Source organism: Coptis chinensis, chromosome 5 (genome assembly GCF_015680905.1).
Source record: "Coptis chinensis isolate HL-2020 chromosome 5, ASM1568090v1, whole genome shotgun sequence".
In the NCBI taxonomy this organism is placed as follows: domain Eukaryota; kingdom Viridiplantae; phylum Streptophyta; class Magnoliopsida; order Ranunculales; family Ranunculaceae; genus Coptis; species Coptis chinensis.
The window spans coordinates 67417242-67561420 of NC_141460.1; the positions used below are offsets into that span (position 1 = coordinate 67417242).

A 144179-nucleotide genomic window follows, 5' to 3' on the forward strand; every position below is an offset into this window, starting at 1 on the left:
GAGTGTCTATACCTTTATTTCTCCACAACTATTGCATTTAATATATATATATATATATATCCCAATATATTATATAATGTCACAATATCAACGTCAAATCTTAATTAGATAATGACAACCAAATTTATACAAGCTTCCACAGCATTTTAGCATTTGAATTGCCCATACAATTTACAACATAAAACGTAGCACAATTAAACAGTCCACAGTCCACAGTCCACAAATCAAATCCCCAAAAATCTAAAGTCCATGAATCTAAGTCCGTATATAATTGAATACTCATAAAAACATATATATCTAAGTCTTATAAAAATTCCCCGCTTGTTACGTGCCAACATATTATAAGCTTTACACACTACTCACGTCAAATCTTAATTAGATAATGACAAACAAGGTTATACAATATCGACAATATTTTATTATTGCAATTGTCCATAAAATCAAATATGTGAAAAATCTAGAAAAAGTCAACATTCCACAGTCAACGGTCAACGGTCAAAGTCAATGGTCAACAGTCAACGGTCAAAGTCAAACTGTCATTTCCATGTTCAACAGGTTCATGGTCATAGCCATGGTTCATGGCTAAGGGCAAAGGTGCATGGCTCATGGGCTCATGACTAAGGTAATGGTTCGGACCCAACTGGCCAAGCCCAAACCCTAAAACCCTGGCCCTAAAAGTCTAAACCAACTTATTATTCAACCTGACCCAATTGGGGTCATAAGGACCAACCCACATAAAATTAGAAACCGGCCCAAAGAAAAGTAATTAGTTTTGGCCCAAACAACTTAAACTAAACCGGCCCAAAAACTTTGAACTGAAACCGGCCCAAACAAAACAAAATAGAATTGGTCCAAACTTAACAAAATTGGTCTGGCCCAACAACTAGAACTAAAGCCCAACAATCTAAACCGGCCCAAGTAACTGATTGGTTCGGCCCAAGGCCCAACCGGTCATCTCCTTCCTCCAGCAGCCACCACCGATTCGGCCACCGCCAATACCGATCGCCACTCAAAAATAACCAACCGAAATTGGTTAGGGGGAAAAACCCCACAACATTAACAAAATCGAAACCCTCAAATTCTTGAATCCAAACCCTTCATCCAATCTAGATCTCAAAATTCACACCGCCATTAACGCCATTTCCAAGATTTTCCCAAGCTTTAATAGCACCCATTAATAGCACCCATCCCAATCACAGTTTAATAGTGCAAAAGCATACATCAACACAAAATCATAACAGTTCAGATTTCTAATGGGGCTAGCGCCTCCATTACCGACTTCTTCGAGTCTTCCAACAGCCCCCAAACTCCAACACACCATCACCCCACTACCAATCAATTCAGTGTTGACCTACCTCAAAACCAAATCTTGGGATATGCACGAAAATCCAAACTCCTCACTCCTCACCAAACTGTCTCGACGCCATTAACGCCTACAAGCTTTGACAGAGCTTCGACAGCCCGACCTCAATAACTCGATACAAAGCCAAAACAAAAGGGTTCAAACAACCCAAAAGACAGGATGATGCCATTATCTCGGGCTCACGACGCCACCATTGACGCTCTGTCGAGCTTCAACAGTCCAAACAGTTTCACTACTAACCCAAAAACAATATACTAATATTTAACATACCAATAATTTAACTAGTTTAAAGAAAATAACGAGACAGGACGAAGAAGAATGAACAATAAAACGATTTCTGTATACCGGTGAAGTAGAAAACTAAATACTCACTTGTATTAACAGCTCCTACGAATTCCTCCTAATCCGAGTCGTCGCGCTCCAACCCCGCTCGAGCAAACAAGCCGCCTCCATTTTTATTATTTTTTTTATTCTCTAAAAACCCTATTCTCTAGAACAATGTGATTATATACTTGGGTTTGAAACCCAAGCCCAATACAGACTCGGGCCCAGAAACCAGGCCCATATATCTCAAATCCAATCCAATCAAATATTAAATAAATACTTAAATTAATTAATTAATAAATAAATATATATATATTTTAAATACTGGCGTTAAATATATCTGTTATTTACATTGGATCACCCTGAAAAAGGAATGGAGTAAGTAAAGTAGTATGCTGTATAGTTGAAAATAATGACTAAATCCATCTATTGAATCCATGTTGTTACTAATTGTTTGGTAACTTAAGGCAAAATGTTGAATATTATTGTTGTTTTGGAAATTTAGGGAAAAATGTTAATTATCACTAATTTTGTGGAAATTATTGTCAATGACAATAGTGATGCAATATCTAGAACAATTATGATATAAGAGCAATCATTTTTGTGTACTTGTGTATCAATTAGATTTCCTGAACAATTATTTTCGAGTAGTAATGCATAACTTGATATTTGAATTTGATAGATTAAAGTTCGTTAGTTTTGAATAGGTCACTAACTGAAACAATACATTGATGTTGTGCCCATTGTTGAATGAATTTGACATATATCAAGTGTGTGTCACTTTAAATGATTACAAATTGCAGACAGGTGTTATACTACTACCATAGGAAAAGTATGTTTTTTCAATATTATAATGGATGTTTATGGTAATGGAATGGTTATTCTGGTGTGCTAAGTTGGTATCACATTTTGTTCTAGCCAATAGTTTTCGCGACTTTATTTCTACGACACTTTTATAAAATGCAATATCATTTGGTTGAATTCTTCTACCATATTTTTGGTACGGATTATTTATACTTCTTATAATCTCTATTCAACTATGAAGGGAAAGGAAGCAGAAAATGTTGCAATGATATGGTTTCTTGTTTGTATTTGAGAAGATTCGCTGTAAGAAAATAGTAGGGAGAGAAAAAGAACAACATCAAAGAAGAAATCAGAGAGGAAAGTAAATATTAGATGTAATTTTTCTTTAGGATGGAAAAACCAAGATGGGAATTTCTGACTCTAGAACTCTCTGGGTGGGGATGTAAAAATAATAATAGAAGAAAGTAATGAAAAATAAAAGAAACCTATAGATATCCAGTCCTGAGGCCATAGTGCTGATTGCTGAGGCCTATGCCTCTGTCGTTTAAGGCGCTCTAACTCCTGAATGGGTGAATGACCTTGAGGAATATGCTAGTGTGGCAATCCTGAGTGATAAGCACTCTGCTAAACCTCTACTCAGTACCTAATTTGTTGTATAACACTCTCTATTAGGGTGCAGACTGGTGTAATGATCTGACTAATGCTCGCTATCGTGGTTCTCACCTGAAATAAGGATCCTGTTAGTTCTTTAGTATTTGTCGACTAGGCCCCCCTCGAGATGCCACCTCAAAACCTTCTTGAACTTGCCTTGGTATTTTGCATGATCCACCATTCCACCAATTGGAAAATGTGTGAAAGAAGGCGATATTAAACATACATATAGTCCTTCCCTAAAGTGAACAATAGCCATATCCATAGTTGGAGGATACTCGTTCTTTAGAAGAGATCAATGTCAGTTTTACTTTTGTGACTTTGGCAAATTTCAATTGTTGAAGTGATTGAGTTTATGTGCAGTCTTCTACTCGTTAAGCTCTTATTAGAGTTTTGTGTTTGATTTATTCCAACATTTAATATAAAATAAATGTCTCTCTTTGTGTTCTTTTTCCTTACTGATTTTTGCCCTTCTGACCTGCTGTGTCCTTGTATATTCTTTTCCTTAGCAAGTTGCTAGTTCCAGTTAGCCATCTTTTCTCCAATATCCAACTTGATTTAGTGACTTGATTTTCATATTCTTTTCTCCAATATCCAACTTGAAGGGTCTAAAATAAGGAGGAGATGTCATAGAGTTTTGGTTTTTGCAAAGACCTTAATGTTTTGGAGATTTGGAGATTGAAGACTTTGTCTCCCTCATGGGTAGGCTTGGCATTCTTCCCCAATTAGGAAGGCTCTAGATAGGCAAATGACAAGATAACAAGGATGGTACATTCAACATTCTTGACCCACTCTTTTTACTTTTCTATTTTTCTTGGATTCTATACAAATGAGTTTTGTCTATTCCCTACTTAATTCTCTTCCTTCTATTAATTATGGCAAAACAAAATTGAGGTGTTAAACTTCTTATAGACACCCTGTTACAAATCATTTATGTTTGATTTTCTTGAAGTGCTAGAGAACATAATAAAGCATTTAAAGATTAAAATACACACAAAACAAACAAACACACACACACACGTGTCTGTCTTTGAATATTTTACTCCTTTTTTCTTGTTTAAGTTTGATTTCATCCATATACTGGAGCTCAAGATTTTAGGGTCAACTATATTATTATCACATTAAATTTTAGTACTTTTTCTCGGTATATATTAACTACTGTTGCTGGCTTGCTGCTGCTGTTGGGACTATCACAAGCTTCTGATTGTAATTTTGTAATGAAACAGAGATCGGACTAGGCTTGACTGGTTTTGGCATATTTTTCTCATTTCTGGGGGTAGTATTCCTATTTGACAAGGGGCTTCTTGCAATGGGAAATGTAAGTCAATTGTTGCAGCTTCTGCTCTTTGTTTTGCTTCTGAGTTTATTTCTTTTATTCTATGCATATTATGTTTTGCTAATTTTTACCTAATGTTTACTTAGCGATTAACTCACTTTTGTTTGATACTTAATCAGATCCTCTTCTTGTCAGGGGTGATGTTGACCATTGGACTTAAATCCACCATGCAGTTCTTCATGAAACGTCAAAATTACAAGGTTTAGTACTCTTGGTTCCCTTTCATTTTTTTTTAGTTCTCATTTTTAATTAATTAAACAGGGTACCATATCCTTTGGAATTGGCTTCTTCCTGGTCCTCATTGGATGGCCGATTATGGGAATGATCTTGGAAACATATGGTTTCATTGTGCTTTTCAGGTCTGAAGCTTCTATCTTCTAAGTATATTCCAAGTGTCAGTGATGAATTTTGATAGCTGACTTTGTTTTTCATTTGGCAGTGGCTTTTGGCCCACACTGGTAGTATTTCTGCAAAGGATGCCTATTGTTGGCTGGATCTTCCAACAGCCCTTTGTGACGTCGGTGAGAACCATTGAGGCTCAACTTTTTATTACTATCAAAGATTTAAAATAAAATGAAGTTGCATGTGTTGACACAGAACGCCAAATACTGTCATGTGTTGATCAATGGGCCAACATAACTACACAACGATTTTGGTGTGAAGTCATGGGCATTTGCATTATGCAAAGTGTTTTTTTTGAGTTTTCTATCTCTTGCTATAAGCTTTACTACAAGTTCAGAGATGTGATGGGTGGGAATTGTTATCAGAGTTTTGGAAAAACAACATTTTAACATAAATATGCCTTCATTATTGTAATTATGGAGTACTATTTAGCAAACAACAAAACCAATTTTAACATAAATATGCCTTCATTATCCAATGGTTGTCATAATTATGGATGGCGGATCCAAGGGACTTTGTGTATTTTGTTAAGCAAGGCATCTATCCAAAAATCAACCAAAAGGCGTCACGTCCCAAACCAATTATTTGGGCTTATAGATATAGTTGGTCAGTTATTTCAATGAATATTTTACGCCTATAATGAACAATGAGTATGGCTCAGTAGTTCCTATATAAGTTTTATAAGTAAGTTTGCAGTCTCTGGTTACTATCTATCACCATAGTTCAAAAAGTTTCTTTAATTAAGTACTCTGCTACTATGTTCTCATTTTATTTTACCGCAAAGGAAACTTAAAATACTGCGATAGTTTCATCTCGGTTGCGAACTTGGAATTTTTCGATCTGTCATCTGGTATGATCTCATCTTCATTTTAATGATTGTTTGTTTTGTTTGTGCAGTTCTTGGATAGGTACAGAGGCAGAAGGGTTCCTGTGTGATGAATTTGATTAGAACAGAAAGAAAATTAGCTGGACTACTCCTTGTATGATAAAAATTTCACGGAGGCCAAAATTTTGATTTGGTTCACATGGTGGTACCATATTTTTACATGAGAAGTGTCTAAATATTTAGATTTTTTGTCCAATTTAGATGATAACATTGTAATATTGTATGAAATTTTAAGTTTTGAATTGTTAGAGTTTTGTAACTGTAATTGTTGTATGAATGTGCACCAGTACAGGTGGCCCATATTTTTTTTATACAATGAAAATTCGTTAGTAATGGATAGTGAACCGTTAGCAACAATTTTTTTTTTAAACAATGAAAATTTGTTAGTAACGGATACTAAACCGTTAGCAACAGAAATTTGTTTTATACAATAAAAATTTTTAGTAACGGATAGGAAACCGTTAGCAACAGAAAACCAAAGTGACGTTTATATCCGTTACTAATAGAGGATAAACAAATTGGGTAACCGTTACTAATCATTTCTAATTAACGGTTACTTATCCGTTACTGAAATTAATTTCAGTGACACTTTATAACCGTTAATAAATTTTGTAACGGATAATAAACGTTACAAATATTTGTTACTAATATTTGTCACGCTTTTGTGTCAATGCAAGATAACCGTTACTAATATTTTTTGTAACGGATGTATATCCGTTACAAATAGGCTGTTATGGTGTAGTGATATGCTTTTGTATAATGAACCTACAAGTCAGACTTATACAAGACTATAAGCCTAATCTTTACATCGGTTTTAAACTTATCTCTTAATTTTCTTTTAGTATAAAAGACCTACCTGAGCAATGAACCCTTCTATTAAATTAGATAAGTATTTAAATGGGCGTACACTTAGTTCTAATATTGATGTTGTTTTGTTCCTGTTCTAGTTAGGAATTTTGTCTGATTTGGAGACAATTTTCAGTGTCTTTAGAAATTGATATAAGTTTTGATTAAAACATGTTAAATAAGTTTTAGTTGTCCTATTTCAAACTCAAAAAGCCCCATAGCATTTCGGTTTACGTTGAAGGAGTTACACCCTTCGGAAGTTAACACGTCAGAATTTTCTGATTGTAGAAATTCAGTCTGTGTTTGGTTTGGAATCGTGTTTTCACATAGTTAGGGTCAGATTCAAACTCTCGCCAAAACATGATAAAGTGAGTGTTCTGAGTCTTCTTTCCAACTCAATTAGCCTCGTCACATTCTGAGGTCTGTGGAGATAGATATAATGTCTGGAAGTTTGGTTGACATAAAACAGTGCGTCAAAAATCAGTTTCTATGCACTGTGTTCAAGTCCAGTTTTAAAATAGTTAGGGTGAGAGTTAGAATTTTTATAAAACATAAAAAAGTAACATCTGGAAGTCTACTTTATATTCCAATTGGCTTCATCGCATTCGAAGGCCTGTGGAATTAATTATGACATATGGAAGTTTGACTGGCAGAAAACAGTGCGACAGAAATCAGTTTATGTGCACTGTGTTCTAACCTAGTTTTTGAACACTTAGAATGAGATTGAGTATTTTTGTAAAACATAAAAAAAATAAGTTTTGTGTGTTATCTTTTCAACACAAAAAGCCTCAATGTATTTGGATACCTGTGGAAAGAGTTGTGTCATTCGGAAGATAGTCCATCAGAAATCCAATTTGCTGAAATTAGGATTTTTACCGTTTTCAATATAAGTTTTTTTTTAGATGGACTAAGGTTGGGACTTCAAGTTCTACATGAAAACGTATGTCTACATAAGCTAGTTTCTAAATAATTAAGTTACATGTCATTTGAATGGATGTAGGAAAAACTATAGCATTGACAAGTTGGCTAGAAAACCTATTGTATTATCCTTTGTGTTTGAACCTATTTTGGGCAATATGTCTAGTAATGAACTAAGAGTATCTTAAACTTTTCTTGGTTGTTTTATATAATGTTTGTAGTCTACTTTTAGACTGTGGTTGTAACGCCCGTATTTTTAAAATATGTTTTTATTTATTTATTTATTAATTAAATAATTTATTTTAAAAAAATTGGTTGGATTGGACTCGGGACATGTGGGCCTGGTTTTTGGGCCCGAGTCTGTTTTGGGCTTGGGTTTCGGACCCAAGTATATAAACACATTTTTCTAGAGAATAGGGTTTTAAAAATAATAAAAAATAATGAAAATGGAGGCAGAGCTTGAAGCTTGTTTGCTCGAGCGTTGGAGCGCGACGATTCGGACTAGGAGGATTCGTCGAGCTGTTACGTAAAGGTGAGTAGCTATTTTGCTATTTCACCGGATTTATGGTTTTCGGGTATCGGTGTATACTGTCTAATGTTTATGTTTTGTATGTACTGCTCATTATCCTGTTGTATTGGACTTCGTGTCATTTGTATTATTTAACTTTGTTGAATTTCGTTTTTTGTAATTAAACTGTGGAAGCTCTGTTCAAGCTCTAAACAGCGAATGGCGTCGCCTGTCACTTTGTTTTTTTTGTAAGTTGTCAGCTTGAATGGTTTGTAGTGATGGGGTCGTGTAGGGTGTGTGAGGGCGATAGATGGGAGCTGTCGAAGCTCCATTAATGGCGGCCAGAAATCGCCAGTTTAAATTAAACTTGTTGCTTGGGTTTTGGTTGGAACTGGTTGTTGGGGATGGATTGTTGGTTTGGAGGGGTTATTGTTGTTTTGTTTGGGTGATGGTAAGGTGCTGCCAAAGCTTGAGAAGGCTTTAATGGCGCCGAACGCCATTACTGTGATTCTAGGGTGGGGCGATTTTTGGTAGTTTGAACTGTTTTGGTTGTGTCTTTGAATGTTGGGTTGTTGTGGGTTGATTGTTTGATGAATGGGGGTAGTGAGGAGGCGTGAATGCTGTTGGAAGCTTGTCGCAGCCATTAATGGCGGCAATGAAGGTTCCAGATCCAGTTTTGGTTGAGGATTTTAAACTTAAGAATTGAGTTTTTGGCTTTTAGTAAAGTTGTAGGGTTGGTGTTGGGGAGTGATTTCGGTTGGTTGAAATGGGAGATGGTGGTGGCTGCTGGAGGAAGGAGATGACCGGCTGGGCTTGGGCCTGGGTCGGTTTCTCTTGGGCTTGGTTGGTTAGTTGGGCTGAAATGTTTTAAGTTCTTGGGCCCTAGCTTGTTTTTGTTTGGGGCGGACTAATTTGGCTTAGCCTTATGGGCGATTCGATTGATGTTGGGCCCATTTTGTTTTAAATTTGTGGACCCGGTTTCAATTTAAAGTTTTTGGGCCGAATCCAATTAGTTTTTGGGCCAGTTCAGTATAAGTTTTTGGGCCCGTTTCTAATATTGCTTAGGGCCAGTCCATAGGACTTAAAATAGATCTAATTGGGTCTTTAAATGTTTAGACTTTCGGGTTATAAGGTTTGGGCTTGGCCAGCTGGGTCCGAACCATTACCTCGTCATGAGCCTATGAGCCACGACTTTGACCTTAGCCACGAACCATTGCTATGACCCTGAACTTGTCGAACATGGAAACGACAGTTTGATTTTGACAATGACAGTTTGACTTCGACCATGACGTGTTGATTTTGACTTTGACCATGATGTGTTGACCTTGACCATGATGGGTTGACTTTGACCATGATATGTTGACTTTGACCATGATGGGTTGACTTTGACCATGATGTGTTGACTTCGACCATGACGTGTTGATTTTGACTTTGACCATGATGTGTTGACCTTGACCATGATGGGTTGACTTTGACTTTGACCATGATGGGTTGACTTTGACCATGATGTGTTGACTTCGACCATGACGTGTTGATTTTGACTTTGACCATGATATGTTGACCTTGACCATGATGGGTTGACTTTGACTTTGACCATGAGGTATTGACTTTGACCATGGCATGTTGATTGTGACTTTGACCTTTGACTTTGACGTTGACCATGACGTGTCGACTTTGACTTTGACCGTTGACCGTTGACTGTGGAATGTTGACTTTTCCAGTTTTTCACATATTTGTTTTTATGGATAAATGTAATAATAAAACGTTGTCGGATATTGTATAACTTGGTTGGTCATTATCTAATTTAGATTTGACGTGAGTAGTGTGTAAAGCACATATATATTGGGCTTTGATTGTGGACTGTGGACTGTCTAATTGTGCTACGTTTTATGTTGTATATTATATGGACACATGTAGTAATAAAATGTTGTGGAAGCTTGTATAAATTTGGTTGTCAGTATCTAAGAAAGTTTGGACATTGATGTTGTGTATTTTTGACACGTGGCGATATTGAGATGTTAGGAGACGTTATATTCCTAATACGCTATACTAAAAATGTATGCGATACGTTGAAGTAAGTGTGACATGATATAATATGTTGAAGTATATATATTAATGCAATATCTTTGAGAAATGTATATAAACGCCCATTATTATATATGTGAGATGCTCTATGAGGTAGTATAGTATTGATGAATATTTGCCCAGTGTGGGTGAAGTCTGATAATATATTGGCGTGAAATAATGAAAGTGGTTATGTGAAATAATTGAGATATGTCTAAATATGGTGGCTTAGTGCAATAAGGTAATTGACCTGCACGTGATATAGTGGAATTTTATTATGAGTCATTAATGTATGACACCTGAATAAATTACGTAACGAAAATCCTAGAACCTAGCTACCACAACTCATGTGATTGGCCCTTCTGGCGTTTCAGTTAATCTGAATGGCCTTCGGGTGTAAGTAATGTGATTGGCCCTTCTGGCGTTTCAGTTAATCTGAATGGCCTCCGGGCGTAAGTAATGTGATTGGCCCTCCTGGCGTTTCAGTAAAGCTGAATGGCCCTCCTGGCGTAGCCGAATAGTGGCTTGATTATTCCGTTCGCAATATAGAACGAGATGCGCAATATTTTATGCGAATAGTGGCGATACTTTACATATATTTGGCTTCCGGTGTGAGGATTTACGGTGTCGCGGCATCCCGCCTCGGGTTGGTTACGCCGCGGAGTGGTTCATTATGTAAGGGAGGCATGTGGATGTACATGTTAAGCGTTGGGTAGCGATTGTGGTAGCAAGGGAAACTAGGTAAAGAAATAGATACAACGTGATTTTAGGGTCACACAAAGAACGCCTGAAATAATCTAATTATGGTAATATGTTGGTTATTTGTTTAGTTGAACCTAAAACCTCGATGGAGGAACTACATGCCTTATTTATTATCGCGTCATAGTTTGTTGTGTGGTTAGTGGGAAGTTAAAAAGCTCGGTAGAGGAACTACTTACCTTAATTATTGTACTTGAGTATGTTATATTAGTCGTTGAAAGTTAAAGCCTCGGTGGAGGAACTAAGCTGCCGTTATGGATTATATATATATTTGTATAAGTATATGTTGTTTTTTTAGAGCTACTCACACCATTTTTTATAATCTTGACCCGATTTGCATGTTTGCTTTATCGGGTGTGTTCATTCAATGAACATAGTTGATAAGTTTTGACAGGTTTAGTGTTGAAGAAGAGTGGTTCTTTGCTTGTGGTTTTGCGTTAAGCGTTGATCTCGAGATTTGTTTTGTTTTCCCTTGAGGTGATATAGAATTTCAGTCTAGACAATGTTTTTGTATTTTTCATTTGTAAATTTTATTAAAGAGTTATTGAAAGGAGAGTTGTAACCTAATCTTATTTGTGAATCTTTGTCATGAAGAAGACTTTTGTTTAAGTTAAAATTTTTATTGGTTTTATTATCCGCATATTTAAACCTGTTTATGGGTTTTGGGAGTTGAGAGTGCGTCACACCTCGGAGATCGAAGAGTCGGGAACAAATAATGTTTTTCCGAATTCTGTCGAAATTCGGGGTGTGGCGGGTTTTATTTGGAACTGACATGGTTCATAAGATCGTTTTTTTAGAATCAAAAGTAGAGAAATATCCATTTGGGAGTTTTTGGATTTAAAGATTCATAGTGTATCTCTAGGTATGAAACTTTACGTATATGATAGTGGGAATATTTGAAACTTATTGTATGTGATTCTATATAGTATAAATTGTTATTTTCCTTAAAGGTACATACAAGGATGTTGATATTTATTAGTTAAGAGTTACGTAAGGTTTGATTCTAACCTTGAAAGATTGGATACGTAGGCAGCCTTATGTACAGGTGCAGCCACTATATTATATATTATATATTAGTATTTGTGAACAATATGTGTATAATGTTATCATTTAATTGTGTACGTGATTGTGGCTGTTTGAATTGTATTTGATTGATAACCATTCGTGTTGCGTTCCATGATATTTAAATACGTGATTGATTTGCATTGATGCGTGAAAATAACTATGCATGTGTGATCAATTGTTGTGTATGATTAATGCTAGTACAATGATAAGTGAGCTGAGAATAATATTTTCAACAAGTCGACCACACCTTTAGAACTTTCCACGCCTCAGGATTTGGTAATGATATATTATGATTTGAGATGTCATGTAATAGGAAGGTATTCATTGAATGTGCCATGAATGACCTGTTAGTGTTATGATGGGTATTCCATGAATGTGGCGGGAATGACCCAAGGTATTTATTGAATGTGTCATGAATGACCTGTTAGTGTATGATGAGTATTCCTTAAATGTGGCAGGAATGACCCAAGATATTCATTGAATATACCATGAATGACCTGAGATATTGAATGCCCATAAAAGGTTATGATTATGCGAATGGAAAGCCCAGAGATGGCTATGACTCCTAAGTTACGAGTTTGCAAGATGTAAATATGTTCCTGGAGGCGATATCCCCGCTTGGGACATATGTCTTGTAGTGGTACTCGGTGTGAGAGAGGCACATGGGTATGCGTGATTTGGCAAATGTGTGAAGTGCAAATCGTGGAGTAGGAACTAAAGGTGAGGTCAGTAAATAAGTGATTAATAAACAAGATACATTGTGGAATTGAATGAACAAAAAGTATATAAATTTATGTGATGTTATGGATGTGAAGTGTGACTGTGAATAATATTAGTGAATGTTGGTGATCTTTTATGTGATTGCGAAATGACTATAACTTGATATGTTATTACGAAAATATTAATGACTTGTGATAGTCTGAGATCTATGGTTATGCACGCAGAAACTTTATGACGTAATGATATCATGTGAATGACTAACCTTGATATAGGTATTATGATAAGTGGTATTCCCTGAATATGCGGGACGAACCAGGTTATATCAATTAGACTTAAATGTCTTAAATGAGGTTTGATTATGAATGAAAATTTGATTGGCTAAGATAAATCATTTTATTGTGATGTCTAACTCTGTTTTGCAGGAGGGTGGGATCTATTAATCTTTTATATAGGGACGTAAATATCCTACCCTAAGACGACGTGTTGGCTTAAAGGTAAGGTGTATCAAACTCATATTTAATTAGGTTATTTTATGTGTATTTAATAAGTGGTATGTATGTTATGAGTTATTTTGGAAAGTGGGAATGATGAGTACTATTATATGAGATTCTTGGAATTTTATATTGGAAATCTTACATGGGAAGAAACTACATACCGTTTTGAGAAAACAAAACTAACTTGTCTTCCAAGTTGAAATGATTGTAATAGTATATTCCTTTATTTGAAATATTGAACATATTGTTTTTATATTTTTAATCTTACTTGTGCCAGCAAATTCAATTTGCTGACCCATGTTTGCTTTGTTTTGCAATGTGGGTGTGTTCTTGGAAACATAGATGGTGGAGTGCAGTGGATGAGGACACGTAATTTTGATTTACTTTTGGAGTCTTCTGATTTAAGTTTTTATGAAGTGTACGGTTTTGTTTTGAGATAGATGTAATAAAGTTGGTTAGTTTCTTTGTAGTTTAGTAATGTGATTGAAGGATTGTTCCTTTTGGTTTTAAATTTGATCTCATATTTTAATATCGTAGTTGATAATATGTTATTAGGGTTTCGTTTCATCCTGGGTTTTCAGATGATTGAATAGGGTGACGATTGAGATAATTATATCTTGAATAATTCCCTATTTTAAATTTTCAGGAAATTTGGGGTGTGACAGGGATTGTTCCGTCTGAACATAAGCTTTCATAGGAATCCCCATAACTCCACTCACCACCTCCTTGGTGAGCTCCAGAGAGCAGCCATCCTTAACAACCATAATGCAGTCATCCTCAACTCTAAGCATGCTAGTATAAAACGAAAGAGTAAGAGAGAGAAAATAAACCGTATCTTCCAACAAAACCAAGGGTTCCCATCCTCTTCTTCTAATCTCAGCCCTGAAGTGCACTTCAAACAGATCGGAATAGAAGAGGTCTTGAAAATTTTGCTCCGGCATGATTTTGAGAACTCGAGCCATTTAGAGTAGGGATTTTAAAAATTGGGGTTTTGAGTTGGAATGGGGGTTGAAAATGGGGAAGGTTGTGAAAACATGGTATAGTGGTGTGTTGGGGTCGTGACTGCGAGTAGAGTAGGGGCGGGCGCGAGTCAGCTTGTGGTGGCTAGGGTTTGGAAATTTTTGGGGAGGAAGAAAGGAAGGTGGGAGATTGCGTGGTCTTAAGGGTTTGAAGAGGCACGTGCCTCTTTTAAGAGTTCGAAAATTGTGGCCCAAGCCCAAATGAATTAGGAAATTCCAATCTTGTCCTCAGTGCCTTGCCAACTTCAAGAGCCGATCCATGCTTTGTTACTCGTCTGATCTTGACCTGTGAGGTACCAAAACGATCAACATAAAAAATGTAACTTAACGGTATAGGATACACTCACATCTAACAATAGATCAGAAACAGATGATGGAAATAACTGTACAAGAACTGTAGGGAAAATATGTACATATAACATAAAGAAAATTTTAATTAATTTTTTTGGATTTTGAATAAGTTTGGTAGACATTTTAAAAAGGTGGGTCATTTAAAGTCAGATCCCCAAGACTTGGAAGTTTTTGAAAACTCGAGTCAATCCCAACCAGACGGTTGAATTACTCTCTTAGACCGAGCATAATGCACTGGGGGATAACATATGTATGTAAATAGAATTATTATGAGGTTGAAGACCGGGCAAGTTGGTGTTTGACAATTCGAGCACCATCATTCTCTCTTAGCTCGTCTCTTACGTGCGTATGAACTCTTACCTAAACCAGGAATGATTTTCGGTATATGTATCTATATCTTAAGTTGCAGTTCTCTAAGAAGTGCTTGCACACGATCATTGAAACTGATTCATCTAGTCTTGCTAGGTGGAGGGTTTTTGTTTGCTACATAAGACATTTTTGAAAAGTTTTTCAGAAACAAGAGAGATTTAGAAGGGGAAAAGATTTAAACGAGAGGAGAAATTTTTTTAAGAAAGAAAATTTTTGAAATTTTAAAATTTTTTGAGTCTTTTAACGTCAAATTCTCGAGACAAAATAGAGAGGTGAAGGCAAAAAAATAGAATTAAATAGAGAATAGTATCATTTTGAGTTACTTTATTTGTTTAATTCTCGTTTGGAGATGCTTCATTTTTTTTTTAGTTAGTTTTCTCATTCAAAATATATCTCTATCCATATAGAGGTTTTGCCAAGAAGATAAAATTACACGTTAATCCGGTATCATTTTGGTTACTTCAGCCGTATAACTTTCATTTTTATATATTTTGGTTTTGAAAACTATGGAGAGATATTTTAAGAGACTCGTACTCAAAAGCTGTGATTTTAGATGTTACTTACTTTAAAACAAATCATAACAGATAATCTTAGGCAACTTTCATGTAGGCTCTGTGGCGAACCCAATTTGGACAGACAAATCTTCAGCTATGCGAGTTGGGGGATTTACTGCGCAAGACATGGAATGCCCCTAGATTGTGTTGTTCTAGGGGTTGGTCTGTGTAAAATCCATTGACCATTTTTGAAAAATCACTTAACTATTGATGTATCGAGAATCTATCATTAACAGTGTAAAGAAAACAAATATTTTTGAAAAAGACATGTAAAATAAAGAAAAAAAAATTTGTATACTCGCTCCACAGGTTCACACTTACTCCAATGACGAGTAAAAAATATTTTACAAAGAATATTCGAGATATACTGTGGACTAAGGCTTCGGTACTTACAACCACACCCTCCAAGTGGAGAGGTCCGATTACCTTATTGATGTATCTCCTTAAAGTAAAAGATGGAATGGAATGGGAAAGGAATATATCGAAACAAGAGGAGTCAATCCTTGTAGACGGGATGATTAAGAAAGAGTTTTTAGTGTTCTAGCTTCATTCACGTTACTTATTGTTTCAAAGGCTATGTTTGTTGGTTTAGGATTAGGAATAGCTTGACCTTGGAACACATCTTTCTAGGTTTTATCTTGGGCTAACAAGTTCAGAGATTGTTGCATGGATGTTAGGATTTGGATTTGCTATTGCATGACAGATAATATTATTTCGATGGGCTTATCTGTTTGGACACTAGTTGATGGTGTAATGGGAACTAGGTCTCTTAGGTTGTTGATATAGGTGGGTTTTGATAGTTATAGTTAAACTGGGATGGAACCAATGCTCTGTTCTGATTGTTATAGGTACCTTGTCCTTGTCCTTGTCTGAAGGTATTTGTTGGTTTGTTGAAACCTGGTGGTGTTTGGTTTTGTGGAATGTTGGTCCAAGTGAAATTTGGATGTTGTCTCTATAGTGCATTTGGTACATTGAAAACACATATTTCTTCTGGCTGAAGTGATGATAAGTTTATGATCAATGGATAGGTGGAATCTATATGATTTAAGCTTAGACAGAATTTGCATGGTAAGGTATTTACGTTCATGACAGAATGAGGGTTTGGTCTTTTTGTTTGGTTGTGAGGGCATCTATATTTCTTGTGAGGGTTTCTATTAGGGTTTTGATTTCTGGATCTGATTTCACCTCAAAAATACCACTAGCCTTAGATGTACTGGGTTAGGCTATTCTAGAATTGTTTATGTCACCCTAATAGGTACTCTTTTCAGCTTGGTTTTCAAGAAAGGTTAAAGCTTCGGTTGCACCTCTATCCAAAAAAATTACCATTACTCATGATATCAAGGGTTACTTTGTGTTCTGGGAGAAGGCCTTTGAAGAAACATTGGACAAGAGTGAATTTTTCTAGTTTATGGTGAGGATATGAATGGAATAGGTCAGAGAATCTATCCCATGCTTCGGAAAATGTCTTACTTGGATTCTGTCTGAAGAATTGTATCTTGCTTCTTATCTATTCTGTTTTCTTCGGCGGAAAGTACTTCTTCATGAAGGAGAACACAATCTTTTCCAATGTATGAAAGAGTTGGCCTTCTGTGAGAGAAGCCAAGCGTGACTCTTGCTAGCTAGAGTGAAAGAAAACACTCGTAGCTTAACCTGATCGTCGGTGACACCTGGATGATGAAAGGTATTACATACTTCATGTATCTGGCGTAGATGCTTGTATGGTTATTCATGTTCTAACCCGTGGAAGATGGATAGAAGATTGAACACGTTCAGTGGAATCCTAAAATCACTCGTAAGCGGTGTGAGTTGTATACAAGATAGAGGCCCATCTTACAACTTAACGGTGTGTAAAAGTTGGAGAGAGGCTGTAACGCCCGTATTTAAAATACGTAATTATTTATTAATTAATTAATTTAATTATTTATTTAAAAATCGGCTGGATTGGATTTGGATATATGGGCCTGGTTTCTAGGCCCGAGTCTGTGTTGGGCTTGGGTTTCAGACCCAAGTATATAAACACATTGTTCTAGAGAATAGGGTTCTGGAAGGATAAAAAATATTAAAAATATAGGCAGAGCTAAAAACCCGTTTGCTGGAGCGTTGGACGACAACTTCGGACTAGGAGGATTTTGTCTAGCTGTTCATTATTGTGAGTAGATATTTTACGGATTTTTATTTTATAAAATCCTTGTTACTGTCGATTTCTTTTCTGCCGAAATCTATCGTGTTGTTAAAACTTAAAACTCTAGAATTAGATATTGAACTGTCGGAACTGTTGGGACTTGGAAGTCGCCAATGGCGACGTCGCGAGTCCAACAGCAAGGAATCGTCCAGTATTTTCATTTGAACACTTATGATTATATTTACTATAATACTGTGGGGGTGTCAATACTTTTTGTTGAACTGTTGCGGCTTGGGCTGTCGAAGCTCTGTTCAAGCTTTGAACAGGCGCTAATGGCGTCGCCAGAGAAGGAAACAAAAGGGGAACGAAATCCTTTAATTTGTTTAAACTATGGTTTTATTTTGTGATGTTAAACTGTTGTATTGTGGTTTGATGTTGGGGACGTCGGGATTGATATGTGGGTACTGTTGGAAGCTTGAAACGTCGACAGTCGGTAATGGAGGCGCCAACCCATTAGAAATATGAACTGTTTTGTTGTTGTGTGGTGTGTGCTTTTGAATTATCAAACCGTGATTGGGATGGGTGTCTTTGGTATTAATAGGTGCTAGTAAAGCTTAAGAAAAGATGTTTGGAAATGGTATTAATGGCGTAGAGGAATTTTGTCTCAGATCTAGTTTTGGTCAAGATGTTAAATTCAAGAATGGAGTTTTTGTTTTTATTAAAGTTGTAGGGTTGGTGGTTAGGAGTGATTTCGGTTGGTTGAAATGGGAGATGGTGGTGGTCGGTTTTGGGTGGGAGGAGGAAGAGGGGAATTTCATTAGGGGTGAAGGTTGGTCCTTATTTGGGCACGGGACTTTCTGGCTTGGCTTGGGCCAAAGCTAATAGGTTTCGGTTTTGGACCTTTGACCATTGATTTTGACCGTTGACCATTGACTTTGTTTGGGCCCCGTTGTCCGTTGACTATGATTTTACGTGATTGACTTTGACCATTGACCATTGATCGAGCCCTTGAATGTTGACTTTTACAATTTTTCTCATATTTAAGAATATGGACAAATATAGTAATAAAATATTGTCCGGAAATTATATAACGTTGTTTGTCATTATCTAATTAAGATTTGACAATTTTTCTCATATTTAAGTGTAAAACATATATATATAACGCTTTTTGATTATCTAATTATTTTGGATGAGTAGTGGACCGCTTTAATTGTGCTACATTTTATGTTATAAATTGTATGGACAAATCCAATGCTAAAATGCTGTGGAAGCTTGTATAAATTTGGTGGTCATTATCTAATTAAGATTTGACGTTGATATTGTGACATTATATAATATCTTGGAATATATATATATATAATGCAATAGTTGTGGAGAAATAAATGTATAAACCCTCCATTAGTATATGTGAGATGCTGCTACTATGAGGTAGTATAGTATGTGTAGATATTTTTCCACGCGATTGTGGCTTAGTGCAATAATATATTGGCACGTGAAAGAATGAAAATGGTTATAAGATATATTGAGATATTTCTAAATATTGTGGCTTAGTGCAATAATGTATTTGACATGCACATGATATAGTGGAATTATTATGAGTCATTAATGTATGACACCTGAATAAATTACGTAACGAAAATCCTAGAACCTGACTACCACAACTCATGTGATCTGCCCTGTGTGGGCGTGTGCTATTTGATTGGCCCTTCTGGTGTTTCAGTGAATCTGAATGGCCTTCGGGCATAAGTAATGTGATTGGCCCTTCTGGCGTTTCAGTAAAGCTGAATGGCCCTTCTGGCGTAGCCAAATAGTGGCTTGATTATTCCGTTCGCAAAATAAAACGAGACGCGCGATATTTTATGCCGAATAGTGGCAGTACTTGCATAATGGCTTCCGTGTGAGGATTTACCTGGTGTGTGGCATCCCGCTCAGGGTGGTTACGCACGGAGTGGTTCATTATGTAAGGGGAGGCATGTGGATGTACATGTTCGGCGTTGGGTAGCGATTGTGGTAGCCAGGAAAACTAGGTAAGACATAGATACGACGTGATTTTAGGGACACACAAAGAAAGCTTTAATTAATATAATTATGGTAATATGTTGGTAAATGATATATCTTTAGATAGATGATTGTATATGATTTGGCTGGTTAGTATTTTAGTTAGAACCTAAGGCGCCTCGTGGAGGAACTAAATGCCTTTTTATTATGCGTATGGTATGCTTTGTATTAGTTGTTGGAAGTTAAGGCGCCTCAGTAGAGGAACTACCTGCCTAGATTATTGTACTTAAGGATGTTGTATTAGTACGTCGTTGAAAGTTAAGGCGCCTCGGGGAAGGAACTAACTGCCTTATGGATTGTGTATATATATGTATAAATATATGTTGTATTTTAGAGCTACTTACACCAGCATTTTTATAATGCTGACCCGATTTGCATGTTTGCTTATCGGGTGTGTTCATTAAATGAACACAGTTGATAAGTCTTGATTGGTTTAGTGTTGAAGAAGGTTGGTTGCTGCTCGTGATTTGCGTTAGCGTCGCATTTCAAGATAGGCCTTATTTTCCTTTGAGGTGATATAAATTTTCAGTTGAGATAAGGTTATTTGTATTTTCATTTGTTAACTTTTGTAATGAAGATGACTTTTGTTTAAGTTAAAAATTTTATTGGTTTTTAATTATCCAAATATTTAAATTGTTTATGGGTTTTTGGAAGTGGAGAGTGCGTCACACCTCGGAAATCAAAGAGTCGGGAACAAATAATGTTTTTCCGAATTCTGTCGAAATTCGGGGTGTGACAGAGGCTCTTCAACTTGCACTACTTCGTCAACCATCTTAGGAGATGGAGGACTAGAAACAAGAGATTGTCTAGGGCGACGAACTCTCCTACGTGAGTAAGTTTTATTTTTGCTAATACTAGAAATGCCTGAACGCAGTATCATATACTTTTAGCAAGACCCCAAAACTATCCTAACATGCGCAAATGGTGCAATGTATGCTCAAGAAATCGAAATTCATTTTTGCAAGTATGGAGTTTTGAAAACTTTGCTTTGGTATATATTTTACTATGCCCTGTTCAGAGGAATAGTTGGGCGCGAGACTAGGATGGCTCTACTACACGTCTCAGAAGAGTAGGTAGTCACTTCACCAAGTGGTGTACTACCAAGAATCTCACTCACGATGGATCTAGGAGAGGGGAGTGAGGAAGATAGTTGTTCCACCGGAATCTGGTAACTAATTACTTTAAATCCTCGTGGCTATATTTTTGTCATTTTCTGGAGAAGCGTGACTACTTTGGGCTCTAGTTGATTGATTTTAATTAATTTTTTTTGGTCTAGGGCTTTCAAGAATTAAGCAACGTCTAATTTACCTACATTGGGTAATGACTTCCCAATGGTTGTTATGGCTCGGGTTCAGCCTTATGCACGAATGTAAATTATAGTGCGAAAAGTAAATTTCAAACAATCACGTAAGCATGCTTGAACACACTAGTATTCTCTTACTTGGACTTCGAGGAGGTTTAGAATTTACCTCTTAAGCCGTGCTTACATGTTGTTTAAGGAAACCCCGCTTTTAAGTTACAAATAAAAGCACACGGGACCAAAATATCGCCGATATATCCGATATATCACCGATATATATCGGTATTTTGGTACACCGACATCGATATTTCGACTATATCCACCAATATAGAAACCTTGAAACTTTATATCGATATAATCGATATTTCGATATAATCGATATATATCGGTTGACTTTTTGACCATTTTAAAATATAAATCCGATATTTCCAATATATTTCTAATATATATCCGATATTTTTAAGTTTGAACCGTTACCAAAAAAAATGGATATATCAAATAATATCGGTTTTTGGGTACACCGATATATTCATCGATATTGATATTTTGGGCCTTGCTTAAAAAGCCCACAAGTTGGGTTTTTGACAATTTATACAACTTTGCCTTCAAGAGCTTAAACTTAAAACTAAACTAAGATTATACTAATCTAATTAACTAGTTTTAGATTAATTGTAACGCCCATATTTAAAATACGTATTTATTTATTTATTTATTTAATTAATTATATATATAAAATCTGTTGGATTGGATTTGAGATATGTGGGCTGGGTTTTAAGGCGAAGTCGTGTTGGGCTTCGGTTTCAAACCCAAGTATATAATCACATTGTTATAGATAATAGGATTTTTAGAGAATAAAAAAATAATAATAATGGAGGCAGAGATAGAAGCTGGATTGCTAGAGCGTGGGAGCGCGACGGTTCGGACGATGAGGGATTCGTCGGGTTTTAATACAGGTGAATAATTACTTTTTCTAGTTCGCGTGAATAAGGAAAAAAAATAAGCTTTACTGTTCAATATTTTTCAGCTCAGTATTTGTCTAGTTTATTCTGCGTCCTGGGTCGAATAGTTACAATGGTTCCCTGGTGCCGTATGGAGTGATGGAGGATTGAAACTCCAAATTTTAGAACTGTTGGCTCTCTAAAGTGACTGTTATGACAGTGCGAACCATCATAACAACAACAAAAAAATCGCTAGGTTTATTGCTTTAGGTGCAGGTGATTTGATTTGTTTTGGTTGGTGGAGTGTTGTGTTTGTTGTTGTGGGTTGTATTGGTTTTGGTTGATTGAGGGTTTGTTGTAGTGAGTGTGTTGGAGTAGCTGAGAGTGCTGTGAAGGAGGGAGCTTCAACAGGCGTTAATGGCGCCGGTGGAGAGTTTTGAGAAAAACTCGGTTGGCCCGTTTTTGGGTTTAATTGGAGTGTGGGGTTTTTATCTAGACTAGTTTATAGTTTATTGTAGTGTGTGGGGCTGTCGAATGAGGGCTGTCAAAGCTCGGAGAGGAGCGTCAATGGCGGTCGGGTTGAGTTTTTGCAGTATTAGGGAATCGGGTTTTGTGGGTATGGGAAGATGGGGTTTTTCTAGGGGATCAAAACCGTGGGGTTGAAAGGGGAGCACGAGTGTTGGCTGGCGGTGGAGAGGAGCTGCTGGTTAGTTGATGAAGAAGGAAAAGGACGACTTGTTCCTCTTAGTTGGGCCTTGGGCCTGGATTGGTTTCTTTGGGCCGGCTATTTTGGTTTAGTTTGGGCCCAGTTTAGGTAAGTTGTTTGGGCTAAAAACTAATTGGTTTTCTTTGGGCTGAACCAAGTTAAGTTTTGGGCCAGTTCTCTTTGTTTTGTTTTGGCGAAAATCTAGTAGTGTATTGGGCCCGCATTAAGTTGTGGACCAGTTTTGGTTTAGTTTGGGCCCAATTTAAGTTAAGTTGTTTGGGCTAAAACTAATTGCTTTTCTTTGGACCAGTTTCAAGTTAGTTTTGGGGCCGGTCCATATAACTTAATAGAGATCCAAATGGGTCTTTCAACATTTAGATTTTTGGGTTCTATGGTTTGGGGTTTGGGCTCGGCTAGTTGGGTCCGAACCATTACCTTAGTCATGAGCCCATGAACCATGCACCTATGCCTTTAGCCATGAACCATGGCTATGACCCTGAACCTGTTGAATATGGAAATGACAGTTTGACTTTGACAATGACGTGTTGACTTTGACTTTGACCGTTGACTGAGGAATGTTCACTTTTTCCAGTTTTTCACATATTTAAGAATATGGACAAATGTAGTAATAAAATATTGTCGAAGCTTGTATAAATTTGGTTGTTATTATCTAAATAAGATTTGACGTTGATATTGTAACATTATATAATATGTTGGGATATATATATTAAAGGCAATAGTTTTGGAGAAATAAATGTATATACACTCTATTATTTTATCTGTAAGATGCTAGTAGAGTATTTGTGGATATTTCTCACGGGATTGTGGCGTAGTGCAATAATATATTGGCACGTGAAAGAATAAAAGTTGTTATGAGATGTATTGAGATAATTCTAAATATATTTGGCGTAGTGCAATATATGATTGACACGTGAAATAATAAGTTTCGAGATTTGATATAGAGATACTTGGATATCGTGCAATAAATAGTATTGGCACGTGATAATGTGAATTGTATTATAACGAGAAACGTTGAGCTTCAGTACAATTAAGTATACTCGCATGAGATAGAATAAGAATTATTCTGAGATATATATGTATGACACTTAAATAAATTACGTAATAAAAATCCTAGAACCTAGCTACCACAACTCATGTGATTTGGCCCTTCTGGCGTTTCAGTGAATCTGAATGGCTCTTTGGGTGAAAGTAATTGGATTGGCCCTTCTGGCATTTCAGTAAATCTGAATGGCCCTTCTGGCGTAGCCGAATAGTAGATTGATTATTCCGTTCACAAAATTAGAACGAGACGCGCGATATTTTATGCCGAATAATGGCAGTACTTACATAATGGCTTTTGTATGAGGGTTATCTGGTGTGCGGCATGGAGTGGTTCATTATGCAAGGGGAGGCATGTGGATGTACATATTCGGCGTTGGGAAACGATTGTGGTAGCCAGGGAAACTAGGTAAGACATAGATACGACGTGATTTTAGGGACACGCAATGAAAGCCTTAAATTAATATAATTATGGTAATGTGTTGGTTAATGATGTATCTTTAGATAGATGATTGTATATAGTTTTGCAGAAGTGTGGGTCAAACTAATTACTTGTGCAGAGACGACCCATTCTGTAATTGAGCATGAAATGCGGTAAGTATAAAATATGCTTGGTTGGTTATTAGTTTAGTTAGAACATAAGGCGCCTCGTGGAGGAACTAAATGCCTTTTATTATGTGTTTGGTTTGTTGTGTGGTTAGTGGGAAGTTAAGGCACCTCAATGGATGAACTACCTGCCTTACTTATTGTAGTTAAAGAATGTCGTATTAGTTGTTGGGAGTTAAGGCGTCTCGGTGGAAGAACTAACTGCCTTATGGATTGTGTATGTATATATATAAATATATGTTGTATTTTAGAGCTACTCACACCAGCATTTTTATAATGCTGACCCGATTTACATGTTTGCTTATCGGATGTGTTCATTAAATGAACATAGTTGATAAGTCTTGATAGGTTTAGTGTTGAAGAAGGTTGGCTGCTGCTTGTGGTTTGCGTTAACGTCGCATTTCAAGATAGGGTTTGTTTTCCCATGAGATGATATAGATTTTCAGTCTAGACAATGTTTTTGTATTTTCATTTGTAGTTTTAATTAAAGAGTTATTGAAAGGAGAGTTGTAACCTAATCTTATTTGTGAAGTTTTGTAATGAAGAGGACTTTTGTTTAAATTTAAAAATTTTATTGGTTTTTTTATTATCCGCATATTTAAACTGTTTATGGGTTTTTGAGAGTTGAGAGTGTGTCACACCTCGAAGATCGAAGAGTCGGGAACAAATGTTATTTTTCCGAATTCTGGGTGTGACATTAATCACCTAGATTAACTATAGTCAATTGGACTTAGAGTGTTGATTACCAAGTTGATTCAAAGTGTACATGTGAGCTATGATCCATAAATTGCCTCACACACTTGAACTTCCCAAGGCAATTAAAACTCTAATCTCTTGGTAAGTATTAAACTTAAACCAAGTTTAACTCATGTTCATCATAATAAATCAATCAAAATCCAATTTTTCTTTTTCTTTTTTTCATTTTTCTTTTTATCACTAACTATTAAAAACAAGTTCTACTATTTTCTCCTACTCTATTACAAAATCTGGGCTCGGAGTACAACTGTGTATCACAAATGAACTGAACTATCAAAAAATTGGACACAATTCTGTGGAGGTGCCCGAGCGGTTGCCCTCACCATGCCCGCCGGCGCCAGTGGACGACTGTCGTCTTTTGCTTGTTTGATCAGCTCCTCTCCAAGTTGTTTGTTCCACAACCTGATTTGCAAGAAAGTGGATCAGTATTGTAAAACAATAAAATAAAATGACAAAAAATTGAAAAAAAAACTAGAAATGGATAGATGAGAATGATGCTCCCTTCTTAGATTCTCAACCAATCACTCTCACTCCTTCAATCCCCGGCAGCGATGCCATTTGAAGTTTTAGCAATGGTGGAAGTATACTTCAAAAGAGTTTTGTTTTAGAAGTTGAGGTTCATTCTAAATTGTTTAGAGTTTGAGTGAGGGAGATATGAAGAAGAAAGGTAGACTCTTGTAGGATTTGAATGGTTCTAAGCTAAGGAAACTTGAAAGCTTTGATTGTTGTATTGAAATGACATTGAAAACATAAAGGGGAAGATTGATTAAAACATTGAAATGAAAGCAAACAACAAGATTGAAGATTGAAATAAAGCAAAGTAAATAACAAGTTGATTGAAACAAAGAAAAAGGAAAGAAAAAAAAAATCATAAATTGAAAAACAATATAAGAAATTAAACAAACCAAATTGTTTGGATCCTAAGACAATAGATGAGTTATCTCTTATTTGCTTTTTGATTATATACCACTATTTTTGTCATTTACAGATTTGCCTTTCTCCATTACAAACTAGACACCTCACCCTTTCACTTTTGTTTTGCTTTTACTTTTTGGTTTCTTCATGACCAAGGTATGTTTAGGGAGAAAGTCTTCATAATTTGAGATAAGGTCCTCCATCTTTGGTCTTCTAATTTGAGGACTTTGATTGTTGACTTTGACCAATTGACTTTGACTTTTTTAGCACTTTTCCACAGTAGCTACTGGTCTTCATAATAAGCGTGATTAATGTTCCTTTTGGTGCTAAGAGACAGCATTTATGATAAATTGTCTGAAATACTCCTTAATCTGAAAAAGACAGTAAAAGCTATGAGTTGTTTTTTCGTTAAGCGTAAAAAGGATTGTAATGCAGCAATATACGGGTAATAAAACGCACATTTGGGAACTGATAAAGAGGTGTGGGGGGGGTGGGGGGGTGGGGTAATACTCGTTAAACCTATTGTTTTCAGTTATTAGCAATGTCTCTTTTGTCTATGTTTGTTAAGTGTGTTGCATTCCCTATTGTTGGAGTACATTTCAGATTGTGATTTCTTGAGATGAAGCTTTTTCCCTCCAACAAAAAATCTAAAAGATACCGGCTACATGGCCGGGTAAAAAACCTTGTATTAATATTAAAGCTCCCACAAGGGATATTTTTCTAGCTCTTTTAAAATTCCATATCATCAACTCCTATTAAAACGAGAATTTCTCTCCTATTGAAAAGATAAATTTTAGCACTTCTAATTAAAACAAGAATCTTTCTCCTATTATAATATGAATTCATCCCCTATTGAGAAAGAAAAATCTAACACTTCTAATTAAAACGAGAATCTTTCTCCTATTAAAAACAGGAATCACAATTTTAAAAACGGGGTTTCAACTAAACGTAGGGGTGGCAGTTTTATACACGATCTGCTAACCCAACACGAAATTAGTAGGTTTGGGTTGGGAAAAAAAGCTTTTGGGTCATTTAAGGGTTGACCCGCCAAATCCGTCAAATAAATGGGTGGGGTAAAGGTCACATATGTTAACCCGAGTAACCCGTTAGTAGACCCGATTAGTTCTCGGGTCTTAATGGGTTGGGTCATCAACACGTGACCTGTATAACCTGTTTTAAGATAAGTTTCATTATCCCAACAACCTATAATAAACGACTAAAAGGGAAAAAAGTAGCCGTCATATTGATTCATTCGATAAATATATATTTTGTTATTCAATTTTCATTGATACGTAATTGAATTATGAATGGTTTTTGAGAATTAATACACATATTTTTTTTAAATATGCTTTTTTGATAAATAAAATCGTGAAATACTAAATATTTTGCATACAGGTTGTCTGTGAATCCGATCCAAAACTAATATAAAATCTCATCTATCATCCCAACTATCTAAAATAAACGACTCAAAGGAGAAGGATTAGTTGTTATATTGATTGATTCATTCGATAAAGATATGTTTCATTATTCAATTTTCATTAATATGTAATTAAATTATGGATGATTTTTTAGAATCAATACATATATATAAATAAAAAAAGGGTGAACTAGTGTTTCCCCTAGATGGGAAATTAGGGTCTCCCTTCTAAACACGCGGTCAACTTGGTTTGACTGTTAACTTTCAAGTCAAACAACTGAAAATAACATAAATGCCCCCACCTAATTAAAATTGAATATTTTATTTTTGAAAACAATAAGGACATTTGTGTAATTTTCAATTGTTTGACTTAAAAGTTAACGGTCAAACCAAGTTGACCGTGTGTTTAGGGGGAAGACCCTAATTTCATCTATCTAGGGGATCCTAATTGGCTCATCGGGTAATATTAGTTAACCCTAAATAAAATCGTGAAATACTAAATATTTTGCATACAAGTTGTCGGCGAATCTGATCCGAAATTGATCCGCTGGCTTAGCGGGTCACCCATTATATAGGCGGGTTGGGTTTGGGTTTGACAAACTCGACACGATTAGTAATTGGGTCGGATTTGGGTTTGTTCTCCTAACACGTGACCCGAATATGACACGACACAAACCCGACCCAAACATGACCCATTGCCACCCCTACTAAAACAGGATCCTCTTTTTCGATCCCAATTCAAATGATTGTCATGAAATTTGTATATATTATTGAGTAAGTTTCAAAAGAGCCAGTGCGTATGCACGGGCCTATATGTTAGTTAATATTAAAGCTCTCAGAAAGAGTACTTTTCTAACTCTTTTAAAATTCTACGTCATCAACTCCTATTAAAACATAAATTTCTCTCATATTATAATGGGAATTCCTCTTTATTGAAAAAAAGAATTAAAAAATCTAGCATTTCTAATTAAAATGGGAATCCTTCTCCTATTATAATGAGAATTCTTCCGTATTGAAAAATAAAAATTTAGCATTTGTAATTAAAACGAGAATCCTTCTCATATTAAAAACAGGAATCATACTTTTAAATTAAAATGGGATCCCCCAATTAAAAAACTGGTTTTTAAAACTTAATTAAAATAATTGAGAAATTAAAATGGGTTTTTAAGACTTGATTAAAATAATTTGTTAGAAAATTAAAACGGGTTAGCAACGAAAACAGTAATCAGGATTTGTTAGAAAATTTCTATATGTATAGTTATGATTGTTGAGCAAGTTTTTAAAATAGCTGGGTGCGTATGCACAATTTGTTGGGAAATTAAAACCAATTTTTAAAACTTAATTAAAATAATTTATTAGAAAATTAAAACGGGTTAGCAACGAAAACATGAATCACGATGAAAATTTATATATGTATACTTATGATTGTTGAATACATGAATCACGGTTTACTTTTTAGTCTGAATATTAAAGCTCCCACAAAAGTATTTTTCAAGCTTCCTTAAAATTCCACATCACCAACCTAAATCTGGATTTAAGAAACCAACTTAAAACGGGAATCTAACTCGTATTAAAATGGGAATTCATTATTTCTATTTGGAAAGAAAATTCTATAACTTCTAATTAAAATAAGAATATTTTATCTATTAAAATGGAAATCACACTTTTAAATTAAGTCAACTTTTATAACATAATCTCTTTTCCAATTAAAACAAGTTTTTTAAAGAACAATTAAAACGATTTGTTAGGAAATTCAACTAAGACATACGATTATTTTAAAATTTCACATCATCTCCTATTAAAACGGGAATTCATTTCTCTATTGAAAGAGGAAATTCTAGCAATTCCAAACTAAAACGGAAATCCTTCCTACTAAAATTAAAGTCACAATTCTAAATTAGGTCAACTATTACAACGAGATCTCTCCCCAATTAAAGACGGGTTTTTAAAAGACAATTAAAATTATTTTATTAAGAAATTGTATATATTATTGAACAAGCTAAAATTTCAAAAGAGCCAGTGCATATACACATGCCTATCTCTACACTATATGATAGCCGGATCTTTAGGAGAAAAATTTCTCAACTGAACTGTGTATTTGTAATCTCTCTATTTTATGATTTTAGAACCACCTCCCTTAATTATTCTAATAAGCTCCCTCTTTTTTAAATAATTTACCAAAAACTCTCTCACTTTATTGAAATTAGAATTAGCTTCATATTATTTAAAATAATTTAGAAAACCTCATTCACGTCACTCAAATTATATTCAACCCCTCTTAATGTTTTATATTATTTTTTAGATTATAACTAGAATTCAAAAAATCATATTATCATAGAGATGTTAGAGCGACAGATTTAAAAATTTGAAAAAACACCGATGCGTAGCACGGTTCAATATCTAAATGTCACAACTACAATACTTACAATTTTCTTGCCTTCAAAGATTCAGCTTAGGCCCAAATACATGAATTCATAACTGTGACCCACGCGCAATAGTTGGTTAAACCCACCCCAAAGCCCAAACCACACACACACCTGAGGGGAAAAAAAATCATCCTCGATAAAAGCGCTACCCACAACTGAATGCCACGTGTACAGTAGACCCCACCGGGCTTATTTTGTACTTTTGCATTCACTTTATAGTTTTTAAACCTGTCTCTTTTGAGCTCTCAGTAAAAAGGGCGAAGTAGTTTTTTTTTCTTCTGCAAAACTGCAATGAAGGTTCGATTTCCAATCCAATCCTCTTTTTTAATTACAGATTGTTTTATTGATTGTTCTACTGATATCTGCAATCAATCGATATATTAGTAAAATTTTCGTTAAAATTGGGTTGAGGACTCTTGTTCAACTTATAGATAGGTGTTTAGCATCATATTAGATGAATATTTGGGTTTTTTTCAAGTTCAAATGTTATAGTAAACAGTAAAGTAAAGTTTTTTCTAGAGTAAACACGTTTCTTGAACTGTGTTTGTTATTGTGTACTTGTGTAAATGACGTTTTTGCTATCCTGAAATATCTGAGAATGGGTTGCATTTGACTATATGAACTCTAATCAGTAACTCCTTTCATAGTGATATTAATGGAAAGTTAGATTGATCACTTCCACCATAAGTAATTAGGTGGAAGTGTGGAACTTCTCATCTTGTAAACTTCATTAGTGTTTTTATGGTTATAGTTGTTGTGCTTTTCTTAACTTTCAGAGATATGAGGGACATGAGATGAATGAAGTCATGGGGTCCTTATCATCTAACATCTCTCAGCTGAAAAGGCAGATTCAAGATGCTAGAGTTGCTTCAATCAAAGTCAGTAATCTGATTGAATCCATTGATTTTACTGTGTTTATGCTTATTAATAAGTTACTGAATCCTGTTCCTTATTTATTGAACAGGAAAAAGTTAGAAGGAATGAAAAGAATTTGGATTTTGCCGCATCTCAACTTTGCGAATTTTCAAAATCAATAAAAGGTATTCGTGAAATGGATCAGAGTGGGTCAAACATGCTATCATTTAGAACTGAAAATCCACTATCTAAACTTAGTGGGCATGCTCATGGATTTGGAGAGAGAGACAACATTAACAATCAAGAAGTTATGCCATCAACAATTGTCAAGCTCCCATATGTTGAGAAAATCCCACCTTATACGACTTGGATATTTTTGGACAAGTATGATTCAATTTTGCAATCTCCTCTCAACTCTTGTGTCTTTTCTTACATTTAACAAGTGAATTTTATAAACCTGCTATTAGATGGCTTTACATTATATATATATCATTATAGGGAGCAATTTTTGTATTTAATGAGTATAATCTGTTTTTTTGTAGCTTTGTATGTTGAGTTATAGCACACATATTTTATTATGGGCATAGCAAGATCTACCTGGTATGGAAAACTGAATGTGGTTTTGCAAATGTTGGAAACAGATGATATTTCATTCTAATTGTTCGCATTCTTGATGGCCATATTTAGTTTGGATTCTGGTGGGCATCTTTTCATGAGCCTTCTTTTTCTTTATTTTTTTCATAATTGGAGAGGCACATAGTGGTCCAGGCATGACGCAACTACAAACAGTACTCATACACATATAGTACTTAAACCACCCAGAATTGGTCCGTCTAGCTAGTAGTGAACCTCCAGTATTTTGTAAGTGTACGTTTCAACTTAATACTTTTCTGGTAGGTAATATGAGATCCACTCTCACAATCTTATTGTTGGGATAAACGGGATCAACAATGCTGAAAACACTCTTAATTAAACAAATATGAAATTTTACCTGCAAATAGTAATGAATTTGTTAGGATATCCTCGGCATTTTCTAATTTCTATGTCATGCTCCACATGTAAGACCATGGTTTTACGATTCAGCCGGTTCAAGTTTGAACCGGAGTTAGAGCTTCCCAGGTCGACTTTTTTATGTTGAACCACCGGTTTGAACCGTCCGATTCAAGTTAAAAACCAGTAAACTCGGTGGTTCAAGCATAACTCAGTTAAAAAATTGGTTTAACTCGGTGGTTTTTACTCAACCCAAACATTAAGTACTTTCCTTTATTAACCTTAAATATATAGTGTTTTTTAGGACTTTTCTTGACAAAGAACCGGCCAGGTTTTATTTGAACCGGTGGTTTGAACTGGGACCGGTCTGGCCCGATCCGGTTCTGAAAACCATGTGTATGACACATCCAAACAATGATTGGCTATCATGTTCATGGTGGGCACTACTCAATGTGTCTTGACACTAGGTCGCCGTGAGAGACACCAAGTTACATGTTCGCGTTTTTGCTAGCTTCAAACTGACTATGAAGGCCTGAGACCAGTTTGGGAACTCCCATTCCCTGAAGAAATAAGAGAAAAAACTTTGCTTAACCAGAGAAATGCTAAAACACTAAATCTGTTGAAGCTAAGAAAACCATTGTTTTGATCATTCAAAGTTATAAAGAGGCGTTTTTCAAGGTTATCTAATTATGTAATACTCAATAATGGCTGACATTGACTGCGGGCATTTGTTCATAATGTTCTACCGTTTATTAGCCATTGCCTTCATGGTGTACCAAGCCTTTTAATTTCAGGGGTTTGTGAATCTGAATTTACTAGGCTCTTATTCAGTAGCATTTCACTTTTATGGTTTCAGCTACTTGTTATCTTTTTCATATGAAGATTTTATTTTTTGGTTTCTATATGCTTAAATTTTTGCAATACAGCACAGAAATCAGAGAATGCCCGATGATCAGTCTGTGGTAGGGAGGCGACAGATTTATTATGACCAACAAGGTGGTGAAACATTGATCTCCAGTGATAGTGAGGAAGAGATTGCAGAACCAGAAGAAGTTAAACGTGAATTTGCTGAAGGTGAAGATCAGTTGTTGTGGTGAGTAGTTATTTACAAATTAAGAGAGAATGCCTCTTTGGGTTAATAGGAGTCATCATCAACATAATGTTAACTCAAGTCCTTTACTAACAAATAATTGCTAAAAGAATAATTCTGTAAAAAGTAATACTCTTATAATGTAATTACTAAAAGAACAATACTTCATAGATAAACTTTTAAAACATAATTACTAAATGATTAATTCATCCCAATGTAGACTTCCTTGAAACAAAGTGCTAATTATATGTAACCAAACAATTTTTATCTAATAGAGCCTGTCCTGAGGATGGGCCTTAAAGGCTTGTATATCAGTGTAACTAAATTTGCATTATTGTTTTTTGCTAATCAATTTTTTTTAATAAAGAAATAAAATAAAATTGCAGTATTGCTTAAGTGTCTTGAGTTTGAAACTAGATTACTCAATATTATAGGTACCACACAAGGACATGATTGTGTTAGTTGCTTATTGTTATACATTGAATTCAATTTTGCTATCAACGAATAAATCTCAAACTCTTTAACTAGGCCATGTTTTATGTTATGTGGTTGGAAGGTATGACCTGCTTGACCAAAAAAAAACAAACTTTCAAGTTGAATGTTCTTAAAATTAGGGAGGTTGGTATTTCTGTAGTGTTTAACTGGACTAAATCTTCTTTTAAAATTAATAGAGAATGAATTCTCTTAATATATCTTTTAGAAATCAAAGCAGAGTTAAGCGTGATATGATAAGTACTTTTGACTTTCTAGTGTGAAGTGAACATTCTCTTTTGTCATTTTCATAAGTTTGCCAAATCTTCCTGAATGTTCATTGCCAGAAGAGGGTTGGTTTTCTACTTTTCTTCCCCTTCCAAAGAATTAGAGTATTCAACAAATCTCAAACTGATGGAAAATATAACTTTTGGAATTTCGATTACTTCCCTGTATAAATTGTTTCACAAAAATCCTTTCCCGCCCCCCCCCCCCAAAAGGGAAAAACTAAGTAATACTAAATTTTGTCTAAAAGAGAATAATGGGAAGGAGATATAAAGGAAAAAAAATATACTTATAAATAAAATTAACTTTAAAAATAGGATAAATATCTAAGTTACATTGACACGGATATGCGAAATATCAAAATTTGAGGTATATCACATACAGTATGTACTTGCTGTGTCCAAATGTGGATACACATTCGCCATGATTTTTTTTAATATATGGAGTGTCCATATAACATAGATAAATATACATTTTTGTAGATGACATACCTAGGTGTCCATACATATAGAGATATCTTTCAAAGTATACTAATAAAAAATTGTAGTGTTGTATGTGCTAATTTGTTTATTCTTTGGATGAGGTTCCATTTTTATCTTCTTTTTTTTTTCAACTGATGCATTTATGTTATAATTTGTACTTTACAGGATGGCTTTGCAAGAGAATGGACTATCTCAGGAAGTACTGGATGTTCTGAGCCAGTTTATTGGAGCCACCTCATCTGAGATACAGGTACCCTAACTACCCTGTAATTACCATTAAAAGCTGAATTGCCTCACTTGTGATGGTAAATTGTTTTTTAACATTATAAGTTCGTATTCAATAGCCCTATACTTAAAAGATAGTAATTCATTTGAGAAAATTTGTTGGTTCTGGATATTATATGAGATATGCAGGATAGGTACACTGTTCTCATGAAAAAGTATGCGGAGAAACATACTGAGTCAGTTGAAGGTTCTGGGGAGAATCTATATGAAGAGCGAATATCTTTGGACAAGAGCCTTGATGCTGCTTTAGATTCTTATGATAATCTTTTCTGTCGTCGTTGTCTGGTATACTTCTCTTAAGCTACATACGCCTATCCTGAGTAAAGAACAACTTATTTTCTGTTGTGGCATTCATACTAAGATATTTGCTGCGCTTATTCTCATAGGTGTTTGATTGCCGTCTGCATGGCTGTTCCCAAAACCTAGTTACTCCAGTAAGTTGCATTGTTTTGTACCCTTATTATCTTCTTCCATAATAGTGATGATTTCTTTGTTGTTGTAACTCTGAGTCTTCTACTTTACAGAGTGAAAAGCAACCATACTCTTCTGAGCTTGGAGAGACTAGAAAACCTTGCAGTGATCAGTGTTACCTTTGGGTATGGTTTTATCTTGAAACTTGTAAATTAATGTTAACTGCATAACTGCTAAATTCCTGCAATCAGGAACAATGGGCATTACATCTTAAACTTATCTAACCTCGCTTTATTTAGCCTGTTTGTCCTTGTGTGGTTTTAATCACCTAAGTTTTGTACTGCGGTAGAAGCACCTAGTCCTGCAAAAGAAACAACATTCAGGTTGTGCACCAGAATAATGTTGCCCAAAGCCACCCTGAAGCTCAAGTCAGATGCGGTCAAAGAAAAACAAGCAAGAGTTAGATATAGAGGAAAAGAGCAGACGGAATTCAATGCCTTTACCTATCTGAGTCTTTTCCTTTTATAGGAGCTGGTGTTAGGTAACGTCATAACGAAATAGGAAGTGGAGATACAAGGAGGGTTGAGGGGGAGTACATGCTAGCCTTCAACTTTTAAAATATAAACATTATACTGGTATTATGCAGTAGAAATATTTTCTAGGCCTGAGGAAGATTTGAGCATGCTAAACCTTGTCCTGACTTACAAGCTTCATACTGACGCTAGTTTTACCAAGTTTCCCAACATAAACTTTGTCCTTGTGCACAATCCTTACCTTAGTGTAATGAGAACTCTACGTCATTATCAAAGTACCTCAATTGCTCTTCACTATGTCTTCTGATATGAGTATATGAGGTCTTTTTGAGTAATTTAAGTATATTTCTCGAATAATTGTACCTCTAAAATAAATTATAGAATCTGGGACAATGATAACTTTTATAGAATCTGGGATGAGGATCTATTGGCCAATAGCTTGGCTTCCAGTAAATAAGTGACATAGCAAATTAGATGGAGAGAGAGAGAGAGAGGGGTGTTGAACCAAAAGGGTCCTTAATGGATTGGGAAGTTGGTACCTCTGAGGCTTCTGTGAACATCAATTATCTTGCAGGGGGAACTTTTGGGGCGGTGGATAAAAGGAGATGGATTTGTGACAAGGAAATTGAGTTCTCCACTAGAGCTTTTTAACAAACTCATGGTCAAGGAGCACGCCATGGATGTCCTAGCAAATAATGAGGTAATCACTAATTTCCCTTGGAAGAAGATTTGGAAGATCTATTCCATTTTAGAGTGGCTTTCTTTGGTCGCTTGCTTATCTGGGAAGAATTCACACTATAGACAATCTTAATAGAAGGGTAATGGAAATAACGAATCTTTGTTCCCTTGTAAGATGGCGGAGGAATGTGTTGATCACCTACTTATCATTTGTCCTTCTCAAGAGGGGTATGGGAGTTGTTCTAGACTTCTTTTAACAATCTTTGGACACAGAGATCAAGTATTAGAGAACCTTGGGTACCACAATTGTAGTTGCTTCATTTGCAAGACCAGATGGCTCCAATAGCCATAGTGGAAGGAAGGAAACTAGAGGATGTTTACTTTCAAGAAAGAGAGCTTCACAAATTGTGGAGGAAATACAAATTTAAACTTTTGACTGGGCAAGTGGTTGTCCTATCTTTAAGGGTGTGCTTTGCTATGTTTTTCGTGTAATTGTGATGCACACGTCATATAAACTCTGGCTAAATTGTTGGAATGAGAAATTAAATTTTATTGATAAGAAAAACTGAAAAAGGGATCTATTGGCCTATTCTTCTAATAAAAATTTGTTTTGTATTGACTTTAGTGTTTGATAATCCAATCATGAAATTGACTTTAAATAGGTAATTCATGACCATGCTCATCCTTTGTGTGGCTGTGTTCCCCAAAAGGTGTAAATCATTTCTTGCACATGTTTTGAATATACATTTGTTCTATTATTTCCTTGACAATATTGTGTTTGATGCTTCGATACATGCTTTTTATCGGTCGTCCTTTGAGGTCGAGTTTATGTCAGTTCTTATTCACGTATTTGGGATGGGACTGCCGTGATAAAATGATAATAGCATCAAAACTATGGGTTTAAATTACCATTTTTTGCTGACCTCATGCACGGACCACCTAAAGGAGTATTGAGATTAGTAGCTAGAAATTGGTACTTGAGGTTTTGAAAAAACTCTGTCGGTATTCAAGGCATTCGAGACATATCAATGTTACTCCAGTTTTTTTAGCATTAGTTATGCGTAAAGGTACAACTGTACAAGGACCACGCTGACAGAAACAAAGTGTTTTTTAGCACTAAAGGAGACAGGCTCAAGAGAATTTTGTTCAGTTGAAACCCAAGGCAAAACCATTATTACATGTGCTAACCCTAAAAGAAAATTTAGACTCCACACTGTAGGATATCCTTGGTTTCCAAGGAACTCTTGGCTAGGAGTCTTCGGTCTTCCTCTGTGCTAATGATGGAATAATGAATTTAGAAGTATTGTCTAATTAGTAGTTGCAATTCTAGTAGTAAGTTTATTTTAGTTGCTTTTGAGCTCCAATAATTGATTTGTGTAGATAAGGCATATAGCCTCACAAACTAGTGGGCTAATTGTTGAGATTATTGAATGTAATATTCGGAATTGTGTGTAGATTTTAGGGTTATACTAACATTTCCCTTTCCTATGAAATTAGGGTTAGAATTAACTTTAGAGTACGTTTGGTAACTTTGAGAATTCTTATCTTAACTGAAATTGGTGGGTTTTCTTATTCTCATGTGTGTTTGGCTACAAATAACTTATGAGAATTAGAATTCTAGCAAGACTTGGATTCTCACTTTGGTGGGAATTTGATTCTCACCCTAAAACCATGTTAATTGGGATTCTCACGATAGTTAAGGGTAGTTAATTTCTTAAATATAGTTAACAAAGAAGTGCACCTTCCTATAAAAAGGGGTTTGTGATATAGTGGTCCTAAAATATGGAAGAGTTTTAAAGAACCCTTATTTAATTAAATGACACGTGTACATGTTTTTGAATAGACTAAGAGAATTCTTATAACAACCAAACGGCCCTATTTATCACATTATCATTGAGAATTCAATTCTCTAATTCTCACTAGAATTCTAATTCTCACTAGAATTCTAATTCCCGTTCTCAAATGTACCCTTAGTTTAACAATTGGTGTGTTAATTGGAGTTGCTTCCGCCTTCAATTTACATCAAAAGTGGTATTAGAGTGCATAAAAATCCTTGGAGAATTGTAGAAGTTCAGTAGAGAAGAAGAAGAAAACAAGGTAGCGAGCCAACCTTTCCCAAGTCAGACTGTCGGAAATAATTATCGCCATTAATGTTACTGCTGCTGGAAAGTGCATTGGTCGTTTCCCTTAAAATTCCTTTTTTGCAGCATTTTATTTCATTTTATTCCGTTTACCATGGTTTTCATACCATGGCCCGCAACTTCACCCACAAGACGAACTAGAACCTAATTTTTTGTGGATATGTCCAACAAACCATGAAGATCACCTCCACAAAATTTCAGCTCATTTGATGATGTTTAACAGTGTCAAAAGATGATTGCAAAATCGGAAAATCTGGGCCGTTAATTTTTTTTTAAAGTTGTCAACAATTTTTAAATAAGTTAGAGGTTTCCAAATGAGCTGAATTTTTGTGGAAAATCTATCCATAGTTAGGAGATCATATCCACAAAATATTAGCTTTTAACTTATCTTGTAAAGGGGCGTAGTATAAACTATGGTATAAAAAACCATGGTAAACGGATCCCTACCCTATATATATATATATATATATATATATATATATATATATATATATATATATATATTGATTAGAAGATAATACAATCTCTTTTAAAAGGTTTGATTCAGTGCTTCAGTGTACTGAATTGTGGTCCAGCATCAGCCAAGCAAATAGCAAAGCCTGCCATCCACTGAGCTGAAGCCAGTGGGAGCAAGCTGAGCTGCCAGACAGCCATTCCAGCCAGGCCCAGCCAAGCTGACCAAGTAGGTGGGAAAAAAATTGTTTTTGGGAAAAAGAGAAAAATGGTTAGTTGTAATCATACTAAAGATGCCAATAAAGAGAAAAACTTCAAGGAAAAACAAGAGATTAGTTAGTTTGTTCACATGTTTAATGAAGTAAAAGGCGAGCCCACTCAAACAAATTTTTGAAACTCTAAAGTTTATGATCTTACTCTTTTCTTTTCAATTTTTAGAAATGAGTTTTTAGGGAATTGTCTTACAGACATAGACATGTTAATTTGGAGGATGAATATAAAGATCATTTTTGGGAGATGGTTGAAGAAAATGTTACAGATTTCATTCATGTGGATGCTATAAGTATATAACTGTTGATTAGAAGTCTGGGATATTTGGAATGCCATAAGTGAAGCCTTCTATTGGTTCCGAGGAGATTATTCTACTACTTGTGTGGATTCTGAATTTTGTTAAACTTTATGTTTCGCATGTTTCTCCAGTGGTACTCCCGCATGATTGTACAATAGGCGTTTACGCGGTTTATTCATAAGCTTTCAAGTTCAAGGCATTATGCGACGATGTGATATCTTTCTATAAGCCAGTACAAAGGTGTAACTAGCGGACGAGTTCTTGTAAACAGTGGGAGGGTGATGTGTAGAGATTTGTTGATGATCATGATCGTGTGGATTTTTAAAGCTAGTCTTATTAGTAGTTGCTATTCTAGTAGTATTTAGTTTATTTTAGTTGCTTTCTACTTAGAATTCCTTGTGCTCCAAGGATTGATATGTACGAATAAAGCCTATGGCCTCACAAACTAGTGGGTTGATTATTGAGATTATTGAATGTGATTTTCGGAATTGTGTGTAGATTTTAGGGTTATACTAAAATCCCCCTTTTATGTCAATTTAGGGTAGAATTAGCCTTAATTTAACAATTCAATTCACATCAGCTAATTTAGTTCTTCCTTAATTGAAAAGCTTTCTCTTTGACAGAGGCGAGTACGATTAGGTTTGCCTAGTTGAGATTGTAAATTTTTAATCTCAATAGAAATATACTTGACTGTGAAAACCTAAGGGAGATCCATCTGGATTCCTTCCAAATGAAATAAAAACTACCCAGTGTGGATCGGGTTTGTGCCCCCTTCTGATAATTCGGAGTAACTGAGTTAGGTTTTGCTCATTAGGGCATGCACCAAGAACATAGAGTGTTTATTCATTTTATTGTCGTGGCCCTATTCTCCACGTTACTTTAAAAGCATGCATGCCTGTATCGTATCAGTTCTGCTACATGTCCTAATGCCACTATCGGGGAAATGAACAGTATTAATTGGACGTCAAAAAAGTGTCCCACATATTACTTATCAGGAAAATTCTTGCTATTTAACTGTCAGCCCTCTGGTAAAGTTAATTAGGCTTTAAGATGTGGGGCTGGAAAACATGAAATTCGTTTTAGCAGGGTAGTATGTATCTACACAAGATTTTTCTCTGCCAAAAAGCTCACAATGCATCGTCTTATCCCAAAAATCCCTTGAGATATTTGATCCTTTAAATGATTTGCTGTTCTCTCAACTCTTTGGGCCGTTTGCTAGTTCTAACTTACATATTTATGTCTTGCAGTCAAGGAAACAAGTCAAAGATATATGTGGAAGGTATGGTACTGGTGCTGCAGAATAGGAATCTTAACAATGGAAGTTAGGAATTTTTTCCTTTAAATTAGAGATTTGAGTTCTATTAGCTTTGCAGTGAAACCGCACCTAGTGAAGAATGCAGTGATAAGAGAATCGTTAGCAGTCCTTCTGAAACTATTACTGTTCCTAATGTCTGGCTTGGAGCTGATAATGAATTTCTTCAAACACTCCCCTGTGATGAAAGGGTGAAGATCAAGGTATTGAACCATGTAAGTTTTATAAGAATCGAAAAATTCAAAATCAGGTTCAACATGATTGTCAAAATTCCACGTGCAAATAACAGAAGAAACTATCAGGTCGGAGTGTACTTTATGTATTTGTTGAAGATATTTGTGACAGTTGTGTTAGGCATGATGAGAATTGTATTAACAACTTGTTCACAAGCAATACCACGGAACTGCATGTAACGAAGCAATTTACTGATTTCCAGAAAGGAAGAGTTGAAGGAGCATTAAGTGGCTGTGACTGGAGACCTCTAGAGAAAGACTTATACTTGAAGGGAATAGAGATTTTTGGCAAAAACAGGTATAGAGATCTATGTTATTGTAACCTTACCAACTACACATCTTTTCATTAAAACAACCATGTTAGAATAATGTATTATATTAAATTGATAAACTGTGCAGCCCGAAAAGAAGACTATGTATGGCTTGAATAGCAAGTAATAGTGATTTATTACATCAAGTTTAACTATAAATGAAGCCAAAAGTGATGCTAGTTACAATCCTATGTGAAGGGTGGGGAAGTGTCTCCCAGGTCGTGGGGATTACGGGCCCCCATGTTTATAAGATATCTTTTCTCATGCTTAGGGTTTTTTGACTCCATGTTACTAGTTCTTTGGTTTTACACACAATTAAGCTTTGTTTCTGCCTTTGCAGTTGCCTAATTGCCCGAAACCTGCTGTCTGGTTTGAAAACTTGCATGGAAATATATACCTACATGTTCAAGGATGGTGATGTTGTGCATCAAAACTTCTCTAAATTTTCAAAATTCAGCCTGGAAGAGAATGAAACAGATGGAAGTTATTATATGGTAAGCATTTAGAAAATCTTCTTACATCTATGATATTAAAAATATCGTCTTTCTATTCGATAGGAAGTAACACAGTCAAACATAAAATTCTAGTAATATATATATATACAGCCCGGCTCTTAAACGGACGTCCGTTTACGGACATGTTATATAGTGTCTTGCACAGCTTATATAATGTCTTGCACAACTTATATAGCTGATATAGTGTCATATATAAACATAAATTAAAAAGTTAATAAGCGTAAATTAAAAAAGTTGTTCAAGACACTATATAAGTTGTTCACGACACTATAAGCTGTTCAAGACACAAGTCCGTAAATGGACTAGTCCGTTTAAGAGCCGGGCTTTATATATATACAGTTTTGCTCTAGTCAGGACTTCCCAGATAAAAAAACTTCCGGACCAAACAAATTCACGTTACTTTTTTTCTCTATCTCCTTTCTCTCCACTTTTTTCTCCAATCCCACTTTTTCTCTCTTTTCTCTCTACAAATTCACGCTCTCTCTTCTCTCTTTCTCCACTTTATTGATTTTGCTCGACACACTCTTTCTCTCTCCTCTCTCTCCACTTTATTTCACCCTAAACCTCAAAGGCTCAAACCATTTCTTATTCTCTCTCTTCTCTCTCTACTTTATTAATTTTGTTTGACCCCACACACTCTCTCTCCAATTTTGCTTCTCACGCCTTTCTCCTCGCTTTCTCTCTCTTTTAATTTCTTTCTCCAGACTTATCAACTTCCGACCCCACCTTCACACTCTCACCTCAATATCACCACCACACTTTTTCCACTTTTTAAGAGTGTTCCAACGTGGAACAAATTAGCCAACGCTACACTACATTTGCTACACTGGTACGCTCAATTTTTTTCCTGTTTTTTTTTCTCAAATAGTTATTATTAAATGCTAATTAATTATATTCCGTTTTCAACACATTGAGGTGGTTGTAATCTTCGCACTTTGAATGAGCCTAATCCTATTAATTAAATATTTATGTGACTTTGAAAATGGAATATAATTAATTAGCATTTAATAATAAATATTTGAGAAAAAAAATAGGGAAAAAATTGAGCGTACCAGTGTAACAAGTGTAGTGTAGCGTTGGCTAATTTGTTCCACGTTGGAACACTCTTAAAAAGTGGAAAAAGTGTGGTGGTGATATTGAGGTGAGAGTGTGAATGTGAAGGTGGGGTCGGAAGTTGAGAAGTGTAGAGAAAGAAATTAAAAGAGAGAAAGAGAGGAGAGAGGCGTGAGAAGCAAAATTGGAGAGAGAGTGTGTGGGGTAAAAAAAATTAATAAAGAGGAGAGAGAATAAGAAATGGTTTGAGCTTTTGAGGTCACGTGAAATAAAGTGGAGAGAGAAAGAGAGTGTGTCAAACAAAATCAATAAAGTGGAGAGAGAGCGTGAATTTGTGGAGAGAGAAGAGAGAGAAAACGTGGGGTTGGAGAAAAAAAGTGGAGAGAAAGGAGAGAAAAAAAGTCACGTGAATTTGTTTGGTCCGGAAAGTCCTGACTAGAGCAAAACTGTATATATATATATATTGGAGTAAACAAGAACGGTGATCTTTCCATTTTGAGCCAAAAGGATAATAGGTGCATACCTTAGGTATTGATAATTTTGAAAATTTCTGACACCAGTAAAACTCTGTACTTTGTACGTCGTATATACATCAAAAGGGTTAACTGTTGAAGAGTTGACGATTTTAACATGATATCAGAGCTTTGGTCAATTAGACTTTGGAGGTAGCTCTGAATGCCTTGCTGTTTGATCACATTTTCTGATGAAGTATTTTTACTTTAGATATCAATGAAAACTAAGATAAAAGCTAAAATTATATTCCCTTCTCATGTAGCTTGGAACTTTTGTGGCTCCATATTAACTAATTCGGTGTGCGCGTCCTGATGGTAAAAACTAAGTTTGGCTCTTTTTGTTTGGTTTTATTATAAAAAATAAGAAACTATCAAGTCTATAGAAGCTCCCCACTTGCAATTTAATATTCACTTCTGAAAGAAATGATATAGTTATGATTGACTAACGATGTTATTTCGCAAATGATATTTCACATTTATCTAATATCTATTGGCAGCAAGAGGTTCCAACTAGATCTCGAACATTTCGCAGAAGAGGCAGAGCAAAGAAGCTAAAGTATACATCAAAATCTTCTGGTCACCCTTCACTTCGCAAAAGAATTGCGGATGGAAATCAATTTTTGAAGCAGTATACACCATGTGGATGCCAGTCCATGTGTGGAAAGCAGTGTCCTTGTGCGCATAATGGAACGCGCTGCGAGAAGTACTGTGGGTGTGTCAAATCTTTACTTGTTGTTAATAAAACTTATTCAGCTAGTGCTCGGATGATTCACACCAATTTTAGTCAAATAAAGCTGAGTGGAAGCTCAATGTTCTAATCATGTATTCTCTACTGAACATTCACCAATATTATCTTTGTGCCTTCAAATGAGTTATCTTTTGTATATTCAGGTGTTCAAAAAGCTGCAAGAATCGGTTTAGGGGTTGCCACTGTGCGAAGAGCCAGTGCCGAAGCAGGCAATGCCCATGCTTTGCTGCTCACCGTGAGTGTGATCCGGATGTGTGCAGGAATTGCTGGGTCAGGTATGACTTCTGTATATCTATGCTATGCTTCTTTGAGTTTTGATAGTTTTTATATCTGTTGTGCTATTCTGCCTTCTTACTTAACAATTAATTGATTTTGTGGAATTTTTTTGCTTGGAATTCAAAGTTGATTATTAGATTGTCCAGTTTAGTACAAACTGTGCACGAGAAATTGTATGGAGGAGCTAGAGTTTTGGAGTACCACAGTCGAGCATGCTAGGTCTCCACCTACTAGTTGGCATTAAAGCATGATTACTCTCTGATTATTTTTCAAGTATGCAGAAGTAATGTCTATCCAATGCAGAATTTTGGCATATGTATGCAACTACGACTTTAGTGGTTGCTGCCATGTTACACATCCGAATCCTTCTTAAGTGAGACAGACCTGCACGGCATTCTTCATGTTTATTACTGTATTTAATGGGTCGATACTCAGCCTTACTATGAGACAGTATTGAAGAAATGTGTATGAGAAAAAAAATTGTTTTTCTGTTAATTGAGTTCCTTATATTCATTCTCCTATCTCTGTCTGTAGTTTTCATTTTGTCGTGATTGTTTGATCTTTGGTCTATCAAACTTAAATTCATAGTAGGTCATAATTATTTACCTCTAACGGCTCTAAGAAAATTATTCTTCTTTGCTAAAGCTGACAGGCTTTTGGAGGCCATCTAGATAAGCATTTGCTAATCTGTCTAAATTATTCAACAGTTTCTACTGTTGGGTTATTTTTACCTCCACACTGAACATTACAAATGATTTAGAATCTATTTGAATCAACTGCTTGTTAAAGAAGTAAATTTATGTGTAGTTGTGGAGATGGTTCACTAGGTGAACCGCCAACACGAGGAGATGGCTATCAATGCGGAAACATGAAGCTCCTTTTAAAGCAACAACAAAGAGTGAGCATTAACAACCTTTCACATTCTCCAAATATTATGTGTCTAAAACTTTGGAGCAGCCAACTCAAAACTAATTGGCAATGAATGGAGTAGCCTCAGGAACTTGTTGTGCAAAGCTTTAAATGTCCAATCCAGGACTATACTACATCTCAACAACATGTAAGTATTGTTACTTGTAATTTTGCAGATCCTCTTGGCAAAGTCTAAAGTTGCCGGATGGGGAGCTTTTTTGAAGGTGGGAAGAAAATGTTAGATTGTATCTGAACTCCACTTTTCTGTGTAGCACTAACCATTATTTTCTTTATTGTGATGTCAGAACCCCGTTAACAAAAATGATTACCTTGGAGAATATACGGGTGAAATAGTAGGCCACAAAGAAGCTGACAAACGTGGGAAGATTTATGACCGCGCAAACTCGTCATTTCTTTTTGATTTGAATGATCAGGCAAGTGATGAGTTCATTAATAACTTACATAATTTTCTTCCTGTTTAAGAAGCTTTTCTTTGTAAATCTTCCTTAGTGTCTTCAGATATATATAGTTGAGAGTTGGACCAAGTTGTTGAAGAGGGCACATATAAAGGTGCTTGGTTTTAAATTGCTTGCTAATACTTGAATATAGGAAAAGTCGCATTAGTATATGTCTAAGTACAATATATCCCATAGCCATTTCAATGCAGGATTTAGTTTGACCTTTTTATTTATTTATTTTTTTATGTTGAGATTTAGAATCCCATATCGGGTATCTTAAGCCTCACATAAAAATATATAAGTCTTGGGGCCTCTCCACTTGTGACCAATTAGTTTTAAGTTGGATTCCCATCTTCTACATGGTATCGGAGCTCAGGTTATAGGTTATAAGAGGTCTTGGGTTTAAGCCTTGCTTCGTAAAGTTGCACAGAAAATAAAAAAAGTGCACACCTGTGTTTATTCCCAGCGTGCCCCGCTGAGGGGGAGTATTGAGATTATTCCACCCCAATTTCTGCGTGTGTCCCACCTCTATTCTCACCCGAGCCTCCTCTCATATTCGTAGAATTTGTCCCTCTACATAAGTTTGGGCTTATAGAGCAATTGGCACTTTGACAATTTGTACTTTCTTTAGAATAACCTATTCTGGCACATATTTCATCATCTATGCCCCAACTAGAGAAAAAGAAAGAGTGGAGGACATGTGCTCATTAGTCATAATGTCAGATTAATCTAGTTGATACTGAGTCCATTTCTCTATCCAGTAGACTTCCCTATCAGAATCAACAGAATCATCTGAACGATAAAGGTATGTAAGGTGGTTGAATTGTATAAATCTATCAATTGTTTGTGTAGGAGCAAAAGAGCACACAAAGGTTATATAAAATCAGGATATCAGCAGGAAAATCAATTCTAGGAAATACTAAAGTTGAGAGGTCTATATAGCAAGAATTTTCTTGTAAGAAAGATACAAAATTTGTGTACGTTGTGCTAGCCTGTCCTGGCTGACAAGGTTGTTTAGTAGGGTGTTAAAGACGAAGAAGATGATTGTTCAGAGGAGAAAAGTGCCACCACACCCATAATAGGAACATTGAAGACATGCATATCATTAGGTAGAGAGAGTCGATGGACCCCAGTTTGATAGGTTATCAGAGAATCATAAAGTTTTATGCCAGAAATGATCAATAATTGATGTGATTCCCTTGAAAAATACATTCAGGATAGCTCTCCACATGGTTTGCAGATTGTTAGAGAATGAATATGAAAATGAAAGGGTCCTAGGGGGTTAAATGGATATATTTTCCTAAGTCACATTGGCAGTTTGGCACGGATATGCGTGTTGGTGTCCGACATGGATACATATATGAAGTAGGACACGGGGACGGGGAGACAATCAATTCGAAAGAAAACTATTACCATTTTGTAGTTACATAACTAATTTTTGGGCTCAAGACCTAACAAATAAATAACTTTGAAAGTGGCATATCATGGAATTGCGACTGTGTGAATAGATTATTTTCTTAGTCTTCTAGGATATAAAATAAACCCTAGTTTGAATGCACAATGAGTCCATGTGTCTGACACAAGTGTCTGACTCGGATTTTGCTAAGAATAATGAGTGTCCATGTTCTTAAATATTTTCTTTTCACTTGTATGATGGAGCTGACTAGTGTGAGAACATTCGATCGTATTCAGTTTCAGAAGATGTAGGATGAATGCCAAATTACGGAATTCATAGAGTTTTATAGGGATGATATTATGTGGACATCGACTCATTGAGTCATGGTCATAGAGTTGGTTTATGTTATTTTAGTTAATTATTGCCACATGACATATTTTAATTGGTTTGCTTTGTTGTCAAGGTGAAACCCTATTATAAATAAAGTTGATGATTATGAAGTTATCAAGAGAAATAAAAGAGTGATTTGTTCATTTACGTTTTGATTTATTTAATTGGAGTGTTGATTTCAATACAATTGTTGCTTCTGCACTATAATATCTAGGTAACAACCAACGGACAAACTGGCCACTCTGTTTCTGGGGAGACTGGGGATGTTGTTCCCATTAGAGTAGAGCTTGTGGTAGTACAGTTTTGCTTCGAGAATGATGTAACTGACAAATGTTGATCTAAAAGAAGTTTTACATGAGATAGATCAATATAGACTGACATTTTTGGGTAAAGATGAGGATGTTGTGATGGATCATGGATGAGTGAGAAATATCTGGAAAGTTTGTAAATTGGATACCAAGTGGTGAATTCTTGATAATCAATTGAGAAGGTGTCGCCAACTGGCCAGGTGCTACTTAGACCTGCCAACAATCTCAAGTTCTCAACTAGGAATGTACTGGTTGATGTTTTAATGAGCTTAACCTCGAATTATCAGAAAGTAGGGTTTTGGAGAAACTTGGATCGGAAAAGTAGTGATAAGGCTTTCTTCTTTCTTTATTCCCCTTTTTAATAGTTCCTAGTTAGTTCATTTCTTTGGGGTTGTGGAGGGTGTGCAAGCTGAACAACCATAACAGTTGCATGGAAATCTTGGGACTCTTGGAGTGATTGATTGCACTGTAGGTAACAAACTTTTGATTATCGAAAAAAAAAAGAAAAAAAAATATTGCACTGGAGGGAATATTTGTGATTTCGGGGTTGGCAAAGTGGTGTGTGGGGGGGACTTTGTCTTCTACGGAGCAGAACAATAGTTTATTTAGCTAAATGTACCACTATTTTGTATTTGACATTTGATTTTGTATTTGAAATTTGAAAGTTGTGTCTTTCACTACAGTGTGTTCTTGATGCCTACCGCAAAGGTGACAAGTTGAAATTCGCCAATCACTCGTCAACCCCTAATTGTTATGCAAAGGTATGCAATTTGTCAGACTCATGTTGACATGATCCTTTGCTGATCCAATGTTATTTTGTGTAGGTAATGATGGTTGCTGGAGACCATCGAGTTGGTATTTTTGCTGGGGAGCATATTGAAGCTAGTGAAGAGCTCTTCTATGATTATTGTTATGGCATTGATCAAGCACCTCCGTGGGCTCGGAAGCCTGAGGGCTCCAAGAGAGATGACTCTTCAGTGCCTCATGCCAGAGCACGGAAGCATCAGTTTCATTAATGGTGTGAAATTGTTACATGCTTGAAACCAAATTATCCCCACCCCCTTCAGTCTTGTTTTCTTATTAACACCTTTCTCTCTTTGTTTTCTATACATGAAAGTTGCATTTATAGATTCATAAGGCGAATAATAAGTCAAAAGTTGCATTAGACATTAGTACATATTGAAGGCTAATAAATCAATGCATTTCAGATGTAATGAGCTCAATGTTGTAATCGAATTGGGTATTCTCTATCAATAAATAGAAATGTACTCCTGTTTTTTCCAGATCTAGCCTGCTATCTCGAGTCTTGACAATAAATATACATGCATGGACTTCTTTTAGAATGGGATTATCGACATCCATGTCTTGTCCAGATGGAGGAAGTATTCTGGTGGATGCAGTCAGTGGAACAGGCAGATTACAGATTCGGTTTTAATCTGTGAAACTATAACGAAAGTGGTAAGGCTCATTGATTGGGCTCTGATTGAACGTTCTATTGTGGTTTTTCAAGTTCCAAAAAACGACTCAAACTTTACACCTTTTGACAATATAGAGACCAAATTTTTTTTTTCTTTACTGTTTGATTTTTGCAATGTAGAAATTTCCGTTAAATTTTTCTAACACCGTTTCTAATTTGTATTTTTTTTTCAACATTGCAAATTAGAAAATTTATATTAATTTTTTTTCAGCATTACAAATTAATTTTCATTTGTATTAATTTATAAAATAAAAATTAATAAAAATTATAAACGGTAATCAAACAGTTAAACTTGGTCCCCAAACTGTCAAGAAAATAAGTTTGGTCCTCATATTGTCAAAACGTGTAAAATTAGACTCTTTTTAGTCATTTTTTTTTTCAAGTTCTGAACACCTTACATTGCACTCAAAACTAAATTTTCCGTCAAATTATAGTTGCAAACAATATCAACATAATTACAGTTTCAAATTTCAGGATCATGTTGATCGTCGTTTTATTTACATCTACAACATCAAAAGAATGGACTGACGGGTGTATTACTTTACATTTTGGACTGATCTTTTCTTCCCGACTGCAGATAAAAATACAACAATTCGTTCCATGTATCAGGAACACCGGGAAGGCACCAATGGCTACAATCCTGAACAGTATAAAGAGAGGGTTTCCCTGGCTTCTTTCCATATATAGATGGGTGACCATCTATCCTATATCCAGATAATCTAGTTATATTTAATAAAATTACAGCAGTACTCATTTCCTTTATAACCTCCTCAGCAATCAAATTCTTCTCAGGGTAGTATGCATTTAAAGTGTCATTAAGCGGCTTCAACCCATCTTTACAATGTCCGCCTGAGTTCCACTGACCTCCCCTGCTCATTTAAAATTGTTGCTGAGTAGCTTAAAACAAAACAGAGGAGTAAACATCTTGTATGAACCAAAAAGGTTAAAGTCTTACCTGAAATGTGAAGGTGCTGAACTGCGGAAGAAAACTTTGGTCTTGCCTGGAGGTATATGTTTATCCACCCATGACGCCCAAGTTGTCAGAGCTCTTCTGAAAGCTGTTGAAGCGTCGAGGTATGGATGAACTTGGTCACCTTCTTGGTAGTAATTAACCCTGTTGTGAAGAATTGAGCATTGGTCTGAGTAGATGCAAAAAATTAAATATATAAGTAGTTGATGACTTAGCCTCTTATAACAAGTATGCAATGATCATTCTTTAATTTGAAGCATATATGACATATTGCTATCTGACCTATTAAGATCGTTAATATCTGCTCTCTCTAAAGGCACCACTCCTGTCAGGAATAGATAAATTTAAAAGAAAGAAATTAAAAGAAATTAATTGTCTTATATTATAGATATAACTAGAATGAAACACTTATCTCATCTCAATCTCTCATCTTTTGTTGAACTTTATTTTAGTGAACGTAATTTGTGCATGTATATAGAATATGACATTTTAAGCTTCAACTTTAGAACTTAATTTAACTATCTTTCCAATTGAGAACTGCAAATTAATAAGAAATCAAGGCTAAATAAAACTTGGGAAATGGTAAAGCAAAGTTGTCTGTAACCCGAAATTATTATTGTATGGTACTCACCCAGATTTTGTTTTGTAATGAGTCCACCAGTGTGCAGTGTTAAAAACAAGAATATCAGCTCCTTTCCATCTTGAGGAGCTCCTATCAATGGCGTCGATTCTAAGAGTTTGCACTCGTTTCTGCTTTACTCTGGCTTTACCCTCATGAACTAAGAAATGAGTTACATAATATTCAACTGTACACTTGTAATCCTGCAAAAAGAAATCCACCATTAAAACTCTGCAGAGGGTAAAATAGCATAGAAAAAAATAAAAGAATCTTTGCATAAATACCAGGAATTTGAAACTGTAGTTCCCCTTCTCCTTAGTAATCCTCCTTCCATGGGTTTCATATACTCGCTTTGGATCCTTTATAGCACTTCTTAATAAACACAACATGGATTCCCATTGGTTTCTGTTCATTGAATCCCCAACAAACACTAGCCTTTTTCCTCTAATCATTTCGAGCATTTTGGTTGCATTAAACCTATAATGTAAATCCAACCAACATCCAAATCTCAAATTTCCACAAGTTGTACATTTTCACTAAACAAAAAGGGATATATCTATAGCTAGCTTAGCAATAAAAGCCAGAACCTAAACTTCACATCTTCATAAAATTCAATCAAGTAATAAAGACCTCTAACATAGAACAGTAAGAAAAAACATAAAGTGGTACCTGGGTAAATCACAATGATATGGTTGCCATCTCCATTTCATGTAGTCTCTATCTGGTCTCCCATTGGCCTCACAACTAAAACCTTCATCAATGAGCTGACAAAAGCGGTTTGTATACAAAGGATAGCTTTCATCATAAACCCACCTTCCATGAGAAACATCACACTCACTACTTTTCTTCCCTTCAATCTTCTCACTAGTCAAAACTTCAACTCTTTTAGAAAAATTACCAAATTTTGTACTACCATCTTCAACCTCACTTATATTTCTTAAAAGCTGCTTCTTACCAACTAAATCCAAAGTACCCCAAGTAGAGTTATCAAGTCTTGTTAAATGGGTAGTATCTCTCAAACTTGGATATTTCACTATACTAACAGTTACATTCCTACCAAAACCAACAGAAGTAGTAGTAGTGTTGATCTGGAAGTTGGAAACATGAGGAAGAAGTGATGAAGGGGTATGTTGGAAAACCAAGAGGGAGAAAATAAATAGGAATATGCAAGAAGAAGATATAGTAAAGGAGAAAACAAGAAATCTAGTGGGTTTCAAGGAAAAACTCCTCTGTAGTATCTCCATTTTTTCCCAAGTGTAATAAAAAAAACAGTTTCAATGTGTTGGTTTTGATGAAACTTGAACAAAGAGGAAACAACAACAACATGTGAGTTGTGGAGTTATAAAAATCGACGACAACAAGAGTTGGTTTTGTATGAATATAATATAATTTAGTATTAAGTTGAGGCTGGCCAGGTGATGTAGTAGTGGGGACTTCACTGTCGTTGTACTTTGTAGTTACCAAACTGCCACTCACTCGTTTCAACTTTCAAAACAAGTCAGCAGGTGGAAATATATATTAACTGCTGAAGTCACCATTTTTAGCCTTTTGTGTGTCCATTTCATCACGAAATTTTTCCAGAAAACTTATATCGTGGCTGTTGAAATCAAAATCAGTTCAAGTGTTAGAGAAGCTTTTTTGGCCTGGTGAGTGGTGGTGGTGAGTGGTGATTGGTGAACAAGTTAGCTAAGGAGGACATGGTAAAAAAAGACCGGGTCAGTGATGAGCACAGTAAACTGGTACCCAAAGTCCAAGACTACTATTAAATTAGTCATCCGAGTTGCTTATTACTGAACGCTTTCAAAGTGATCTTGTATTTTCTCTTGCGTCGAAAACTTTAGACCCCACTCATTATGACAACAAGTCAAGAATACTTCTATATTTGTTCATTATTTTTCTTACTATTTTATGTTAGGATATAGGAAAGCGTAAGTGCGTAACGAGGGATCGGACTCCTACTACCAAATTCACTCTCAAAATTCAACTAATTAAACATTGACTCCGCCACCAAGCTGAAAACTATTTGGTCAAATTCTTTGCTTTTAAAGTATGATGATTTACACCAATAAAAAAGCAGCACACTGTTGGATGAATTAGTGCTTCACGGTTCACATATCACAAATTCACCATCAAATCTGCTGGTGTTTAGTAACACACGCCAAGCATTCAAGAAGTTCCGCCAATAGAAACATAATTGATTTCTAAACATAGCCTAATCAATGGTTGAATGTAGCAGTGAATGGAATGTGTGACCATTTTAAGAACTAGTGATTTTTCCCCTCTTTTGAGCTCCAAATTTTTCAAAAACCAAAATATTTGACGGAATTTTAAAGATTCTGTCGAAATCAGGAACTATGCAATAATGTAGACCATCCAATCAAATGTAGACATCCCAAATTCGCGATATACTGACTTGAAATTTTCGGCAACAGAATTTTCTATTCAGAAGTTTTTTTTTTTTTTTTTGGATAATACCCTCGCCCGAAGTCCTACACCAAACAAATGGTTCAAGTACACCTTCTCATCCTTAACCGTTGCAGCAGAAGCATTGATGCATCATGCATGGCCCCGAATACTTGGCGACAACATTAGCTGTTTCCCGATCATCTAAAATCTCTCAACAATTCTCCCAGAAGAGATGCCTGCAACTACAATCGTATTTGGAGAAAGTAGCTCTATACCATCAGCAAGGGCTAAGGAACCACCTTGTACCTTACTTCACATCTTCCTGTATCAATCTTATATAATTTACCAGTGACAGTATGGATCACTAGTAAAAATCCATTGGGATGGTAAACCGTGCCATTAAGTGTAATCAAGTTTTTGTACCATTCATCGTGAATGAATAAAGGGCTTTTGATGATTGATAGAAACTCACCATTTACTCCAACCTTCCATATCTTATGTGATTTTGCATCCGTGACGTACTACGCATTGCCCTTGTCGTAGACAGCAACATCATCTGCTAATGTTTGCCAATCACCTACAGTATGTTCCATATGATACTCCTTGTTATAAGGTATGAATTGAGTGTTGGGGTTTAACACCAATACCAATCGATTCACTACTACATAGATAATTTGTATTTGAACAATAATAACTCCAGACAACAATCTAAATATTTTCTACAACCAAACTAACATGCTAAACTCGCTAAACAGCTATTGACAACATATAATAATATAAAGCAGTAAAAGCATACCACAACACAAAGATATACCGTGGTTCGGCCAATGATGCCTACTTCCACAAGAGATAATTCTTTTATAAAGTGGGAAGAAAGATTGCAATTACTCATTTCAGTCTCTCACCTTACTAGATCACTCCTCTCTCTTTACAGGGTTATTTTTTTTGTAAATGTTATCTCTCAATCTTGATTACTTTCAAAATTGGGTTTTCTCTCTGTGTGCTGTGTATTTTCGTGTCTCAGCATGTGTTAGGTTTTGCCAAAAACTCAAGCCTTATATTGCAAACTCGCGGTTTCGCAAAAATAGAAATCCTAACGAAAATAGACATGGGCGCAGGCACGCTTTGGGCATGGCCAAAGTCGAAGCGCGTACGCCCTAAAAACACTGGAGTTCGTCCAAGGCATGGGCGCGGGGTGCACCTTGAGCAAGACTAATAGGAGCGCGTGCACGCTCAGGCTTCTCCAAGCAAGTTGAACTCCTTTTCTCCTCATGTGAGGGATAACTCCAACAATCTCCCCCTTTCGAACAATGAGGGGAATACCTCCATGCAATTTCCAAATCAATAGGAGGAGTCTGCTACCATTCCAGCGGTATCACAACAAATATCAAACTTACCTTTCGATAAGACTTTGGTCATCATATCAAACCCGTTCTTGTCGGTATGGATCTTCTCGATACACAAATGCTTGTTTTCGAGTACTTCTCTAATCCAATGATAATGCACATGTATATGCTTGGATCTAGAATAAAAACTCAAATTCTTGCTCAAATGGATGGCGCTCTGACTGTCACATAGAACTACAAACTGTTTCTGCTTTAGCCCCAATTCATTGCAGAACCTCTTCATCCATAACATCTATTTGCAACACTCAGTGATTGCAATATACTCGGCTTCTGTAGTAGAGAGGGCAACACACTTTAGCAACTTAGATTGCCAAGAAACTGCTTCCCCTGCAAAAGTAACCAGATAATCGGAGATGGACTTCATCAAGTAAGGGCTTACTTCCACCAAAACACAAACACGATTTGGAAGTGCCCTTGAGATATCTCAATATCCACTTAACACCTTTCCAATGCTCCTTCCCCGGATTCGAATGAAATTGGCTCACAACACCAATGGCGAAAGCAATATCCGGTCTTGTACACACCATTGCATACATCAAGCTGTCCACTGCGGATGCATAAGGAATCTTTTCCATCTGACTCTGCTCATGCTCACCCTTTGGACACATCTCTTTGGTCATGCGGAACTAACCACCAAGCGGACAACTGACTGGCTTCGCTTGATCCATGTTGAATCTTTTCAACACCTTCTCAATGTAGCTTTCTTGAGAAAGCCACAACTTTTCACTCTTTCTGTCACAAGTGATCCGCATCCCAAGTATCTGCTTTGCTTGACCCAAATCCTTCATCTCAAAGGACTTACTAAAGTCTTTCTTCAGCTTGGATATCTTGTTGATGTTTGGGCCAACTATTAACATATCATCCACATACAACAAGAGCACTATGAAATCTCCGTATGGAAATTTTTGGACAAACACACAATGATCGGAAGCAGACTTCTTGTATCCTTGCTTCGCCATAAAGGAATCAAACTTTATGTACCACTGTCTCGGTGCTTGCTTCAACCCATACAAGCTCTTTATCAGCTTGTATACTAGGTGCTTCTTGCCCAAAACCTCAAACCCCTCTGGCTGGTCCATGTAGACATCTTCTTCAAGGTCTCCATGAAGAAAAACTATCTTAATATCTAGCTGCTCAACCTCTAGGTTCATACTTGCGGTCATACCCAATACCACCCGGATAGAAGTCATCTTCACTACATGAGAGAAAATCTCATCAAAGTCAATACCTTTCCTTTGACCAAATCCCTTCACAACAAGGCGAGCTTTGTGCCTTGGGTGTGGATTGTTCTCCTCATGCTTGACTTTGTAAATCCACTTATTCATGAGAACTTTTCTTCCTGTCGGTTTCTTAATTAACTCATAAGTGTGATTCTTATGCAAAAAATCCATCTCATCATGCATGGCCTTCAACTACTTCTCTTTGTCTGTACCTTCAAGTGCCTCTTGATAGTACATATGTTCTCCACCATCAGATAGTAAAACATACGTATGTGGTGGATACCTGGTTGAAGATTGTCTCTCTCTATTAGACCTCTTTGCCCCATCTGTCGGTGCCTCAAGAGGATGCACTTTTGCTTACTCAGGTGGTGGTTCATTCATTTCATCTGCATCTTCTATATCAATAGGTTCTATCCCATCATGAGCAACAGGATTCTCATCATGAGCTTCAAACTGATGGTTCTCTACATTCTCAATGCCTTCTGCACGTTCCATAATAGGAACTTCTGGTTTTAAATCAACAAGAACATTAGTGAAAGCTTGTAGCTTCTCACCCTTCTCAAAGTCTGTTATGATTTGGTCTTCCAAGAACACAACATCTTGACTTCGGATTGCATTCTTGTTAATCAGATCATAGAGTTTGTAACCAAACTTTTCATCTCCATAACCCAGAAAAATACACTGCTTGGCTTTGTCACCAAGCTTGGATCTTTCATCCTTCGAATACGCACAAATGCTCTGCACCCAAATACCCTCAAGTATCCATAATCAACATCTCTGCTTGACTATAATCTCTTTGGATAATCACTATTCAGAGGCTTTGACAGTGATAGATTGATCACATGCACGGCTGTACACATTGCTTCTACCTAGTAGCTTCTAGGTAGCTTAAAGTGAGATAGCATGCATCTCATCCTCTCTACAATGGTACGGTTCATTCTCTCTGCTATTCCATTATGTTGCGGTGTCTTGGGAACAGTATGCTCATGACAAATCTCATGACTATGGCAATACTCTTCAAATGGCTTAATGTACTCACCCCCATTATCTGAGCGAATACACTTTAACAACTTCCATGTCTCTCTTTCCACCATGCTATGGAATTTCTCAAACATGCCAAGTATTTCATCCTTGGTCTTCAGACTATATGCCCATACCTTTCTTGACACATCATCAATGAAGGTCACGAAGTATAAAACTCCCCCATGGAACTTCACTTTTATTGGACCACATAAGTTTGTGTGTACTAGTTCAAGAACATTGTCCTTTATGTGAGACATGAATCTTTGGAAAGGCACCCTGTGTTGCTTTTCTACCAAACAGTGGGTACATCTATTTAAATGTGTACCTTTGATGTCTGGCAAGGCCTTTTGCTTAGTAAGAACTTTCATCCCTTTTTCGCCCATATGACACAGTCTCTTGTGCCACAGTTCGGAGGAAACTTCTTCTTTGCCGCATTCACTTCTGTTTTACATAAACTAGCTTGTGTTTTCTAAAGAGAGCAAGTTTTCTTCCCTTTGGCTTCTACAATAGAACCTCTGCTCAGTTTCCATACCCCGTTACCAAACAAGTTTACAAAGTCATCGTCATCTAACTTTCCAGCTGAAATTAGGCTTAGCCGAATGTCAGGGACATGTCTTACATCCTTGAGTGTCAAGGTGTAGCTGACATTGGTTTCTACATGAACATCACCAATGCCTATAATCTTCGAGACTCCCCACTGTTACCCATCTTCACTTCACCATATTCACCACAGTTGTAGGTAGTGAAGAATTCTCTGTGCAGTGTGACATGATAGGATACTCCTGTATCTATCATCCACTCTGTTCCTGCCCGAGGTACTAAGACAACACACACCACAATCTGACATAATTCCTACTAGATCGTCGACTAGTGCGGTAGTATGTCTGCCTGTGTTTCCGTTCCTCTGCACCATGTCTTCATGTACACAATTATTCTTCTCATCCCTCTTCAGTGTTCTGCACTCATACCTGAAGTGACCCTTGGTGGCACAATAGTAACATTGCCTCTCTGCTTTAGGAGTTCTAGCTTCACCCCTAGATTTACTTCTGTCATCACTTCTAGAACGAGATGATTTTCTGCTTCTACCTCTCCCCCGTTTCTTTGTGACAAGGATCTCTGAGTGAGAGGAGCTGCTTTTTGAACTCCTTCTAGTCTCCTCATTCAACAAAGACGCGGTAGCCATCTCCATGAAAACGATTCCATCCTTGGCTACTTCGTGTAGAGAGACTGCTAACGTCTCCCAACTTTCGGGTAGAGAGCCTAATAGAAACAAAGCCTTAACTTCGTCTCCCAAATTAATATTCATCAAATGCATCTGATTGATGATATTCTGTACTTCGTTAAGATGCTCAGACATTGAAGAACCTTCTTGGTACTTCGTGTTGGCAAACTTCTTAACGAGCAGCACTTTGTTTCCGGCCAACTTCCTCTCATAGAGGTCTTCGAGTTTCTTCCACAAGCCAAAAGTTGTAGTCTCTTGGGATACATGGTGAAAGACACTGTCGTCAATCCACTATCGAATGTACCCAATTGCTTTTCTGTCAAACTTGCTCTACTCAGTCGCAGCAACCGATTCTGGTCTTTCTCCTCTATTCTCAATGGGTTGTGCCAAGTCCTTGCAATAAAGCAAGTCTTCCATCTTGGCTTTCCAAATGGTGTAGTTCTTCCTATTGAGACTCGTCATGCAAGTGTTTACGGAATTGTCCAACTCTACAAGTTATTTAAACTTAAATCTTCTCTCAGGAGTTTTGTCAAACACCTTCCGACCAAGATTTGGACTACACCCTAGGCTAATCTAACCAAGGCTCTGATACCACTTGTTGGGGTTTAACACCGATACCAATCGATTCCCCACTACACAGATAACTTGTATTTGAACAATAACAATTCCATACAATAATCTAAATATTCCATACAACCAAACTAACATGCCCAACTCGCTAAACAACTATTAACAACATATAATAATGTAAAGCAGTAAAAGCATACCACAACACAAAGATATACCGTGGTTCGGCCAATGGTGCATACTTCCACAAGAGCTAATCCTTTTATAAAGTGGGAAGGAAGATTACAATCACTCCCTTCAGTCTCTCACCTTACTAGATCACTCCTCTCTCTTTACAAGGTTGTTTCTTTGTAAAGATTATCTTTCAATCTTGATTGCTTTCAAGATTAGGTTTCCTCTCTGTGTGCTATGTATTTTCATGTCTCAGGATGTGTTAGGTTTTGCCAAAAACCCAAACCTTATATTGCAAACTCACGGTTTTGCAAAAATAGAAATCTTGACTAAAATAGGCGCGGGCGCGCCTTGGGCAAGGTCAAAGTCGAGCGCGTGCGCCCTAAAAACACTGGAGTTTGTCCAAGGCATGGGCGCGCCTTGAGTAATACTACTAAGAGCGTCTGGGCGCTCAGGCTTCTCCAAGCAAGCTAAACTCCTTTTCTCCTCATGTGAGGGATACCTCCAACATTGAGATCTCTTAAAGCTAGGGAAACATGCTCTTTGTAACCAACCAAAATACATTTTGCAAGTGTTCTGCAAGAAGAAAGAAAACTAGAGGATAGCAAAAGGCAAACGGACTCAAATAAGAGGTCGCCTCTCGCTGACACACTCAAACATATATAGCCTAATAACCTATTATGAGTATAAGACTCAATTAGATTAACCTAAGAGCATCTTTGGGTGAGATACTATCCTAGCATCAAACACTAAATTTTCAATAATTTGGTGTTTTTTCATCTTCAGGAGAGACACATGTTGATGAAAACACCAAAAACAAACACCAAACCAAACACCAAATCGGCCAAAATTTGGTGTTTACTTTGGTGCTGTATCAAATCTCTCTCGCGGTTTTGGAAAAAAATCACGGTTTTTCAAACACCGCATGGGCTTGGGCTAGACAGTGGACTTCTATGTGCAGTTTTGCAAAAACCGTATGGGCTTGGGCTTCTATGATGCGGTTTTGTGAAAATTGTATGGGCTTAGGCTTTTATGGCACGGTTTATCCAAAACCGCGTGCGTGATATGAATAAAAATGATAGAAATTAGGAACTATGCAATTGTATCTATAATAAAAATGATCCAAAACTTATGATTATGTATCTAATAAGAATGAATTATACAATAAAAATTATCCAAAATGATAAAAATGATCCAAAACATCTCATATTACATAAAATTTATATAGCTCTCTTCTTACTCCCCTTACCACTCGATCGATGACTCTCCTCTTTCTATTTGGATGTTCTTGAAGCTGCTCCTTTAAGTTCCTAACCTGAGAACCAAAATCTTCTCTGTCTGCACGAAGGTTAACTACCTCAGCCTGAAGTTCCTCATATCCCTGATGTTGTTGCATGTACACCTGCTGAATATCCTCATATGCTTTTCGAGTCTCGTCATACGCACATTGGGATTACTGATATGTTTGAGATTATGCCTCCTCTATTTCTTGGCTATAATGATACACGACAGTCCTCATCCCATCAACTATCTCCAACATCTGTCGCCATAGTACCAAACCTTACAGTCACATGTGGCAAAAACAACTCTGTGACGTGACAAAACACAAGCATGCTGCACAACTGGATCGTCAAAGGCAGTAGACAATCGCTAAGGTCTCCACTTAATAGATGACAATGATCTAATATCAATCTGAGCATGAGCCATACAGACATTATTTCTAATATGCCCCCTGTTACTAGTCAAGTGAGGCCCTGACCAACTTCCAAATCTAGGGCGAGTATCAGCAATCATGTCCATGTAAGGACAAAGACAACAGAAGTACTCATAAAACCAAATCTCTAAAAATCCTGTGAATCCTACAATCTGTGGACTTTTACTTCCAAATGTCTGTGAAGATTTGTCTAATGCCGCTATCAATGTGGCATATACTGAGCTACCAAGGTCATAATCTCTCATATTATGCAAATCAGAAACATAAGCATAATATCCAAGTCGTACCGTAGAATGACCATTTGGAAACAAAACATGCCCAATAAAAAACATCAAAAAAGCCCTAACATACACATCAATACCCTCACTACCAGGTAGAATAGTCAAAGCTAACTCCGCTCGTGTATTAGGATCCAAGAGAGGTTCCATGTATGCAGTCTTAATGTGAGATAACTTAATACCAGAAGAATCATAAGCATCCGCATCCAAGTGAGGAAAAATCATAAGCATACTACCAATGTTCTCATAATTTGTATTAAAATGTATCGGTTGGCATATACCGATACTCAACCCATAAATCATTGTGAAGTCTAGTGGTGTGAACCCCAACTCTACACAAGGAAAATGAAATGTATGAGTTGTATTCCACCATCTTTCTACTAAAGCTATGACCACTACCCAATTAGCCTTCTCATAATCTACATCAACCAAAAGACCCAAAGGTGTACACAAAATACTATCTCTAATATGTACAAACTCATCCAAACTCTTAAGAACCTTTCACCACTCTCTAACACCAAGTAAAGCCAATCTAACTCGGTAGTCAATAACTTGCTGATATTTAAAAAAAAATAATGCATATAAGATAAATAATTAATTGGTCCAACTCAACTAATTAATGCATAATATTCAAAATATTTAATCAAAACTAATTAATTACTTGAGAATTAGCCACTACACTCGACACGTGTTTTGTATCACATGTAGAAGACACAATTTGCATATAAAGTGTTTCATCAGGATTAAATTGCCAATCGAAGTTGTTCAATTGATACTCAAGTACATAGGGATGTCTATCAGTCAGGGCGCGATATCCTCAGCTTCTTCTCCCCCACCGTCTTGTACTTCCTCGGGTTCTTCTACCTCTACATCATCACCAATGTCCTCTGTGTACTGCTAATACTCATCGTCATCATCGTCGAAAAGTTGAAAAGGATCTATATAAAATTTCAAGAGTTTAGGTAGGTTTTGTGTTTTTTTTTTTACTAAAGATAGGGTTTATGAATTGAGAGCAAAGTTAAAAATGAATGAACCACGCGGTTTTGGTCATGTTTATAAAGACATAGCACGCTGTGTTTCAAACACCACACGGTTTCTGGAAAACTGCGTGGGCTTGGGCTTCTAAGATGGGCTCCAATGACGCGGTTTTGAGAAAATTGCATGGGCTATACGGCACAGTTTATCCAAACCCACGTCATTTGATGTCAACTATTTGATATAGCTCCTGAAGTTGGCTAGTGTTTTTTTGGTTTGGTATTTGGTTTGGTTAAAAAATTTGGTGTTTTCTTGGTTTCTCTCCTAAAGATGCTCTAAAGTCCGCAGAGACTAAGAGGCCTAGCAGTACAGACCTTAATAGGTGACAAAAATCACTTGCCTAAAAAGTTATAAATTCTCTGATATAGACCTGACTATGGAATAGGAACAAAGTCAACAAACCAATTCAAACAAGGCAATTCACTTGATGGTCTGGCAACTTATAATTCACAATGGGCCAATACCATGTACCTTTTTTTTTTTTTCATCAAACCTCATTATATGTCAACTGTCCCAAATTCTTAGAGTTTGTATTTGGTAACTACATATGATTGCAAAAGGAAAGCACAACTTCTACTTCGGGTGAGAGTGAAAGTGAAAGTGAGATCCATCAACAGTTGGTGTAAGCACCAAAATTATAAGGCAAGTTCCATTTTAATTTGCAAAGCAGCAGCTAAGAAGCATTTTGAACCTTAAGAGCATTTTCAATGCAAGTAACTATGAGGGAAAATTGAGAGTTTTCACCTTTGAATACCAAAAAACCCTTGCCCAATGCAAGGGTGACAAATTGGTGATTTGTAACTAAGTCACAACGAGGGTAGCACTTGCTACTGAGATTTTCATCGAAGTTGTGATTTGACGGAATGTTTTCATTCCGGCCTCGCATGTTTTTTTTTTTTTTTTTTTTTTTTTTTTCTTTGCATGATGTTTCATTCCGTCCGACCTTTTTACATCTCGCAAGCAAACATTTCGTCCGAGGTTTAAAGTCACCTTTGCATTGGGCAACATTTTCTTGTTTTTCACCACAAAGGTAGCAAAGAGGAGAAATAGTCCTACATGGAGGTGAAAAAAAGTTGCTTGCATTGGGAATGCTCTAAGAAGAAATAAGTGTAAGACAATACTCTCTGGTAGTATGAGTTATAGAAAGAGCAATGAGCTGGTTGCAGTCATGGATGTGGCATTGCTGTCCCTCCAGTTACATATTTGGGGCTCCCTCTTACCTCTTCTAGATTAGGGGTTCAAGAATGTCTTCCGCTGATTGAAAGAATGACTGGTAGAATAGAAGACTGGAAAAATAGATGTTTGCCAAAGGCAGGAAGACTAGAACTTATCAAATCTGTTCTTACTTCTTTCCAAGTGTATTGGGTGAGGTCTTTTGTCCTCCTTAAACAAGTCCTCGATAAGGTAGCTAAGATCTGTAATAGGTTCTTATGGGCGGGACAGGACATGAAAAGCAAAATGCACCATGCGAGTCATGATGTTTTGAGGTACTCTAAAGAACAAGGTGGGTTAGGAATTGTTGACCCAAGAACATAGAACTCTGCTTCTTATTATGGAATGATTTATAGAATCACTGCAAAGGACCAATCAATTTGGGTGGAGTGGACATGGAAACAACTGATAAAGGACAAATTCTTCTGGACAATGAAAGTGCCAAGTGACTGCTCATGGGTGTGGAGGGGTATCTTGCAACACAGAGAAACAACTAGAAAATATATCAAGTATGTTATAGCTAATAGAGAGGATGCATGATTCTGGCATGTCCGTATGTACGTGGTTTACAGAGGTACCTTTGCGACTTCAACTGTAACGCCTGTATTTTTAAAATACATATTTAATTATTAATTAATTATTTATTTATTTATTTTCAAAATTCGTCGGATTGGACTCGGGATACGTGGGCCTGGTTTTGGGCCCGAGTCGGTGTTGGGCTTGGGTTTCGGACCCAAGTATATAAACACTTTTTCTAGAAAATAGGGTTCATAAAAATAATAAAATAATGAAAATGGAGGCAGAGATGAAAGCTGGATTTCTGGAGGGTGGAGCGCGACGGCTCGGACTCGGAGAAATTCGTAGGAGCTGTTCATACAGGTGAGTAGCTATTTTGCTATCTCACCGGATTTATCGTTTTCCGTGTACATCTGTTTTATTAAACTTTGTTAAATTTCGAATTTTGTTATTAAACCGTCGTAACTTTGTTAATCGGGTAAACCGCTTCAACTCGAGGTTTTAATGGCGGATCGATAACTCGCCAAGAAACCTCTATGAGTGGACCGGCATTGTTGTTTGTTGTATGGTTTGAAGATCGTTTTTCTTTGTTAGTTGAAATTCGTTGGTTGATGTCGGGCTTTCAAGCTCATTTAAGCTTCGATTGACGATAATAATGCGTCGACCACGTAAATCGCTTGGTATAATTTAACTCCTTGTTTGGGTTGTAAACTCCTATTGTTGAAGTGTTGGGTATCTTGTATTGGATGTGGATGGTTGGTTTGATGATTGGGGGCTGTTGAACTTGGAGGAGACGCCAATGGCGTCGGCAAATGAGGGCTTGAGGTTCGGTCAGTGTTGATTACACCCCAAAGGTTGGTTGAAGAGGGGTGTGTTTGAGTGGGTGTAGGGCGGTCGAAAGTAGGGCCGCCAAAGCTTGGTTGGAGGCGTTAATGGCGCATCGCCATTACCGACTTAAGGGTTTTCGCTTGTTTAAAAATCGCTTGGAACCGCTTTTGTTTGTTTTGGTGGGTGGTCATGTATGTGGGTATGTTGGAAGGTGGATGTGGGCTGTTGAAGCTTGGGGAAGCCATTAATGGCGCCATAGATTTCGATCTAGTTTGGAGAAGATGGTGGATTAGGAGTTGGGGTTTTAGCTTTTAGTAAAGTTGTAGGGGTTTTGCAAGGATTAAAACCGATTAGGTTAATTAGGTGGGCGATTGGAATTGTGGTGGCCGGATTTTTGGGTGGTTGAGAACCGCTGAGGAAGAAGGTGAACCGCTCACCGATTTGGGCTTGGGCTTTGGGCCTAACCCTTTGGTTTTATGTGGGCGGTTTCTATTTAAGTTATTTGGGCCGCTTCTAATTTTTGTTGTGGTTGGGCCCGATTTTAGTTTAAGTGTTATGGGCCTAACCACATCGCTTTGGTCAGGCCAACTCTTTTAGTTTTGTGTTGGACCAATTCTTTTTAGCCTTTAATTTGTGGACCAAAATGCTTTAACTTAATGTGTTTGGGCCCGCTTCTAATATTGTTTGGACCAAATTCATCGACTTAAAATAGATCTTTCTGGGTCTTTACATGTTTAAACTTTCGGGTTCTAAGGTTTGGGCTTGGCCAGTTGGGTCCGAACCATGACCTTGGTCACGAGCCCATAAGCCATGCACTTTGTCCTTAGCCATGAACCATGGCTATGACCCTGGACCTGTCGAACACGAAAACGACAGTTTGACTTTGACCTTTGACCATGGACGGTTGACTTTCACCTTTGACTTTGGCGATGACAGTTTGACTTTGACCATGGCATGTTGAGTTTGACCTTGACCATGAGGTGTTGACCTTTGACCGTTGACCGTCGACTTTGACTGTTGACCGTTGACTGTGGATGTTGACTTTTCCAGTTTTTCATATGTTTGTTTATATGGACAAATATAGTAATAAAATATTGTCGATATTATATAACTTGGATGGTCATTATCTAATTTAGATTTGACGTGAGTAGTGTGTAAATGATATATATATATTGGGCTTTGATGGTGGACTGTGGACTGTTTATTTGTGCTACGTTTTATGTGTATATTATATGGACACATATAGTAATAAAATGCTGTGGAAGCTTGTATATTTGGTTGTCATTATCTAAGAAAGATTTGACATTTATGTTGTGTATTTTGACACGCGACGATATTGAGATGTTAGGAGATATTATATTCCTAATAATGCTATAATGTATGTGATAATGCGTTGGAGCATTGTGACATGATATAATATGTCGATAGTTGTTGTAAATGTAATATTTTGGAGAAATGTATATACACTCCATTATTTTATATGTGAGATGCTAATATAGTATTGGTAAATGTTTGCCCACGGAGTGTGGTGTAGTGCAATAATATATTGGCACGCGGAAAGAATGAAAGTGACTATGAGATATAATTGAGATGTTTCTAGATATTATGGCTTAGTGCAATAAGGTAATTGACCCGCACGGATATAGTAGAAATGTTTATGAGTCATTAATGTATGACCCCTCGAATAAATTACATAACGAAAATCCTAGAACCCGACTACCACAACTCATGTGATTGGCCCTTCCGGCGCTTTCGATTAATCCGAATGGCCTTCGGGCGGCTTCCTTCCGGGCGCTTCGCTTAATCCGAATGGCCTTCGGGCGCCCTTCCGGGCGCTTCGCTTAATCCGAATGGCCTTCGGCCCTCCGGGCGAGTTTAATAGTGGCTTGATTATTCCGTTAAGCAAAATAGAACGATGATGCTTGAATATTTTATGCCGAATAGTGGCGCTTACATAGATTTGGCTTCCGTGGTGAGGATTTACTGTGTGCGCATCCCGCCGTGGTGGTTACGCACGGAGTGGCTCATTATGTAAGGGAGGCATGTGGATGTACATGTTCGGCGTTGGGTTTCGCGATGTGGTAGCCAGGGAAACTAGGTAAGACATAGATACGACGTGATTTTAGGGACACACAAAAAGAAAGTCTAAATTAATATAATTATGGTAATATGTTGGTAAATGATATATCTCTAGATAGATGATTGTATATGTTTGGCTGGGTTAGTAGTTTAGTTAGAACCTAAGAATGCTTCGTGGAGGAACTAAATGCCTTTTATTGTACTTAAGTATGTTATATTAGTTGTTGAAAGTTAAAGGCTTCAAAGAGGAACTAACTGCATGGATTATGTATATATTTGTATAAGTATATGTTGTTTTAGGGCTACTCACACCAAAGATTGTTTATAATCGTCAACCCGATATGCATGTTTGCTTATCGGGTGTGTTCATTCAATGAACATAGTTGATAAGTTTTGACAAATTTAGTGTTGAAGAAGGTTGGCTTTCTTGTGGTTTTAAGTAGCATTGTGATCTCGTGTTGAGTTTTGTTTTCCCTTAAGGTGATATAGATTTTCAGTTGAGATAAGGTTATTTGCATTTTCATTTGTATATTGTTTTGGTAATGAAGATGACATTGTTTAAGTTAAAATTTTTATTGGTTTTAATTATCCGCATATTTTAAAACCTGTTTATGGGTTTTGGGAGTGGAGAGTCGTCACACCCTGAGATCGAGAGAGTCGGAACAAATAATGTTATTCCGAATTCTGTCGAAATTCGGGGTGTGACATCAACCTTCTGTTAGAAATCTCTTAGACTTTCTAATTGATACAAAGGTTAGTTATTTAATCTCTGAGGGGAGGTGGAATGATGGAATCATAAACATAAAGGATGAGGAGTTAAGAAAGGAAATACTACAAGTCCAAATCAACAATTTTGTTGAAAGGGATAGAGTAGTTTGGACCCCCTCAGTTACTAAAGCCTAGCCTATACATCTAAGTCTGCGTATATGACACTGAGAAAGATTAGGGAGGAGGTTAAATGGTACAAAATTGTTTGGGTGAAGTTGGTGGTCCTAAACACTCTTTTACTATGTGCCACTTTTTTACTATGTGCCAGTTATTTGCCAGTTCCCTACCAACTCAAGATAGATTAATCAGGAAGAATGTGTTGAGCCATTCGAGTTGTTGCCTTTGTGATTGCTCAACTTAATTCTCTAAACACCTCTATTTTGATTGCCCATTTTCTAAGGAGGTGTGTAGTAAGGTTAAGAAAGTAATAGGAATAGGTGGTTGTGTTACTGACTCAACCGCTGAATGGTATGGTATTTTTTGCAAATGCAAGATGAACACCACAAAGAGTGAAGTGTGGAGAACCTTTGTGGCAGCTACATACAGTACACGAGATCTAGGTAGAAAGAGGAAGGAGGAGAATGAACCAGATGAAGTATACAACTCAGGAACTGTGTAACAAGATTGTTAATGACATGCAATTGTATCTTGATTGTTAATGACATGCAACTATATCTTCAAAGAAGGTTAGTACATGTTGAAGACTCTATTGAATTGAGAGTTCTGATGTCGAGGTTGAACATTGAAGTGAGCTACTAGTCTAAGCATGTTACATGAATCAAATGGATCAGTCCAGAAAAATACGTGATAATGTTGAACACTGATGGCGCAGTAGGTGAGTATAATGGCTTTGGGGTGGGGGTGTTTAGGAATTGGCAAAGTAATGTAGAAATGACATTTGCAAATGATGTTTTTGGTGATCCTTACAAATGTAGGCTTGATCAAGGGATTGGGATGATTGGATTGAATTGACCGAGTTTGTATAGACGAACTGCCTACGTATCAAGTTCTCTCTCTGGGGGGAAACTTGAATCAGGTCAGACGTAGTTCCTCCTCTTCTTTATATAGGTGAGGGTGCTCGCACCTCCCCTTCCCCGATCCAGTCAAATTCTGGACTTGATGGCACTTAAAGAGCTATAAAGGCATCCTGCGGTGGAGTAATGGCGAGCGCATCTGCAGCTCCGGTCTTTAAGGTGACAGCCAGGCCATACGTTACTAGTCGTTGAAATGATGGACAATATGAGCGTTCTGGATGCTTTCCGTTCTAGATGCAGACGTTCTGAGGGGGTAGTGTTCTAGGTGCTGATGAGGTCACATGACCTGCACGAACTGATCTTGAGCGACCCGGACGCATAGATGAGTGTTACCATCCTGGTGTGCTAGACACGTACTTAACTAATTTTGATTTGAGATGGTTAAGTAGCTGGTTCTACGAATCAATATATATTTGAGTAGTTGGATTTACAACCGAGGTATGAGGTTTTAATATATGTTATGAAAGTATATTATTTGATTTTCAGGTTATGACAGAATTTATGTCTATGAAATATTGAAAATACAGAAGAGATTCTACCAAAAAATTTATGTGTTTCGTTAAGGTGTCTGACAAGGTCATAGGGTTTTGGGGCGGTAAATAAACTTTCATGTCTATACTATGCTTCTATTACTACTAGTCTGCTACTATACTATCTTTTTTGAATTCTATAGTTTGAGTATAAGGAGCTACTACTTAAGAATAAGATATAAGTATATGAGAATTGCTAGCGTCCTGACCCATTGAGGGGGTAGGACGGTCCTGACCTGGTAAATGACAAAATAAACTGAATGGAGAATGACTTGACCAGTCACTTAATAATTTTAGGCTCTCTCTCCTTCGTTCTTTCTTGGTATACAGAATCTCAACCAACCTTAATTCATCGGAAATATATATGCTCACCATCCCCACGAAAAGAAAAAGCCGCGGCAAACCCAATATATAAGTCTATCAACTTTAGCATCAATACATATATGTTAAAAAGAAGAATCTTGAATATTTATTTGAACCCAAACAAAATATATTAAGATTGGGTTGATATTTTTAACTAAGTTGATTCCAAAAATAACTTGTTTTCTTCCACTTTGTTTTTCTTGATGCAAGACTTGGTTTGATGATCTTATACATTCTCATCTCTCACCCATCTTTTCCTTTTGAAATTAATAGCATATGGAAGAGGGTCATGCAACCCATGGCCGATCCGAAAATCGACAGAGTTACCGAAGTTATTTGTTTCATGGATGGCGCCGTGAAGTTACTACTTACCAAGATCGATCTACTTCACCGGTGGAGAATTGTTGGTAGAGTTTGGAACCGTACAATTTGGATCTGAAGAGATGACCGAAATCAACTCATTATGTTAATAGAAACTTGTTTAAAAGGTTAACAGTTAAGATCTGCGTAATCGTAGGAGAATTGTTGGTAGAGTTTGGAACCGGTATTTTATATTTGGATCTCAAGAGATGACCGAAATCAACTCATTATGTTAATAGAAACTTGTTTAAAAGGTTAACAGTTAAGATTTTATGTAATTTACCAGGTCAGGACCGTCCTACCCCTTTAATGGGTCAGGACGCTAGCAATTCTCTAAGTATATATCTATACATATTTGTTTTCTACTGCTTGACTCCCTTTTATTTATTTCTATTGGTGTACACAGTGAAAGGGACTTTTCTGATGATACTATCCCAAAGTCATCCCCTGATGCTTGCAACTATTGAAGGTGGGAATTCTGTACAAATGACGGCTAGAGCTTGAGTTTAAGGACAAGTCTCATTGATTTGGAAAACAATATGTATTTCATTCATGGCAAGTCCTATTTATGAAAAGACGTTTTGGTGATGTTATTTTAATAAAAGATTATGTAATTAGATGTACTTGTGAGATTTCTTGTTTATGTTATGAACGATTGTAGAATACCCAATAAGTGGGGGAATCTTTATGCAGGTTCAGTAGTCTCCCAAAAAAGGTGGTTTTGGGGGAAATTATTTTTTTTACATATGAAATAGTTTTGTAACGGTGGAAAACCGTAACTAAGCTTTATAATAAGTAACACTTACGAAGCAACAAAACTGTTACCAAAACGTTACAAATTCTATAAAACAGTAACACAAAAAAACGTTACTAACTTTATAAAACCATTACTATTGTTAGAAAAGAGTAACATAAAAAAGCGTTACTAATTTTATAAAACCGTTACTGTTGTTAGAAAAGAGTAACAGTCAAAAAGCGTTATTAACTCTATAAAACTGTTACTATTGTTAGAAAAGAGTAACACAATTAAGCAAAGAAAACTGTTAGCAAATTTTTTCAGTTGCGGAAAAAACCGTAATAAATAATTATGTAACAGTTTTAAACCGTTACAAATATTAATAATGAATTAGAAATGCCAAAATTGTGATGCAAAAAAACCGTTACAAATATTTTTAGTAACGGTTTTTTACCGTTATGAATATCCTGTTTTGGTATAGTGAGATGGAGCAGAAGTATGAGCTGCTAAGAGAAGAGCATGAACATGGGGATTTGAGTGAACGAGAGAACGCCTCACCTGAAGATGCAAGTAATGCTTTTAATGTAGTGCCCTTTGTTGATGCCTCTGCTTCTGTTGATCTACTTCCTGTTGTTGGTGAGCTGGAAATGAACACTGTCGTCCCTCCTGCTGCTACCGCCATAGAACCTGTCTTATCTCCTGTGCTGGACCCTCTGCAAGTTGATACCTTTGACCATGTTGTTTGATTCCTTCCTTGTCAGTATGTGATGTTCTTTATCTCTCTTTGTAAGTTGATTATATATAAGTGGTGAAGATACAATAGAGCTGGTTTTCTGGGCTTGCCTGGGCAGTTCGCCTTTGATATGGTTATGACATGGGCCAGATACATTAAGAGCTGATAACCTGGGGAAACCTGGGCAGTTCGCTTCTATAATGGGTATTATATTAAGAATAGAACAAACTAGTTTCCCAGATTGTTTTGGGCAGTTCGTTATATGACGAATGCTTACTAACCGAGTTGGTTTTCTGGGATGTCCCAGCAGCTCGGTTAGTAGACAAACTGGTTTCCTGAGCCTGTTCAGGCAGTTTCTTATTTTGCATTTATGAAATGCATGTTTATTCTCCTTGCTCTTTTTCTTGATGTCTTGAATGTAATTTGCCTGATGTTGTTGCACTTGTTTAGCGTTTTAGGTTCCAAGTGGTTAGAAGTGTCTAGGCTATGTAGCCTTTAAGCTTGAGTGAGCGTCTTGCTCTGGTAGAGCGTTCTTCACTGAGGCGCATCTAGCGTTGTAGGCTTCAACTAGTATGAAGTGCTAAGGCCATGTAGCCTGTGGGCTCAAGTGAGCGTCCTGCTCGTAGAGAGCATTCTCCCCTGAGTCGGTCCTAGCATTGTAGGTTTTCACTAGTGAGAAGTGTTGAGGCTATGTAGCCTGTGAGCTCGAGTGAGCGTCTTGCTCGTAAAGTGTGTTCTCCATGTTAGAGCGTTCTACTGAGAGAGGACTTTAGCACGTGTGAGGAGGCGAAACGTTTGTGAGCAGAAATAGTAATCGCCTTGTGTTGCGGAATTTGAAAAGATGGTGGGTAGTACGGCACGTATTAATGGTATGTCTTAGGAAGTGAAAAAATTTACCCTAAAAAAAATTTCGTGAGAGGTTTAGGGGTACTGGTTCGTTATTTCCTTCAAGCTATTTTCCAAAGTTCTTGCCAAAGTTCTAGGGCGCTTCAGGTTAGTTTCTAACTTCTTTTCCTTTCTCTTCTTTTCTGATATGTAAGTTTTGTATGCTTCGTTTGCTGAATGTTGCGTTGTCAATGGAGTGTAGGATGGCTAGGCTAAATGGTGATGACGATGGAATTTTGTTCTCTCTAATAGGTAGGGTGAGGGAGGGCTCTCCCCTTGTTTTGGATGAGATCAATTTCTTACTGCGTCATAGGCGCGATCTGGGTAAGCAGAAAGCTGTCGCTTCTGACTTGAGGGCCACTAAGCGGTCCAAAACTGTGGGTAACTCTAATTCTGGTTCGCACAAGCGAATTGGAGGTGTGGTGTTCAGGTGCCTGAGTTCTAAGGGTGGGGTCGACCTAAGCGCTCACAATCATGGTGTGGCGGGCAAGGGAAAAGTTGCTGCTGGAGAAAGTTCTGAGATTGGTTAGTTAGGGAGGCGGGGTGGTGACCTAGGAAGCGACTTTGTCTATACTGGGAAGACGGGGAAGAAGCGTGCAGTGAAACGATCTGACTGGAGCTTCGGGTCGACACCCATAGCTAATTGTCTCTTGGAAGGGATTGTCTTGGAAGGTGATAAAGAATAGCTGGAAGGCCAAGATTTGGACAAGACTTTGGAGACCATAGATATGGCTTGCTGTTTGGTAAGCTTTTAATCTTCTCTGGTCCCTTTATATCTTATTGGCGAGAGTAACATTGATGTTCTTATTTGTAGTTTCTTACTGGGTATCAGAAATTTAAGCACACGGCCCAATTTATGGAAGCTAAGGAAAACGATGTGGGTCAGGTAAAAAAGGAACTGTTGAGCTTGCAGCTTGCTAGAGGCTGACAAGAAGGAACTGGAGGATTTGAGGAAAATGCATCAAGTCGCTGTATCTGGGAGGTCGTCGATGGTTAGTTCGATGCTTGACTTGCAGGAAAGATTGGGTACAGTAACTGAGTACGCCAAGCACTGCAAGTCGATTGCCTGAAAGGCTCAGCGGGCATATGACCTTAGTGTGCCAAGATTATGTGTTGCTGGAGGAGACGTACTTTCAGTTGAAGGAAGAGCATGAACGTGGGGCTCTAGGTACAAGTGTGCTTGTTGTACTGGAGATCTTTGAAAGAAGCTTACGTGTTGTCTACCAAGATTGTTCCCGGCCGAAATAGCTAACGCGTGCTCACCGATGATAAACATGTTACTCCTGGTGCTTGACCATTGCTTTTGGATTTCTTCTTCCTTTGTGTAAGTTATGAGGTTTTGAATATTTCTCTGTAATTTCAGATTTGTAAGTGGTTGTAAAATAATAGAACTGGTTTCCTAGGCTTGCCTGGGTAGTTTGCTTTTGAAATGGTTGGGGCGTGGCCCATATACATTAAGAGCTGATACCCTGGGGAAACCTAGGCAGTTCGTGTTATTGATAACGTAGTGAACTGGTGTCCACATAAGTGGCCGTTCAGTTATTTTGAAGAACTTGTTTCCTGAGTGTGTTCAGGTAGTTAGTTTGTTTTGCATGTTATGGAATGCATGATGTTTACTTTCATCTGAATGCTTGTTGTATGTTGTTTTGATATCCCAGTAGGTAGTTGACCTAGAGATGTACGTCCCGTTGTCTAGAAAGACTTAAGATTCTTGTGAAGTACTGGAGTTCGATTCAAGGAGTAGTTTGGGTTCTGTATTCGTTGAACTCGGGTGAGCTCGAGTGGGCGTGTCACTCTGAGAGAGCATTCGTCACTGAGTTGAGCCTAGCGTTGTAGGTCTTCAACTAGTAAGAAATGTGATGGCCCGCTAGCTCGAGTGAGCGTGTTAGCTTAAGTAAATGTGTTGCTCTCGGAGAGCCTTCTCACTGAGTTGAGCCTAGGGTTGTAGGACTTTAACGTGTTAGCTCAAGTGAGCGTGTTAGCTTAAGTAAACGTGTTGCTCTCAAATAGCATTCTCGCTGAGTTGAGCCTAGAATTGTAGGTCTTCAACTAGTAAGAAATGTATAGGCTATGGAGCATGTGAGCTCGAGTGAGCGTGTTAGCTTAAGAAAGCGTGTTGCTCTCGGAGAGCATTCTCATTGAGTTGAGCCTAGAGTTGTAGGTTTTCAACTAGTAAGAAATGTATAGGCTATGGAGCATGTGAGCTCGAGTGAGCACGTTTAGTGGAGGATGTATGAGCTCTTGGGGAACGCTTTAGTTTGCATACGCGTTTTGGGACGCAGAACGTTTGAGCTCTTGGAGAAACTGATATGTGTTGATGCAAACATGAACTATTAGTATAATGTTAAGAGTATGAAGTCGTGCAACTGGATCTTTTATTGATGGAATTTTTTTAAAAAGAAAGTATTCCAAGGAGGACGTGGTAATGACTTGCCTTCCTGGGTCTTGATCCAATATGCTCCGTTGCCAACAACTCGTTCGACTATGTAGGGTCCTTCCCATGTTGGTGTGAGTTTGGAATCATCTTTAGTCTTTTTCAGGACTAGGTCTCTAGGTTGGAAACTTCGAGGGTTGACTCGCTTATTGTACGTCTTCCTCAGAGTTTGCTGGTAGGATGCCACTCGAATGTCATCTAGGTCGCGGTGTTCGTCCAGTAGGTCGACTTCTCTTGCGAGAATGTCATCGTTTTGACTGGTTTCAACGATCTCTGAGCGTGATTGCTGCATTCTCTCTCATGGATCTCTGCGAAAATCATCTGACCTTGTTCTGGGCTTATGCACCTTAGATGAGGTCCTCCGGTGGACTTTCTGAATAGTTTGTCATTTACTAGGCAGTAGCGACCTGACTGGTAGCGTACTTGTCTAGCCTTGAGTCAATTTTCTGGTGCTTTGCCTAGTTTGACATAGTCTATGATAGGTTGCATCCATGTTTGGCTCATCTGAGTTTTAGAGAGTGGGCATATGTCACTGACTTCCAATACGTGCTAATTTTGGTAAGCGGGTCTATCGATTACTTCGATGAGTAGCTTCCTATGGTCACAGTTAGGTGTTTGGGTCGCTAGGTACGCCAGGCTGTCCGCATGGAGATTCTCTTCCCGTAGGAAATGGTGTATGGTGACTTTCTTAAAATAAGGCAATATTTGATTTACAATTTGAAGATATTTAGAAAGGTTACCTTCATTGGTGGTGTACTCGTTGGCGACTTGGCGGACGACCAGTTGTGAATCGCTAAAGACCTTCAACTCCTTGACATTGAGTTCTAACACCGTGTGAAGCCCCATAATTAGGCTTCGTATTCAACTTCATTGTTCGAGGTCACGAATTCAATGCGAACTGATTTTTCCACCATGTTGCCATATGGTGACACTAGGACTACACCCACTCCACTGCCACCTGGGTTGTTTGCTCCATTTACAAAAGTGACCATACAGATGCGTCCTGTTGTTTAAAGGTCGGGATGTGGTTCCCAGTTGAGATCATCGACTGGGAAATTGGCTAAGAAATCTGCAACAACCTGTCCCTTCTGTGAGGTTCTCGGGGTGAACTCTATGTGGTGTTCTCTGAGTTCTTCTGCCCATATTTCCATGTGAGTTGTCTTGTTGGCTTTGAGAAGGATTTTCTTCAGATGTAGATCAATCAGAACTTTGATTGGATACGCCTGGAAGTATGGCCTGAATTTTCTTGCAGAATAAAGTAGTGCCAGTACTGCCTTTTCAACTGTGGAATAATTCTTTTCAGCTAGCGAAGTAGATTGGCTTTTCAACATTCGGTTCCTCTTTGAAGAGAACCGAACTGATGGTGAAGTCAGAGACGGCCAAGTATTGCCCCAGCGTCTCTCCATCAATTGGTTTTGCTAGTACGGGTGGTGTTGTGAGGTAGTCTTTGAGAGTGGAGAATGCCTGGTGGCATTGCTCGTTCCATAAGAACTATTCACCTTTTTTGAGAACCTGTAGAAAGGGTCAATATTTGTCAGATGCTCTCAGCTCGATATGAATCGGTTTAGAGCTGCCACCATCCCAGATAATTTCTGTATCTGCTTCTTTGTTTTTGTATCTAGCATATCCAAGAATGCTCGAATCTGATCTGGGTTTGCTTCTATGCCCGTTAAGATACCTGATATCCAAGAAATTTCCCAGAAGACGCTCCGAAGAGGCATTTCTCGAGGTTGAGCTTAATCTGACTTCGCCTCAGTCTGGAGAACGCTTGTTCGAGATGACCCAAGTGATCTCCAGCTTTCTTGCTATTTACCACCATGTCGTCTATGTATACCTCCATGGTATCTCCTAACATGTCTTGGAACATATTGGTAGGTTGCTCCAACGTTCTTTAGGCCGAAGGGGAGGACGTTGTAACAGTAGATGCCTTGCTCTTTTACGAATGAGATTTTTTCTTGGTTTTCTTTTGCCAGTGGGATCTGGTTGTAGCCACTGTAGGCGTACATGAATGACAGGAGTTCGTGGCCAGCAATTTGGTCCACGAGTTGGTTGATTTTGGTAAGGGGAAGCCATCTTTAGGGGTTTTTTGGTTAACATTGGTGAAGTCGACACATAGGCTAACTATGTCGTTCTTTTTTGGGACTGCTACAATGTTAGCAATCCACTATGGGTATTCTACTTTTCTAATGAAGCCTATTTTTTAGATTGTCTATCTTGTCATTTATTGCTTTTTTGAATCTAAGAGATAGTTTCCTAGGTTGCTGGTGAACTGGTTTAGCATTTGGGTTAACATTTAACTTATGACATGCAATATTGGGGTCAATTCCAGACACATTGATGTACGACCAAGCAAAAACATCTTTATTTAATGATAAAAAACTTACAAGTTGTGCCTTGAGAGTAGGATCAAGGTTAGCTCCTACATAAACGAACTTGGGGTCATCCTTAGTTCCTAGGTTGACCTTTTCCTTCAGCTCGGTTTGAGCAGCTGCCTTAATGGGCTGAGCGACCTCTGGGGTCTTAGTCTCTGGCAGTGTCTCCTTGACCGGAAGGGGTGGAGCGACCTCTGGGGTCTGAGCTTCTGAAGGGACATTTTGGACTGAGCCCCTAGTGGTCTCCTTTCTCAGTTCGCTTCGGGGGGCCTTGGTCAGGGTCTTGACCTCAGAGATGAAGTCTTCTACCAGCTTAGCTTTAGCAATCTCTCCCTTGTTTTTGAGTGAAGCCCCAGTAGGCTTGTTGACTGAGAGGATCTGGTTGCAATTGTGGGCATCGAGTTGGTTGCTTCTGAGCTCCATCATGCCTCTGGGGCCAGGGAACCATAAAACTTGATGGAGTATTGATGGAACTGCTTGCATCTTGTGGATCCAACGTCGTCCTAAAATAGTAGTATAGAACGAGTTGACATCCAGAACGCTGAAGCGTGTGTTGATGCTGACCTTGTCTTCGTTTGATCCCACTGAGATGGGTAGAATGATGTCTCCGATGGGGTCAGCACGAAATCCATTGAAGCCGTAGAGAGGGGCTATTGGATTGATCATGACCGATTTAGGCAAGTTCATGTCCTTGATGGTTCGATAGAAGAGGATGTCGCATGAATTGCCCAGGTCGATAAGGACGCGTTTGACCGTCCAGTCGATGATTTTGACATGGACGACCAGAGCGTCGTTGTGAGGGAGACACACCTTGTTGAGGTCGGCCTCAGTGAATATTAGGTCGCCTAAGCTACGGCTGGCTATTCGTGGAACAGGAGCCGCTTGGGAGGAGAATTGGTAGACCTCATGCAGAGCGCCTACTTATCTCCTTTTCTCCCTGGATGACGCGACAATATCAGTCATCTTCGAATGTGATCATGTTGATTGTTCTGTGATTCTCCCTATCAGAAGAGTGTTGGAAGCATTCATGGCGAGAACGCTCATTGGAGCTTCCTCTATCGTGTGAACGAGGTCGGTGGTGGTGGCGAGGAGGAGATCGGCTTCGTTCTCGGCGGGCCATGAGTTTGTGGCGCAGGTCGCCATCGGCGATATCAGTGTAATGTTTGATATGCCCTACTTCGACGAGGTCTTGTAGGTAGTGCTTGAGCCCCCAACACTCGTTGGTCTCATGACACTTTGCTTTATGGAAAGCGTAGTACAACTTTCCTGGTGTGTCTTCTGGCCGTTTTACCTCAGGTCGGTAATAGGCCGATGTTCTTATTTTCTCCAGTATGTAGCTTGGAGATCTTGTCAGCATAGGGAACTCGTGTTTCCTGTGCGTCGTCTTGGTACCAAACTTTTGTCCTTGTGGTCTAGGTCGCTTGTTTGAGGTCGGGGCAGCGTCTGAGATTGCTGCAATTTCCTCCTTTTCACCGTCGTGATCTAAAGCTTCATGTAGCTTTATATATTTGTACACGCGAGCGTACAAGTCTTCCAGTTTTTCAGGACGCTCCTTCATGAGCGACCTATATAGCCAGGTATTTTTCCAGATTGCCTTGGTGAATGCCAAGGTTGCAAAGGACTCTTGGAGGTTACTTTCTATAGACAACAAGTCTGTCTTGAATCGCCCTAAGAAGGAGCGGATTGACTCATCTTTCTTCTGAGACAGCATGAAGAGTGAGTCGACGTCGGTTTTCTTACGTCTGTTGTGGACGTAATGATTAGCGAACTGGTCGGTTAGCTTCTCAAAGCTATCGATGGAGTTTGGCTCTAGTGCGTAGAACTAGTCGAGGGCTCCTTCTTTCCGACTAGCAGGAAGCAAGCGGCATTGCAAGTAGTCGAACTCTTGTGCATTGTAGAGTGTGAGGCTCTGGCAAGCTACATGTTGACTGGGACGTGTACTGCCATCATACATTGCAAAGTGTGGCTTAATGAAATCGTGTGGGGAGGGTTTACTGATTACCTCCGGTGTGAATGGGGATGCTCGATAAGTTTTCAGCATCTTCTAGACGATCTGAGTGGCGTCCTTCTTCACAATACTTTGGTCAATTCGCTGGAACAGCTAGTTAATCTGCTAGTTCACTTTGTTAATATCATCCTCAACGGTAATTCCGTTGGGGTGGGTTTTGGCTGCCACCTGACTTTTGAGTGCGGCGTTTTTCTGTCATAAGAAGGTGATGTTGTCGTTCATGGTTCCCATCTAGGCGGCCATGTTCTTCATTTGATCCTAAAGGCTTTCCATGCTTCGTGGTCTTGAAAATTGATGATTTTATGAAGATGGTTGGAAGAAACGGAAATTTTAAGTAGATGAATTTTCAAGTAATTTGATCCATAGATGGCGCCAATGTAAAAGATGTTTTTGGTGATCCTTACAAATGTAGGCTTGATCAAGGGATTGGGATGATTGGATTGGATTGTATGGACGAACTGCCTACGTATCAAGTTCTCTCTCTTGGGGGGGAACTTGAATCAGGTCAAACGTAGTTTCTCCTCTTCTTTATATAGGTGAGGGTGCTTGCGCCTACCCCTCTCCCGCGTCCAGTCAAGTTCTGGACTTGATGGCACTTAAAGAGCCATAAAGGCATCCTGTGGTGGAGTAATGGCGAGCACATCTGCAGCTCCGGTCTTTAAGGTGATAGCTAGGCCATACATTACTAGCCGTTGAAGTGATGGACAATATGAGTGTTCTGGACGTTTGTCGTTCTGGATGCGGACGTTATAAGGAGGTAGCGTTCTGGGTGCTGATGAGGTCGCATGACCTACACGAACTGATCTTGAGCGACCTGGACGCATAGATGAGTGTTACCGTCCTGGTGTGCTAGACACGTGCTTAATATTACTGGAAGTGTATATTACTCCCTCACAGCGTTTACTGGTTTGTCATCCCCGAGTAAATCAGTTGTTGGCCAAGAATTGAGAGCTATAGTGGAAGGTTTGAAGGCAGCTATTAATAGAGAGTACAAGAAAATCATTGTGCGTTCTAACTCACTTAGAATTGTCAACATCTTGAATGGGAGGGAGATAGCACCATGGTATTGTGACAATATTGTTGCATCCTTTGTAGTTTTTAGAAACCTTTTTGAGGTACTAGAAGTAAAACATATTTGTAGGGAAGGTAATCAGGTGGCGGACTACCTTTCAAAACTTTGTAAGTCTCAGGATGATAATATTTCTTTCCTACTGCCACCATTAGATAGAAGAGCAACTGCTATTGTAGAGATGGATAGGGTGGGAACCTTCTAATTTAGAAGGTAATCAATACAGGTTGAGGTCTGCCAAAATCTCTAACTTCAAAAAAAAAAAATGTTAAGTTTACAAACTCAGAGTTGCAAGACATATACAAGACCAACATTTTTGCCAATATCAACGAGACCGGTGCTGCCATAACAAAGAACTCAAGTGGTATCTCCTTCCTTAATTGGGTGTATCGATCTAGAACGTGTGGTACCTAAGATCACCGGACTCAGGAAGGGGATAGGCAGGAAGACAAAAGAGACATAATTTGGCCTGGCCAACACGAACAAGGAACATGGACGGGGGACAGTTTGGATTGTAGTTTACGACCCAAACCTCACATTTATATATTTTGTCTACATATACATATCAAACTTTTTCCTGATCAAGTGTTTTACACCTTAAAATGTGCTTATCTTAGAGAATACATATCTTAGTGTTGGCGCGTTGGAAATGAGTTTTTCTACTCCCTAATTAGATACTGTTGATTTTTTGCGTTAGAAATTATGCAAATTGTTGTAAATTTTATGCTTAGTGAGATTTGGGAAGTAATTTTCACTAAGAGGCTATTTGTTTTTTTGGGTTAAGTTATAAGAGGGTCTTATAAGACCATGTGTTATAAGAGAGTCTTATAAAGTGGTTTGTTTTTCATTTTAAGTTCCTCTTATAAGCACTTGTAAAAATAGAAAAAACAAATACATAACATCTTATAGATGGTTATTTGACAAATATAACCCTGCTTTAGATCACATTTAACTTGAATAGATTAATTTGAAACAAGCGTATAGTTTGATTTTCAATTTCAAATCAATTTTGATAATTAGAATATCAATTTTAGGAAACTACTTTAATTGGCGGTGGTGGTGGTAGTGGTAGTGGTCTTAATAGCACGGTGGTAGTGGTAGTGGAGGTGATGATATTGGTTTTAATAGCACGGTGGTGGTAGTGGTAGTAGAAGTGGTGAATGTCTTAATAGCACAGTAGTGGTGGTAGTAGTAGAAATGGTGGATGTCTTAATAACACAGTGGTGGTGGTGGTGGTGGTGGTAGTGATAGTCTTAATAGTACAGTGGTAGTGGTAGTGGTAGTGGTGGTGATGATATTGGTCTTAATAGCACGGTGGTAGTGATGGTGGTGGTGGTGGTGGTGGTGGTGGTGGCAATAGTGGAAGTGGTGTTGGTTGTAATAACACAGTGGTGGTGGTGATAGTTTTAATAGTACGGTGGTAGTGGTGGTGGAGGATGATGATGGTGGTGGTAGTGGTAGTGGTGGTAGTGGTTTTAATAGTTTGGTGGTGGTGGTGGTAGTGGCGGCTAGGACAATGGAGTTATTTGGAGAAAAAGAGAAGAAGAGATAAATGAGACTAGGGGTATATGGATGGGGGTGTTTGAGTAATTTTTCAAGTTATAAGACTTATATAATTGAAGTAGATCCAATTTTGGTACTTATAGAATTGGAGTCTCTTATAAGATATTTCTAGTAGAATGCATCTTATAAGTGGCAAAAAACAAATAAAAAAAATGTCCAAAACCACTGGGCCACATCTTATAAGAGGTTATAAGACCTCAAAATCTTATAAGAGGCAAAAACAAATGGCCCCTAAGGTAGTAAGGTGTATTTGGGGGGTGACGCCTAAAAATAGCTTTATACGAAAATAACTTTTACTACACCTAATATTTGTTCTTTGGGTGGTGATAATGAAAGAGTACACAAAGTGCCTAGAAAAGAAAGAGACAAATCCTAATAATAACAAGCCCATTTAAAGAGTAGAGTTGCCAACGCTTTCTAGGCCTATAATATCTCATAATCTACTATGAATAGGAGAAAAGCATGCCATATATATCTTCTGTGAATTGGAACAATATCCCCTCTGCCCAGATATATAGAATTATTGTTGTTGGATTAGAGCGACAGAAATTTAAGGAACTGAAAGATATAGGAATTAGCCATATGATTTATATTGCGACGTTAATTAGTAAATATGGTTGTCTCTTCCTTATCGATCAATGTTTAAGTTTGGTAAAGGTAAGTTAGCATGTAAGTAAGAAGAGAGAGAAGTTTGGTGCATATAAGTTATAAATGTGACATTTCCTAGACGAAATTAAGAAGCACAAGTGCACACAACAGATATCTCCCTCCAACTTCAATCAAACCTGACTTTCTTGATTTCTTCCCTACCACTTTCATCACATTATTCGCTATAAGAACTACTATTTTTACTTCCATACATATCATTTGAGATTAATTTCAAAATATATATGGCACATTATTGCACCATGCCATGGCTCTTTTTAACCCAATTCTTATTACTAATTTTTCACATCAAAGCAAAAGTTCCAGCAGTCATCTTCGGTGATTCTTCAGTTGATTCAGGTAACAATAATCATCTTTTGACAGTACTTCAGAGCGATTTCAGGCCATATGGACGTGATTTCGCTGCAGGTAAACCGACCGACGATTTTCAAATGGCAAGGTCCCCGGTGATTTCATTTCGAGGCCTTTGGGTGCAAGCCGATAGTACTAGCATACCGATCCATCACATAATATTTCAGAATTCGCGAATCGGTGTTAACTTTGCTTCTGCCGGAACTGGCTACAACATTGCTACATCTAGTGTTCTGGTAAATTATACATATTACCATATAACGCATTTGTACAGAAAATATACGGTAAGTTTGACTATATAATTTAGAATGAATAATTTTAACATTTGTGTTTTTGGCATTGGACTTTTAGAACGTAATGCCTCTATGGAGAGAATTGAAGTACTATAGAGACTACCAAAAGCGACTTAAGGAGTACCTGGGTGACGGAAAGGCAAACGAGACAGTGCGTGAGGCATTGTATTTTGTGAGCCTTGGGACAAATGATTTCTTAGAGAATTACTTCAGACCAACCAGCATAAGAGCGTCTCAATTCACCGTGGAGCAGTTTCAAGACTACATCATTGGACTCGCTAGAGATTTTGTTAAGGATTTGTACAACCTTGGAGCTAGAAAGATACCTATAACTGGGCTTCCCCCCATGGGGTGCTTACCCATTAGAGAGAGTGTCAAATTACTTTTTCTGGAGTGGTGGTTGCAATGAGAGATACAATCAAGTTGCTCTGACTTCAACAGAAATTACAAGACATAGTAGTAGAATTAAACAAAGAACTACATGGGATTGCTTTGGTCTTTTCAGATACTTATGGTATCTTGTTTGATATCATTCAGAAGCCACAGAACTATGATGATTGTTACTTTCAAAAAAAAAAAACAAAAATTGATTTGCTATGTAACCATGAATGCTGGCGTTATTTGGGTCCATTCACAATGTCGTCCCTTGAAATATTGGCATATACCAATATGCCGACACCTAAAGCCAAAAATACCAATACCAATACCAATTATATAACAGGGGAGTAACTCTCAAGGACAAAACTACCGAAAAAATAACTCTCAAGGACATTTTTTTATTTTTGTAACTCTCAAGGACCGGGTAGATGAAAGGTCAAGTATACCCTTGATGCAAAATAAAAAACGGATCAGGTAGATGAAATGTCAAGTATACCCCTGATGCGAAATAATTAACGGCCCGGCCTAGACAAAACGACCTGGTATATTTAGTATGAACATTGAATGTTCACAGTCATTGGGTATGAATATTGATTGGGTATGAACATTCGATGTTCATAGTCTTTTGGGAACAAACATTCAATGTTCACAGTCCTTGGGTATGAATATTGATTGGGTATGAAAATTTAATGTTCACAGTCTTTTGGGTATGAACATTCAATATTCAAAGTGAACATTCAATGTTCATAGTCTTTTGGGTATGAACATTCAATGTTCACAGTCCTTGGATATGAATATTGATTGGGTATGAACATTTGATGTTCATAGTCCTTGGATATGAACATTCAATGTTCATAGTCTTTGGGTATGAACATTGATTGAGTATGAACATTGTTCATACTCCGTTGGGTATGAACATTCGATGTTCATAGTCCTTGGTCCTTTGGGTATGAACATTCAATGTTCATAGTCTTTAGGTATGAACATTGATTGGGTATGAACATTGAATGTTCATAGTCCTTTTGGTATGAACATACATCAATATATTGTATAAGGTACATTCACCTATTTGGATATGAACAATCATTGTTCTTACACCAGCAAAAAGTATGAACATTCATTGTTCATAGTAAAATGACAGAAAGGGTAAAATTGGAAAATATTTATTTTAAATCCGGGTCATTTGTCCTTGAGGGTTATTTTCACAAAAGGATTTAACTGGCATTTAAAAAAAATAAAATGGCCGAGCCAACTTATTTTGTCCTTGAAAGTTACTAAATTTGAAATGGGTAATTTCCCAATTAGTAACCCATAATGTCAATCTGTTCCCAAGTAGTAACCACTCTTCAATTTTGACTTTTCAACCTCACTTTTGACACTTTTGCCCTTCTCCTTATTTTCAAACAATGCCCACGTGGACCTGCAACACTCTCTCTCCCCTCTTTACCCTCACTGCGATAACTCGCTATATTGTGCCCTGATGAGTTTGACTTTACAGTGATGGACAACCGTTGGATCTTGATCAAGAAAACATGTTGTAGTATCTGTGTTTTCTATAATGAAGAAGCAACTGACTAATAAACTATCAGCAACTCTCAGTGATTTTGGTTGTCAGTACCTTTACAATTTTTACCTCGTATTTTGAGCCAACCTAAAAAATAAGGACAAAAGCTCAAAGTTTCGTTTTTTCTTGGTTGTTTCTTCTTCTTCCTCGTCATTGTCCCTCTGCTTTTTGTATTTTTTAAGGTTTGACATGGAAAACATGACACATTCACATGATAAAGGTATAGTTTGTTATTTTTTAAGCTATCTAGGGCCTTGGGTCTACGGTTTTGTTCCACGTAGTTTAGTGTTTTGTTTGTTTGATGTTTCATCTTTCAAGGAAGAGGGTTTTGAAGACAGCTATGACGTCTCCATGCATAAATGCATGTTGATTATATAGTTGTGGTAGAATGTTGGTGGTTTCCATGTTGATTCTATATTTAATGTTGGGTTTAATATTAAGGCATTTAAGATAGATTCTGTCATAAATGTCCTAAAAGTGTTAGTTTAACTAGTTTGTGCTTAAATGTTTGAATTTACTTTTCAGTTTTTATGGTTTATGGTTAGGTACTTCTTTGTAACCATCACTTTTTGGTTGTTTTTTTTATACTTACTGGTTAGGTACTTCTTTGGATGTTCTTATTCACTACAATGGGGAGATGAAAGCGGACAAGTATGGCCGGATGAAGTATGTTGGTGGCGAGGTGAAATTGAGAGTTTGTGATGGGGGTATTTCATTTGAAGGATTCATGAGTACCGTGGAAGGTGTGTTGTCGAGAAAGAGATCTACTTTTTCTATAAGATACTTGACGAAGAAGTCCCCGTGTCGAATTGATGAAGAAACAGATTATTTGAACATGATTATGAAACAAAGAAAGTCTCCAAGAAAAACAATGATGGTTTGGGTTATCAACGAAGTAGAAGTGGTAAGCAATGGACAGCCTAATGTTAAGAAGAAAGAAGTTGCTACTGAGTTGTTTAAGAAAGACGCGACTCCAAGCATTGTTTCTCCTGTGAAACACTCTTTTCTGAAACAGAAGGAGCTAGCTCGTCAGAAGTGTCCTATTAATCAATTTAAACTTGTCGATGAAGCAATTGGTAAGTAATGCAGTTCCATTTGGTTAGGTCATTATTAGTGAGGGTGGGTACATGCTTTATTTCCTGATAGTTATGAATCTTTGGTTTTCCAGAAAGTCTCCTTGACCAACCCTGGAGTGGGAGAGTGGGGACTTATCAATGGGAAGATGTGGAGATTCACGACGTCGAAGAACACATTCAACCTCACAGCTTGTCAACGTTCGAAAAGGTGATGGCAGGTAAGTCTTCGATATCAATGGGATATGTTGATAGATGATAGCTTACCTGTCGCTGATAGTGGTGTGGAACTTACTGAGTGTTCATTGAAATATAGATATTTGGCCAGAGGGTGTTTCCTCTGAAGTTACACCTGAACCTTCAGTACAGAAAAGAGAAACGGTCACACCGCCTTCTCTGTTTGTGGAAGGTACACTCTATAGCCTTGCAAGGTAACATATAGTTCCAGTTGCTAATAGTGGGGAGCTAATTACTGATATAATACAGGGACGATCAATGATGGTGATGAGCAAGATGGTGTACCAGATCTTGATCAACATGATTATGATGACTTTGATTCCCAAAATCCATATGGTGATACAGAGGACGTCCCTGAGGAATATAGAATTTCCATGAATCAAAATATTGACAATAATGAGGGTGATGATGATGAAGTTGAAATACTACATGAAGTTAATTTTGAAGAAGAAGTAGTACAAGTAAAGGATGGAGCTGATGATGATGAAGTTAGAGTAGTAAATGGTGGTAATCAAGATGATGATGATGAAGTTCAATTATTGGATGATGATTGTGATGTATGGTCTACTCCTAACCGTAGTCAAGAGTTTTTTGGGAGGCAAAGCCTATGATATGACTGTAATGATGAGGAAGGCCAAAGTTAACCCGATATGACCCAATGATGAGGAAGGCCAAAGTGAACCTGATATTGAAACAAATAGAATGGTTGATGCTACGCTTATTCGGTGCGTAAGATCTCAATTCGTAAGACTTACATCAAGGATATAATCCTCTTCGCTCTCCCCATAGTCCGTAAACACCAACTAAAGTGGATGTAACTCCTCCTCATGTGAACCTGAAGTTTGTTCCTCCTAAAGTAGACAACACTATCCTACTCGGGATGATCTTATAAAAGACATGAAGTCATACGCAATAGCAAACATGTTTGATTTGATGCAGCACTTCTCCTCGAGAGGATTTATATGAAGTGTAAGTCTCCTGGTTGCACATTTCATTTGTTTGCAAAACCAACCACTGGTTCTGATATATGGGTTATTATAACCTTCAGAGAAGCACATACATGTTCACAAGATAAAGCAATTGCAACTAATAAACAGGCTGATGCAAAATGGGTTTCAGAAGTTGTGAAATCGAAACTTAGGGACAATATTGATATGGCTCCGAAACAGTTGCAGTTGGAGGTTAAGGGCGCACACCAGACAAATGTGTCGTATAAAGTTGCTTGGAAAGCAAAAGAAATTGCAATGGAAAAGGTAACTGCCTTGGTTATATCAGCAACTAATGAACGCAATAGTAGCAACAACTAACTTTTGTTTGTTTGGCTTTTTTGCTTGCAGATGGGGGAAGCTTTAGTCGGTCGTACCAAATGTTGCCAAATTATTGTAAAGAACTTAAAAGAGTGGATTTAGATTGTTTCACCGAGCTGCAAACGTCATTGGCCCCTGAGCACAAGTTTGAATGTTTGTTTGTGAGCTACGGCGTCACTGTCCGAGCTTACAAAAGATGTCTTCATCCATTGATTATGATTGATGGCACTTTCATGACAGGTAGGTACAAGTCAATCATACTAACTGCTATTATTGGGCTGATGGCGATAGCCACGTGTTCCAATTGCATTTGCCATAGTCCCAAAGGAAAATAATGACCACTGGGATTGGTTTTCGAAAAGTTAAGAGACCTTGTTGTTGGGGCCAGCAAAACTTTGTTCTTCTCTCGATAGGCATGTAAGCATTCTTCAAGCCGTGCCTAAAATACTTCCTAATGTTCCATTGTCGATAACCCGTAAAAAACTCAATTAGATTACTCTAACCTTATTCTTACGGTATCAATAATTTATTTCCTACTCTCACATATATATTCATGCAATATATAGAGTAATGAATCGTTCCACTCTTAACTCTCAAGACTTAAAACAAATTCAACTAATCAAACCCAAAGAACAATGGTGAGAGTGATGTGTTATATGAAATATCTATTCTATGATTATACTACGGATTCAATTTATACTAACAAGATATAATAATTAAACTACGTAAATACTAACTAGACTCTATGATAAGGAATTAGGGGGATTGAATCTTTAACTCTACTTAATCTACTAACAAAGAACTGTCACACTCCAAATTGAAATGTTATCGCATAACAATTGGTAAATCTAATCCCTAACTATTCATGGCAATCTCTACCAAGTAATAACTAGCATGTGAAGTTTAAACCCATTCTCATGGTGAACTAATTACTTCTAGAATTGAATAGATTATGAGGACGAATTCTAATTCTAACAAAATCAAGTCTTCATCAAGGCTTCCTCAACCCCTCTAATGGAGGGTTAGCCTAGAGTCATTAAACTATCATTTCTCATGAAATCTAAACAAGACATAATATAAAGATTTGAACTTTACTTGTTTAAACTCAATTCAAACTACTCATGCAATAATTGAATTAAACTAATAATGACAAGTAATTGAATCTAAGGATTTAAGCTAATAAGTAAAGAAATTGAACAAGATTATCAAGAACACTAATTTATTTATCTAATGAAATCAATAACAATAATTTAATACTGAATTTAAGGCAAGAATAAAACTAATTAATTAATCTAAAACTAGATCTAGAACTAAGGTTTAATGGCTACTTTTCTTATTCTAACCTAATTTATTTTCTAACCTAACTATCTACCATTAGAGCTAAGCTTTTGTTTTTATACATCCAGATCCAAAAATCGTGCATGGGCTTGGAGCCATGCTTTGGGCCAGAGAATCAGGCCCAAAACCCAATTCTTTCAAATCAAAAGGCCTCTTCAGCTGCAGTTGACTTCCACAGACTTTTCGTTCACTTCTGCTCCTCTGATTGGGTCAAGGCTTGACCATTGGAAAGCTCTTTCAATTGGTCGTTTTGACATAAGGTAGGCCCCATTCCGAGGTCTGAGTCCAAAGATATGGTCTTCGGAAGTTCTGTTGACTTTGTGCACTATTTACTTTGCGTGGACTTTGACTCTTCATCTTTTGACCGGCTTTACTGAGGCTTTGTCTTCTTGAATCTTGGCCTTTAATCACAGAACTCCTTAGCAACCGACCTTTGCTCCTTTATCTCGCTAAAGTGGCACATTTCAAGCATAATGGACTTTGAAGCCCGAAATGCATAAAACACGAATCGCGATTAACTCTTACTTATTATTCACATAATTGGTCTAAAAGTATGATTGTTAAGGGGTTAAAACTACAGTTTTGGGCTCTTATCAATTGCTTTTGTGCACAACACATTTCAAATTGTATGACTAAGCAAGAGACAAAAGGAAGGTGAAGAGAGTCACTAAACTTATGAACAAAAAAGAATTTGTAAGACTTATGAGCCAAATTTATTGTGCCGACAAAGAAAGGTTATGCAAAGATTGTAAAGATTCGAAAGAGTCGTGGTGTTGTGTTTTTGCTCTAATGAGAAGGTATGGCATTTGCTACACAAATCACATAGAGTCGGAACAAGATGATACTTCCGTGAGAGAGCTATGCCGTGACATCTCTTGTCAATGGTATCGGGTTGAACATAATGAAACATTTTTATGACTACCGAAAGTGATGGCGCCAAAGCAAACTGAAGACAAACCGACCAAATCAGCTGAGAAAGTGCTCATCTCGTCGAGATATTCGAGTAGACATTTCCGCGAAGAACAAAGGCAAGTGAGCACGCGTTTACTCGTGCAATCACTAGACCGCATCGACACCGTAGACCTTTTGGAGAGGACTTGCACATGTGGTTTCTTTCAACAGGTTGGTCTTCCTTGTAGCCATGCTATGAAGGCAATCGATCGCTGTAAGCTATATGCATATGATTTTTGCTTGCATTGGTACACAAAACAAACGATGATGGATACATATAGAGAGAACTGGACACCATTAAGAGGAAAAAAACAGTGGGTTTGGGCTTATGATGGCATCATCGTCCGTCTACCCGTTGATGAGGTGATGCCCGGAAGACCACAGAAAAAGAGAAAGCGCTCTAAAGGAGAGGGAGTCCCAGTGCAAAGAAGAAGGTGTACGCGTTGTGGTGGTCTTGGACACAATAAGGCAACTTGCACGGTTGCCAGTGATGATGCTGAGTGGATTGATTTTTCAGCTGGGATTCCACCAGATTTTGCATATGAAGAGTACATATGATCTTTCTTTTAACCAATCACCAATAGTGGCAGCTTTGGTTTGTTTGTTTGAAATTGGCACTTGCAGTTGCATATATGTTAGTGGTAAATTGTTACCCTGTGGCTTTACTTCGGGGTTGATATTTTGGATAGTTTTGGTTGGCAATTTTGGTTTCGTAATTAATTTGGTTTGAACGGACATCTTCTTGTACTATTAATATCAATAACTATAACAATGACATGGTCAGTCTCTAATGGATAGTTTCTTTACAAGTAGGCTAACATCATCAACACTACCCTCTATTTTCATTTTAATAGGACCATCAATGGTGATTTGCAACTGGTTTTCCTTTGTCACCTTTGCTTCACTAGCAGGTGCTTTAGCCTTATGTGTCCCTTCACCTTCTAGATCTATCCATTTAAAACCCTTGCATGGATCGGCCCTGCATGAGAGAAACCTTCTTCCCAGACTATGTGGCTTTGTACTTACACCATACCTCATATTCAGTATTTTTGAGCATAACGGATGTCGGTGAGTTGCCCATGGACAGTTGATCTTCCAGTGCCCAGTTTCCCCACACTCAAAACATTTGCTATAGTTGGTTGATGATGAACCAACATTTGTATTATTCTTGGTAGAATCCTCACCCCCACCCATTTTGAACGAGAAAAAAAAGAGAGAGAAATGGGATGGACCAAGAAAGGCAACCCAGTTTGTACTTATAAAGGAAACACACTATTTTCCCGCCCAAGTGGTGTTGGCGCCAAACTATTCCCGCCCAAAACATTTCCCGCCTAAACTATACACAAATGTTTGATGAAACAAAATATTCCAATAACCATATTGCATTGCAGGACCTATCAGCAACTAATTCCATAAAAAATGCTTCACTAAAAACTTAACTCATCACTCCATGAAAGCATGAAGCAATGAATGACAAATTCCATCATCACAAATTCGTAGCTGATGATATTAACGGCACCACAAAATGATATTACCATACTAAAATTAGACAACTAAACACAAAATAGAAGAAGTTATTTGTTTCACTAAACACAAAATAGAAGAAGTAGCATCCACCAAGCTGTTTCATAGTGATTCCCCTGCTCACGTACCGACTTCTTTAGCATCCTCCAAACTCTTCTCCAATTGCTCTTGTCTGCTTTTTGAAAAAGTATCTGGATTCAACCCACAATTAATTATATCCATTCCAATCCTCTTCCTCATTCGATGGGGTTGCATATCTATTTTGTTTACTTCCTCGTGTACACCCCCTCAAGGCATCTAGATAGGCTAGGCAAAATAAGCCACAACTATTTGTATCTGGTTGTTGAGTAACAGGCACAAACTCACGAGCCCAAGGGGCTCCCAAATCATGAGGTGACGATGGATCAACACACCTCATGACATAAGTAAGACAAGTCTCTATAGCAAGTTGCTCATCAGAAACTTTCTTCATACCAAGAGAATCATAGTTGTAGATTTTTCTCTTTCCAAAATTGTAGACTTCAAGAACCCAGTGGCTACCTTCAACTTGAAGAGGAATGATAAGACCCATTGCCCTGGATGGGTGTGCTTGATCTCTAATTCTTCCTTCATAAGGGTCTAAGTACTCTTTAACAACTTCATGTGGATGATACGCACTACTATCTACTCTTGTCATCGGGAGTTGCACCAATCGAAGGTTTGGTCTTCCATCTTCTTCTTAAAGTTTGTATACTCTCTGTTCATGAATTTCTACATCAACAAAATCATAAAGTACTTCATCGATGGAGGTGAACTATACAAAACAAATTCCATCAACCAATGAGATACAACTTACAGAAAAGTATACATCCTCAATGATAGTATATGTTTCTTCTTCTGGAATGCCATTTTCCTTACAATGTTGGATGTACCACCTGATCAACAACTTCACATATATGGTGATCACCTGAGTCATAGAATTTTCAACATTATTATGCAGAAGTTGCTGATGGTTAATATGTTAGTTGCTGATGGTTAATATGTTAGTTGCTGCTGGCTAATATGTAAGATAATATGTTAGTTGTGTACTGACCTTCCCATCTACCCACTCTCTTCCATGCAATGAATGGAAACTTTGCATTGAAATAGACTGGTTGTATCCAAACACTCTAGCATCTAAACAATTTTGTGGATTGTACAACCTTGTAAACATCTTCCAATAGTACTGTAGTACGAGGAGGTCACCTTTGGTGGTGGTTTTCTTGATAAATGTTTTGGCCAGAGCAGACTTGATCAGTTCATCACATTCCTATCCAATGTTTTCTTCCCATGACTGACCTTGCATCCCTTCCCTTCTCTTCTTTCTTCTTTGGTGTGCTTCTTCAGTTTTCTTTTCCATTTCACTTGCCATTTGACTCTGTATCACTTTTCATCGTGGGGACCACCATTTCCCCACACAAGATCATCATCATCTACATCATTATCACGTTCTCCCAACATCACATTATCATTTTTAGATTTCATCATAACAACAATAGATTTGAGCTGACTATCTACCTCAAAGGTTTGGCGGTTGTGGGTGACAATACAGCAAGTCGGTTATGTCGATCTTGCAAGAAAGTAAAGCGAGAAAATGTGACCTTCTCCATTTCTAAGTTCGTGACTTCTTCCCATCAATATCAACATCATCATTGGAGGGAACATCAACATTAGGTGTAGGCAAGGGACCATCACCAGGAGCAATGTCCAAGGGACTAATAAATGGCACATGCTCAACAACATCCATATTATAGACTTCCACTAGGAAACTTTGGTCAACCACATTCTCATCAACAGGCTCTTTCACACCCTCTTCCTGCACTTCATTGCTCAAAGACTCCTGAACCACATTCTCTTGACATTTATAGGTATTTACAACCCTCTCTTCAACCTCATCAACTAAAAACTCTGGAGCACCCTCATCATTATCATAAGGGCCTTCATGTTCATGTTCAGGTTCTTGGAAAAAACCATGTACATGGTCTTCCCCCATCACCTGGTCATCATGAGGAGTCTTGGGTAACTCTTCACTAATATCTCTCAAAACATCAGCTGCTGCAACAAGATCAGTTTCACTACCCTCCCCCTCTCCATCTTCTTCTTCCTCACCTAAACCAATCAAATTTCTTTTTCTTTTTGGTTTGTTAGCTTCCTTGCTCTTAGCCTCCATGTCTTTTCTTTTCTCACTGACTTGACTTCTTTTCAAAATTGTTTGCCTTTTGCTAGCCTTTACAACCTCTACTTTACTTAACCTTGGTGGCTGGACTTTCACTTGCTGCATACTATGTTTCTCTTCACCCCTCCTCCTTACCATTTTAAACCCCGCATTCACTCCTCTTTTTCTATTTTCTTCAACCTCATGTGAAAGATCAAATGTAACTTTCTTAGAGGATGATGACTTCCTCTTAGAAGGTGGGGATGACGACTTCCTCTTAGGAGGTGGGGATGATGACTTCCTCTTAGAAGGTGGGGTAGACACAGCTTTTTCCACAACAGCTTTAACCTTATTCTTAACAAACCGTGTAGTAGGTTTTTGACAACAAAGATCGCATTGGTGTAGACCACGACTTCTTCCCCTTGTTTTCTTTGTTCTTGGTCCCTTCACAACCCCCTCGGATGATGATGGTTCACCCAATCCACTTTTCTTCCCCACCCTCAAAAACCCCTTGCAGTATTGTCTCCATACCTGTCCTAATTTCAGACTTGATGTCATTCCGAGCCACCCTAACCTGTATTCAAAAGTTAGTTGAAGTAAGCATTGCCGGTGTATCATAGAGTCCTATCTTATGAGTCCTATCTACCTTATGAGCACTAACATAAAGTTCCTGATATATCCAGTTTATGAACCTATCTTATCAGTTAACATAAAACTACCATAGAGTTTCTAATATATCAAGTAGAGTTTCTGATATATCAAGTTTAAGAACCTATCCTGTGAGTCAACACAAATGTAATATATACTTCCTGATATTTTCAGTTTAAGAACCTTTCTTATAAATGCAACAGATGTCAAATAATTAAAAATGCAATGCTGATGTATCCAGTTGCAGAATATAATTAACAATGCAGAGTTTATAATCAACAATGCAATGCAGAGTTTCAATAATATGCTTACAAGGCCTTTCAGTAGGTGTGCCTGTCTCTGAAGCATCTCCTCTGAAACCGAAGCAACGCTTTGTGTGGCCTGTTGGTTGAAAGCCATCTTCATTACATCTTCATTCATTTCTTCTTCTTCAATATCCAAAGTGTCAAAGGCAACAACCTTACCCTTAAGAGGCTCGAGCTTCTTCTTCTAGGTCTGGAGATGTAAGTTCTTGGGAGGCAACCAACCCAATCTAGTATTCTTGGGAATTTACCATTCAATGCCCTACGAGCCCCAAGAGAGGGGATGTGAAGGTATGCCCAAATATCAAAACAAATAACACAACCATAAACTGCAAAGGAGTCCTTCTCAGCTAACACATTTTTGTAAATATCATCCAAACACTATTCCAACATCTCAAAACAAGGTGTGCCCCATGGAAACTGATCAAAAGCAGCTAGGTCCTCTGCAAGATCAACATACCTTCCATCTACAGTCCTAGAAGATCTAGGAAGCACAACTTGGAGCAGCACATACAACCTATTGAGCCTAAATATATCACTTTTATCTTTACTACCACTGGATTTTGCCACCACTAAAGCATCTAATATTTCTGTCTCACTAACAGTGCTTCCTTTAAAAAACCTAGCACGAAATTCTGATGTGTTGTTCTTCACATCGATGGTGTAGAATGAGTTAGCAACAGAGTTTACACTAAGACCCATAATCAATGCAACATCACTCTTCTTGAATACCAAATCTTTGTTACCAATCCGATAGCAAAGTCTACCAACTTTATGGCTAACTATGGCACAAACTAGTGTAGTTGTTGCGTGCATATTTTTTTGGATTTGCAAAAAGCTTCGAAAACAGGAATTCTCAAAATCCTCCCTTTCTTCCTTACTAAATCCACCAAATAATTTCTGCATTTTATCTAATGACATTCTGCATGTCAGGTTAAGCTTCCTCATTTCTCCACCAATAATTCGAACCGTAAAGATAAAATGAGGGTTATAATATGGAGATTGAAGTGAAACTAAAAATTAGGGTTTCCAAATTTAATTGAGGTTCACTAACAAGGACAGTTTTTCCCCCTAATTCCCAATTGATTTCTTTAAGTTTCGGTTACTGTGACACGTACGTTCCAAGGTCATTTCCCTCCACGTGTCAGACTTCATTGGGTACCCAACTTCATTTCCCGCCAAAATACTAATGTCCATGTTGATTCCTCTATCAAATGAATAAACATATTCCTACCCTAGAACTATCAGCAACTTTACTATACATTGTCTAAATAATTAATTCTAATAAGGTTAAAAAAAAATTCAGTAAATTCAAGATAAAGATTAACATTCTACATGAAGCTTTTAACATGCCAAGCATGCTTGCCACTAGATATCATGAAATAAACACGGTATTTGAAAAAAGAAAAAAAAGGGTTTGATTGCCTTTAAATAAATAAAAGGTCTTCTACAAATTGGGGACACATGTCAATCCTCAAATTTCCCGCCAAAATAATGATATTCATATTCGTCTATCCAATTAATAACTATATTGTGGCCTTAAGACTATCAGTAACTTTCTTGTACATTGATAATTATTTATGGGTACCCAAATTATTCATTCAATCCATTTAGGGTCCATTTATGGGTTAATTTCGGGGTAATTTAGTCAAGTTGCATACTTGCATGTCCTCTAATATGGCAACAAACGAATTACATTGGGTTTGACAAAGGGTCAAAATTCACTTCATTTTCTAAATTAATTTGGTCTTACATGTCCCTTCATTGTTTGTGTGTCATGATGACCATTTACGGTACATTAAGAAGGTGAAAAGAAAACTAACCACCCCACATAATTACAACGCCTCGTTTCCCGCAAACATTTATCTTTGAAATAGTCATCTAAAATTTGATCTCTCTCACATTCTAATATTCTTTCTGTTAGCAACAATCTACCAAAGCAACAATCTACCAAAGTTAAATCTACCAAAGTTATCAACATGCCTCTTCCTGGATGTTCAAGCAGTGAAACCACTGATTACTCAAGTGACGAGTACGAGAAAATGTGGGATAGTTATTCTACTGATGACTACACTGATGAAGAAGAAGACGATGAAGAAGAAGAGATGTATGTTCCTTATTTTGTTGAAAACCCTACTGACTACATGTGGGAAGACCAACATGATGATGATAGTTCCAGTTTTGGGGATGATGGCAATGATGAAGACGAGGAAGATGAAGACGATGAAGACGATAAAGATTAAGGGTTTTTATGTTCTGTATTTATGTTAGGGTTTATGTTTTGTCTTTGTTTCTGGTGCTTTTGCAATTTTTGTTGATGATAGTTGTAGAACCAAAACATGTCCTATGAATGCTGTGTAGATTTTGCTTAGTTTTAAACTTTTAATCCTTTGTTGATGGTTTCAATCTTTAATATTAAGGGTTTAATACATGGGTTGGTTTAATTCATGATTTTTATCTTGTTATTTTTACAAGAATCTTATTTTTTACCATTATTCATGTTTTTGTTGGTTCTTGTAATATTTCTACATTTTTCTTATTAAAAATAATTTTTTTATAATAAAAATAGTATATGAACAGTGTTAATGTAAATAACCGCTTCATCTTAATGTTTACTTAATCTCGAGGCTTTTAAACCACGTGATCGTTAAGTGACCGCTTCATTTGCATCTCTTCATCTCTAAGATAATCTGTGGTATCTATCCACACACCCATCAAATCACTTCAAATCACTTCAAATAAGGAGAGAGAGTGTTGCAGAGAGAGAGAGTGTTGCGTCCACGTGGCATTGTTTGAAAATAAGGAGAAGGGAAAAAGTGTCAAAAGTGAGGTTGAAAAGTCAAAATTGGAGAGTGGTTACTACTTGGGAACACATTGACATTATGGGTTACTAATTGGGAAATTACCCATTTGAAATCGTGGGTCTGTGAGTTACTAATTGCTAGAATTTGTCCTTGTGAGTTACTCACCAAAAACTGTGTCCTCTAGACTTCATTTTCTCCAAAATTGGGTGTTATGCCCAATTTCTTGTTATATAATCACTGGAAAATATCATACGATTCCCCAAAGTTTGACAAATAACGCATTCTGTTTTATTCCACACACCAGTCATCACTCGCCACTATATGTTTAGATACACCTCGGCGAACCATACTCTGTAGTTTATAGTCTGGACTAAAACTTGGTCTAGTTGCTTGTTGGTCATTTTTGTTATATATTAATTCAAGCTTATGATAACGATGTTTTTATTCCAATTGCTAAATACACCATACTGAGAGTTTTTTCACTTGTGTTATTGTGTAATATAGGATTTGAGAATGCAGCAAAGGGATGTTGTGGAACATGAATGTTTGAAATGAGTTACCTGTGCAATCAATATAGCCCGTTTACATGTACAGATGCAGGGAAGTACGTGTTATGGGATGCATTCCACCCAACTGAGAGAACAAATTACATCGCCGCTACTCATATTATTGTGAACAAGTTTCTGGCTAAGTTCTTGTAACTTCGAAGAATCATTGTAATTGGGCTCTGGTGGTGTACAAACTGATTTTATAATGTTCCAAGTGCATTGATGTTATAACTTTTGTCTTTTGATAGAGACTAGGGTATGCCTGTGCCTACGGCCCGCGAGACCTCGACGCGCAGCGGTGCTATCCCGACAATTCGTCACGCCTTCGGCTCTAAACAACACGTTGCGCCCATTATCCATAAGCCCAATAGCATCAATTGGGCCAGCCAATTGTGCAGACCATGTCAAATTTGGATAGATCCCATAGTATTGATTGCACTTAACAAAATTGCACAAACCGTACAAACACTTGAATCTACCAAGTCATATTTTGGTGAGAATGATTAGCTACCATTAGATGGGGCCTTTTGGGCCCCACACTTCTCTATTTTGTTATATAGAAAAAGAAAGAGATATACAAGAAATCTTTTCCTCTTTACTTTTGAAAGGAATTGGGAATGTAATTTTATGTAAAGTAAGAGAACTTTATAATGTTTAGATGTTTATATATATTGTGTCTGTATTCTGTATGTACACTATTTTTCTTTTCTCCCATTGTATTACAAAATTTTCAAGATAAATAATGAATTCTAAAGTTCTACCAACCTTCGATTCTTTCATTTTTTTTTTTTTTTTTTTTTGCAGAATGATAATTGTATTAATTAATAGCAAAATATTACAATGAAGAAAAAAAAATGGAGTTAGAATTGTCTGACAAGACTTTTTTTTTTTTTTTTTTGCTAAAGATAATTGATTAATAAAGAATAAGGGTTACAAAAGTGGAAGTTACATATTAAGAACTACTTAATGAAGGTTACATCATATGTGTACCTTTCCTAAAACATCAATGATCTAGTGGACAAAACGAAAATAAGTGGTGTAATGATTCTCTAGATTCTTCATGAAGAGTGGTCTACTATCCCACCATTTTCTTTCACCTTGAGCCAAGTTAGCCCCATGTTTAGAGTAGCTATCGGCTCCAAAGTTAGTCTCTCTCCAAGTGGCTGTGACATTGATCCATGCTGCCTGCTCCATCATAGTTTGCCACCTTTCTCGGACTCTCCAATGTATTTTATTCTCCTGAAAAGCTTGGACTACAGATTTTGAGTCACTTTCCACCCATATATATTTCCATCCCAGGTCCAGCGCCTTGTGTACAGCTTCCACAATAGCGACTGTTTCAGCCATGTAGTTAGTATTGACCCCCAGACCTCCTGCCGCTGCACCTAAGAATTCACCCTTATAGTTTCGCATAACCATTCCCCAACCTGATCTCCCAGGATTCCCTCTCGAGCACCCATTAGTATTTACCTTTAATATTCCAGGTGGAGGAAGAGTCCAGAAACATTCAATGATTTTCGGTGCTCTTCTCAGCTTGTGTTGAAGGTTGAAGACTCTAAGAATCTTTAAATCATGAACCGAGTTCTCCATATGCCCTGTAGATCTGTGGTGAGCTCGAATGATTGCTCGTCTTGCTAAAAAGCAAATGTGCGATAAGCTTGAGGCTTTATTGTCGTAAAACACTCTGTTTCGGTTCTTCCAAAGACTCACCATCATAGTAATAGAACAAGCTTTCCATATATCAAGTATGAGGGAGCTGTAGTGTTTACCTTGCTGCTGCACATCCTGAAATGATTATGGGTTCTTGCAAGTGCTGAAAATGTCTCGAGCATAGTTCCATACTGTTTTGGCCAGAGTACATTGAAAGAGAATATGCTCCAGAGTTTCTTGCTGATTGAGGCAGATGCAACATCTAGAAGCCAGCTGCATTTTTCGCCTTTGGAGTTGATCATCTGTTCGGGTTGCACCGTGTGCCAGCTTCCATGTAATCCCTTGTGTTTTCGGTAGAGTTTTTGAGTCCCATATGAATTTACACCATGCTGGTTTGGCTGATTTCTTTCTGATGGCGTCATGAGCTTCCAAAACTGTGAAGTTCCCAGTAGAAGAACCTACCCATACCCTTGTATCCTCTCTTGCACTATTTGGCTGTGGGAGAGTGCCCAGTTCTATGCCCATTTGCTGCAACAGTTGAGTCATGTTTACCGAAAAATTCCAGTTATCTCCCTGAATACACTCACTGAGTTTTGACTGAAACTTGACAATCTCTTTTCGCTCTTCCTAAAAGAAGTCGCAGAGCGGTTTATTCAACATCCAGTTCTCTCTCCAGAGATTGATAGAGGTGTCATTGCCCACCATCCATCCATGAAGATGTTTCATCTCACTTAGTGCCCATTTGATACCATTCCAAACAGTGGAGGTTTTGTAATTTGACCATCCCCCTGTGCGATTGGTATATTTACCTTTCATGAAGGACGCCCAATCACAATCCTCTGTTAGAAGACTCCACGCTTGTTTCATAAGCATTGAGAGATTTATATCTTGCGAGTCTCCTTAACCCCACCCCTTCCTCCTCAGGGCTTGCATGCTTTCTCCCATGATACCGCTGATAGATTTCCGTTCTGCCGGGTTTTACTCTCAAATGAAATTTCTGATAATAGCTTCACATTCCTTTATCACTGATTTCGCCACTTGTATATAGCCATATTATGCCTTTGGGATCTGTTTTAGAACATGTCGTGCAAGGACTACCCTTCCTTGGAAAGATAGTAATTTTTTGGCCCATCCCGAAGCTTTTCTTCTGATCTTATCCACCAAATGAGCAAGTGCTACTTTCGTTACTCTCCCCATGACTAGAGGTACCCCTAGGTACTTTTCAGGCAGTTTTCCTTCCTTGATATTCAAAGTCTCCTGTATTAGCTATTTTCGTCTGTTTGTCATTGGGCTGAGAAAAATCTTGCATTTGTCCTTGTTAATGATTTGTCCAGACGAGTCTTGATATCTATTAAGAATCTTGACAATCTGTCTGGTGCATCTCATGTTAGCATTAGTGAACAAGAAAATATCATCGGCAAACATTAGGTGTGATGGACTGCAGTATTTACCATTAACCACCATATGCCGAATCTTCTTCTCGTGGACAAGCTTGCTGATGTTTCTGCTTAAACAGTCCTCTGCTATCACAAAAAGCATTGGAGATAGTGGATCACCCTGTTTCAGCCCTCTCTCAGCAGAAAAATGACCTTTCGGTCCACCATTGAGCATTATAGACATTGAGTTGCTAGAGAAAGCTCCTTGTAGCCATTGAATCCATATATCACAGAATCCCACATGCCGTAGGACTGCCCATAGAAATTCCCAATCCATTGTATCAAAAGCTTGAGAAATGTCGATCTTGATTGCTAAACTTCCCCCATGCCGAGGTGTTTGCAGTTCATTGATTAACTCGGAGGCTAACCCAATGGCTTGCTGAGAGTTTCTATTTGGGATGAAACCATATTGCTCCTTGCTAATGATCCTTTCTGCAATTGGGCTCAATCTTATGGCGAGAATCTTGGTGATGATCTTGAACACAAAATTAGAAAGACAAATAGGCCTGAATTTGTTAACCTGGTTGGCATTCTTTTCTTTAGGGATTAACATAATGAAGTTCGAGTTAACTCCCATAGGCAGCCGAGATTTGATGAAGAAATATCTTATAGCTCTGACCAAATCATATTCCACAATGTCCCAGCATTGTTGAAAGAAAAAGCCCATAAAACCATCAGGGCCTGGGGAGTTGTCCGCTTTAAGGTGAAAAACCGCTGCCCTCACTTCTTCTAAACCTCCTCAAAGTGTAAATCTAAAGTAAGTTGCGTCTGGGTTTTCTATCCTATATAGAAAGTCCACTTTGCCACCCCACCATTGTTGAATTCCTTTAGGCAGTTGCGCACCTTTCTTAGCACAATATAAGAGGCCATCTCATGCCGACCCACTCAAGCATATATATAGTCTAATAGGAGTAATAGCCTATTATTAGGGCAGTAAACGGGCCAGATTTTAACAGGTGAGACTCACCGATGTCTAGGTCCCGGCCCAAATTATATTCACATTTAAAAAGTCCAAGCCCGGCTTAGGTTCTGTTGGACATGACCGGATTCGGGCATAGCCTAGGTCCGGTAAGATTACATGGAAATAGTTCACTTTTTTGTGATTTCTCCAAAAAAAATTGAAATTGAGCATAGCAAGAGTCAAACCCATGCTTTATGTGTGACACTACATCACTAATCCACCAAGCCTCAAACTGTTTATGTATGCTAGTAGTCAGTGTTATTAGACCCGACCCTATGGTTTGACCCGATAAACCGTCGAACCGGCCTCTTAACTGTGCTAGGTCTATTATCAGATCATTTATGCTTTTGACCCAATACTAAACCAATTAAACCAGACGATTTTTGTCAAACCCAGTTAAATCGGATGGTCCAACCAATGCCTAGCCCACCAACCCAGTTGAGCTAATGTTAGAAATTCAAAAACTAATTTCAACCCAGGTCAAGCCTCAAACTTTTTATGTATGCTAGTAGTTGAAAATGTCAGTGTTATCAGACCCGGCCCTACAATTTGACTCGGTAAATTGTCGAACCGGCCTCTTAACCGGACACCAAATAGACTTACCACTTCGCCCATTAAGGATTACTAATGTAAATATAGAATAATTTATTAAAATATACACATGCGGTTCAATCCAAGAAAGGTTCTAGTCCAAAATAGACTTACCACTTCCGCCCCATTAAGGATTGTAAATATAGAATAATTTATTAAAATATACCGCCAATCCAAGTGTCCACTCATTGGTGCCCCCAGTGCCCTTTTCGGGTTGAGGTCCGGGCTGAGTCTGATAACATTGGAAAATGTACTAGTATCAAAGACCATTAATAGTGAATAGTTGAGAATGCTCCCAGGAAGCCACCTCAGCCCCCTTTTTTCTCTTACGTGGACACCTAAGCTTTTACAATGATTCGGCAAAAAAAAAAAAAAAAAAAAAAAAATGCTCACGCCCAGTTTTGGGAACTGTTCGCATAACAATCCGAAGTAAAAGAAGAAGGGAAAAAAAACCTTTCATCAAAACTCAAAACCCCACCCCCGACCTTTACCAAAAAAAAAAAAAAAAAAAAAAAAAGCTTGATAAAGATGAGCTAGTCAACCCAACAGACGATTCATTCCGTCCAAGAATCTCTCTCTCTCGCTCCCACTAACCCCATTTCATTCTCTAATCGAATCAAAAGACGAACTCTGAAGATCTGGAGAAAAAGAACGAATTTTGAAGAAATTATACAAAGCAAATGTTGTTGTCTGTTCTTAAATCAGGTACTCTCTCTCTTCAAATCAAATTATCTCCCTCAAATTCTCTGTTAGCAGTTTTAGGTATTCAAATTTTTAATCATCTCTCTTTTTCTCTCTAATGTTATCAATGACCAAAACAATCATCAATTTCATGCTTCCATCTTCTTCAGTAGCTAGAGGTTGTTAGTGGCCGGAACAAGCTTCAATTTCACAGGTTTGTATCTTCCGTCAAAAAAAGATGCTTCTTTCATTTAATTAGTATATTGGTTGATGCATTTTTTCGTATGAATTTTATTAAGGGTTTGTTTCAGATATGCAAGTATTAAAAAAAAAGTTTTGTGAATATTTCATTAACAGAACACCAAATTAAAAAAAATCACAACTCTGTGTAAAGTGAGGGACTTCCCATCGTTCACCCTAATGCTACTTGATTGTGCCTAATGAGACTGCTAGGTTTGCCAAAGAAACTAATAGAATGGTATATTCTTAGCTCATTTTTTTTTGTCTTATCTTGCTATTCACCCGATTATGTATGCACTATGTTAACCTTATGAGGGCGCATCCGTTACATAGTGTCTTGATCTGTTTTCATTTAGTATATGTCATTGTTATTTGCGAACTATGTAATGCCATTAACTTTGGAACTGTTTGGTGTCTAACATGGTGTCTCTACAATATTATTATATTAATATCAATATATCAAATTAACAAAGTTTACCTTTCCGCTTCAGTACTTGCTTCCCTTAATCCCTAAGCTTTGACATTTCAATTTTTAATCGGTTAAGGCTGTTGTTCCAAGTCATCTCTCCACCCAGTCTCCCAATAGGCCTTTTCTTCGTTACTCTATTCTCTTTTTTTTTAAATGTTTTGCGAATAAGTGCATCCAATCTATGTAAGGTATGCATGTTGATGTCGATACTATTTTATATCATTAGGCTTACTCGGAGATTGTGTTAATTTATCTGGCATTGAACTTTTATATCCTTTTCTTCTTAACTCTATCATGTTCTCAACGAGTTGGGCATCTATGATCGTCTTCAGTGGTATTAAATGTTAGTAGCATAATCAGTGTGAGTAAATAGTTATACAAGTTTTGTGTATGAAATTTCTAATTACTTTAGCTTTAAGCATTCAAATAATCCAAAAAATATGTGTACTCGCTAACAACAACCTTTATATTTTTAGTTGCAAGTGCTATTTTAAAATTTTCCCTTTGACATACACCTTATGAAAGTAAATGCTTACACAGTTACATTACTACAATGACGAAACCAGCAAGTACCTAAAGTAATAACTATTACTCTCGGCATCCAAAGAAAAATAAATACGAATACTAACCACTAATTCAAATTCATCAAAACTTGAAGCACTAATGTGTTGCATGTTGAATTTCCTAGCGTCCTTTTTTATTGAGTCCAGTACAGTGATATCGTATCTATCCACTTCGTGTTTGTTATTATGTTATGTTTTTTTTTCCTTGACTTTATTTATTGGTTTGTCTTGCTGATTTTGATTTCAGGTTATGATTGTTTTATTTTCTATCATTTTCCCCCACAGAGCAATTGTGTCTATGGAGCATGGAAGCATTAACTTTGGTTAGAGCACTCTGACCGTGCTCTAAAAGGGCTAGTACAGCAAGCCAGGTCATTAATATATTCTCACTCATATTTTAAGAGAAAGGTCGAAGTTTTATTGCGGTTTCTGCTACTCAACATGTTTTATATCATTCCTGTTAGATTTATGTGCATGCTATATATGTTGTGTGTATAGTATTTTGATTAGTAGTTGTCTTTGATATGATTGCACAAGCATTTGCAACAATGGTGATTCACATGTAAGTCCTTGGTTCCCATTTGATTGGGATTCGAGCCAATGCTCTGTAGTAGATTTCGGTTTTAAACAATTAATATATTTGCTATGTATTACATCTGGCCCTGTCCTCCAATTCATTTATGGTGCTGATATGGGAATGCCACCTGATGAGCTTACTTAGGTGGTTTTTCTCATGGTGTGAGAGGAATGGACATCGAGTGTTAATAATCAACTTACACAAAGGGATTCATCTGAAGATACTTACACAATTTTTTTTTACTACTACGCTATCATACGACATTTGCTCCCATTTTATGGGGAATCGAGCCAATCGTCTGTAGTAGATTTCAGTTTTAAACAATTAATATATTTTCTATGTATTACTTCTGGTCCTGTCCTCCAATTCGTTTATGATGCTGATATGGGAATGCCACCTAATGAGCTTCCAATTCCTTAGGTTAACTGGGTTTTGTCCATGGTGCGAGAGGAATGGACATCTGGAGTGTTAATAATCAGCTTACATAGAGGGATCCATTTGAAGATGATTATACAAAAAAAAATTTTACTACCGCAATCATAAACAAAAGCATAGCTTAGGTTGCAAAATCTTTTTGAGTGTCGAAACAAAGTATATCTTCCACTCTAAATTCTATGGAGGATTGAACAAAATACATCCTAGGCTATACAAGTATTTTTGGACCTACAGGACCCTGTTTTAGACTTACACAATGGGTTGGTGGTAGTTTTACATTGGTGGCAGCCTGATTTTGTAATTCTAATTGTGTTTAGAGTTTGTCCATTTGGATCTGAGCAAGGTATAATGATAGCTTAGTGCACAATTTGGAAATTGCTCCTACTCAATTTTTTTTTAACCGAAACCGTTCTCACTGCAGAGAAAGTAATGGAACCTAACGACCGTGACTTCAAGTCCTTAATCATGGTTCCTTCCTGGCATTCCTTCCCAACTCGGAAAATATTTTATGTTACTATTAAAGTTGTTGGCGCTACACCATGGTGTAGTTGGTTGGTAATGTTCTCTAATTTGAATTAGCTGGAGGCACATCTCATTTTTATTTCATTTGTTTAGTTGATAAGTGTATAATCTAACTTGCTTTAAATGATATGAGCAGTGTTCGTTTTGCTACACACGGTTGTGTTGTACATCATAAAGAAAGAAAAAAAGAAAAAAAATTGATTGAATTTGCTTATATGTTCTTTGGTTTTGGTTTTTGATTTTACAGATAATATGTATGCCTAAACTGCCTTTCGATCCTTTCCAGAAGAATATTTCATATCAGGTACTTTTCTTAATTTAACACTAAATTTTGGAATGAATTTGCATACTTGATAAAATTTACTGAATTCAAGCAAGATAGGGAGTACAATGCTTTTTCACTTTGAATTTATGTCGATTGCTTTAGTATATATACATATATGCAAGAAAATGGTTTTACTTCTAATAGGGATGACCTGTTAAAATGTACCTGCAATGCATATAATTTAAAAAGGTATGAACAACAATGCAGTTCTGTGAAGCGTCCTTATGCAAAGTGCATTTCTTTGATAGTACATTTGTTTCATTCCAAATTGGATATAAGACAAATAACTTAGTTATGCGCACTGAAATAAATGTGCTGCTATTGGAAATAGTTGGATTTAGATAACTACCATGAAGTTTGTGTTGAGGATTTACAGTTAGGTGTCATTTGAAATCTCAGTATTCAGTCCCCTAAGGTGTTAATTAGTTAATAATTAAGCTTTTGGGGAGACAATATTCTATATATGTTGGGTTTAGTTTGGAAAGATGTTCATGTTTTAAGCAAATAATTTGGTTATAATTGGAGATATCTTTATGTTATTGGTATCTAGTAAATATTTATACAAGGTATTACTTCACACATCTCTGAACTTTGTCGGGTTTTTAGGATTCATTAATGGACTTCTACATCAGGGATGACTCTGTGATTATTGAAACCTAAGTGATCTACAAAGGAAAAATTCCTTTTAGAGGGTGGATGTAATGTCTAGAAATGCAGGGTATTGACATATACAAACTTTATTCATGAAAATTAGAAATTTGAAAAGGCAAAAAGGAATTTCCCTCTTTCTACATATCTCAACATTACTTGACTTTATCATGTTTCAGTGTCTACTCATGTTTTGTAGAAAGCATAGAGTCACAATATGAAGATTGATGAGGAGTTGTAGTCAGCGGGTTATCTCTAATGGAATGTCTTCTAACAAACGTTTAATATGGTAAGAATAAAAGTTTGTATTTCCCTAATCATGCATTGAAATGATTTATCATGCTGAACCAATATCATATCCCCTATTTCAGCCTTACAAGTAATAAATCCATAGTTTTTTTCATTTTGAGTTGGTTTTCAAGATGGCGTTATATTTAAAATTTGATTGTCCTTGCACTTATTCGATGAAATGTTTCTCTTATTATTTGTATCGGTTTACATTCATTTTTTTAAGATTTTTATGCAACATATGAATCCCAGTCATATGATTATTTGGTTCTAAGTTTTAGTTTAACAATCGAGTTATATAACCTATGAAAAGTACTCAAAATTAGTTCATTTGACAAAAACACAGGTTTGTTGCAATTGTGCCACATGGTGGCCATGTTTATAAATCTCACGCCCTAATAGTAAACAGTATTATGCAAATCAAGAAGTGTAAATTTTGTTATGCAAACTGAAGTTAGGGACTGGATAGGGTTTCTTGACTTTCTTTCTTTCTTTATTTTTATTTATTTATATTAAGCTTTCCGGTGTTATCTTCTTCTTTTTCAGTCTAAACCTCTCCTCTATCCCTCCATGATAACGAGTCAGTCTATGAACAGATCTATCTACTACATTTCGCTAAATCAAATTTGAAGGGTACTATATTTTCACTAAATGAAATTTGAAGGGTTTGGACCCTTAGATATTGTCATGCTGAAGGTGGAAGTCTAAGTACAAGTGGTCAGAGGTTGAGTCGGGAACTAAAATTATTTTTTTTATAAAATTGTAACAAATTTGATTTTGGTACTTTTTTGGTTTCCTACCCTCCGCGCGCGCTTAATGTAGCCTAAATATCGTTGGGGAGATTCCGAACTGATTTCTTAAATTGCTCGCATAGCCATAGGTTCATTCCATCCAACCCAAAAAGGAGTTGTAGTTACACGTTCAAGTGCTAATTGCGCTTCTCACACATGCATGGTGGAACAAGCCATTCCAATTGTTCCCATTCTTCTTTGGTCTTGGTAAAGACATGAGGACATCTCAAAATTTGCATTAACAAAGTACTTGCATACATTCAAATGTAGAGGCAAAATGCTTTCTCTACAATCTTTTTTCTTGCAAAAAATTTATTTCACAATTTTGCTTGAATTGTTGCTACACATATTACATAAGTTACAGAATTGTGGTTCAATAGTGTTTCACAATCGGGCAGTAGACGTTTGTAAGTCTATTTTCCTTTGTATATATGACAAAATGTCCTCTTATTCTAATGTGTCTTCCTATACTCTTGGATCTGATTGTGTTTGGTTTTGTAGCATATTGGAAGTTTACTTCCATTCACTTGCACACCATCAGGTTGGGTCTAGGATGGGAGGCGACAAAGATGGAAATTCAAACGTGATGGCGAAGGTGAGGCATATACATTGTGTTCTAATATTTTTTCTTTTCTTTCTTTCTTTTTTGCTTCACGGTTATTGAAACATAATGTTTTACCCATTATAAAAGTCATTTCTTGAAATGTTTTGACTAAACTATGGCTCTTTTACTACTTCGATCTTCTTCTTCTTTTTATGGGGGTGTGTGTGCTCTCAGTTTGTACTATTTGAACATAAAGAAATATACTTTTTACTATTTGAACAAGTTTTGATTTGTTCATCTCTTTTTAGTATATGATGTCGAAGGCCTATAAGGCTACAATGTATATAGCCCATAAATGCTGACACGTAATTTGGGATTAGGGCGGTAGTGCAACAATGGCCTTTAGTGATATAAGCCATTTGTTGCGGACTTGGGCCGTGTGTTCTAGGCGAACATGGGAAGCCCAAGCCCGTCAGGAGGCCCAACCCTAATTTCTCCTCATGGTCCCTATTGTAGCCTATAAATAGAATAATCTCTCTCTGGCCGAAATTCACTATTCACTGGATTAGAAAAAGAGGCAAGGAAAGATAGATCCAAAATTGGATCTAGCTTTATGAGAAAGAAGGGGATTGGTAAATCATTGTCCACACAACGTCCAATTTATTCTAAAGGAATACAATAGAAGATCAAGGGGTTGATTGTTGATTCGGATTCATAAAGCTTGGATTCTCAGAGTTATCAAAACCGGATCTAAAAGGTATGTTCTCTATCCAAATCGTGAGAACCCATTAATTCCGCTGCGCGTGGTTCTCGCGGTTTGTAGAAATATTAATTCTGAAAATAACGGTTCCTACAGTGTTAGCCATTTGGCAGCGAATTTGTGGGATGCATGTTAAGTGGTGAAGGGATAATAAGCTCTTAACACAAAACAACAAATCTTAGTTAGTAACTCAGTATTGACATTGCGTTTCGAGAAGAAATGCAAACATTTATTAAGTGCCCATAGTTACTACTCTTACTGTGGGATTCATAACTAATGGGATTGTCCAGTTACACTTAGCTTGGAAAGATCACAGTCGAAACTCCAAAATATCAGATTCCGAAATCCACCACTGAATATGAGATCTGTAAATATTTTCCTTCTGTAGTAGCCCAAGTCACCTATGATCATTCCCAGACTAAAAGAAACCGAGACGGTGGCTTCAATATCCTGGCCAGTTACATTGGTGTCATTAGACAACCCCAAAATACCAAACCTGAAAAGATAGCCATGACTGCACCTGTTATATATAACCTTGACGGAATCCGAAACAATAACCACAACAACACATGTTGCATGAAGTCAATTGAAAGTATTAGAACAATCATAAAGCTATTCATTAATGGTCTACGCAAATTCCACTGTAGCTCTGACCCAACTGTCCAGCAACTCATGGAAGGGTTGATTGTTAGCCTAACCTATAATGGAGAAGGATAAGAATATTAGGGAGGGTAACGAGTATACTTTTTCCCCAATTTTTCAAAGCATCAATACAATAGCCATACAAGTTAAGAAAATCTCCGATGTACTGAAGTAGGGTTCTCCCACCGGCCTGTGCAGCTAACTGGTCTGTCTTCATGTATTTCAAAAGATCTGATCAAAAGGGGGTTACTACCAGCACATTAGCTATTAAGGGAAAAACTCTCTTCAAATGCTACTGGTGAGAACAAGGATAATTTGAGTGAATATTACTACAAAAGTATTTCTCTCTGGAAATCAGGAGAGAAAAAAGGAAGATTACGAAAATGAGGAGGACAAAACTTAAAACATTGCCACTGCCAAAGAAAACCACAAAACCTCTTTCTCCCACCGAAACCCTTTCTTCTCTTCACTCATTACACAGAATACATATCCAGCAACAATAGTTCTTGACATCATAGTAAAAACCCTCCTTATTCAAACCTTTCTCGAAATTCTATTATTATCTCAAATCAAAAGTCAAAGCCCCACACTTAATTAATTGCCCACCTCTACTTATTCATTGTTGATCAACACAAGGTGTTTCTAATGGAGTTCAAATTCATTTTAAGAGCAAAAAGATGAAAGCCCAATGATTTTTATGAAGGTCAAGAGTCTGGACAATCAGCTGCAAAGCGCTCATCCGCGGTTGCTCATCCGCGGTTCGTATTGTTTCTTAACCAATTCCTTTGTTGTATATTTTATAGGTAAAAAGTGAGAAGAAAAAATTGGTGAAAGTTTGAGACAAAACGATAAACTTGTAGAGTAAATTGATTCATTCAATCTTTGGTACCCGAATGAAACGTAATTTATGATATACAAGTACACTGATATGGGTTAAAATATTGTATTTATTATTATTATTTTCTGTTTTTTAGTGAGCCCAATCACAGTCAAATGTATTTAACCATTAGCACAATCCAATTCTATAAAAATGGTTTCTACTGATTCTTTTCTTATTTTTCGTTATGTGCATGTATTGGTGAGGTTGAATACATTAATTAAATTACAAACCAAAGAAAATACAATAGTTATTTTGATGGCAATCCCTTTATACTTTATGAGATAAATTGCTATGGTGTTAGCCTTACCCCTCCACCTGCCATTCGTTTTGTATATAGTATTGGTTGCATCAAGTTAGATTGTTTTATGTATAGTTAGTAACACACTTAAACAATACAATTTACAAAAAACAAAAATTAACAGCGAATTTTTTCTCGGGCAGCTTTCTTCTCCTTAGGACTGGGAGTCTATTACACTTGGAGAGAAGGTAGTGGAACTGTATATGGGAGCCACGGTCGTAGCTTTGCTTTGTCATGAATACAATTGATCGAGGTGTGTCTACCCTTTTTCTTTTACTGCCTTTAAGACGTGGGATTTAGATTGATTTTGGTGTTCACTCACTTCAAGTTTTTTTTCTTTGTTCCCATTGGATTAAAGTTTAGTAGTCCGTAATAAGAACTAACAATTGGCAGTTTCTGTTGCATCTTGCGTGAGATTGGCATTATTGTGGCTTCAACTTTTTTTTGACAGTACTACTATGTTTACCCTTCTCTATTAAATATGAATTAGTCATAAGATTAAAAACATTGTAGCCTTCAGGGTTGATGTAACCATTTTTTACAGGGGTTCTTTATATCTTTATCTATATACATAATATAGCTCAACCCATGTCAATTCACCAATTGCTCAAGCATTGGAATCTAATCGAGTTTGTTTTGAGTATTGTGGCTATATTTTCTCTTCCAATTGTTGTTTTGGTTATTTTACTAGAATCTGTTGTCATTGAGCATGATATCACTTCTATACTGTTGAAATATTTCATTTAGAAATTTGAATTCTCTGTATTCTGCCTTTAATTGATTTGTTTCCTTTTTGGTTTAAGGTATATTTTGTGTTCATAGCTTCTTGAATATTATTTGTGTACTTGGCCTTATATAGTGTGGCGGAGTTATTAATGGATAATTGTGTATGACAAGCATGTATAAATAACTTTGCTGATAATGGGTACAATTAATGATTGTAATTTGGAAATGAGGATATGGCTGCATAAATATGAGTGGCTACATTTGGACACACCACAATTACACTAACTATGCAGATCTTCAGGGCAACATACCATAAACTTCTTATTATTGGAGAAGCATATGCAAGAGTAGATGTTTAATGCAAAAAGGGAGCTATTGGCGAATAAGAGATGGTGAAATTGTTGGAGTCTATCTGGATCCATGGATTCTTCATAATGAAACTCCTATAATATTGAAAGACTACCTTCAAGAAGTTGCATTTTATCACACTCTCAAGGTTAAAGATCTCTTTCATACGGGTAGTAGGGTCTGGGACGAAAGCAAATTCACTCGCTTATTTCCACCCTCAATAGTTGTAGCTATTACTAGCATTCATGTTCAACCTGGCGGCATGGAGGACACGTTATGCTAGAATATAATAGAACAAAGACAGTCAAATTCACAATAAGTTCTTGCTATCAAATGCTTGCAAAGGAAGGTGGGGAAGCTCAAACTTCTTCCATCAGCAGATTGACCATTAAAAAGTTGTGGAAACTTAAATTTTTTGCACAATGCAATGTCAGAATTTCATTTGGAAGCTCTATGTGGGATGGCTGCCTACTTTGCCTAGCCACCAGCTATTTGTTACAAACTAAACACTTGATGGGAGATCTTACATGCCCTTTCTATGCATCACCTCTTAGGTTAGGATTGGAGGGATTAAATTCTGGCATTAGAGAACGTATATATGACTTTGTTCGGTTTTGTGCTTCTAAGGATCTTTTCCTTAGGCAGAAAGGAAGATTCGCACTGCTGCTCTTACTAGAAATGTGGACACAGAGAAATAATCTCACATTTGATAAAGGAGTTGTTTCAAGGGTAGCAATGCTTCATAATGTTTCCATTATCAAGCCTATTTCAAAAAAAAAATGTTTCCATTATGTGTGATCATTTGGCGCTCTCCTACTCAGATGGTGCTGATACCATTTCTCTCTTGCAGGAACCTCAAACTCAAGCTCCATCTTCTCTCTCTTTTGATCCTTATCATCCTAAGCTAATATTTGACACAGCCTATGATAGGATTACTGGCAAGGGCGTAGCAGCAGCCACTTATTTGGACCACAATGGTGTTGTAGTAGGAGCAACATATCGAAAGATTTGAGCTACAAACTCCCAAGACACCGAGTTGGTGGCAGCTGAGGTGGCGTCGTGACGATGTTGGTGACACAAATATTACAGGTTCATGTGTGGGGAGACAACTAGACAGTAATCAACATTTTGAATAAGGAAGATATTGGTGTCAACAGTGAAGTTAACTCTATTTTACTATTTTTACACTTTATCTTATGTATGTTGTGTTGTAATCTGCAAGTTAGGTTCAGTTGGACCTCTAGATGTAATGTGATGGAGGATCATCTATTAGCACAATGGGTACTGAAGCAAAGAGTTATAGGGCCTCCACCAGACTATATTCTCCATAGTTGTACTTTATTTCTTACTTTAATAATAAAAGTTGACTTTATCGGGGAAAAGATAGTAATGTGAAATCCAACATGCACTGTCACACCCCAAATTTCTAGAATATTTAAAATAGGGAATTATCCAAAATATAATTATCTCAATTGTCACCCTATTCAATCATCTGAAAACCCAAGATGAAACGAAACCCTAATAACATATTATCAACCACGATATTAAAATCTGAGATCAAAATTAAAACCAAAATGAACAATCCTTCAATCACATTATTAAACTACAAAGAAACTAACCAACTCTTACATCTGTCTCAAAACAAAACCGTACACTTCAGAAAAACTTAAACCAGAAGACTCCAAGAGCAACTCCAAATCACATGTCCTCGTCTACTGCACTCCACCATCTATGTTTTCAAGAACACACCCACGTTGCAAAACAAAGCAAACATGGGTCAGCAAATTGAATTTGATGGTATGAGTAAGACTAAAAATATAAAATAGTATAGCAGTATGTTCAATCTTTCAAATCAAGAAATATACTATTACAATCATTTCAACTTGGAAGACAATTTAGTTTCGTATTCTCAAAACGGCATACAGTTTCTTCCTAAGTAAGATTTCAACCCCCAATATACATTTCCAAAAATTCTCATATAACAGTATTTATCATTCTCACTTTCCAAAAGAACTCACAATATAATTACCACTTACATTCCACTTATTACATACACATATGATAATCTTATTTAAATATGAGTTTGATACATTTTACCTTTAAGTCATCACGTCTTCTTAGGGTAGGATAACGTCTCTGCATAAAAAATTAATAAGTCCTACCCTCCTGCAAAATAAAATTAGATTTTCCAAACGTAATCATTTATAGTATATATCTATTTCATTCTCACTGCAACCATCATGGGTATATATAATCTGACATAATATATCGTCAATATTAACATTCATGTCACACCACCATATCCATTATATCATAATATATCACCAATATTAACTAACATTCATATCACGCCACCATATCTATCATATCACACCACCATATCCATCATATCCATCATATCACGCTAACCATATTCACATTCCTTCGTAAGAAATTATATGCATCATATCATAATATGTCACCAATCATATCTAACAACTCGCTCATACTTAAAGCCAATATTTTTCTTAAAAACCACTCGTCTACTTATGAGATCGAGGAAAATATCACAACCAGGGAGTACATTCATCCCTTGTGAGTATCAACTCACACAAACCACGTATATATTTCTCATAAGAAATCATATACTTTGTACATCATAATACATAAATATTCATATGCAATAACTCAGTCACACGTAAAATCAATATTTTACTTTGCTTATTAATTATCTCGTTGACTTATTTATTAAAAGATACAACCCAACCTTTAGTTTCTACTCCATAATTTGCACTTCACACATTTGCCAAATCACACATATCCGTGTGCCTCACTCACACCGAGTACCACTACAAGACATATATCCCAAGCGGGGATATCGCATCTAGGAAACATATTTTCATCTTGTAAGCTCATAACTTGTGAGTCACAGCCATCTCTAGGCTTTCCATACACATACACAAAGCCTTTTTTGGGCATAGCAAAATATCAGGTTATTCATGGAACATTCAATGAATACCTTAGGTCATTCATGGCACATTCAATGAATACCTTAGGTCATTCCCGCCACATTCAAGGAATACAACCCACCCGCAAGGCGAATACCTTAGTTCCTCTCTAAGGCGGCTTTTCACATGACATCATTAGTCATAAACATTTTTTTTCATCAAAGAGGCGTGGAGAGATCTAAAGATGTGGGTGACACATTAAATTTTCACTGGACACTTTTACACCGGATTTTAACACTCAAGAGTTCTCATTTATTATAATATTTTCATTACAAAACAAACATCGTCTCAAACAATAGAATCATTACTAAAGATTCTAAACACAAGAACTAATCAACTCACCTCATTATCAATTATATAAATCATAGATGTCAAAAGGTTCAATCAGGAATAACGCATTAGTTAAATATCCCGTGAATACATTTTAAACAACCACAATCACGTACATAATTAAGTACTAACATTGTACATATATAATTATCACAATAACTACTATATAATATATAATATAATGGCTGCACTTTTACTTAAAACTGCCTACGTATCCAAATCTTTCAAGATTGGAATCAAGCCTTCGTAGTTCTTATTAGCCACATTGTCAAAATCAAAGCACAATAAGAATTCATGCTTTAAGGTTGCACACTTTATTTCCCTTTCATTCTTCAATTATATATATATTAAATACAAACTTAATGTAACATGTCACGTAATATAACATAAATATTTACTAATATTTAGTGTATATGCAACCATTGTACTTGGAATATAATATAAAGGTGAAATTAAGCAATCAAGATTCAAGACACTCATATGTTTAAGTAAAATCATTTATCTCATTATAATAAGAAAAGTTAACTAGAGCTTCCCAAAAAAGAAAATATGGTATGTTACCTACGTAACTTGCCAAAACAATAATGTTTCCTATAGCCAACCAAATGATACACCACTTGATTATTTGAAAACTAGGATAGGTATACTTACTTCTTCATGTAGAACTCAAAGTCCCAACCTCAGCCCATCTAGAAGAAAACTTAGGTCAAAAATGGTAAAAATCCTAATTTTCAGCAAACTAGATTTCTGACGGACTATCTTCCTAATGGCACAACCCTTTCCACAGGTATCCAAATGTATCGAGGCTTTTTGTGTTGAAAAGCTAGCACACAGAACTTACTTTCTTATGTTTTAGAAAAAAACTCAATCTCATTCTAAATGTTCGAAAACTAGGTTCGAACACAGTACGTATAACTGATTTCTGATGCACTGTTTTCTGCCAATCAAACTTCCATACACCAAAATTAATTCCACAGGCCTCGGAATGTGATGAGGCCAATTGGAATATAAAGAAGACTTCCAAATTTTACTTCTTATGTTTTCATAAAAATCTAGTTCAAACTCTAATCAAATTAAACCTAGACTTGAACACAATGCACAGAAACTGATTCCTGACGCACTGTTTTATGTCAACCAAACTTCCAGACACCATATCTACCTCCACAGACCTCGGAATGCGACGAGGCCAATTGGGTTGGAATTAAGACTCAGAAAACTAATTTTTTCGTGTTTTGGAAAGAGTTTGAATCTGACCCTAACTTTATGAAAACTCGATTCTAAACCAGGCACAGATTCGGCCCAAAACAAACTCTCACCCATAGCCCATCTTAAACAAAACTTAAGCCCACATGTTAATGTTTCGGCCCAAACCTAACTTAATCCCAAAAGGTTATATCTTAAAAACAAAGTCAAGCCCACAAGTTTTTAGAAACAAATAAAGCCCACAAATTCTAATTAGACCCAAACCCAACTGAAACAAAACTTCTTTGGTTATGGAGCACCGGATCATGGTCTCCTTCTTCTCCCTCAACAGCCCATACCACCATCGAAACAACCACCACCACTCTCACTCCCCACCACACAAAAACCATTCGGTTTTGATCCCCCTCAAAAACCCAACTCATTGCCACTAACCAAATTCAATTCCATCACTCCTCAAAAATTTGATCTCGACCGCCATTAACACCCCTTCGGAGCTTCAACAGCACCCCCCAAACATTAACCAACATATCCCATTCAACCAACAACTGACCGACATAAACCAACAGTTCAATCAATACACAAAACAATTCAATACCAAAATCACTAATCAATTAATTACAGTTTATACAATAAAATCCAATCAAAGTTAAACATGAATCAACAGCATATAGATGAAGCACAAATTTTTTGATCTCATAAATCTATATTTTGAAATCCTCATGAGTTAATTATTTGATTTCTATAGATGTGAAACAACTGTTCTTCATATATTCGTATATATGATAATTTTTCTTTATTTAAACAATAAAAACTAAAGATAAATTACCGACAATACATATATTTACCAAAAATCTCGAAGGTAATCCATACAATTTAAATCATGTTTCAATCCGTATATAAAAATATCTACTCACTTCTGTTGTGTTTACGAGGGGCGTGAAAGAATATAAACTTGAGAACGAAAAACACCACGGAATAATTGTCAGAAAGCAATCCCAATAGTCTTCTTCCTTCTCTCTGTTTTCCACCCTGTGTAAAACTCTTTCTCTTTCTGTTAAAACTCTCAATGTAAACTCCTGTGTAAACTCTTTTTTTTTTTCAAAACCCTCAAAAAACAAGGATGAAAGTTTATCTCTTTACATATAGGGTTTCCTATCCTTAACTAATATTTATCCTATTTTTGTTTTTATTTTATTATTATTATTATTATTATTATGGTACTAGGAAAATATAAATAAAAAAAATGGGGTGTTATATGCACTCTATTCTCACAAGTGCTCATGGGAATTGGACAATGTCGAATCTGTTGATACAAGAAACCTCTCCATTCGTACTGTTACATATACCTCCAAGTCTCCAACCATTGAGGAATTGTGGATCTCTCCACCTCCTAGTTGGATGAAAGTAAACTTTGTTGCTATTTTTGTGAAACAGAGAAAATGTGTTTATTTGGTTATTAGGGACCACAATGGGATGCGAGTGGCAGCAGCAACTAATCGAGATGGTGAGGGAAAAAATGCTATAGAACCCAACTTTCTTACAGTAGTATAGCTTGGCCAAACAGCAGCAAGTTAGGAGCGTTATTATTGAAGGAAATGCCAAAGGGACAATTAACACTTTCGAAGGGATGAGCACTGCTGCAAAGTTGAGGCTTAGAGCTTTAGTGGACGATATTCTTTTTCATTTTCTGTCATTTTGATGCAGGTAGCTTTTAGATTTAAACTAAACTATCTAACAGTAAGTCCAACAATTTGCAGCAGTGAGCAAAACATTATGGCTTTGTGGAGTTATTTAGTTATCATACTACCTTTATGAAGTATGTCTTTATCAAATACTTACATTTAACAAAAAATGATGTTAACGACTCTATTTTGTATTAAGCCTCTTAATGCGTAGTTGCACCTTCATCGTTTAATTCATACAACCTCTATTTTGATTAAGAGGTTCAGTTGACATAAACGAAACAAACACGTTTACAACATTTAGAGCTTTGCATTCAAAGGCTTTCGAAGGTAGGAGAGGGCACATTCAGATTTCAGCATTCAGAAGCTAAAAAAACCAAACTGGTCCCTAACTCTAAATTTCAAACACGCCCACAGATAAATGAGAAGCACATTGCATTCAGAGGCTAAAAAACCAAACGACCTCTAACTCTAATTTTTTGACACGCCCACAGATAAATGAGACGGTATTCACAACAACATACCCTTCCAAGTGACTAGAAAATAACATCATAACTACAATTACAGTAAGATGGCAAACATTTGTGTGGTGCAAATGTGACTTATCTTAGCCCAACCCAGTCTCGAAAATAACTGCCTCAAGGACAAACTCTTAAAGTTGTATCTACTTCGAAAGACTATAGAATTCAGTTGTCATGTATAATAGTTTCCTGAAGTAGTCCTAAGTACAAGGAATTGATGGAGCAAATATCAATCTCCAAAGTAGGTAACTTGAATGATCAAATTGACTTGGGAATCTAAAGAAATTACATTTTTGTTGTAATAACTATTATTTGTCTCAATACTTCAATACTTCAATATTGCAAATGGTGCAATATGGTGTACAAACAAACATTCATTGTCACATATCATGATATTCATCTAGATTTGAAATTGACATCGATTTGTTTTTCGCTACTGCTGATGCATCAGCCAGAAAAAATGTACGCATTACACTTACTAGATCAAGGTTTGAGAGTTTGCAATCTCTTAAAAAAATAAAAAACATAAACCCTTCAAACAAAATATGCAATGAATCATTAGCTATCAATGTACATATATTATTTATTCAAGTGGACTTTAGGCTTTTGAATCATTAGATATCTATGTAGCAAGTCCGGCCATAGGCCGGGCCAAATGGCTAGTTTAATTGAAAAACTAACAAAACTATTTTAGTTTTTGGACCGGGCCATTATCGGACCGGATAGGGCTATGTCCAGAACTGGCCCAATAGTCTTATCGGACAATATTTAAGATCTAAATCTATATCTTATTGGTTCGGAATCAATTGGGCTTTGGGATTGGCCCAGCCCATTGACGACCCTACCTATTATTAGTATAAGACTCAATTAGATTAACGTAAAGTCCCCAAAGACTAAGAGGCCTAGCAAGGACGTACAGGCCTTAATAGGTGACAAAAAGTTATAAATTCTCTGATGTAGGCCTGACTATGGAATAGGAACAAACCAATTCAAACAAGGCAGTTCAATTGATGGTTTGGCAACTTATAATTCACAATGGGGAAATACCATCTACCTTTTTTTTTATTTAGCAAACCTCAATAGATGTGATTGCAAAGGGAAAGCATAGCTTCTACTTTGGGTGAGAGTCAAAGCAAGATCCATCAACAGTTGGTGTAAGTGTTGGGGTTTATACCAATACCAATCGATTCCCTACTACACAGATAACTTGTATTTGAACACAATTCAAGTCCAGACAAATTTTAAATATCAACTACAACCTATTCTAACATACCCAACTCGCTAAACAACTATTAATAATAGATATATAATAATGTAAAGCAGTAAAAGCAAACCACAACACAAAGATTTACCGTGGTTCGGCCAATAGTGCCTACTTCCACAAGAGCTAGTCCTTTATAAAGTGGGAAGGAAGATTACAATCTCTCTTTTCAGTTTCTCACCTTACTAGATCACTCTTATCTCTTTACAAGGTTGTCTCTCTGTAAAGGTTATCTCTCAATCTTAATAGCTTTCAAGATTGGGTTTTCTCTGACTTTTATGCTGCATCTCGTGTGTTTTCTAGGTGTTAGGTTTTGCCAAAAACTCTAACTCTTATTGCAAACTCGCGGTCCCAATTTTCTTCAGAAAATACACTTGGGCGCGGGTCACGCCTCAGGCAAGACCAAGTCGAGCGCGAGTCACACTCAAACATTTCCACGCAGAATGAACTCCTTTTCTCTCTCCTCATGTGAGGGATAAAGCCAACAATCTCCCCCTCTCGAACAGTGAAGGGGGGCTTCCTCCATGCAATTTCTAAATTAACAGGAGGAGTGTGCTACCATTCCGGCAATAGCACAACAAACATCAAACTTATCTTTCGGTAAGACTTTGGTTATCATATCCGACCCGTTCTTGTCGGTATGGATCTTCTCGATACACAAATGCTTGTCTTCAAGTACTTCTCTAATCCAATGATAACGCACGTGTATGTGCTTGGATCTAGAATAAAAACTCGGATTCTTGCTCAAATGGATGGCACTCTGACTGTCACATAGAACTACAAACTGTTTCTGCTTTAACCCTACTTCGTCAAAGAACATCTTCATCCATAGCAACTCTTTGCAACACTCAGTGGATGCAATATACTCGGCTTCTCTAGTGGAGAGGGCAACACACTTTTGCAACTTTGATTGCCAAGAAACTACTCCCCCTCCAAAAGTAACCAAATAACCAGAGGTGGACTTCATCGAGTCAACATCACCTGCCATGTCTGTATCAATATAGCCTTCAAGTAAGGGCTTACTTCCACCAAAGCACAAACATGATTTGGAAGTACCTTTGAGATATCTCAATATCCACTTAAAACCTTCCCAATGCTCTTTCCCCGGATTTGACAGAAAGCGGCTTACAACGCCCACGGCAAAAGCAATATCCGGTCTTGTACACACCATTACATGCATTAAACTGCCCACTACAAATGCATAAGGAATCTTTTCTATCTGACTTTGCTCATGCTCACCCTTTGGACGCATCTCTTTGGTAATGCGGAACTGGCCACCAAGCGGACAACTGACTAGCTTCGCTTGATCCATGTTGAATCTCTTCAACACCTTCTCAATGTAGCTTTCTTGAGAAAGCCACAACTTCTCACTCTTTCTGTCACGAGTGATCCGCATCCCAAGTATATGTTTTGCTTGACCCAAATCCTTCATCTTAAAGGACTTACTCGAGTCTTTCTTCAGCTTGAATATCTTGTTGATGTTTGGGCCAACTATCAACATATCATCCACATACAAAGATAAGCACTATGAAATCCCCATCCGGAAATCTCCGAAACAAACACACAATGATCGGAAGCAGACTTCTTGTATCCTTGCTTCGCCATAGAGGAATTAAACTTTATGTATCACTGTCTCAGTGCTTGCTTCAACCCATACAAGCTCTTTATCAACTTGCATACTAGGTGCTCTTTGCCTTTGACCTCAAACCCCTCTGGCTGGTCCATGTAGACATCTTCTTCAAGGTCTCCATGAAAAAAAGTTGTCTTAACATCTAGCTGCTCAACCTTTAGGTTCATACTTGCGGTCATACCCAATACCACCCGGATAGAAGTCATCTTCACTATAGGAAAGAAAATCTCATCAAAGTCAATCCATTTCCTTTGACTGAATCCCTTCACAACAAGGCAAGCTTTGTGCCTTGGGTGAGGATTGTTCTCCTCATGCTTGACTTTGTATATCCACTTATTCTTGAGAATTTTTCGTCCTTGCAGTTTCTCAACTAACTCATAAGTGTGATTCTTATGCAAAGAATCTATCTTATCATGCATGGCCTTCAACCACTTCTCCTTGTATGTACCCTCAAGTGCCTATTGATAGTACATAGGTTCTCCACCATCCAATAATAGCACGTACGTATATGGTGGATACCTGGTTGAAGCTAGTCTCTCTCTGTCTGACCTTTTTGCCCCATCTGCTGGTACCTCAGGAGGATGCACTTCTTTTACTCTGGTGGTGATTCATGCATCTCATCTGCATCTTCTATACCAATAGGTTCTATCCCATCATGAGCAATAGGATTCTCACCATGAGCTTCAAACTCATGGTTCTCTGCATTCTCAATGCCTTCTGCACATTCCACAATAGAAACTTCTGGTTCTTAATCAACAAGATCATTGGTGAACGCCTGTAGCTTTTCACCCTCCTCAAAGTCTGCTATGGTTTGGTCTTCCAGAAACACAACATCTCGACTTCGGATTACTTTCTTGTTAATCGGATCATAGAGTTTGTAACCAAACTTTTCATCTCCATAACCTTGAAAAATGCACTTCTTGGCTTTGTCATCAAGCTTGGATCTTTCATCCTTCGGAATATGCACAAATACTTTGCACCTAAATATCCTCAAGTATCCATAATCAACATCTCTGCCTAACCATACTCTCTCTAGATAATCACTATTCAGAGGCTTTGACGGTGATAGGTTGATCACATGCACAACTGTACGCATTGCTTCTACCCAGTAGGTTCTAGGTAGTTTAGAATGAGACATCATGCATCTCATCCTCTCTACAATGGTACGGTTCATTCTCTCTGATATTCCATTCTATTGCGATGTCTTGGGAACGGTCTGCTCATGACGAATCCCATGACTCCGGCAATACTCTTCAAATGGCCCTATGTACTCACCCCATTATCTGAGCGAATACACTTCAACAACTTCCCAATCTCTCTTTCCACCATGCTGTGGAATTTCTCAAACATGCCAAGTACTTCATCCTTGATCTTCAAACTATAGGCCCATATCTTTCTTGACGCATCATCAATGAATGTCACGAAGTATGAAGCTCCCCCATGGGACTTCACTTTTATAGGACCACATAAGTCTGTGTGCATTAGTTCAAGGACATTGTCCTTTCTGTGAGACGGGAATCTTTGGAAAGACACCCTATGTTGATTTTCTACCAAACAGTGAGTACATGTATTTAAATGTGTACCTTTGATGTCTAGCAAGACCTTTTGCTTAGCAAGAACTTCCATCCCTTTTATGCCCATATGACACAGTCTCTTGTGCCACAGTTTGGAGGAAACTTCTTCTTTTGCCGCATTCACTTCTGTTTTACACAAACTAGCTTGTGTTTTGTAAAGAGAGCAAGTTTTCTTCCCTCTAGCTGCTACAATGGAACCTCTGCTCAGTTTCCATGCCCCGTTACCAAACGAGTTTACAAAGTCATCGTCATCTAATTTCCCAGCCGAAATTAGGTTTAACCGTATGTCAGGGACATGTCTTACATCCTTGAGTATCAAGGTGTAGCCGACATTGGTTTCTACATGAACATCTCCAATGCCTATAATCTTCGAGACTCCACTGTTGCCCATCTTCACCTCACCAAAATCACCAGATTTGTAGGTAGTGAAGAAACTCTTATGGGGTGTGACGTGGTAAGAAGCACTTGTATCTACCACCCACTCTATACCCTGGCATGAAGTGCTCAAGCATAACTCATCACCGTCTGACACAATTCCTACTTCACCATGTGAAGCGATATCTGTGGCGTCTCTACCGGTGATGCTTTCTTTTAACTCTAATTTGTGTTCATGTACGGTACTAGTCTTCTCATCCCTCTTCAATTCTGTGCATTTATACTTGAAATGGCCATGGATACCGCAATAATTGCAAGACAAGTCTTTCTTAGGAGGTCTGCTCGTGCTCCTAAATTTTCTTTTGTCATCACCTCTAGAATAAGATGCTTTTCTGTTTTTGTCTCTCTCTTGCTTTTCTGTAACAAGGATATCTGAGTGACAGGAGCTATTCTGTGCGTCCTTTCTTGTCTTCTCGTAGAGGTCTTCTAAACTCTTCGACAAGCTGAAAGCTGTGGTCTCTTGGGATACAAGGCGGATTACATTGTTGTCAATCCGTTGTCTAATGCACCCAATCGCTTTTTCATCAAGCGTCTTCCAATCGGCATCGGATACTGTATCCGATTTTACTCCCACATTCTCAATGGGTTGTATCAGGTCTTCGCAATAAAGCAAGTCTTCCATCCTAGCTTTCCAAATGGTGTAGTTTTTCCTATTTAGACTCGTCATGCGAATGTTCATGGAATAGTCTATTTCTACAAGTTATTTAAACTCAAATCTTCTCTCAAGGATTTTGTCAAACACTTTCCGACCAAAATATAGATAACACCTTAGGCTAATCTAACTAAGGCTCTGATACTACTTTTTAGGGTTTATACTAATACCAATCGATTCCCCACTACACAGATAACTTGTATTTGAACACAATTCAACTCCAGACAAATTCAAAATATCAACTACAACTTATTCTAACATGCCCAACTCGCTAAACAACTATTAACAACAGATAATAATATAAAGCAGTAAAAGCAAACCACAACACAAAAATTTACCGTGGTTCGGCCAATGGTGTATACTTCCACAAGAGCTAGTTTTTTATAAAGTGGGAAGGAAGATTACAATCTCTTCTTTCAGTTTCTCACCTTACTAGATCACTCTTATCTCTTTACAGGGTTGTCTCTCTATAAAGGTTATCTCTCAATCTTGATAGCTTTCAAGATTGGGTTTTCTCTGACTTTTGTGCTGCCTCTCGTGTGTTTTCTAGGTGTTAGGTTTTGCCAAAAACTTTAACTCTTATTGCGAACTCGCAGTCCCAATTTTCTTCTGAAAATAGACTTGGGAGCGAGTCGCGCCTCGAGCAAGACCAAGTCAAGCTCGGGTCACCCTGAAGGTATTGGAAGTCTTCCACGGCATGGGCGCGGGTCGCGCTCAAACATTTCCACACAGAATGAACTCCTTTTCTGAATGAACTCCTTTTCTCTCTCCTCATGTGAGGGATAAAACCAACAGTAAGCACCAAAAAGGCAAGTTCCATTTTAATTTGCAAAACAGCAGCTAAGAAGCATTTTGAACCTTAAGAAGAAATAAGTACAAGTTTACATACACAGAGTTGCAAGACATATCCAAGACCGACATTATCGCCAATATCGATGAGACCAGTGCTGCCATAACGAAGAACTAAAGTGGTATCTCCTTCCTTGGGTGTATCGATCTGGAACGTGTGGTACCTAAGACCACCGGACTCAGGAAGGGGATAAGGCAGGAAGACAAAAGAGACACAATTTGGCCTGGCCAACACGTACAAGGAACGTGGACGGGGGACAGTTTGGATTGTAGTTTACGGACCCAAACCTCACGTACAGCAACTTCATTGGACAAAGAGTATAGGTAGTTAGTTCTGCCATTTTGAATATCATTGGCGTATATCTTCCCATAATAATGCCAAAACAGGAAATCTGGGACGACAACGGAGGAGCTCCTTTGGAGATTTCAGTACGTATAAATGTCCACGCCCCTGTGATGTAATTGTAGGAATAAACCCCGGAGGCATAAAACAAGAAGAGAAGCTGCTTCCTGGGCTCGTCGACAGCAGCAAAAGCTACATTCCACGAGTCTACAAGGTCAGGAGGAGGTGTATATATAATTGTCCCAGAAACTCCATTCACTAGAAGAAGCAATGTCGTAGCACTCGCACCAGTTGTTAATTTTGAGGTCCCTCTTTCTCCTGTAGTCTGTCATCGGATCCCAGACGTCGTCTTTCTCCTCCTCATCCATCAAATCAATATCCACATCCAAATCATCACAACCACTATCCACATCCTCATCCTCATCCTCATCCTCAAACTTAAAATCTAAATCAACGTACATCTAGACCACCGAAGACAAAAATGATACTATTTACAGCCACAACAATAGGAACAACCCTTTCCCGCCTCATACTAGGTAGTTCACAGTCACAATGTTTGGTAATGGTGTTGTAAACATAGAATTTATTGGAGTCACCACCAGAATATAACTGTTACCGCAACAACCACCACCGAAATAAATCTTTAACTCCCAGAAAGCACAACCGTAAGAACGAAGATTTTGTAACTCAGATGGATATTTATAATCCACATCTTGCATTCTAGTAACACCAACATCTTCTTCTCCATTCAGAACATGCCACCTTTGGACCATAAATATCAGGAAAAGACCTCCTGCTCATGTACACCTGTTTCTTTTCTTCTTCTTCATTTCCCAAGATTTGATGAGGCCCTTGATGGATCTACAATCAAAAGAAGAAGATTCTGATCCATCACAAAAAGAGTCTACGCAAGGTGACGGCTTATTTACAAAAAAAAGAAAAAATCTTCAGCTATAAATCGCCTCCTGCACCAAAATTCCTTTCGACGAGCGACCACGAATTTTTTTTTTCTTTTTCTCGATCAGCAGCCGCTCATTTTTTAATTCTTATTCTCAAACACAATCCTACTTAAGGACGGAACCAGAATTCAATGTTTGGGAGTGCAAGAGTATATGCAACCTAGTAATTGAACTAGGGGGTGCTTTAGTGGAGCTTCTGTAAAAATTTTGGGGGTGCAAATCTTTATATTCTAGCCATGTCGTATTGGAAATATTGTCCACATACATTTATTAGAGGAAAGCATAGGCCGGGAAAGCTAGCTTATTAGGTAATCTAGGGAGAAGCATTTGGCCTGTTGAGTGGTGACCAAGTTAGTTAAGACGGACATGGCATAAATGGTCGGGGATTCCAATCTCTCGTGGCGAGTGATGAGCACGCACAGTATGCTGGTAGTCTGGTACCCAAAGTCCTGGACAACTAAACTAGTCATCCGAGGTGGTTAGATGGGTTGATTTTGGTATTTTACAGATGGTAACTCTTACAGATTACTTTCTAAGTTTTTAGATGGGTGTCAGTGTGTCACACACTCACACACTATAGAGTACAGACACTAACTTTCACAATGATCTTGCGGTGAAACTTCAGATCTCACACCAATATGAGAAGAATATCTCTGCTATGGATGTCGTTGCGTTCATTTTTCTTCCTATTTTATGTTGTGATTTTAGGAAAGCTTCAGTGCGTAATGGGGAGTTCTATTACCTAATTCACCGTCAAAAATTCTACTAATTAAACATTGACTCCACCACCAACCTGAAAACAATTTGGTCAAGGCATTGGCTTTTGGAGTGTGATTTACTCCAATAAATAATTAAATAAGCCGCACACTGTTGGATGAATTACCGCTTCACAGTTCACATATCACAAATTCACAATCAAGTTTGATTGGTGAGCTACACGACTATACCGAGCAGCCAATATGAACTTTCTCTTTGTTGTATATTTTAGGACACACACCAAGCATTCAATAGGTTTCATCAATAGAAACAGAATTGACTTCTAAACATAGCCTAATGAATTGTTGAATGTATCAGTGAATGGAATGTGTGGCCATTTTAAGAACTAGTGATTTCCTAAATAACAACAAAAATAGCTAGTCAATGATGATGATAAACAAAAACACCAACTCATCCCTCAGCACACGACATTTACTTCCTCATTCATTTCTGTGAAAAGTAATGGAATACAGTAAACCAAATCAAGACTGTTGACATCTCAAAATTGTGATGTACTGACTTGAAATTTTCTGCAACAGAGTTTTGTCTAGCTGAAAACAACATTGATATATAATTGAAGATTACAACAGAAATGACCCAGCGTTAAGCGTTTATTGCTTAATTGGAGTAAAAACAGCCTCTACAAAGACATGTTTTCTCTTAGGAAGTCCTAAACCAAACAAATAGTTCAAGTACACCTTCTCGTCCTTAACAGTTACAGCAGAAGCCCATTGATGCATAGGCCCCGAATACTTGGCAACGACAGTAGCCGTTTCCCAATCGTCTAAACTCTCAACCACTCTCCCAGAAGGGATGCCTGCAACTACAATCTTATTTGGAGAAAGTAGCTCTATACCATCAGCAAGGGCTAAAGAACCACCCTGTACCTTAACTAACTTCACATCGTCCTTCTCTGTATCAATCTTATATAATTTACCAGAGACAGTATGTATCACTAGTAAAAATCCATTGGGATGGTAAACAATGCCATTAAGCGTAACCAAGTTTTTGTACCATTCATCATGAATGAATAAAGGGCTTTTGATGATTGATAGAAGCTCACCATTTACTCCAACCTTCCATATCTTATGTGATTTTGCATCGGTGACGTACGCATTGCCTTTGTCGTCGACAGCAACATCATCTGCTAATGTTTGCCCATCACCTACAGTATGTGTGTGCCATATAATACTCCTTGTTATAATGTATGAATTGAGATCTATTAAACAAAAAGTCCTATTCACCAAAATAAGAATCAGAAGTCCTAGTCTGGACTTTCAAGAAGTATGACACCACATTATTGGTAAACTACTTCAAGGGGGTAAAATACAAAACGTTATTTTTCCATAACACCACATTATTCAGTTCACCCAACTTACCAAACATTAGAAAATAATCAACGCATTTCTAAATTCTAAGAGCATTATCAACGTTGTGACAGTTGGAATTTTTTTGCAATTTCGGTCTCCAACGCACTACTAAAACCGTTTCTATAAGAGCGTCATCAACGCAATTGTTATAATCAACACATCAGCTATTTTACAAACCAAAAATAGTGAAATTCAAGTTATGTTTCAACGCATTTTTAAAAAAAAATTCTACTTTTCATTTCAGACGGGATAAGTTGTCCCATTTCAAATTGGAGAACAGTGGGACGGCAAAAGTTTCATTGTCCAATAGATATTTTTCCTCCACTTTTTTGGCACTTTCGCTCTTCGCGCCATCTTTTCCAGCTGAATTTATTCTATATTAACCAAACCAACAGACGAGACAATGAAGAACACAAATTCTTCATTTCTTCTTCATCTTCATAATTTTTTTTTTCTTCTATTCTTTATGGCTTCATCTAGTAATAATAGTTGGATTGAAAGAACTCGTCAACTGATTTTCGACGATAAAGATGAAACAAATGCAAAGTCAAACAATTCTAGTGACAACCATGTTCCAATTGTCAACGCTTTAACAGTACCAAATTGGATTGGGGTGATCTGTTGATGGTAGAGAATACACAAACCGCAACCATATTGGTGCCCATGAACAGTCAATGGCCTATTATTTTACTGAAAAGATGGCGCCAAGAAAGTGGTCGGAAAATATTTATCGGATGGCGAAACTTGCGTAGTCCCACTGTATTCCAACTTGAAACGAAACAGCTTATCTTGTCTAAAATAAAAAATATAAATTTAAAAGAAAAAATGCATTGAAACACAACTCGAATTTCTCTCATTTTGGTCTGTAAAAAAACAAATGTGTCCAAATGATTATAACAATTTCGCTGATGATGCTCTAATGTGGCAGGTAGCAAAATATTTGGCAATATGTGTCTCTAACGCATTGTCAAAGTTACTTCCAAATCCTAGCAATTGCCAAAATTGAAACAAATTTGTGTGAAATTTAATAATGATTGGGATGAGATAAGTTTCACCGTCCCATTTTTTAGAATAAAACAATAAGAAAATTATTATATAATATGTAAAAATTATTTTAAAAAGAAAAATTAATTTGGGAAGGCACAAGTTATGTCATCCCAATTGCAGAATGAGAATAAACAAAAAATGCGTTGTATTAGTGCTTAAGATAGCAATGGCACTTTTTGGGGGCATAAAACAGATGTGTCACAATTGTTTTTGGCAATGCGTTGAGGGCATTATCAACACATTTGTCAAAAAAAAAAAATGGACACATCAGCCATTTGAAACCATTAAAAAGTGCAATTGCTATATTAAGCTTCAACATTTTCACTTTTATTTCCCTTTTATAAATGGGACGGAAAAACTTGTGTCGTCTAATTTTTTTTTTAAATGATTTTTTACATATAGTATAATAATTTTGTTTTTGTCTTACTTACAAAAATGGGATGGTTAAAGCTATCTCGTCACAACCAATCTTAAATTTCACACAAAATTTGTTTGGATTCTGGCCTAATTGTTAGGATTTGGAAATTACTTTGACAATGTGCTAGAGACACAAATTGACAAATGTTTTGCTACCTACCACATTAGAAATCAAATTTAGAAATGCGTTAATGATGCTCTTACAATACGTCTGTAATCTTGTATTGTACAATACTTCAACATAATATCAAACAAGTAACTAGTAAGATTTCTAAGAACTAGTGCATATATTATTTTGGACCTGCAGGCTGCATTCAGAAGATCCAGTGGTATTAACTCAACCAAAATCTTATAATCTTATATACGACAATTCACACGTGAGTACGTGACTGCCCTTCCCCATGTGACTATCTTATTGGCTGCACGCTTGTACACGACATCAAAGACACCCATTTTCTGACATTCAGCAATTCAAGGACGACCAACATAGTTATAAAATCAAGAAACAAAGCAACATATAAAAAAGGCAAAAAAGAGAAGTAAAACAATCCAACATATCCGTTAAAATTTTATCTTCATAGTAAAGTTAATAATAACAAAAATAATGTTAATTACAACAGTAATAATAATAATAATAATCAGGAACCTAACGATAAAGTTAGAGAATAGTACAAACTACAAAGTGAATATGCTATTGCCGGTTTTTTGAGCCAACACTAATGTCTCGAAAAAGAATTATGATTACTGTGTAGCATGAAATTAGATAATCTAGTTAGTACAAATATATTGGTGTAATAAAAACTCACCTGGAACACTGAGCAGAGTAAGAAACAGCCTATTCCAGTTACTCAAATCATAAGCCGAGAGCGCACCATATAATCCACCCTTAATATCAGCACTGACAAGAAGTAAACGGTTTCTGGGCCGGTCAATAACGAGGCCCAAAGACCCATTTCCAGCTAGATCAGAATCCACAAAAACTGTGTTTTCTTCCAAAATTGTACCCGGAATATGACTTTGAGGCACCACAATCTGACCCACACCACCTTCCATATATGAAACTATGAACCGATGATTTACGTCGTCCCATTTTCCACATTCTCTCATCCAACCATTGCTATGATACTCGTAAACGTTTGTTGAGTATTTTGAACGTTCTAGAAGTATGATAAAGCCTAGAGGAATGGCTGAGATGATGAAGATAGAGATTAGGAGCTTAGGAGAGCATAGCATGGTCGCCTGAAAATGTGAGGAGGGAGAGATGGGGAACTTGGGCTTTCTGCCCCCCAAGCAATTTTAAATTGGTTTTATATTTACTTTTTTCAGCATTTGTAAAATCAAGGCAGGAATGAGATTCCACATGACTGCCTTTTGGATTTATTAGTCTACAAATAAACAAAAGCTGATGTATGGTGGTATGGGTTTACATGTATTTTTCAATGTGACAGCTTGGTGTGATTACCCAATAAAGAGGACCATAGTACAAAATATCGTGCCGGTTCAAAATACCGAAAGTCTCCAAAACCGATATTTTGAAATATATAAGAAAATATCGATAGATAAGAGGAGGTTTGGCAAGCCTAGTTTAATGAGTTGTTCAATATATCGAGACATATAAGGGACTTTTAGTGATAAGATGAGGTTTTGATAGAGGGATAAACAATTTGGAAAATTAAAGGAGATATCAACCAAACCTTACTTGTTATTTGTAAAAGACCAGATGAGGTGGAAAGATGAGAATTATTACAACCTCATTCATGCTTACAGCAGCCATGCCAATGTGATCTCATTAAAAAAAAAATCTATTAAAGATGTTTTACTTTTTCTTCTAACAGGAAGACCATACTTTGCAATTTCTAACTTCTTTACACCTAACTTCTCAAATCTAAATATCCAATATTTCTCAAAAAACTTGAATGGAAGGAGAGAGAGAAAATTTCCTTTGCTTAGAAAACAAAAGAGAATGAGAGATGAATAGTAAAAGAGGAAATGGGAAAAGACGGCGAAACGATAAGAGAACAATTGTGTGATCGATCAATTACAAGTTGATATTATCCCACAACATCAGGAACTTCGGGGAGAGTGAAAATTACCCATCTCTACCGCTTTGTGTTTCTTGTTTACACCTTGTGACAAGAAGATGACCCATGATATTTCAAAATTTCGATAATCTATCTTAAATATCGCGATATATAGCGATAAATTTCTGGTAAGAGGAGCTTTCCCTGCCAGCTTGATATCGGGAATATTTCGATGCCGTTTTACTGGAAATCCGGCAAATACCTCGATATATCGCGAAATACCGCGGCATTTTGTACTATGAAGAGGACTATGGTTAAATTTGCTCTATTTTTAGAGTGAATTAAGAATGATCCTGTTGTAGGCGTATAGTTACGAGAAAATAATACTTGCAAATCTTTGATGATTCGAATTCAAGACACCTCAACCAAAATGTTATATGCATTAAATTCGTTGATGAGCGTGTTAATTGGAGTTATGTAATTATCTTTCGTAGTACCAGTATGGCTGTTGTTCCTAACTGGTTAACAAATCTGATCCCAAAATCCAATACAAATTTACTATTGATGTTGAGTACTTGAGTTGAGTTTGTCAAGCACTCAATCTTATAGCTGAACGGATTAGCGGATTACCTAATGTGTTGACAAATTTTCTGATCCTCTCTGATACAATCACTCTCCTATAGTCTAATCTCTCTTCTCTCCTTTTCTCTCTCTCTTCTAAACTCCCTCTCTTTTTATACTTCTTTTTCCCTTTCCTTCAACTGCCTCTTGTCCGTCGTTCATCTCTCTTCATCTTAAGGCCCCTGTACCTCCACTGCTCCGTGCCTCAGCTGCAATCTTGTATCACTCACCGCCTCTTATTCTTCGTTGATCACTCCTTGATCCTACTGCCGTCCTCCCCAACCGTCGCGGTAGTTTCTAGCGGTTCCCAGTAGTTGGCATTCCGCGGACGTGATCACCAAACATCGCGTCTCCTCCACCTTAACTTACTTACGCCCATTTATCACCTATAACCTTCTATGTCATGAATATGACCTCACAGATGCCCCTCCGGTTCCTTTGCCGTCGTGGGAACTCTGTAATGTTCCGGACGACCAATGGGACCGAGAACCTCTCTCATTCCTCTTCCCTTCATGGTATTCTCGATTGTGTTAGTTCAATTAACTTCCTTTTCTTCGTTGGCTCGAGGTTTCATCATGGCATCCAAATTGTCCCACGCACGCCAAGATTTGCTCGACATTCACCATTCCGAGGCCCCACGTGTCTTCCTCTCTATGGTCCCTTGTGCTGAATTTACTTTTTACCCCCACCGCTTAGACTCCCGCTTAAACCCTTCTCTCTTCTCCAAATCGACCATTTCAACCTTTCATTTTCTTCTCCAGCCTCTCCAACTTCTTCTCGCTTTTTTTTTTTTTTTTCACCTTCGGGCGATCTTCAAACTCCGATCGGATTTCTTTAGAGCTGCTCCTGGGTTGTGCTACCTTGTATTCAGGTTTGTTTCCTCTTTTTCCCTTCCCTTCTCTTGTTATTTTGCTGCATTCACTTGCTTCACTGTTTCACTCTACCCTTTATCACTCGTTCCCCCATTGTTGCTTCCACTTCCTTCTTTATTTAGTCCGTCATGTCAGCGTCTGAATCAGCGGATACCTCGGCCACTCGATCCGAAGGTTCATATTCCGTGATCTAGCCGAGACACTACTTAATCCATCCGGAATCCTCGAACCCTAACTCTTCTGATTCTGCCGCGGAACCCTCTACCTCAGGCAGGAAGACTGCTCTTCCCCCCCCACCGTCATACCACTGTAGACCTAATCTCGATGCCATCACGGCCGCCTATGGCATTCCCGATGATTTGGTCCTAGAACATGTTCCCGGTGTCACCCATTTTCCACATCCGTAAAGCCCCTACCGGTTGTCTCATTGCTACCGTGAGGTCGATATAGCGCGGCGGGCTTCGCTTTCCTTTAACCCTTCTAGATGTCGAGGTGTGTAATCACTTCAATATTCCGCCCTGTCAAGGCATAGGCAATTTTTGGCGTGTCATGTATGCCGCGAACCATTATAATGAGACTCAATCCCCTAAAATCCAACTCCGCGATATAATTACTCATTTTTATATCAAGAAGAGCACCAAATTTGGTAGTGTAGGGTATCAGTCCTTCTGTACTCGTCCGCAGAAGAAATCCTTTATTCTTCACCTGACCACCTCTGACAAAGTGTGGCATTACTATCCACTATATGTGTCTGGGAATTTTCTCTCCGCGGATCTCCCCTCCGACGTTTCTCTAAGGCATCTCAGTTTTCTTTCAAGTGGTAATGTCTCGCTTTTTACTTCATTTGGCTCCTTTCTAACTATATTTTTAACTTGACTTTACTTGGTGATCCAGGTTGGAGACCCGATTCGCGATCTCGAATCTACACCGCCTTTCTTCCGAATTTTTCAACGCCTCGCGATTTGGGTAGTGCTTCAATGTGCCGCTTCTTCGGTATTGATCCGAAAAGGTAACCCTCTTTTACTTGATCCATCCTTGAAAAACATCGGTGACTACCAAGGTCCCCTATCGCTTGCCGCCACCCAAAGAAAGAAAACCCAAATCCTCTCCCCGTCCCCTAAAAGAAAACCCCTACACGATCTTTCAAATACACTACCAAGATCTCCCACTCTAAAGTTGTTGCACAAAGGGTCGCCGCTTAAGCACCCTCCACCGCTCCCCTACCGCCCCTCTTCTTATTCTCAAGGCTAGCGGTGGGAAGACGACATTAACCCTCATCTTACCACCACTTCAACCGCTGATATGGCCGCCAAAGAAACTCAAGCTTTGGGATAGTGACTCCGACGGTGATGACTCGCGGAAGTCGCTCTCGTAAGTCCGCCCCCAAAGAAAGCCAAGTCCGCTCATCCCTCTGTCTCTCAGGTTACCAAGCCACGGCCCCCCGCTCCAGGGCGTCGGCATGGGAAGGAAACTACCGCGTCGTTTCCTTTTGCCCTTCGACTGTTGAAGTCCGGGCGACCTCGATTCAAGGTAAAGGACCGCTGGTTAATACCCGAGATTCAAAGATTGACAATCCAAATTGCGACCTCTCTCTTCTTTGGTTCCCATCTTCCGAAGGATCAAGCCTACGGCGATGCTGGTTCTCTAGCTTCTCACAAAACCTCTATATATACTGGTTTGGAAAAGGTAAGTTCTCTTCTTGTATATCCACATCGATTTCCTAGATGCGCACTCTTTACTCAGAGTTTTTTTTTTTTTTTTTTTTTAGCTAAGCCTGGATATTGGACATCTGGTCCGCGGATTGACTAGCACTCTGGACTCCTTGGAGATAACGAAGCAGGAGATTAACGGTCCTGATGGCTGGAAAGTGAAGTATGCACAACTGGAAAAGGACCGGGATGATCTGCGCATCGTGGCCATGAAGTCGCACAAAGCACTTCAAGCAGTCGAAGATCAACATAAAGACTACGTGGCCGGGTCGCTAAAACCGGAAAGCCAACGGGAGGCGGATAAACCGCTACTCAGCCGCCAGGACAAAGCTGCCGAAGAAGCCGCCGACCGCTGAGGCTTAGCCGAAAGAAGATAAACCGCGCATTAAAGCATCAACTTGATGAGCTCATCGCCGGCCGACTTCGCCTCCATCACCTCCGACTATTTCGCCTTCCACTCATTGATATCCTTCCGATGGTGCCCATACTTTTCGATATGCCGCGACAACCCATTCCCGCCTATAGCGCTGGTTACTTCCCCATGGCGGTGATGGTGATCCTATACTTTGTCGGGAGGCGCTCAAGTTTCTTCTCGGAAGGATGGGAATGACAGCCAACCTAGAAGTGATAACCCGCCAATGGGCTGTTGCCTCAAGACATGAACACCGCTTTGATTATCATTTGCATTCTATGAATTTGCTCTGTACCCTTAATACAATCTAAATTTCTCTCGGCTGGCGTCGTATGTGAATGTATCCCGTTTCGGGTAAGCCCAGCAGGTTTTCTTTTAAACTCTTTTATATGGGGTTGCTACTCTGTTCTTCTTTAGTGTTTGATATGGAGGCATAAGTCCATTAACGAATGTAACTTGTCGAAATCCTTTGCTTTCTTTCAATTGTCGTTGTGTGGCTATGAAGCTTTGTGGGGGCAGATCTGCTTGCAACCAGTTTGATTAGGACTACTGTCCGCGAAGGCTTCTTCCCCCCCGCTTTCTTTGGCGGCTGTGAAGCCATGTGGGGGCAGCTCAGTTTGCCCCCAGTTTGATTTGGACTATTGTCCGCCGGCGGTTCTTCCCCTCACGCCTTTGGTGGTGGGAAGCCTTGTGGGGGCGGGCGGTTGCCCCGGTTTGATTTGGAGCCTTGTCCGCGAAGGGGCTCTTCCCCCTCATTGTCATTGGTGGTGGTGAAGCCTTGTGGGGCAACTTCGGTTTGCCCCTCGTTTTGATTCGACGATTGTCCGCTGGGCGGCTCTTCCCCCGCCGTCTTTGAGTCTTTGGAAGCTTTGTGGGGGCAAACCGGTTTTTACCCGCTTTGATTTGGACCGTTGTCCGCGGCGGCTCTTCCCCCCCGCTGCCTTTGGTGGCTGTGAAGCCTTGTGGGGATTTGCACCTCGGTTTGCCCCGTTTGATTCGGACCATTGTCCCCGCTTTTGGGCTCTTCCCCCCTCCTTGAGTCTTGATTGCCGAAGCTTTGTGGGGGCAGCCTCGGTTTGCCCCGCTTGATTTGGACCGTTGTCCGCTGGGCGGCTCTTCCCCCATTGCCTTTGATTGCTGTGAAGCTTTGTGGGGGCAGCCGGGTTTGCCCCGGTTTGATTTGGACCGTTGTCCGCGGGCGGCTCTTCCCCCTTGTCTTTGGTGGTGGGCCAAGAAGCCTGGGGGCCGAAGTTTTCCCCTCGCTATCGCGGCGGCGATATGCCTATCGAGGCCGCTTTTATTCCTTTATTCTCATTCATAAGACATACACTTTAATATATGACAAGTAACAAAAGATTGACAAACTTTGATTCATACATGGAATTTCTTTAACATTCTAATGTTCCACGGTTTCTCAACATTTTCCCCGCTAAAGTTTGCAAGTTTATAAGTTCCAGAGGTACCCTTTTTCTCACAACATAGGGTCCTTCCCGGTTGGGCCCTAGTTTTCCTTCATTTTCCTTTCTCGTGTGGCTGGTGTAACGCCGCAGAACTAAATCCTCCACCTCGAACGCCCAAGGTCTCACTTTCTTGGCATATTGCCGCCAGTAACTCCGATGATACTCTTCCAACCGTGATCGCGTAATTTCTTTTTTCTTCTATCGGACTCAAATCATCGGCTAATATTCTTTCATTTCTTCTGTTACTACTGCATTGGTTACGGTGGTGGAGACTATCATCTCCACCGTATGATCGCTTTCTACTCCGTAAAGTCATTCGCGAATGGTGACTCCATAGTCGATGTTCGCGGTGTTGTATGCCCGTGCCCAGTACATGGTTCAGTTCATCGCCCATGCCCCTTTCCTTGCTTCCAGTTTCCTCTTTATATTATCCATTATGATTTTGTTGGAAGACTCGCTTGCCCATTTCTTCGGGGATTATATGGTCTTTGCCGAACCCCTCAAGCTTTCACCTTAAATGCCCTCAAGGAACTCTCGGACCTTTTTTCCTCAGAACCGTGTTCCGTTGTTCATGCGATGATCGTATGTGGTAAACCGAACCTCGCATATGATGTTCTCCCATATAAACTTCTTTACATTGTCTTCTTTCACCTGCTGTAACGCCACTCCTTCTACCCATTTGGTAAAATAGTCGGTAGCTGCCAACATAAATCGTCTTTTGCCGCTCGCTGTGGGCAGCGGCCCAACAATGTCCAACCCCCACATGGCGAATGGCCAAGGGCTGAATACGTTATGTAACGGCTCTCCCGGAGCGTGTATGAGTGGCCCAAATCTCTGACACTTCTCACATTTCTTGGCGTATGTGGTGGCGTCTCTCTTCATATGTGGCCAAAAGTACCCCTGCGATATCAATCGTGGTCGTCGTATACCTGCCGAAAGGGATCGCCGCGAATCTCCTTCGTGTATCTCAGCCAGAATTTCTTGTATCTGCTGCGGCCCTACGCATTTCAGCATAGGTCCGTTGAAATTTCTTTTATACAACTCTCCTTCGAGCAACGTGTACCTTTGACTAGTTTGTTCCATCTTTCGTCTCTCTTGTTTGTCTTCTATTTCCTGACCCATCAGGAAGGTTTTAATGGGCATCATCCAACCCTGCTCCTGTTCACTTGTAAGGCAAACACTGTTCTCTTCTGACCCTGTGATTGCCTGTCGCTCTTCGGATGTGCTGGGTATGCTTAGGACTCTCACCTCAATTGTCCGTCCCTTTCGTCCGCAAAGATCGGGCCGCCACATAAGCCAAAAGCGTCGGCGTGTCTATTCTCACCACGGCCTAGATGTGCAAAGCTAATTTTCTCGAACTTGCTTGCTCTCTGTTGCAGGACCTCTAAGTATCTCGCCATCCTTGGGCAACGGGCCATAAATCCACCGTTCATCTGACAAATTACTAAGTTCGAATCAGAGAAAACAGACAATTCTCTCACCCCCAAATCCCTTGCAAGATCCAAACCTGCTATTACCGCCTCATATTCAGACTCATTGTTCGAAGCCGCAAATCCCAGTTTCATCGACAGCTCCAGCCTATTGTTCTCAGGCGTTACCAGGACGACTCCAATTCCATTCCCTGTATCTGTCGCGGATCCATCTGTGAACACTCTCCACCCATTCCGCGGATCCCAAGGATCCAATGGATCTTGACATGATTCCCCTTCTGGTTCCATGACCATTTCTTCTCCCCATGTTGGGTCTTCGCCGAACTCTTCGGCTTAGAAGTCAGCCATGGCTTGCGCCTTTTCAGCCAGCATTTAACTGCATCGATCTCATAACAACCGAAAGCATCACGCCACTTCAAAGATTCGCCTGATTTATCCGCCTTTCAACGCTTGCTTTAATGGTAATTAGTTATTACCACCAATCAATGTGACTCGGTAAGGCTTCAAATTTGTTGAAAATATTAATGCCAAAGCGTATTTTTCAATTCTCACAGATCGGGTTTCGCGGCCCAAAGATGGTCTTACTTTGGAAGTAAACCGCTTTTCTACTTTTCTACCAATTCAACTAGAACTGAACTCACGGGCGATTCTCGACACTCCAAGATACAAATACAGCTTTTCCCCCAGTTCTGGCCGCGATAGTAAAGGTGCCTTTCCCAAGTAACTTTTTAATTCTTGAAAGGCCCCCTCACATTCCTCGTCCATTGAAATCCGGGCGTTTTTCTCAACAAACGATATAACGGCTTCGGCACTTATCCGAAGATTTTGAAATAAATCTGTTCAATGCCGCGACTCTTCCAAACCCACCTTTTGTACTTTTTTACATTTTGAGGGGACGGCATCTCCGTCGGTGACCTTTATCTGCTTCGGGTTAGCTTCTATTCCGCGATGGGTTACTATGTATCCCAAGAATTTGCCCGGTTACCCCGGGTGCATTTCTCGGGTTGAAGCTTCAGTTTGTACTTCCGCGAGATGAGGGAACGCCTCTTGCGCACCCTCTAGATGTTCTCGCTCGACATGCTTTTTTCCACCATGTCGCCAATATATATTTCCATCCCTTCCTAATCTTGCCCTCAAACATTTTTTTCTCCTAACCTCTGAAATGTGGCCCCAAAGATTCTTTAATCCAAAATGGCATTCTCGTAGCAATAAGTTCCACCTTCCACCACGGGTTGTCTTTTTCCTCGATCTCGTCCGTACATCGCGACCGATTATACCCCATAGAAGCGCCCATAAAAGAAAATAATTTGAACCCCGCGGTTCGGTCCACCATTCATCCACCGCGGCATTGATAGCAATCCTTAGGACATTCTTTGTTTACGCCTCAGAAAATCCACGCACATCCTAACCTTTGCCATTCTTCTTGGCACCGCGACTACATTTGATAACCATTCCGTGAATTCAATTTCCCCGATTATCCCTCGCCTTTCGGTCGATCACCTTTTTCACAGTATACCCTCCGTGATACTTCGCCCGACACTTCTCATCTTTTTGTCTTATCGCTTTTGCATTTTCGCTCATGTGCAAGCGACATGCAAACTCGGGATCTAACCCCGTAATATCTTCTATCGCCCAAGCAAATATATCTTTGTTTTTCGCCAAAATCAGATAACTTTACTTTTCCATTCATCCGCAAAACCCCACCGGCGCAAATTTCTCCTCGTCTCGCCTCCCGATTCACAATCTCAACTTCATCCAAAGTTTTCGGTCCAAGGCGGCTCGTATTATTACTCGCCGCAGCCGCCTTTGTAATTGCTATGCCGCCCCGGCCTCCGCTCTGCAATCTCTCCTTTAATTCCGCGGACCGTATTTCACCAATCATTTATTTGTCAATATTCTCGCGGCTACTTGATCTCCTTTTATCTCATAATGCATTCCCCTTTGTGGGGAAACGGATTACCTGATAATAAGTTGATGGAATTGCCCTCATCTCATGAATCCACCGTCTCCCTAGGATTGCATTGTATTGGGATTTAATGTCCACCACCATGAACCTTGTGAATACGGTCGTCGGACCAGCCAGCTCTCGGTAACACTAGTTCGCCCACATGTGCTCGGGTCATACCGCCGCTTGAATCCAAACAAATTGGTTCGCGGTGCTTTCATCTGGTCTCTATCGATATTCATTTCTTCCATGGCTCCTTTAAACAACAGATCTACCGAACTTCCGCAGTCTATCAAAACCCTCTTTACCAAATAATTCCCCATTGCAATGGTGATTACCAAGGCATCTTCATGTGGCGAAATGACTGACTCCAGGTCCTTCGGAGTGAACGTTATGGTTTCCTCTCCCTTCGCGGTTCCACTAACTAACCGCGGAATGCTCACCACTTCATTGACCTGTCGCAAACTTGCTGTCTTTCGGATCTTATCACGGTGTACATTTCTCCCCAGTGTTTCCCCGCTAAAAATAATGTTGATGGTTCCTAAGATTCTAGCTGGTGCCGGCACTCTTTCAGCTTGGCGCCCCTTTTTGATAAATTCTCTAAGCATCCCCTTTTCAATCATCCTCTCCAACAACCATTTCAAGGCATAACATTCATTGGTTGCGTGATTCTGGACCTGATGATAGGCGCAGAATGGCTTTCCCTCTATTTCTCCGGGCGTATTTCGCGGACCTTCATAGTACTGAAGTCCCTTAATTAGTGGCAAGATCTCCTCCAACGGTCTGTTGAGGGGAGTCTGCTCTATTTCGCGGTACGGCTTCCTTTCCCGAACTTCTCTCCTACCACGATCCCCGGCCCCTTCCTCCTCGGTCCGCGATTCTTCCGATCGATGATATCTTATCCCTCTTCTCGACCGCTTTACCCTCCCGATCATCTTTGTCCACCGCCTCAGACGCTTTCCTCGATCTCCTCTCGCCGCTATGCTCCTCCTCAGATTATGTCCTCATATCGTATGTACTTTTCCACCTTCGGATACAAAGCATGTAACGGGTGTGATTTCAATCTTGATACCGACTTCGTGGACTCTAGTTCCTTGTCTCAATCCATGCCGGAATGCTATTATCGCTGTATGTTCTTCCAAATTTTCTACCCTCAACGCCTCTTCCTTGAACCTACATAAAACTCCCTTTAACGATTCACGACCTTTGCTTGACATTGAATAGAGCCGCGATATCGACCACTCTCCGCTTCTGATGTATGAAATGATCGACAAAGGCACGCTCTAGTTCTTCAAACTTGTTGATGCTCCTCGACGCTAATCTATAATACCAATCTGACGCTCCCCCTTTAAGGCTAGCCGGGAACATCATGCATCGGAGTCCATCATACTTGCTTTCCTGCCATAATGGCATCTGTTGTCGGAAGTGATGTAAATGATCCGTCGGATCACCTTTCCCATCATATCTTTCAAAACCCGGGTTGACCAACCTTTTGGCACCTCGTAATTCCATACCATATCCGCCAAAGGATTCTTATTGAGACTCGCCACCTCTTTTCTCAAGCACAAGGCCCGTTCACTTTCTCCACCCCTTTATTTGCTTCCCTATCTTTCTCAATCATCGCCGCACCACTTCCATCGCGATGCCCGCTATTTGTTCCTCCCTTTATGGATGGAAAATTTTCATTCTCTCCTCCATTCCACTATCTTGTAGATCCCTCCGCCTGTTTCCACTTGGGTCCTCCTCCTTTCTTTTCTCGATCGCCGTTTCTCATTATGTAAACCCGACTATCTCCTCTTGCAATAGTCTAGTGGTGTCCGCCGCTACCTCGGATGTTTCTTCTTCCCTCACTCCTTCTATCTCTCTCAAGGCTTCTTCTTCTTCCGCTCTCGAACCGCTTTTTTCTAGGTCTCCCTACCGCTTCTTTTTTATGGTGGCCATTTTCTCTCGGGTCCCCACGACGGCGCCCAAATGTGTTGACAAATTTTCTGATCCTCTCGATACAATCACTCTCCTATAGTCTCTCTTCTCTCCTTTTCTTTCTCTCTTCTAAACTCCCTCTCTTTTTATACTTCTTTTCCCTTTCCTTCAATCGCCTCTTCTTGTCCGCTGCTCATCTCTCCTTCATCTTATGCGTCTCGGTACCTCCACCTGTCTCCGGCAGCTCCGCGGCGCTTCGAATCTTGTATCACTCACCACTGCCTCTTATTCTTCGTTGATCACTCCTTGATCCTACGCCGTGTCCTCCCAACTGCCGCTGTAGTTTCTAGCGGTTCCCAAAGCAGTTGGCATTCCGCTGGACGTGATCACCAGCATCGCGTCTCCTCCACCTTAACTTACTTACGGCCCATTTATCACCTATAACCTTCTATGTCATGAATATGACCCTCACACCTAACCCAACCCAATCTGACACTCTATTGATAGATAGAGGGCCCTCCTACAGTCCTACTGTCGTTTTAGTTTCCCAACATAACTGAGTCAAGATGCTAGTGGGTCTTGAGTCTTGACATGGGTTCACCTATTTACCGATAGAGTGTTGTTAATGCAATAATAATCCGTCCTCGAGTCATAGTTCGGGATTTCGGAATTTTCGGAATTCCGGTAAATCCAAAAACCGAAATCCAATAAATTTCGATCCTATAGAATTTCGAATTCCAAATTCTTTTGAAATTTCAATTATTTCGACACTATATTTAAAATTTTGATTTTTTGAAAAACCGAAATTCCGAACGGAATTCCAGAATTTCGTTCGGAATCACGAACTATGTCTCGAGTGGAGTAAAATTATAACACTAACGAGGCCATGGGGTGAAACAGGCAGTATGCACCTTCAGTATGCAGCTTTGGGGTGTTATATTGTCATGACCATAATATAAAATATTCTGATATATCATGATATTTGAAGATATTTATTCAGATTTCAAAAATATATATATAAATATCACGATATGTTTAGAGATATATACGACTATAAATATTGGTAATATTTTGACAATATTTATCATATTTGTGATATTTTAAAATATTTTGTGTATATAACAATTTTATTTAATATTTACTATTATACTTCAAATAAATATAAATAATATATCATGATATATCAAAAAAATATCTACAATATCCACAATATTTATATGTGAAACAATGTCAAATATCTCTAAGGAGGATATATCCACGATACATATCTAGAAATTGAATATCGCTAAATACTCATATCCTGATATTTTGTACTATGGTCATGACTATATCTTATCGACCACAGAGGCACAGAACAATATAGTGCCTGACATAATTTACTTATGTAATATGACAATCTACCTATGTCAGAGGACATAATCTATGTCATATTATATAAAATGTGAGCTTGCTGTTTATTGCTTGTGGATTACATAATCATGTCACATTCCATTGCTATTTATTGCTTATTTCTCAACTCAATAATATTTTCCGAATTTATGTTATTATAGTTTTGATCGACTATCAAATATTCACGACATTGTCAGCTATGTGCCGGAACATTTTGTGCGTTCTAGGCATAATATTATTGTACCTTAACCTCACTGGATTTATATAGTCGATTCAGTTTGTTCCTCTCACTTCTATATCCCTAAAGGCACATCAAAATTATGAGAGTAACAAACATCATTCCATGAGCCATTATCTTTTCTAGTTCAAAAGAGTTTATGTATACCATTAGCTCCATATAATCAGAGCCAGCCCTGAGATATGAGGGCCCTAGGCGACTTCCTAAAGTGGGGACTTGTGCTTTAAGAAAAAGAAAAAAAATATGATTATTTATTTGGAAATAGGCCTAATATTTACTCATTAGCTGCAAAATCAGTTATTACATTTGCATAATCAAACTCCTCTACCAGTTTTGAGATTGAGTGAGTTCTTCTCATCTTTATTTATGTTTTTTTTTTCAATTATCACTACCAGATAAATAATTTCTAGCATTTTTCATGATACTAATCACTCAAAAAAATTCTAAATAAGACAGATTAGCGAGTTAATGACAACTAGTACACTTGGAGCAATTCAAAGAAAAAACATGATAGACTGAATCAAATTTATTTCTACTCCAAAATCCCTAATTCATAAAAAAAAAATAATAATAATAATCAATGAATAGAGAATTGTGAAGGGAATACACAAAAAAAG

General features: G+C 37.9%; 5 protein-coding genes and 1 pseudogene across 9 annotated transcripts; 3 read left to right on the forward strand and 3 right to left on the reverse strand.

Moving 5' to 3' along the window:
- The first annotated feature begins 3904 nt into the window (after window positions 1-3904).
- On the forward strand, window positions 3905-6099 carry LOC147498482 (vesicle transport protein GOT1-like). Of its 2 annotated transcripts, none has more exons than XM_086559053.1 (5): window positions 3905-4460; window positions 4614-4678; window positions 4740-4837; window positions 4918-4999; window positions 5778-6099. In XM_086559053.1, exons 2-5 carry the CDS (start codon window positions 4619-4621, stop codon window positions 5814-5816), a joined length of 279 nt encoding a protein of 92 aa, XP_086415179.1. In that variant the 5' UTR covers window positions 3905-4460; window positions 4614-4618; the 3' UTR covers window positions 5817-6099. The 2 variants fall into 2 exon arrangements, with proteins under 2 accessions (XP_086415179.1, XP_086415178.1); XM_086559052.1 differs by having other exon boundaries at window positions 3908-4460; window positions 4598-4678.
- A 23742-nt stretch (window positions 6100-29841) lies between these two features.
- SWN (SET domain-containing protein) lies at window positions 29842-48682 on the forward strand. 4 transcript variants are annotated; one of them, XM_086560468.1, is made up of 19 exons: window positions 29842-30033; window positions 30513-30614; window positions 30701-30975; window positions 32513-32674; window positions 34075-34159; window positions 34324-34479; window positions 34581-34628; window positions 34719-34790; window positions 40226-40257; window positions 40352-40505; window positions 40727-40821; window positions 41175-41328; window positions 43412-43626; window positions 43806-43937; window positions 44746-44836; window positions 45024-45071; window positions 45153-45281; window positions 48083-48160; window positions 48224-48682. In XM_086560468.1, the coding sequence occupies exons 1-19, from the start codon at window positions 30028-30030 to the stop codon at window positions 48413-48415; spliced, it is 2226 nt and encodes a 741-aa protein (XP_086416594.1). In that variant the 5' UTR covers window positions 29842-30027; the 3' UTR covers window positions 48416-48682. The 4 variants fall into 4 exon arrangements, with proteins under 4 accessions (XP_086416594.1, XP_086416595.1, XP_086416596.1 ...); XM_086560469.1 differs by having other exon boundaries at window positions 40352-40493; XM_086560470.1 differs by lacking the exons at window positions 29842-30033; window positions 30513-30614 and having other exon boundaries at window positions 30836-30975; window positions 32508-32674.
- A 593-nt stretch (window positions 48683-49275) lies between these two features.
- Window positions 49276-51796, reverse strand: TBL6 (TRICHOME BIREFRINGENCE-LIKE 6). The gene is made up of 5 exons (XM_086560472.1): window positions 51135-51796; window positions 50750-50942; window positions 50478-50668; window positions 49832-49990; window positions 49276-49745 (listed from the first exon to the last, which is right to left on the reverse strand). The coding sequence occupies exons 1-5, from the start codon at window positions 51707-51709 to the stop codon at window positions 49418-49420; spliced, it is 1446 nt and encodes a 481-aa protein (XP_086416598.1). The 5' UTR covers window positions 51710-51796; the 3' UTR covers window positions 49276-49417.
- Window positions 51797-81905: 30109 nt separating this feature from the next.
- LOC147498485 (GDSL esterase/lipase At4g26790 pseudogene) lies at window positions 81906-97307 on the forward strand (annotated as a pseudogene).
- A 1641-nt stretch (window positions 97308-98948) lies between these two features.
- Window positions 98949-99350, reverse strand: LOC147498486 (uncharacterized). The gene has a single exon (XM_086563247.1). The coding sequence runs from the start codon at window positions 99348-99350 to the stop codon at window positions 98949-98951; it is 402 nt and encodes a 133-aa protein (XP_086419373.1).
- Window positions 99351-127125: 27775 nt separating this feature from the next.
- LOC147498487 (uncharacterized) lies at window positions 127126-130941 on the reverse strand. Its single transcript, XM_086560473.1, has 2 exons — window positions 130352-130941; window positions 127126-127876 (listed from the first exon to the last, which is right to left on the reverse strand). The coding sequence occupies exons 1-2, from the start codon at window positions 130776-130778 to the stop codon at window positions 127323-127325; spliced, it is 981 nt and encodes a 326-aa protein (XP_086416599.1). The 5' UTR covers window positions 130779-130941; the 3' UTR covers window positions 127126-127322.
- Window positions 130942-144179: the final 13238 nt, after the last annotated feature.

Coding starts and splice junctions, on each gene's coding strand:
- LOC147498482 (XM_086559052.1), top strand. Junction 4,679..4,739: donor TGAAACGTCAAAATTACAAG/GTTTAGTACTCT, acceptor TTAATTAAACAG/GGTACCATATCCTTTGGAAT. Junction 5,000..5,777: donor AACAGCCCTTTGTGACGTCG/GTGAGAACCATT, acceptor TTGTTTGTGCAG/TTCTTGGATAGGTACAGAGG.
- SWN (XM_086560468.1), top strand. Junction 32,675..34,074: donor GGTGAAGATCAGTTGTTGTG/GTGAGTAGTTAT, acceptor TGTACTTTACAG/GATGGCTTTGCAAGAGAATG. Junction 43,627..43,805: donor CGCTGCGAGAAGTACTGTGG/GTGTGTCAAATC, acceptor TTGTATATTCAG/GTGTTCAAAAAGCTGCAAGA.
- TBL6 (XM_086560472.1), bottom strand. CDS start 51,709: ATGGAGATACTACAGAGGAGTTTTTCCTTGAAACCCACTAGATTTCTT. Junction 50,943..51,134: donor TATCATTGTGATTTACCCAG/GTACCACTTTAT, acceptor TTTACATTATAG/GTTTAATGCAACCAAAATGC. Junction 49,746..49,831: donor TCAGCACCTTCACATTTCAG/GTAAGACTTTAA, acceptor TTAAATGAGCAG/GGGAGGTCAGTGGAACTCAG.
- LOC147498486 (XM_086563247.1), bottom strand. CDS start 99,350: ATGACTCAACTGTTGCAGCAAATGGGCATAGAACTGGGCACTCTCCCA.
- LOC147498487 (XM_086560473.1), bottom strand. CDS start 130,778: ATGCTATGCTCTCCTAAGCTCCTAATCTCTATCTTCATCATCTCAGCC. Junction 127,877..130,351: donor TACTCTGCTCAGTGTTCCAG/GTGAGTTTTTAT, acceptor CACATACTGTAG/GTGATGGGCAAACATTAGCA.